At 37.4% G+C, this 140,585-nt stretch overlaps 1 protein-coding gene across 1 annotated transcript; it reads right to left on the bottom strand.

The window, feature by feature from the left end:
• Positions 1-4,925: 4,925 nt before the first annotated feature.
• Positions 4,926-107,341, bottom strand: Tinag (tubulointerstitial nephritis antigen). Its single transcript, XM_036194040.1, has 11 exons — positions 106,910-107,341; positions 91,104-91,167; positions 90,378-90,467; positions 83,057-83,171; positions 71,791-71,914; positions 68,259-68,409; positions 65,241-65,421; positions 63,319-63,364; positions 60,390-60,513; positions 21,005-21,050; positions 4,926-5,272 (listed from the first exon to the last, which is right to left on the bottom strand). The coding sequence occupies exons 1-11, from the start codon at positions 107,262-107,264 to the stop codon at positions 5,138-5,140; spliced, it is 1,431 nt and encodes a 476-aa protein (XP_036049933.1). The 5' UTR covers positions 107,265-107,341; the 3' UTR covers positions 4,926-5,137.
• Positions 107,342-140,585: the final 33,244 nt, after the last annotated feature.

The raw sequence follows: 140,585 nt of genomic DNA on the forward strand, positions 1-140,585 counted from the left end.
GATGATAATAGAACATGAGTATCTACAAACCATAGGGAAGAAAGTTGGATAAAAGCCTTTCTCTGTGCAGATCATAATATAGTCCCTCAACGTAAACAGGGACAGAAACATACATAGCAGTAGGTACTACATTACCTAATACAGATGTATTAACAAGGAGACTGAGCCCATGAACTAAGTAAATTATTCCCACATCTACATGGAATAAACCAAAATTTAAATGTGGTTTCCTATGTTTCCTGCTTCCTCTTATTCTCCTCTGTATCCGATAAAGTATGAAGAATGATCTTGACACCTCACTTTCTTTCATAAATTATCTATCACTTACCTTCCAAAAATGCTAGAGATTCTGATGAGAGCTTAGAAAGCATTATGTATGGAGGAACCCTGGGCCAGCCCCTTTGTATGACTTGTGACAAATTTGGCAGCCTCATTTCTATTAATAGCTCTAGCTCTCACCAGCAAACCAGTTCCACTTAGAGATAATGCAGGATGAATTCTAGCTGCTGGATTCTAGTCCAGATTCCTGTCTTCATCCCTTAAGTCTAGGACTGAGGGATGCTGCCTACTGTTGCTCATTTCTATTTAGACTCAGCACTTCCCATTGCCTTTTACCTCCAGCCAGGTAATTGGGTTTTTTGTCTTGATTTGTTTTGTTTGCTTTTTACTACGTTTCTTTTATTGGTTGAATACTAACTTTAAAACTTCATTCTATTTATTCATTTTAAGAGAATTTGTCAATACATATTTTTAAAAGCTGAGGAATGAGTTTATTTAGAACAAAGTAAGATACAATAGCACCTTAAAGTAGGAAGGGAGTGAGGCCTGATGTTAAAGGTTTTTTTTGTCTTTTTTGAATATATATATATATATATATATATATATATATATATATGCTTTTTAAATTTATTCTTTTTTATTCTTTGTGTCTTTCTAATCATGCATCTCAATCCCACTCATTTCCCATCCCTTTCCACTGTCAGCCCTTGTACCCTTCCCCAAAATAAAATAACATAAAATTTTTTTAAAAAGGAAAAAAAAATCTCATCACAGAAGCTGAAGTATGACATTGTGAGTCATGTGGTAAACATTTTTATTCACATGTCTTTACTTGCAAGTGTTCATTGCAAAGAGTCCTTGGTCTGGTTCAAGGCCCCTGCTCTCTGCTACACTATCGATGCTGGGCCCTCACTGAGACTCTTCTTGTATATCTCGTACTTGCCCTCTGTCCTGGAGCTCCTGCAGCTTTGGGTCTGCAAGAATGGCCCCTTCACGTGCTCCAGCAGATCATAGCAGCTCTCTTCACTCTTAGGACCTCAGGGCCAGCTCTCCCACCTGCCACAGCTGGCAAGGGGCAGGGGAGGGAAGCAGGAGCATCCCTCCTCGGCCCACACCACCTTATGGCAGATGAGGACCCAGGCCAGATCTCCCATGCTCACATTCTCGGGCTCTTTTACCCCTAGCCCTGTCAGAAGGGTCAGCTCTGCTGTGCTGCCCAGGCAAGATGCAGGGTCCACTTTCCAGAGTGCTACAGCTTATAAGGGGCAGAGCCGGATTCCTCACCCACCAGGTCATAGGGCAAGGGCAGAGTGTACCATTCCCTCACCCTCACGACTGAGTGGCAGGTGGGGGGGGCAGGGCGGGTGGCCAGCTATCCCACTCTCACACCCTCAGGGCCAGCTCACAGGAGTCTCTGACAACAGGATCAGCTCTGTTGTGCTGACCCAGGAGAGGAGCAGGGCCTGCTTTCCTGAGTTTTGCTGCTGTTAAGGGGTAGGTTTTATATTTTCTTAATTAAAATTTTTCATGTGGTATATATTTGTCATGTTTCCCCCTCCTTCATTCATCATTTGCTTATGTCTTGATGCCATCTGAAGAGACACAGTTCAAGTCAAAGAAATGCCCAAGCATTTCAACATCCAATATTTAGAATGTTTCATCAAGAAAATTGAAGGAAATAACTAATCTAAACAGGAACCCACAACAAAGCCAAAATTTCTAAGTAGACAGGAAAAAAATAAGGTGTTAGTAGTCAAGTATCTTCTAATCTGAGACATTTTTTCTGGTGGAATAAAATCATATTTGTGGCCCATTCTACTTTCATGTATTTTTAATTTGAAACAAGAAACTTAGATGCATGGAAACAAAATGAAAAAGAAATCATTAAAATGGCATAAGCCAATGTGCAGTCCTCGTCCTCATATGTTGTGTAACTATTTCTTCTGAACTAAAATGTTCTCTTCTTGGGGTAGCTGGTAGGGAGTAAATGAAGTCCTGAGCATTGTTACTGATGTGGGCACAGCCATGTCAAGGACCCCAGTGCCTCAGTCCAATAGAAGTGACAAAGCCTTCACTGAGTGAGGCTCACAGAAAGGTGAAGCCTTCCTCCAGTCCAAGTGGGAATGTTGACACCCTGTGTAGAAAATGTCCATAACAGCTTTCTTCTCCTAGGATATGTACAGCCTGAAGACTGCTCCCAGACAGAAACTACTCCTACTGAGATTAGCTAAACGTGCCTCCTGGTTTGATTATTTATAATAATCCCGCTTCACTTCTTGTTTATCTATATATGATTATCCTGATTTCTTGTTCAGCTGTATATGATAAATATGTTGAGCTTCTGCAACTGCTGACTTTTCCATCAGAAAGCCCAGACTGTCAGTTCCCAACTTTTCTGTGTCTGTGTGATACGGTAAGTCACCAATTCAACGCACTAGAGGATTACTCTCCAAGGAGTGTCTATCTTACTTTGGATCATATTCTGCTGGGTAAATTTACCCTAGGTTTGACACTAAGGTTTGATATACTGGTATTGTCTTTCCTTGTTCTTCTTTAAGTTTGCTCCTGATTTGGGATCATTATAAACATAGAACATTTTATTTTCCTTCATTTCTACCTTCTTTTCTTTTTTTCTTTTTCTTTTTCTCTCTCTCTTTTTTTTTGACACAGTTTTGCCATGTAGCTTTGGCTCTTGATGAATCCTCTTGACTGTCTTCCAAGTGATGGGAAATTTTTAAAAAAGCATAATCTAAGCACAGAAGTCAAGTGGGGAAAATATTTTCAATATTGTTTTCCATTTGAATAGCACGATGTATGGGTACCTACTGAATCATGGTGATACCTTTTGAAAAGAGATGCTCAACATCTGGCATTCTAAGCTTTAGAGTGTGTTGCTTGTGTTTTAACACCCACAAGAAACACTGCCAGTGCCTGTTCATGTTGCTTTGTTTGCACTAGTTCAGCAAATATAGGCTGAATATTTAACAAGCCGCTCCTGCTGTTCTGTGCTTGTGTTTTGTCTTGATGCTGGATCTATTTTCCCTACTTTTGCCAGGTAATAAAGATACTCCAAAACATCCTTTGGCTGAATAATTAATTAATTAAGGTAGAAAGACCCACCCTTGAATGTAGGCACACCAATTCCTGGACTGGCCCCTGGGCTGAATGTGAAAAACAAACAAAACAAACAAATAAACAAATGAGACTGACAATGTCAGAATCATTTACTCCTCAAAGAATCCTGACTTGGATGCCCGTATTTTTTTGCTCACTGTTCCTGACTGGCTGGCTACAATGTGAGCAGCTCCCTCAATATGTTGTGGCTGTGAGTTCCCCGCTACGATGGACTGGAATCTAGAAATAAGCCCTTTCTTCCCTAAATGTCTTTTGTCTGGGTATTATTTCTTTCTTTACGAGGTGCAGTTGGTTCTGACAGATTTAGCCTGTCGGTGCCTGCTTTACGTACTGCCCCCTCCCTGCTTAGCATTCATTTCAAGACCCAAATAAATTATGTGTTATAGCCACTGTTTCTAAAGCATGCCAGCATACAAAACAAAGCAAACTACTTCTCAATCTTCTACAGAATGAGAAACAACACCAATTTATAACCATGTAAATTCTTTGAGGGAGGAAACAAACAAGCGAATAGATACTTGTGATAAAACTATAATATTCATGACCAACATAACTGCAGACATGTTTATGTGTCTGTGTCGGGGTAGGGGTGAATATCCAGGTGCCTTGCATTCTCTCATTCTCATCATGATTGGCTTATCTAATCAAAGTATACCTTTGTGTATACAACATAAAAATCCATACAATGAAAATAAGACAGTGTACCCAGAAAGTTAGACCATGCCTATTCTACCATTCCATCATGATAAGCTATGTTCATGACTAGCTTTGCTCTCTTATTTAGGTGCCAGTGAATTACAAAAAGAGTATGTCTTTATTTTTTATTTCTCTGACTACAGAGAACTTAAATAAAAATTAATATGAATCTAGCTTACTTTTTACAGTCTCAAGCAGTAAACTATAAAATGTTTGTGACAAAAATGCATTTATTTTTTGTGACTCTTAGCATCATGTTGTTTTTTTGTTTTCAGGGGTTAATATGTTAGTTTTCTATGTACAAATTTATGGTTAATTTTATGATAAAGATTGCACATAGTGTACTAGCTTTTCTAAATAGGTGTGTTTATATCAAGACAATCTTTTGTAGCCTTTAAGCTTTTCTTTGCTTACTATTGTCTCTATCTCAGAGACCAGTACACAGTACTCAAGTAGTTGTTTATATGGAGTTACTCTTCTTTTGAGATAAAACTACACGCAAAATTTAGACAAAATAAAAGGAAACAAAATAGTAGCTTATTGAGAGAATAATTGATCATTTCTTCTGCCTCCAGCAAAACATAAGCAATGTTTAAACTAAGAAAACATTATTTGTTGAAAAGAAAATCATGGAGCTGGGACAATAGTGAGTTTGCTTTTTGTTGTCTGATGGAATCCTCAGCTCAGGTTGGGTTCATACAACTTCCATAAAAGATTGATATGAAATTGAAAACTAATCCTGTCACACTGTGAACAATTAAAATCAAATGGGACACCATCATGAGAATAAAATAATAATGCTCAGGGATCTTCAATGACATTTAGCCACTCTTTCTTTTATTAGTATTTCAATATACTCAGTAATATAAAGAGAACAAAAGATTAGATCCTGGAGTAAAACAGGAAAAAAGAATGTTCTAACGCACACAGCAAAAATGCAACACTTCCATTGACACAGGGAGGCTTACATTGCTAAAATTTGATTTAATGAGTTACCTAAATGCATGACCTTATGGGAATTTGATAGCTATGGATCATCTGAACTTGTCAGTTGGCCCCACGCTGCTATAATCAATTTTTCAATGTCAGACTCATTTACTCCTCGAAGAATCCTAAAATAGCCATTCTCTCCCCACGACTTTCCCCAGGAATTGGCAGCAATCTGCAAGAGAAACAAAAATAAGAAAATGTTGAGTATTATACTTTGATATTTTTAATCTTTTATATAAAAACAGAAAAATACTATTTAGTTTTAAATAGCCTTTGACTTTTACAGATGGTAATGATAAAGCACATAAGTATTTTCTGGATAGTGTTCAAGGAACTTTATTACTTATATCTTGTTAATATCCTCATGTGTATTCACTGGCAAGAGCCAGAACTGACATGTCTTCAAATGTGATGGTACTCTTGGATTGTAGACTTGACATAATATACAATAACCTGAAATGGTATTCTCACTGGGGAATTCTGTAGATTAGGTTATTTCATTAGCATGCCTATGAGGAATTTTCTTAATTTGATTAATTGAGATGAAAAGACCCATCCCTGAATACAGGCAGCATCATTTCCTGAACTGGACCCTGGGCTAAATGAGAAAAACAAAAAAGCAAGATGAGAACTAGCATGCAGGTATTTTTTGTGCTCTATTCCTGACTGGATATAATGTGAGCAGCTCTCTCAATGTGTTGTGGTTGTGACTTTCCCACTATGATGAACTAGAATCTAGAAATTAGACCTGAAATAAACCCTTTCTTCCCTAAATGACTTTTGTCCGGGCATTTTGTCACATCAAATGGAAAAGAAAATATGACACAGATGCATGAGAGTTATGACCTATTCTTGCGTTAAACACCAGAAAACCCCAAATACATGATATATCATTCTGTGTTCAAGGGAGTTGTAATCTAATGAATTATGACCAGCATGAGTTAAGTGCTGAGGTGGATATAGTCGTAGAGTGTTATTGAGGTCACCCTAGCTGCATCACATTTATTTGCTTGGCTTAGGAAAAGTGTAGACTGGCTATGTGAAATGCATAGGGAAGGGTATGCAGAAACTGACCAAATTCTCAATGTAGAAAAATGCTCCAGCAGAGGGAAGCAGCAAAACCCATAAACACTAAGCATGAAGCCACATTAGGGAGTTTATTGAAGTAATTAAATTGTTAAAATTCTTGTTAGGTAGCTCACCCTGGCAGAAAAACCTTCAATTCATCATAGGGAATGTACCAGCATGGAACTCACTAAGACTTTCCTCCCTAGAACTAGCACTATAGGTATGAGCCACCAAGCCTGGTGACTAAATCACTGCTTTCAGTTATGTAATCTAATGAAGGCAGAGGAAATAAAGTATCTGAGAAAGTAAAATCAGCAGGAATTAGAAGTTTTCCCTTTATTCTTTTTCTTTTTAAACTCTGAGGATGATTAGAGAGCTGGGACGGGTCCAGAATAACTCCTAGATCTAAAGCTTGAGTGAGTAAGTACATTGTGAGGCAAAAACGCTAATGGAGTGTGCAGAGAATGCCATAAAGGCAGAAGAGGCACATGGAGGGAATTAGTTGACCACAACTAAATGCAGTAGACCAGCTCCATAAATTAGAGACTTCATAACAACAGCTGCCACACTTGGCTTCCATTCACCCTTGCTGGGATGAAGATGGAAAAATCATCTTGAGTGTGATCTACACTGATATTCCCAGGGCATATGGTGTTGCATTCAGTTTCCTCCATTTTTTCCTATGAGAATAGACTCCCTCAGCTTCAGAAACTGTCATGACAACATCAGTTTTCAAAAACATCCAATTATCATCAGCATTTCTTATTTTAGAGTTGGCTTTTTGCCTCCTCAATCATCCCTGACACCTGAAAGGAGCACTCTCAAAGATGGGTCTGAAATCACAAATTCAGTGTGTCTCCTCAAAGTTGAAATGGACTTTGAATAGCTGGAAATGAGACAGTGGTGAAATGTGCATCTTTGCAACTAGGGGCTAAACAAAATTCCAATTCCCAAATTTTGTAGTCAGTTCCAATATATGAACATGTTGGAAAATAATTATATGGGTTTGTGTGTGTGTGTGTGTGTGTGTGTGTGTGTGTGTGTGTGTGTATTATATAACATGTATTCCCAACGACAGAAAAAAATCTAATAAAATTAATTTGAAATGAAAAATATTTTAGGAACATTATTATTTTTTATAGTAAAACTATGATATTTGTTGCATTGAACCTATTTTCATCTGACTATCTAAAGATTATTTCCTTGTCATTTTATCTTTGGTGAATCTGGGAAGAACATGTAAAATTCGTTAAACAAATGCAAATTCATGTACCAATGAAAGTTGTGATGGCTAATCTTGGTTGTCAACCTGACTATATCTGCAATCAACTCAAACCCAAACAGCTGGGTAACACTTGTGGGGGATTTTCTTGAGCGAATCATTTGAAGTGGGAAGACACACCCTAAATCTGGGAGCCACCCCCCTTCCAGTGAGGCTCAGGCTAAAGGACATGGAAGAAGGAAGCTTCTCCTTTTGTTGGTCTGTACTCAGCCTCTGGTCAAGTTTCTCTATCTTCTTGCTGAGCCATTCCTTCACTGACATTAGAGCCTACTTCCTCAGAATTCCAACACAGACAAAGTAGCTCTCTAGAAATCGTTTGGGTCTCTACCACAAGATTGGGACTGCTGAAATTAACAGAGTCCATTCAAACTACTCTTCAGTTTTTCTTAACTTTGTCACAAAGGGGCAAGAATCTTGGGGGATATATTAAATTCAGCCTACCACAAAATCCATTCATGATCTAAATGTTAGTAAACTAGAAATAAAGTGGGCTCTCCACTATTTTACACAATTTATCTTCAAGAAATCCACACCAATACCAAAGTTAGTTTTAAAGTATTAAAAGCATTTCTTTTACCCTTATAAAACAGAGCATGGGCATTCTTTATTATCACACCCATCAATATTTCAGTGGAGGTTCATAGGTTTCATTTAACGAAGGGAAAGAAATATGAAAAATGTATAATAAGAAATATAATTAATATACATAAGAGACATGATTCTGTATATGAAACTCTAATACTTTACCAGAATATTATAAGAGCTCATAAATATTTCCATTAAACTTGTGGGATACAAAATTAACATATAAATAGCAGAAGCCTTTCTATATACCAATTACAAACACATTGAGAAAGAAGTCAGAGAAATAATCCCATACACAATAGCAAAAATAAAACAAACACACAAACAACGACAAAATACCTGGAATCAACCTAACCAAGAAAGTGAAAAAAGTCTAATGGAAATTATAAAAAAGTGAAGAAATTTAAAAGGGCACTGGAAAATGGAAATGCATTCCCATGGATTGGAAAAGTTAATCTTGTGAAAATGGCCATTCTACTAAGGGACATCTACAGATTCAACACAACCCTGATCAAAATTTCAATGCCATTCTTCACATAAATAGAAACAGATAAAAATAGCTGGCACTGGTAAAGTCATAATAGATATGAGATCAACAGAATAGAATTAAGGAGATATATATATATCCATAACCACAGACACGTTACTTTTCACAATGATACCAAAATGATGTAAAAAATGGAGACTATATAGAAAAGATGGTATCTTCAACAGTTTTGTGAAAACTGGATATACATGTGGAAGAATGAAATTAGATCCTCAAGTTTTGGCAATGTTATCCTGGATTGTGGAACTTTTCCTTACTGTATAGTCATAAAAGGATTTAATGTAACACTGGTTTTACTTGTTGTTTAAATGTCTGGGAAGATTGACAAGACTGCCCACCCCAAGTTTCCTTGTGAGGTTGTAATGCAGTCAGCTTTGTAAAAATCTTCCAAGAGCCAGGCAGTGGTGCCACATGCCTTTAATCCCAGTACTCTGGAGGCAGAGGCAGGCAGAACTTTGTGAGTTTGAGGCCACCCTGGGCTGCAGAGTGAGTTCCAGGAAAGGTGCAAAGCTACACAGAGAAACCCTGTCTCGAAAAAACAAATAAACAAAAAATCTTCCAAGAAGTGCTCAGCCTTTCTACTTTCATCCTGCTGAATCTTTCTTTTCCTACACACTTCACATTGGATAATTAACAATGTATCTATTGCCATAATTTTTCCTAATATTATCTTAATTAACTGATTAATATGCATTTGGTGCTTAGCAGTTTCACTTTCAATATGGATTATTTTGTTTCCATTTTAGTGTTTCAGAAATTATTTTTCAAAAATTTATTTTATTTTGTTTACATGTGCTTTCTTTTTTTAAATTAATTTGGGGCCTTGTCTTTGTAAATTTTCATCCTTTGTTGACTATGAGTTTCTCAGCTAATTGAAATACAGCTTCAACTTTTTTTTTTTTTGAGATAGGGTTTCTCTGTGTAGCTTTAGAACCTTTCCTGGAACTCACTCTGTAGCACCGGCTGGCCTCGAACTCCACTTGCCTTTGCTTCCCAAGTGCTGGGATTAAAGGCGTACGCTACCACTGCCCAGCTTGTTTCAACATCTTAAAATTGTATTTGAGACTTCTTTTATGATTTTATATTAAGTTGTGTAATGCTTTAAATACATAACATTTCTAACATGGTATATCCTATATAATTTCCATCTTACATATTCATCAAACTTGCCATGCATCTTGGCAATTTAGGTAAACATTCAATGAGCTTTCTAATAAATATCTATAGTACAAAACCATCAAGTAGTGTCCCTAGTCAACATCCATACTTAGATATTACTGGTTTTTCCTGTGAGATACTGAGTTAGAGATTAACATTTATTCATTTTTGTAATGTTAGCTTTCCATTATAAAGACTGCATTCTTTCCGTGTTAACTTGTGTGGATATGCCTTGTTCTACTTTGAAGAAAGCTGTCAGTAACTGAAGATGCTAAGGAGGCGGACACATCATCAGCATCCTCTGTCCTCTCTGCTTCACCCAGCCACTTACGAATGCTGTCATCAGGTGGCTTCTCACTGTCTACTTTTATTTTTGTATTTAAAGATCAGTGGTTTGCCTTAAGGTCAATTTTGATGCTTTTATTTATCTTTAAATTAAAATATGATTACATAATTTCTCCTTCCATTTCCTCCCTCTAGTCCATCCCATATTCCTCTTCACTCTCTCAAATCTGTGGGCACCTTTTCCTTGGATTATTCTTGCTATATATTATTATGGAACATGTATAACTAAAAATTATCTTTTTTCTGCAATTCATAAGGAAATTCCTCTGTATGATTATCTTGACCTGAATAGAGTTTATGGAGGTTTCTAAAACTTTGGTTGGTATCCTCCATTTTTGGAAAACTGGTCATTATGGGGTATAATAGAAATTCTGCCCTGTTGTCTTTCTCTCTTTCCCTTGCAGGAATATAACTGTACGATCACATACTGGTTCCTCCTTTCTCTGTACATGCTCTCATGGATTTGTTTAATGTCTTTTCATTTCCTTCAATAATCTTCTGTATATTATAATGCTTATATTTTGTTGAACTCCATTTCTAATCATTAATTACTATATCCACTCCATTTCAATATGGAGCTTGAAGCACTAGGTAGAAAAATAAGATTAGAGCCAAAAATTAAAGTGATACAAGTAGGAAAAGAAGACGAGTTATCATTATTTTCAGATGATATAATATTATGCATAAGAGAACCCCCAAATTCCATCAGAATACTTGTAGAAATTATCAACACTTTCAGCAAATTGACAAAATATAAGGTCAAACTATAAAAATCGGTAACTTTTCTAGACATCAACAACAAATACAAAGACAAAGACATCACAGACACACCCTCATTTCACAATAACCCCAGAGAAAATAAAATACCTAGAAGTAAACCTAATCAAGTAGGTTAAAGACCTTGATGGTGAAAACTAAATCTCTGATGAGATGAGGAAAATACTAGAAAATGAAAGACTTCCAATGCATTGGTAGAATTAATATTATGAAAATAACCACTCTGTTAAAAGCTATTTCCAGATTCAATACAATTCCACTCTCAATCCTCATTTCATTCTTCACAGGAATAGAAAAAAAAGACTTAAAATTCATATGGAGTCATAAAAAACTCCAGGTTTCTGAAACAATCCTAGCAAAATGAACAATGTTGATGGAATTAATTTTCTAGATTTCAAGACATATTATAGAGCGATAGTAATAAAACAGTCTGGTATTGGCTTGGAAAACAGACATGTAGACCAATAGAACAAAACAGGAAATCTAAACATTGGTACACATAACTACAACCATCTGATAGTTGACAAAATGCTAAAAAACATATGCTGGTGAAAGCTAGTATTGTGAAAACTAGATGTCCACTTGTAGAAAAATTAAATTTGACCTGTATCAATCAACCTGCACAAAAATTAACCCCAAATGGACCAAAGACTTCAATATGAAACCTGGAAATTCTGAAAGAAAATATAAGCAGTACCCCACAAGACATAGGTGTAAGAAAGGACTTTCTGAGTAAGACTCCATTTGTTTAGGAATTAAGGAAAGTGGAAACTCAAAACTAAAAGTTTTCTGTATGAATTAAAATTTTCAATTTTTTTTTACAGATTGATTTCTTTAATTTTTATTAAGTATTTTATAGTGGCTATTTTAAGGCCTACCTACTAGGTATCATTTGTTAATTATATTGAAAGCTTTCTTCTATTGAGTATTGGTGCTATGGAATGCCATTCTGTATGCTGTGAATGTGTGTTGCTCTGATTGGCTGATAAATAAAATGCTGGTTGGCCAGTAGCCAGGCAGGAAATATAGGCGAGATAAGCAAACAAGGAGAATTCTGGGAAGAGGAAAGCTAAGTCATGAGATGCCAGCCCACCATCCAGGGAACAGCGTCTAATGGCACACAGGTAAAGACACAGAAAACATGGCAACATACAGATTAACAGAAATGGGCCAATTTTAAGTGTAAGAGCTAGTCAATAGTAAGCCTGAGCTAATGGCCAAGCAGTTTTAATTAATTAATGTAAGCCTCTATTTGTTTACTTGGGTCTGAGTGGCTGTGGAATGAGCGGGACACAGGAAAACTTATAGCTACCTATTGGTAATAATTTTTCTTATTCATCTAAATTTTTAGTATGTGCTAGATTTTTATGCTAATTGCAAGCACTAGTATTATATTTATTTTCCACCAAGGGTTAACTTTTTCTTTATATAGGAGAATATGCTAAGGTACTGATCATTTCAGCATTGTAAAACTTAAGTTCGTCAGAGATAGGGGTTTTATTAAATTCAGTCTATATGTGGTTTCAAGTATTCCAAGACAATCAGTTTACAAACTATCCTGAAGAATTTGTCCTGATATTCCACCCTCTTCTTTGACTGATAGCTTTGTTCCAGTGCTCTGTAATTATTTCATGGGAGGAAATAGATGTAAGCTTCTGGTCCCTCTAGACTTCATTCCAGGTTGATTCACATTCTCAATAATGCTTTCTGTACTCATTACGAAAATGATTCTCAGCTTGAGTCCAGACTTACCAAATGCTCCCAGGTCACAGATAAAGGTCAGTGATTCATTCAGCTCTCATTTTTAAAATAAAGCATGTTTAAAATTTGTACCAGGTCCTCTGTGCATATATTATGGCTGTTTGCTTGATATTTCTGTGAACTCATAACAGTGGGAGCAGGTGTATCTCTACTCTTCTGTCTGCTCTTGAGATTATTCTCTTCCTTATGGATTGTCTTTTTCCAGCCTCAATATGAGGGCTTTCGCCTTGTCTTATTGTATCTTGTATTGTCCTGTTTGGCTGTCTGTCTTGGAGGTCTGATCTTTTCTGAAGAGGAAACAATGGAGTTGATCTGGGGAAGTGGGGAGAGGGGTTTAGTTGGAGGGGAAACTGTGGTTGTGTTGTGCTTCATGAGAGAAGAATCTATTTTCAATAAGACAAATAGAAACAGAAAGAATTGTATTGCTGGTTTTATTTAGTTTTGTTTCTGGCTTGCTGATATCTATTACATTTTACCCAACAATGGAAAACACCCAACAACTTCTGTTAGAAAATAAGCCTACATTGTAAATATTTTCAAGTTAACATCACACAACCTCAGGAAAGCAATAGTTTTCCTATTTCTGGGTATTTTGTATAAATAAATAAATAGAAATCCAAGAATGTTGATAAACCAAAAATGAGTATAATACAAATACAAGGAATGGTTGCCTTTCCTTCTAGAAACACTTACTCTTCACATACCATGGGGAGTAACTCTGTAGCCATCTGCCTAGTTAACTGATTTAATATACATGGGCAACACAACTTCTCTCATCTCCTTCTAAGCCAGAGTGATTGCTCAGACAAGGTCCTGAATTAGTCCCCAAGGACATCACATTATCTCCCCCCATGTTTACATGCCAGAAGAGACTAAGTTCAGTATTAGAGGACATCATATGTAGTTTATCCAGGCCTTAGAAAGACATATTTATATTGTCAAAGCTGGGGCAATGTAATAAATGTCATTATATTTTCAATTATTCTTCAGGAAAGAAGAAAACTATTTTTTTTTCTCCTGGAAGTAACTAGAGGAATCTTCTGCTCTCTCTCACTTCATTATGGTGCATCTACTGCTGGTTATGTCAAAATTTCCATTGACTCACATCACATCATAAGCAAATGTGAGGTGTGTGTGGTATGTGCAGCTTTGCTGTGTTGTTACTCTAGCTGCCTGGCTGTACTGTGAAGCAGTTTCTGTTAATGACCCAAGAACTCTGTCCTGTGTGATGCATCTGTGTGCACATGTTGATAATGTTGGATGCTTCAGCATTCATGTAAAACAATCAAGAGCACTTAAAGATTATATATTTTAATTAAATCTCAATTTATTCTACATAAACTGAATATTATTTTAGCAGCTTGATTTACTTTCCCTAAATGCATATTTATTTGTTTGTTCAATGATTATTTATATTCCTATATTAAATATATCCTACATGTAGTAGCAAATATTCAGCCTTTGGATTCCTTGTAGAAGTCAAATATTATCACAGTTGAAGATGAGTAATAAGCACAAAGGCTGAGTCCAATGCTTGGAAGCCATATTTATAAAATCCTGGTGTGGTAGTGCATACTTATAATCCCAATGCTAGCAGAGTAAGCATAAGTGGATTCCTAGAGATCCCTGTCCCACTAGCCTTAGCTATTGGCAACTTCCAGGCCAGTGAGTGATATTTACCCCTCCAAAGAGTAGCACCAAAAGGCCATCACTTAGGTTGTTTTTAGACCTCTACATATTCACAGTAATGAACACACACACACACACACACACACACACACACACACTCACTCACTCTGAGGAGAAAAAGAGAGACAATGCATGTAATAAAAATGTGAGAGGATATATGTGTGAGTATACATGTGCATATTGGCATATGTATCTGTGCATGTATCCATATGCATACCACTTATGGGCTGTCAGTTGGAAAAGATTAAAAAGAAGATGAGAGAATTTCATACTATTTTCCAGTGTATATTTCCTCATACCTACTCAACAAATAACTATCCAGTGTTCTATGTTAATAACTATTATGAATTAACTACATCAAAGCATGGCTGTCTCTAAATATTATATTATTATGATATTGAATATACTTTAAATTCATTCAATAAGAATCTCAACATAGATCCAGGCAGTGGTGGTACAAGCCTTTAATCTCAGAACTTGGGAGGCAGAGTCAGGTGGATCTCTGTGAGTCTGAGGCTAACCTGGTCTACAGAGTTCCAGGACAGCCAAGGCTACAAAGAGAAATGCTATCTTGAACCCCACCCCTGACAAAAAAGAGAATCTCAACAGAGAAGCCTAATTGCAAATATTTAAATAACAATCTACTTCACAATATTTTAAACTATAAAACATTAGCGTTAGTTATGAAGATGTTTACCAAAAATTATTCTGGTGAGTGTAAATCCCAACATATAACAGTTTGTATGTTATAGTCATTCTGCTTTCTCCATTCAAATATATTCCAAGGTATTGATTTTTTATTTCTGGAAATGTCTGCTGGCTGGAGGTGTAGATGAGATTGGCACCCATATATTTGAATACTTCCTGTTGGTGGAATGATTTGGGATGAGTTAGGAGGTGTGGCCTTATTGAAGGAGGTGTGTCCTTGAGGTTGGACTTTGAAGTTTCAAAAGTCTTGCAGCATTTTAAGTACAGTTCTCTCTCTGTGTGTGTGTCTCCTACTTGTGGATCAAGATGTAAGTTCTCAGATCTTCTTGCTGCATGCCTTTGTTCTGCCATTATGAACTCTAACCCTCTGAAACTGTGAGCTCCCAAATTAAATACAGTTTTTTATAAGTTGCCTTGGCCATGATGTTTTATCATAGCAATAGAAAAGTAAGTAAGATGTTGGTATCAGAGAGTGCATACTATGACAGACTTCACTGTACTTGTTTTGGAAGGATGTGGAAGACTCTGGGACTTTGAACTAGCAAAATAGTTGAATGCTGTAAGTGAAGCTTAACAGGGCATCCCAAGAGAAGATCAGTGGACAGTAGTGCAGAGAGTAATGGAGACTATGGAATCTCAGTTAAGAGGCTTCAGTGGGGAAGCAGCTGGGCTAGAGATAATTCTTGCAATATTTTGGCAAAGAATGTAGCTGCCCTTTGCTCTTGTCCTAAGAATCTTCCTGAAGCAAAAATGAAATATTAGCCTAATTTCCTTGGTGGAGGGTATCTCAAGAGAGACTAATATTAAGAGAAATCAGGGCAACACACACACACATACACACACACACACACACATACACACACACACACACACACACACACACACACACACACACACAAGAAGAGGGTGGGAGAGTGGATATATACAGGTTAAAGTAAAAAAAAAAACACCGGGAAATTTAATGTTTAATGTTGGAGCCAAGGCTTATGCTGGAGAGATGAGAAGAAAGACACATTCCAAAATGGAATAAAGTGAGGAGTGACCTCAAGGCAAGACCCCACCCAGATAAGCTTCCAACTTGCAAAAAGTAAAGGTCTGAAGAATTTTCTGCACCTCAAAAGTTCAAAGCTCCATCCCAAGAAGGTAGTCAAAATTGGCAATACCGCCAGTGCAGTTCTGGCTTTAGGATCATGAAAGATTTATGGGTAAAGGGTAGTGACATCTGCTGTGGATAGCGCTCTGTGTAAATAAAGTTCTGATTGGCCAGAGGCCAGGCAGGAAGTATAGGTGGGACAAGAGAGAAGAGAATTCTGGGAAGTAGAAGGTTGGAGAGGGACACTGCCAGCCGCCGCCATGAAAAGCAACATGTAAAGACACTGGTAAGCCACAAGCCATGTGGCAAAATATAGACTAACAGAAATGGGTTAATTTAAGATAGGAGAAGTAGATAACAAAAAGCCTGCCACAGCCATACAGTTTGTAAGCAATGTAAGTTTCTGTGTGCTTTCTTGGTTGGGTCTGAGCGACTGTGGGACTGGCGGGTAAGAGAGATTTGTCCTGACTGGGCCAGACAGAAAAACTCTAACTACAAATGGCGCCCAACGTGTTGGTAAGAGTTTCCACCTAAAACCTGAGAAAAAAGATTCTAAAACAGAGCTAAAAACAGCTTCCTAGTTGTCTCTCTCAAGTTAGCGGCAGCCTGCCGGTTTGAGCTACTATGGCGGGTTCCTGGTGTGTGTGTGTCTGACCTGCAGTGTGGCAGGAATGAGGAATCTACAAGCAGCACTTCACTCTGCTGCATGGTGGATTTAGCCTTTGCTAGTTCAAAAAACAAAAAACAAACAAACAAAAAGGTTTCTGGGCTATGCACTGCTTTGACAGAACTGCTTCTGATAGTTGATGGTACACATGGCTCCAGACCCAGAGCTGACAGTAAACTGTACCACCGCCATGTTGGAAAGCTGAGGTGGGCGGAGTCAGCAGCAACAGCGGCATTTCAGTCTTACAAAGATGGATATTACACAGAGAATCTGGTTTATGTTGTCTTTGGGATTTTTAACTACAAAAAAAGATTTGATCGTAAAAGCTGTTGAGTTAAACAAATATGTGAATTTTAAAGGTACCTTGACTTCAAAATTTGGATATAAGAATATGTTGCTTTGGAAAAGAGTCTCTGCTTTTGTTTCTACAGAAAGCCAGAGGCTGTGGATTCGTTCCAGATTAAGATACATCAAGTTTGATCAGCCAAGACCACCTGAAAGGTCTCCAATGACACCATGGCCCAGATGATCCAACATCCAGAATGGTTTCAAGGCAACTGGCTCAGAGGTTCACCCTAATGGACTACTCCATAATTCTAAAATTTTCTTTGTGTCCCCATAAGATACAGCGCCCCCTTCCAGCAGGAAGTAGTAAGAAAAACTATGCCCACATTCCCAAAATTATCAAGCTGGCTTTGGAGATGGAATTGGCGCACTCCTTCTCTAAACCCAGACATATTGCTAAAAGAAATGGTTAAGAGATTCTTGTGTCCCAAATCAGAAGAGCCCTCTGGTGTGGGACAGAGAAAAACCAATATTTTTCTTTAAGGCAGGTTGATTATAAATGAGATCTCTTTCTAAAGAAGAAAGGGGGATATGATACAGATATAATAGGATGAAAGGGTAGATTAAGGAACTTACTTCTAAAGAGCAACAACTTGTTTAAAATGTTTTACATTGGTATAGATTTTAGTCTATTGATACAAACTTAGTTAATTTTGTTATACTATGTATATATTTCTACTCTTGTTTAAGGTATTATGTTTGTATAGCTCATTTAAAATTGTAATGGATAATTAAAAATAGATTAATAATTAATCATCTAGGATAATCATACTTGTAGCCATGTTAGTTAAGTCTTCTAGGTATACACAGAGATATTTCAGATAGATAGGTAATCTTCAAATACTTCAAAGACCTTCAGAATATGGCATTTAAAATGTTTTTAAAATTTAGACTTTCTGGACAGTGAGACATGTCTGCTCCTGGCAACACCGATTTACTTCAGAGACAATGATGGGCATTGAAGACACTTCATATCTTATCTTCACCTTGGCAAAAATAGCCATTTGGGCAAGAAACTGTTCTTGCCTGGACTGCTTGATCGACTGGACATGCAGGACCCATAGAAAGGTGACCAGTAAACTTTGCTTGACAGAATGGTCCTTCAGGTTCCTGCTTCACAGAGGAAAATGCCAGACATTCTACAGGACACTGAGAGAAGTGACCAAGAGACTCTAGCCCTGTGGGCTGAAAACAGATGCCCCAACTTTACAAAGGAACATTAGGTGACTGTCCAGGCTGCCAGCTGTCTCTGTCTACTCTTGCAAGACTCCCGAAAAATGCTTGCATCCTTCTCCCGGTTCTCAGGTAATATTATATCCTTCTGAGGTCTTTGATGTGGTTGAAAACTAGATAGTTATAATTTTCTCAGTTATGATAAAAGATAAGTTAGATATAAAACCTTGGACTCACAAATATAAGATAGATAGGATACCTTCTTTCATATTGTAACTATAATTCTTGCTTGATAATTGTTTTGTTATATGTAATTGTACTAAGTAAAAGTTAAAACCTTCCTTAAAAAAAAAAAAGAAAAGGGGAAGTGCTGTGGATAGCGCTCTGTGTAAATAAAGTTCTGATTGGCCAGTGGCCAGGCAGGAAGTATAGGTGGGACAAGAGAGAAGAGAATTCTGGGAAGTAGAAGGTTGGAGAGGGACACTGCCAGCCACCGCCATGAAAAGCAACATGTAAAGACACTGGTAAACCACAAGCCATGTGGCAAAATATAGACTAACAGAAATGGGTTAATTTAAGATAGGAGAAGTAGATAACAAAAAGCCTGCCACAGCCATACCGTTTGTAAGCAATGTCAGTTTCTGTGTGCTTTCTTGGTTGGGTCTGAGCGACTGTGGGACTGGCGGGTAAGAGAGATTTGTCCTGACTGGGCCAGACAGAAAAACTCTAACTACAGACATCTTTCTTAACAGTTATGGAAAACTACTGAGGTCAGGTGTCTGGCAGGCGAGTCCTTGCATGGAGGCCCTAAAAGGCTATTGAGTGAAGTATAAATTGGAATGATTGGAGACCCCAACATTTTGTAGATGCCAGATCCTTGAGACATCTGCCAAGGAGAGTTTCAGACAAGGAGTGGAACCAGCCCAAGAGAGAGAAGTATATTGTAAAACTGGAAGGGTAGAGTCCTTTGATATCAGACATAGAGCTACAGAATTTGGACTTTTCTCCCACTGGGATTTGGTTTTGTTTTGGTCCAGTATTTCTTTACTATGTCCTTATTCCCCTCCTAGAATGATATGTTCTCTGTCATTATATGTTGGAAGTATGTAATTTGACCTTTTGATTTTACACAGAGTTGCATTTAGAGACTGCTTTGAGTCTCAGGAGTAACTTTGGACTTTCAAACTGTGTTAGAGTGTGAAAGACTATGGGGGACTTTGAAGTGGGACTAAATCATAATGCATTTTGCATTATGATTTGGCCACAATTGATGGGGGCCAGGGAGTGGTAGTTGAATGAAGATGGCCCTGATTGGCTCATATGTTTGTAGAAATGTTTGGGAAGGTTTAGGAAGTATGGCCATATTTAATGAGATGTGTCATTTGTAAAGGACTTTGAGGTTTCAGAAGACTTGAACTATTATTTCCAGTCTCTCTCCCTGCCACGTAGTTGAGTCTCAATGTGTGATCTCTCAGCCACTACATCAGCTGAACACCTGCTACCATTTTCCACATCAGGAGAGTCATGATTCTAACACTATGACCATAATTATGTGCTTTCTTTCATATGTTGCTTTGGACATAGTGTTTTAACATAAAAACAGAAAAGTAACTAAAACTCTCTCTCTCTCTCTCTCTCTCTCTCTCTCTCTCTGTGTGTGTGTGTGTGTGTGTGTGTGTGTGTGTGTCTCCCTCCCTCCCTCTCTCTCTCTCTCTCTCCCTCTCCATGTTTAAGTGTGTGTGTGTGTGTGTGTGTGTATTTGTGTGTGTGTGTGTGTGTGTGTGTATTTGTGTGTGTGTGTGTGTGTGTGTGTGTGTGTGTGTGTGTGTGTGCTGCTTCTGTGGATAAAGCCACTTGCTGATAACCCTGATAATCTGAGTGAGTTTGGCTTGTTTGGCAATAATAGTTGAATGAGAAAATTTACTTCTGCAAGTTATCCTCTGAAGTCCACTTCCTTAATGCGGATGATTCATACCTGTACATACGAATACATGCTCACAAAATAAATAAATAACAATGTAATTTTTAAAACTTAAAAATAAGACTCAGGATAATCAGCTGCATTCATCAATATGTTCCAACCTTACCTGTATCTTATTAGGGTATGTTATTTTGGAAGTAGTTTTCTAACCTGAGCTGGAGTTTTAATTCACTATGTATCCAAGGATACCATGAACTTCCAATCCTCCTGTCTCAGCTATCTAAGTGCCAAGATAATAGACACCCACCAACAGAATTGGTAAAGTACCATGTTACTTTTGAGATTAGATGCTAACTCTTTCCCAGTGAAGATACATATAAATATTAAAATTGGAAAAAAAACCCCACTGAAGTTCTATGAAAGATGTATGTGTATATTATAGCACATAGTATTTGCATCATATTAAGATAGGAAAGGCCTCAATTTGATTGACATTTATGTAGTATAAGTATAGGCATTATTTTAATCTAGATGGTAAAATAAATACTTGTACTATTGATCCTCAATTTGAAAGAAATAAAAACAAATTCTCCTTTTACAATTTGAACACACTGGACTTGAAGAAAACTATTATTACAATACAAACTGTTATAATTAGCTTTGTGCTGAAGAAAACACCAATGTGTGAAAAACATTACAGGATATGATTACATAATATGAAGCTGAGAAAAGAGGGGCTGGTTTTCACTCCACAGTAGGAATTCTATTGAAAAGCTTTTACATACCCAAAATTTTTCTTTCTTCCCTTGTGCTCCTCTCAGTGTGCCCCACCTACAAATAACAATGATTAATTAGTTCAGACATTTGATTGTACCTTGAGAACATTAGTTTTGCTGACACTCTTGTATTTTCCATGTTCCAATGTGCTTTACAACACAGAAATTTGATAGTATAGCTTTCTTCTTCACTATAACATTATTTACATGAACAATACAGAGTCACCTTTATCCAAGTAGCATAAAAGGAAACTTATTTACCAAAAGACAGACACCATATCATGAGTGACTGGCCTCTGAGACAAGCAATGGCCATCTTGAGACAGTCAACTGAGGCCCCATGAAAAAGTTGATCCTATTTGCATGTGGACTAAGAGATTCTCTCTCTCTCTCTCTCTCTCTCTCTCTCTCTCTCTCTCTCTCTCTCTCTCCCACACTCCTGTGTGTGTGTGTGTGTGTACAAAAGCAGTGGTTCCATCTATGAAGCACAGAGACACCATCATTCCTGCTGGGTAAGGTTTTCCAGGTACAGGAGGTTGGGAGTTGAGTGCCTATTATCTTGTTAGTAACCCCTCACCCAATAAATTCATCAGTTCCCAAGAATGAACTTTTATGGAATGGTGCCTCAATTTGTAATTGGAACATTGGGATAAAGGGTAGACAATGCTTACATCTCACACTCAGAAGGAATTTTAGCAAAAGGTCCAGGAGTTTTAAAGTTAGCTCCCATATTTTCATATGGCTTGCTAAATATCTACCATAAATGAAAGAATCTAAAACATCTCCAAGACTATTGATGCAAAGTATAATGTAAATATAAATAATTGCTATAGTTTGTATATATATGTATATATATATATATATATATATACATATATATATATGTATAGAGATAGATAGATAGATAGATAGATAGATAGATAGATAGATAGATAGACATAACAGGATATAAGATAAACTCAAAAAATCAGTAGCCCTCCTATATACAATAGACAAACAGGCTGAGAAGGAAATCAGAGATACATTACCCTTTACAATAGCCACAAATGATATAAAATATCTTGGGATTACTCTAATTAAGCATGTGAAGGACCTATATGACAAGAACTTTAGACCCTGAAAAAAGAAATTGAAGAAGATGTCAGAAAATGGAAAGATCTCCCATGCTCATGGATAGGCAGGATTAACATAGTAAAAATGGCGATCTTACCAAAAGCAATTTAATGCAATCCCCATCAAATTACCAACACAATTCTTCACAGATCTGGAAAGAATAATACTCAACTTCATATGGAAAAACAAAAAACCCAGGATAGCCAAAATAATCCTGTACAATAAAACAACCTCTGGAGGCATTACAATCCTCGAACTCAAGCCCTGACATTAACCCACACACCTAAGAACATATAATTTTTGACAAAGAAGCCAAAAATGTACAATGGAAAAAAAGAAAGCATCTTCAGCAAATTTTGCTGGCATAACTGGATGTCAATGTGTAGAAGGCTGCAAATAGATCCATATCTGTCACCGTGCACAAAACTTAAGTCCAAGCGGAAAAAAAGACCTCAACATAAATCCAGTTACTCTGAACCTGATAGAAGAGAAAGTAGGAAGTAGTCTTGAATGTATTGGCACTGGAGATCACTTTCTAAATATAACCAGTAGCACAGACACTGAGAGAAACAATCAATCAATAGAATCTGCTGAAACTGAGAAGCTTTTGTAGAGCAATGGACACAGTCAACAAAACAAAGCAACAGCCTACAGAATGGGAAAAGGTCTTCACCAATCCCACATCTGACAGAGGGCTGATATCCAGAATATATAAAGAACTCAAGAAATTAGACATCAAAATGTCCAACAGTCCAATTAAGAAATGGGCTATAGAACTAAACAGAGAATTCTCAACAGAGGAAGTTCAAATGGCTGAAGGACATTTAAGGAATTGCTCAACATCCCTAATTATCTGGGAAATGCAAATCAAAATGACTCTGAGATACCACCTTATACCTGTCAGAATGGCTAAGATCAAAAACACAGAAGACAGCTTATGCTAGAGAGGATGTGGAGCAAAGGGAACTCTCCTTCACTGCTGGTGGGAATGCAAGCTTGTACAACCACTTTGGAAATCAATATGGCACTTCCTTAGAAAATTGGGAATCCATCTCCCCTAAGACCCAGATATACTACTCTTGGGCTTATACTCAAGGAATGCTCAATATACCACAAGGGCATTTGCCCAACTATGTTCATAGCAGCATTGTTTGTAATAGCCAGAACCTGGAAACAACCTAGATGCCCTTCAACTGAAGAATGGATAAAGAAAATATGGTACATATAAACAATGGAGTAGTACTCAGCAGAGAAAAACAATGACATCATGAGGTTTGCAGGCAAATGGATGGATCTAGAAAAAATCATCCTGAGTGAGGTAATCCAGACTCAGAAATACAAACATGGTATGTACTCACTCATAGGAGGAAACTAGATATAAAATAAAGATGACCAGACTGCTACACAACTCCAGGGAGGCTACCTAGAAAATGGGACCCTAGGAAAGACACAGGGATCGCCTAATGACAGAGGAAATGGATGAGATCTACATGAACAACATGGATGACAGTGGGAGTAATGAAGAGCAAGGTTTGAGGGAAAGAAAGCTTAGGAGAGCAGGAGATCCCAGCTGGATCAAGAACAGAAAGGGAGAACAAGGAATAACAGACCATGATAAATGATGACCACATGAGAACAGGAATAGGCAGAGTGCTGGAGAGGTCCCCAGAAATCCACAATGATACATCCTCTGTAGACTGCTGGCAATGGTCGAAAGAAAGCCTGATCTGACCTAGTCTGGTGATCAGATGGCCAAACACCCTAACAGTCATGCTGGAACTCTCATCCAATAACTGATGGAAGTGGATGCAGAGATCCTCGGCCAGGCCCCAAGTGAAGTTCCAGGAGTCCAATTGTCAAGAAAGAGGAGGGACTGTAAGAGCATGAATTGTTGAGACCAAGACTGGAAAAAGCACAGGGACAAATAGCCAAACAAATGGAAGCACATGAATTATGAAGCAAGGCTGTGGAGCCCCCAGCTGGATCAGGCCCTCTGGATAAGTGAGACAACTGAATAGCTTCAACTGTTTGGGAGGCATCCAGGCTGTGGGACCCAGACCTATCCTTAGTGCATGAGCTGGCTGTTTGGAACCTTGGGCTTACACAGGGACACTTTGCTCAGCCTGGAAAGAGGGGACTGGACCTGCCTATACTGAATCCATCAGGTTTAAATGAATCCCAGGGGAGTCTTGGCCCTGCAGGAGATAGGAACCAAGGGGAGGGGCTGGGGAGAAGTTGGGGGTGGGAGCGGGGAGGACAGGGGAACCCATGGCTGATGTGTAAAATTAAAACACAAATATAATAAAAAAAAATCTCCAAGACTATTGATGCAAAGCATATTGTAAATATAAATAATTGCTATAGGTAGAGAGTTTGTATATATATAAAATCTAGCGAACTGCCAAATTTCCTATCTCTGTATATATGTGTACACAGGTAGAAACTGAGTTCTAGATGCCAAATAGCACATGACTGTTGCAGGAGAACTGTTCACACTGCCACCTTGCTCTTCCAATAAAGCCACCTTGAATGAAGGAAGATGGAGGCAGTTATTGGCTGAATGGAAGTAGCCATAGAGTTGTTGGAAGACTGAAGAAGCTGAATAGAGAAGGACAGGAGAGAGAAGAAGGGACTAGGGGGAGATTTCTGGGTCTTTTCGACATGAAAAAATGGACAGCAGGGTCAGCAAATTGCCCTACCACTGTTCCTTAGATTTATCAGGTTTTTGTAGTGGATAGCCATCCCAGCATTGGCCTGAAGTTCCAACCCCCATTGAGGCTTCGGTAATGGTCACGCCCACAAGGCAGGGCGGAGGAGGAAGCAGATGAGCAAGGATTGGGAAGAGGTCACTCTCTTGGTTCCCAGACTCTGGACGCTGGAGGTAGACTGAGCAGAGTTCTCCAGAGAACACGGCCGGACTGCACTATACCCTTGCCAGACCCTGTAACCTACCCCCTCATTTGTAAGTACCCCACAAAATAAACCTCCCTTTTAACTATGTGGAGCGGCCTTAATAATTTCACCAATAGGTTTTTACCTCAGTTTCTGACTCCTGTGTTTGTTTCTTATTAATGCTGCAACAATTTAGGTAAATGTTATATCTGGTGCCTCATGTTGAGTGCCATATGTAGATGGATTTTTCTTTGGGCTGCCAGATCACAAATAATGACATGGAGACTTATTATTAATCATGAAAGCTCAGCTTTAGCTTAGGTTTGTTCCTAACTAGTTCCTGTAACTTAAATTAACCCATATTTTTAAATCTACTTTTCATCACATGGCTTCATAACTCATCACTCCATACTTTCCATCCTGCTTCCTCTGTGCTGGGTTGGGACTCTCTCTTGCACCTTGATTTCTCCTCCTACTTCCTCTCTCACTGCTCAGAAGTGCTGCCTATACCTCCTGCCTAGCTATTGGCTGTTCAGCTCTTTATTAAACCAATCACAACAATATATCTTCACATAGTGTACAAATACCACACAACATTTACATATGACATCCAATGTGGAGGCTCAAATGTTCCAACATAGGGCCTAAGAATGCTAAAAAAAAGTTCTAAACAAGAATCCAGATGGAGCTTCCAAGTCCTGCAGTCTCTCAGATGGGTCAGTGTTTGGCATACAGAGGTGCAGCTACTGGCCTTTGTCTGCAAGCTTGAGGCAGCTGCCAGTGCTATACATCAGTGCCATGCCCTAAGCTGAGCTATGCAGTGGCTGACATGACAGTTTGAGATTTGTCTCACATTGTCAGAGAATGCTACAGACCCTTAGTAAAGTCAGGTCCAGACACAGAAAAACCTCTAAAAAGATACAGTATGTTTTATAATGTGCTTAGATGCTAAAGAAAGATAAGAAAATTAGTGTAGACAGTCATAGAAAAAATAGTTTAAAAATAATAAAGTCTTTAAAGAAAAACTAAAGTAATATAAACAGAATGAACCACATAAAGATGGGAAATACACAGGGTGTCTGGAACGTGTATGGTGAATTTTTTTTATTTGAATTTTTTTAAAGATATATTTATTTATTATGTATACAGAAGAGGGCATCAGTTCTCATTACAGATGGTTGTGAGCCACCATGTGGTTGCTGGGAATTGAACTCAGGACCTCTTAAAGAGCAGTCGGTGCTCTTAACCTTTGAGCCATCCCTCCAGCCCCCTTATTTGAATCTTTTAAATGCTAATGTCAATAAAAAAATCAATAGCTGCTGAGAGACACCAGATTATGGAAACTGCTTAATTAAAGCAACCTATATATTTTAAGAATGTCTTAACTTTAAAACGGAAGTCAGGAAATATGTTCAATTGGGGGAGAGGTTATGCTTTCGTTTCTACAGGAAACAGAAAGTTATGGTTCACTTCCAAATTAATGAAGATCAGATTTGATTTGGGGAGACCTCCTAAAAATCTTGGCTACAGACATGAAAAAAGAAACCAAGAAAGACTACAGGACAGCTGACATGTATGTTGATCTCTCTACTATGGGAACAGCTCTGAGACTGGATGAGATATGATAAATCTTGTTGGCTACAGAGTCCTCATAACATTATTACAAGTCATCCTTTCACATGGCATGGATAGAGGTTTAGTTATTCAGTCCAAACAAACATAAATTTAACAGATGTCTTTTATCTGCTCAAACATAAAAGAAAAACATCTTTAACTGACTTGTGCATGCTTCACATTCCATACTTGTCTTAAAGCACACACACACACACACACACACACACACACACGTGTGTGTGTGTGTGTGTGTGTGTGTGTGTGTGTGTGTGTGTGTGTGTGTTACCTTTAAAGGTTTATGTTGTTTTTTTTTTTTTTAAAAAAAAAAAAAAAGCACCAGTATAAACAGGTAGCCTGGGTGATCCAGCCTCTCAGAATGCCTCTATTACCTCAAAATTCTACATCCAGACCAACTTCAAAGCTGTTAGCTGAGATGGTCCAGTCTCACAGACTATCCTGCCAAAACTTCAGATATCCTCTACATTTCCCTATCACACAGACACTAAACAAAAAATAATACTGCTATCTCTCCCAGGACTTGACCATTATCCCAACTTTCTCAGGGTCTCCTAAAGATGCCATCACCCCCAGACAACATGAAACAGTCTACAGAAAATGACACCCACATTCCAAAGATGTGGGGTGGGTGTTACTGGTCATATGATTATGGCTATGTTTGTCATTGTTTAGGAAGACTGGTCACAAGTTATCAATCATGGTCAAGAGAAAATGCTGAATGAAGAACATTAGATTCAGGGGTCTATTTCTGAAGGGAAAAGGGGGAGGTGTATGTGGCGATATATTATGTCCCCCAATATATTGTGCATCCTAATAAACATATCTGGGGTCAGAGAATAGAACAGCCACTAGATAGACATAGAGACCAGAAAACAGTGGCATACACACACTTTTAATCCTTTCACTTGGGAAGCAGAGATCCATCCAGATCTCTGTAAGTTAAAAGCCACACTGGAAACAGCCAGGCAGGGTGACTCATGCCTTTAACCCCAGGAAGTGATGGCAGAAAGCAGAAAGGTATATAAGGCATGAAAACCAGGAACTAGCCTGGTTAAGCTTTTAGGCTTTTAGCAGCAATTCAGCTGAGATCCATTTGGATAAGGACACAGAAGCTTCCAGTCTGAGGAAATAAGACCAGCTGTGCAATTGGCAAGGTGTGGTGGCTGTGGCCTGTTCTCTTTCCCTGATCTTCCAGTATTCACCCCAATACCTAGCTCCAGGTTTGATTTTATTAATAAGATCTTTTAAGATCTATGCTACAGATATAGCATAGAAATGACAGGATAAAAGGGTGTATTGTTCAGTCTACATTTGAACAACCTCTAGTCTCTAATATTTTACATGGATTTTTGTATACTGATACAAATTTAAGGTTATTTTTGTTATAATTTATTATATGTTTCTATTTCTTCTTTAAGGTATTGTACCTATGCAGCTCATTTAAAAATGTAATGTAAAGTTCTAGTCCTTGGAAGCTATTTGGAATAATAAAGAAAGACAGGTTAATAGTTAGTCATCTATAAGAATCAAATGTGGCAAAGCTAGCTATTTGGGGGAAAAACTGTCCTTGTTTCACCTGATCACCTGAGGCTGTCCAAATTGGACAACCAGGACACAAAGGAAGTGACTGCTGAACTTTGCTAAAGCAAGGTAGGACAGTTCTTCAAAATTCCTGCTTTGCTGAACAGTCTATCAGATATTCAAGGCCTGTAGGCTGAAGATGGATGCCTGAGTGTTGCAGAGAAACCTTGGATGACTGTCCAGGCAGATGTCTCTGTTATTTCTTAGTTTGGAAAATTTCTTACTCTGTACTTTATGTTTAATCAGGTAATACTATATCCTTCTCAGATCTTTGATTAAGGTTAAAGGCTAGATAGTTATAGTTTTCCTTGTTACCAAATTCAGAAAAAAATCATAAAAATTACAAAGTATATAAAGTTGAGATACATAAATGCTTAAGTTTTTATCTAAAAAATGTTTTAAGGCCTAAAATGATAGTTTTGAGTTGGTAATACATGTTAGGATAAAAAGTAAACTAGGTACAAAACTTTTGACTCACCAACATAGGATAGATAATGGAATATTTTCTCTGAATTTGCCAAATACAGATAAACTGGACACTGTAAATATAATTCTTACTGATAATTGTTCTTACTGTATATAGTTTTACTATTTTAGAGTTAAACTTTCCCTTTTTATTTAAACAAAAGTGGGAAATGTTGTGTGGTATTTGTACACTGTATGAAGATATATTGCTATGATTGGTTTAATAAAGAGCTGAACAGCCAATAGCTAGGCAGGAGGTATAGGCAGGACTTCTGAGCAGAGAGAGAGGAAGTAGGAGGAGAAATCTAAGTACAAGAGAGCGTCCCCAGCCAGCACAGAGGAAGCAGGATGGAAAGTATGGAGTGATGAGTTATGGAGCCATGTGATGAAAAGTAGATTTAAAAATATGGGTTAACTTAAGTTAGAGGAACTAGTTAGGAACAAACCTAAGCTAAAGCTGAGCTTTCATGATTAATAATAAGTCTCCATGTCATTATTTGTGATTTGGCAGCCCAAAGATAAATCCATCTATATGTAACAGTTCCTAAAGCAACTGACCTCCAATATATTGAGTTTTTTTTCTCTTAACTAAACCCCTGAGGTAGGTATTAAACATACCTTCTATTTGATGGCATAATGAATGGCTGATTAGAATAATACATAGGGAAAGTTGAACCAGGAATCCAAATCTCATATTCTTTAACATACTGTATTTCTCCTATTTCTTCTTTCTTTTTTGTGTGAGACAAGGTTTTGCTATGTGCTTGGTCCAGAAACTCACTATGCAGACCAACTTACATGGTAGAAATCCTGCCTCTGTTTCCTGAGCTCCAAAGTTATAGTCTTAAACCACCACATTTATCTTATGCTCCTTTTTAATATAAACGCATAACCTCTCAGCTGTAAAGTAACCTATACAACACTGGACTGTATGGGACGAAGCACCTTGACCTCCATTTTCATAAGATTTGATAGACTGTGAGAATAAAATGTATTATCCTCTGACATCACACTAACATTTCCATAACAAGCACAATCTTATCCTCAGAGTTCATTTATACTAAATCAAGACAAAATGTTATAGAACAACCTTTTCCAAAAGACATATAAACTTATTGTTCAAATACTTTATAATCAATCCCTTTGTACAAATAGCACTCAATGGTTAAAAGAATAATTATAACATAATACAAAGTTATTGCCCAAAGATGAGAGGCTTCTTCTGTAGGATAATTTCCTCTTAACTGACAGATTTCTTCCAGGATGGTGGAAGAACACTCATTAGACTCAGGAAGCAAACAACTCACAAGTCTCAGAAAGTTACTGAAACTACTAAGATTAACAAGGCCCCTCCCCCAAATATAGAAGCAGTAAAATAAAATAAAAAAAAAAACATTGGAGGAAAAATGACTGACCATCTGAGATGCCTAAAAGAGGCTCTCAGACCTAGGAGGTTGCCTGGAAGTCACACAGTGACCTCCAGGGATGGAGTTTCCATAATTTGTCACCTTCAGTGATGCAGCTGTCTCTGAGCTGTGCCTGCTTCTATAAATAACCACTCAACTACACCCATGTGAACAACACTTAATAAACTCATTGGCTCACAAAGTTTGACTTTAGTGGACACATTATTTTGTTCTGTAATTGATTTTCTGTCTCAGGTAAATAGATGTTTGTTCTGATCTGTCCTGGAGAATTTTCACACCTCAGCTTCTGGAGGGGGGGTGGAATTCTTAGAATATTCCTCTACATTTGTATCCTTTGTCATGATCATGTGAAACAATACTGTAATAAGAAAGCTTAAGAAATTTGAAGACCAACTCTCTTTCCTTTCTGAGGTTGGGAGGTAACTGCACTAATGATCTCCCTTTTTTCTGTGCTACAAAAAAGAATATATTGTTCCAAATTTCTGGGCAACTTAATATGTAAGTTAACAAGAGGAAAGAGTCCAATTCCCAAAGCCATTACATAGTTTTATAGTTACTTTTACATGTTTGTCACTTCTTTTCGAAACCCACTGATTATGGCGATATTTTATTTGTGCTTTAACAAATAAAGCTTGCCTGAGGATCAGAGGACAAAGCCAGCCACTATATTAAACATAGAGGTCAGGCAGTGGTAGCACATGCCTTTAATCCTAGCATTTGGGAGGCAGAGCTTCATCTGGATCTCCATGAGTTCAAAGCCACACTGGGAATAGAGCCAGGCATTTTAATCCCAGCACTGGTTAACCATAGAGGTCTGGAGGTCTGTACAGACAGACAGGAAGTGATAAAGCTGAGTGGAAAAAGGAAGTGATATAGCGGGTAGAGAGAGGAGGTGAGGTGGCAGGGAACCGAAAGGTATATAAGGCATGAGTTTACCAGAAGTGGCTCTCTTGGGCTGAGGATTTCCTAGGGATAAGAACTTGTGGCTGGCTTGTTTTATTCCTCTGATCTTTCAGCTTTCACCCCAATATTTGGATCCAGGTATTTTATTAGTAAGACCATTTAGCAATCTGTGTTACAACTGATTGTTGAAACACTTGTCAATCATAAGTGCCTAAAAATAATTAGAAGGCCATTGCCTATTTCAAGTACTAGATCACATCAGAAGTGAGTGTTTGTGTGTTTTGTGAGTATATGTGTCTGTATATATCTGTGTGCATTTGCATGTATGTTTGTGTGCACAACAGTGGTATGTCCAAGCCAAAGGACAATCTCAGATATTGGTACTCTTCTTCTCCCTTATCCCCACTGCTCTAGACAATTACAGGATAACTGCCCATGAGCATCCTGGGAATCTCGTTTCTCTGTATTTCATATCCATCTATGATTGCCAGGATTGCAGACTCTTCTTCTAGGAGGTCTGGCTTTTTTGTGGGTTTGGGGAATTTAAATTTGGGTCTTCATGCTTGTGCAACAAGTGTTATATTTACTGAGCAACCTCCCCAATCCTATATACAAAAACATCCTATTACTCATTTTCTGATCATTGATCATAGCCATCTTAAAAATTTCAGAATGCTTTTGGTGTGCTAGCAAACTACCTTTCATGTTGTCTGGCTGACACATTAGCTGTTTACTTAAAGTATAAAATATAAGATTAAATCAAAAGAATTATTCATCTCTGTGATTATATAAGCATAAATATAGTCCTGCTGTCTGAGATCCTAACAAATATTGTGAGAAGTTGATTTGAAAAACGTGTACAACACACTTATTATCAAAATACTTCTAAAGGAACTATTCCTTCCCCCAAAAAATTGTGCATATTATACACAGCAATTTCAAAACATTCAAGTAGTTTACAAACCCAAAGTGACCAATAATATATTCCTTGCACTATGATGCATCTAGGTAGGAAGCATAGAAGAATAAAGAAGTTAATAGAGGAAACAGATGAGACTTAAAATAAACTATACCAGGAAACAGACACTGTGATTTTCATAAGTCTACTTAACATACCCCTCAGAACTCTCAAATACGTCATGATATTTTTAGGGAAAATGAAAACACATGATGACAAATGGAATTAAAATTCAACAATGTCACAGTCCCACGTACAAGACATTTGCCCACAAAGGGTAAAAGATATTTAATTGTTCAAATTCTTCATTATTCTAGTAAACCTGAATAAAATGAAAGTTTAAAAATGCCTTAGTTTGCTGACTTTTAAGACATATTTTTGTCTTTATAGCTGTTCACTTGTCAACATCTTTTACTGTGCTTTTATGTACTCTGTTGTAATGATAAAAGGATATTTTCAGTGAAATGAAAATATAGAAATAATTCTAAAGATTCTGGAATTACCCTAGATATCTTCTCAAGAAGCATTTTAATTATAACTTTAGTATGCTTATTTAAAATAACACTCATATCTGGGTCTTAAATAGCTGGAATCACAGCTATTCTGGAAGCATATCAGGAAAGAAACATGTTCAAGTCAATCCCAGGCAACTGGGTGAGACCCTGTCTAAAGCTAGAAAGTAAGATGAGATCCCAGGGTGTGGCTCAGTGGTACAGTATTTATCTAATGTGTCTGAGGCCTATGCTTCAATTTCTGTTAACACTAAATAATGAATAAATAAATAATAAAGGAACTAATAAATCATCATCATTTCAAACACAGAGAGGATGCTGACATTGAGATTATGATAAACATTCATAAAATGGACAGCAAAACAGATAAATCATAACTGCCTAGACACAAGAGAGGGAAAATAAAGGATGGTAGCTGAGTTGAATATTTTTAGGGAGGAGGAGGCTTGTAAGAGAATATTTTAACAGAATATCCACCTCTATGCACAATTCAAATGGAAATAAAACATCACAGAGAGAACACCACAGATACCACTTGGGTAATCTATGCTATAGTCTCTGGGTCAAATAATAAGCAAGACTGACTTGAATCCAGCATTTACACAGTGACCCTCAGTGGTCCTTTCACTTCCTGGTCTTTTCTGGAAGGCATCTAAGATAGTCATCTAATATGGTGTAGAATTGTTGCAGAGTGTTATAAAGAAACAGACTTGAGGGCTATTTCCCTAATAGTCCCATGGTCTAAGAGACTAAGAATCACCAATTTGAACCAAATGAACCTGGTGTTAGGGTAAATTCATGAGATTAAAAATGTTTAGTCATCATTTTGGATTTCAGTGGACCTCTCCAGTACTCTGCCTGTTCCTGTTCTCATGTGGTCTTCATTTATCATGGTCTGTTATTCCTTGTTCTCCCTTCCTGTTCTTGATCCAGCTGGGATCTCCTGCTTCCCTAAGCTGGCAATGGTAGAGAGAAAGCCTGATCTGACCTAGTCTGGTGATCAGATGGCCAAACACCCTAAGAGTTGTGCTGGAACTCTCATCCAATAACTGATGGAAGTGGATGAAGAGATCCTCACCAAGGCCCCAGGTGGAGCTCCAAGTGTCCAATTGTCAAGAAAGAGGAGGGACTGTAAGAGCATGAATTGTTGAGCCCAAGATTGGAAAAAGCACAGGGACAAATAGCCAAACGAATGGAAGCATATGAATTATGAACCAAAGGCTGTGGAGCCCCCAGCTGGATCAGGCCCTCTGGATAAGTGAGACAACTGAATATCTTCAACTGTTTGGGAGGCATCCAAGCTGTGGGACCCAGACCTGTCCTTAGTGCATGAGCTGGCTGTTTGGAACCTTGGGCTTACACAGGGACACTTTGCTCAGCCTGGAAGGAGGGGACTGGACCTGCCTGTACTGAATCCACCAGGTTTAAATGAATCCCCAGGGGAGTCTTGGCCCTGGAGGAGTTGGGAATGGAGGGGAGGGGATGGATGGAAGGTGAGGGTGGGGACGGGAGTGGGGAGGACAGGGCAACCCGTGGCTGATGTGTAAAATTAAAACACAAATATAATAATAATAAAAATCTAAAAAATGAATAAATAAAAAAATAAAAGCTAAAAAAATGTTTAGTCAAACAAAGGTAAGTGGTACAACCTACGTTATTCATTATTGAAAACTCCTTTCTTGATCGATGGAGAACATTTCCCCTAATTCATGTGTGCTGCTGAATTGTGGTCATGTATGTTAAGAACAGGTGAAAAATTGAAGAAATACACATACATTTTGACACATGTCCTCTTGTAAGTCAGTGAATGTCTTTGAAGATGTGAGGACTTTTACAGCATATATATTATCTGTAAGCCTAACTATTCCTCCTCCATTTCCAATAAAATCAATCCCTTCATTGTAAGAATAATTTATGCACCTTTGTTCACCAGGACCTTTGGTGAAATTTTCCCATAACTTTGCTATCTGGAATATTAAACACTTAGTTTGACAAGCTGGAGCACTCCTAGCATTAATATTTTTCTTCCCGTAGAGTAATATACTTAATTTTGACTTTACATTGCCCTTCAGAAATTTACCCACATCATTAAAATAAACTGTTTTAATTATTTGGGACTCCTTAGAAGTTTCTTCTCCCTTTCAGAATGAGCAGTTTCTTCCTCTCTTTCAGAACATGCAGGTTTAGAAAAACTCTGGGCAGCTCTCATTCAGTGCCATGGTCACTGAGATTCTCCCTCAGGCTTCATATTATATATTCACTTTTTAAAACTGACACATAATTTCCTATATGTATGGAGGGCAATGTGCTATATTGATATACTTACGTTGCATAATAATTACATCAAGGTAATTAGCAAGTCTACCACCTCAAACATATATCACTTCTTTGTGGTGAGATTAATACACTCTAAATCTTCTCCTTTAGCTATTTTGAAATAAAAAGTCGTTATTGAATTGTGAAATCTAATGGTAGTTATAGATGTCTTTAAAACCATTTCCCTGCTAATGCCCTCTCTGATCCCCTCCACTGAAACTTTTCTTCCCTACAAGCCACATGTGCTCACTTTTTAGAAACACAACTCTTGTATAATGTAAATAGTTTTAGAAAGACTTTTCTATGAACTTCCTTCAGAGTGTGATATTCAAAAACCATAAAAGAATTCTATAGCATTTTATATTTGTGAGACTATGAATATCTTTACTCATGTTTCTCTAAATACAGATATACTGTATAGTTATCATGCTGGTTTTAGAGTAGAATTTTTAAATAACAAAAATAAACTTCTCAAAATACTATTCTATGTTTTTGTAAAATTATTGGGCTAGGATAAGAAATTTGAACAAGATTTTATTTTTTTCTCTTATTTTGGTGGAATTAGAAGCACATATTATTATTGTGCAAGAACAGTTATGGTAAACCAGAGAAATTTACATATAACTTTACTAAAGTGAGATGTGTTCCTCCAGTACTTCTTAAAAGAGCAGAGAGCTAGCTACCCCTTCCTGAGCCACCCTGTCCTGTGCACCCATACCTCTGCCCACTCAAGGCCTCCTCTCCATCATACTGCCCTCTCCATTCATAGTGCCTGTGTTCTACTATCCCTGTCCCTTAAGATCTTCCACTTTCTCCTCTTCAGTGCTCTCTGTCTACCCTGGAACTTCTCCAAGTTAAACACACAAATCTAAATATGTATGCCAAGACATACATATGAGTGAGAACCATGTGCCATAGACCCAGGATACCTCACTCAATGTAATGTTTCCAGTGCATGGCCCCACACCCAGACAGCACCAATTGGAGATGATGGGTCGTTAAATTAGAAAAAAAGAAGACATATAGTTGATTGGAGCATGGGGATACATCTAAGAGTAGTTAATGGAGGGGTTTGTGGTGAATATCATTAAAATACATTACATGAAATTCTTAAATAATAAAATTATTTTTATCAAAATAATAGGGAGAAGAGTGTTACCTCTGCACTTCATGTATTAAGTTCTATTTTCATCCAGTGAACTATTTTATTTTGTCCAAAGTACCTGACATTCAAGTAAGTGTAGAAGTGGAGAAAAAGATGAGAGTATAAGCAACTATAATTATATTTGTAGCCTTTTATAACAGTGTGTTATTTGCACTTCTACAAGCTGCAGATGATAAATGAACTGTGTGTTGAGGGCAATGACAACTTCCTTCATTGAGGTGAGCATAAAGTCTTCAGGTTGAAATCAGAGTATAGAAATTGAGGCACAGTAAGTAAATGTAAAAGCACAAGAGGGCTAATATCATGTCTGTCTGTTCTAGAAGCTTTACTTGAACACCATCTGGGCCTGCTCTAAGGAGAGCACTTGGTCCCCACCTGGGTCTGCCCTAAGGACAGTGCTTGAACTCCACTGCAGCTCATTCTAGAACAGCACTTGGCCCCAAGCAGAATGAAAATGTCAGGACATGATGTTAGAAAAGCCAGTTTTGACACAGACTGTCCAGAGTATTCATGTCAATCAACACTGACACAGTGTGAGTGATAAGAAGTATTCCTACATGGGATATGGTGTGATCTAGATAGTCCTCCGAAATGACAGCTCTGACACTACTGTGGAGATAAATGCCAGAGGAAGAAGCCTAGTAGTAGTAAATATAAATTTTACAGGACAAACAGAAAATAACTAAGTTCTGATAGGAGATAAATTGTTTATTATTTTTAACAGCTATATCAGTAACACCAAAAAGTGACTATCAAGTTGGAGAGTAAGTATTTTTCTGCTTGTAAGGAATATGGGCAATGGGAATATGAAGAATACAGATGAGGTAAAGTGATGGAATTTGTTGATTCATTTACATGAGCCGAAAAAAAAAGTCAAGATCCACTCTGGGATTTCAAGGTTAAATTGATAAATATGAACTATACATGTTACCTGTGAAGCACCTTGTATTGCACAGCTGTGTCTTCCTGATGACTAGGATATTTTACCATCGCCTAATATCACAATTATAGAATTAAGACATCTTCTGTTGGGATCTCTGTATTGGTGGTTGATGGTGGCTGTCCATATTAATCTTTAATACATGGCAATTCAAGATTATAGACAGCAAATATATTTAATGATCCTGGAAAGTTGATTAAGTATTCTTAACTATCCTGAAAAGATAAATTCTGAAAAAGCAATTCTACACAATGAGAAATTTTGCTATAAAGACAATGTTTCTAATTCATACATCAAAACCACATTTGCCTAGGAATCTAATTCATATAAAAATCTGAAGTAACAATAAGTTAATAGTTATATTATTCTTTTTAAAATTTTTATTTATTCTCTCTGTGTGTCTCTGTGTCTCTGTGTCTCTGTCTCTCTCTCTCTCTCTCTCTCTCTCTCTCTCTCTCTCGGTGGCTGGGGGTGGGGTGGTACAGAGGGACTGATCCATGGCTCCCAGCCAGTTTCAGTTTATAGTATTTTTGTTTCAACTTGCCTGACTACTTTTAGCCTTTCTTTTCCTTTCTCTTCCTTCCTTCCTCCCTCCCTTCCTCCCTCCCTTCCTCCCTTCCTTCCTCCCTCCCTTCCTTCCTTCCTTCCTTCCTTCCTTCCTTCCTTCTTTCCTTCCTTCCTTCTTTCCTCTCTTCCTTCCTTCCTTCCTTCCTTCCTTCCTTCTTTCCTCCCTTCCTTCCTTCCTTCCTTCCTCCTTCCCTTCCTTCTTTCTTCCCTCTCTTCCTTCCTTCCCTTTTTCCTTCCTTTCTCTCTTTCTTTCTTTCTCTTCTGTCTTTCTGTATTCCTTCCCTCCTCTTCACCCACCCTTTTTTTCCCATAACTGAGTGCTAAACCCAGGGCCTTGTGCTCGATAGGCAAGTGCTCTACCACTGAGATAAATCATCCACTTCCTTATTATTGCTTTAGATTGAATCTCAACCTATAGATCAGGCTTCCTGAAAGTCACTGTGCTGGGTAGGCTAATGTTAGAATGTGACACTCTCCCTGTCTCAGCCCTCCAGTGCTAGGATTGCAGGATCCCCCACTCCAGCTTATTTTAACTGATGGTAGATTCTGCTTTGTAACAGAATCATTAGACAAAAGTGTCAGAATGCATCCCAAAGTTGCTACTTCTGGGACACTGGCATGTCCCCAAATGGCTTACACTGAGAACTCAAATTCATGTTTTCTAAGCAGACTCATTTTGTACTAGTGAATAGAGATCCAGACAGATGAAGACAAAGGTCACAAATGGTGGACCCATAAAAGATTTTCTATGCAGCACAGCCCATTTCAGCAAGAAATATGGGTGTTCACATGAAACCTCAATCATTCGTGTTAGAATATGAAAGCTAGAGTCCAAGTGTGAAGAAACCCTCAGTTGGAGTTTGAGTAAATAACAATGACTTAATTATTCTTGGTATGGTAATTTGCTTTTAGACTTGAGACAGCAGTTAGACTCTCTGTTCCTTTTACATAAAGATTTGAAAGCTAACTGCAGTGAGAATGAGGCAAAGCCATGTACGCTTTTGTTTCCTTGTGAATATTCTACTAGAAGTGCTTAGGAGGCTGACTTTTGAAGATGTACTCACCTACCAAGGGTAGCTGTGTAGAGTATGTCGGGGAGCTTGCAGAAAGTGCCGCTTAACATTGCATCAAAGATGAATGACAATGGATTGTGGAAGAGAAGGGAGAAATGAAGCTACTCCCTGTACCCTGCTCCATTTGCCACTTCGGGAAAAATAGAAATCAAACCAGAATTCATTGACCCTACTATTAGTACTTTTGTTCTTATATCCAGCCAAGCAGTTCAATTTTTACTGTGGATTTGAAAAACAGATATAGATTTCTGAAAGTTAATGCTTTCATAAACTATTTCACAGATCTTTCTTATCCTACTATATCAAGAAAGAAAGGGCATGCAAGTATACTATCAACTGAAAACTGGCCTGCAACAATAAACATAGGCAGATGGGCAGAAAGTTACAACCAGCTAATGAAGTGTCATAAATATGAGAGAGCCGCCTGTCTACAATCTGACAAATGGAGACACTATATGTTAAATTCACACAATCATGAGAAATATATTGAGAAAGAAAAGCAAAGTCCCAAGTCATCTATTACTACCAACGGCAATTAATCAATGTAATATATTACTACAAGATGGTTTAAGAAAAGCATTAGTTTTTTAATATGAAGAATAGAAATTACTCTTTACATTTTCTTAGAATAAAAAGCACTTGAAGAAGACTTGAAGACTATAGTGCACACAAAGGGTTGGCCAGCCATGGTTGACAGGCTTAAGCTGGCCAGATGTCTCCTTTTCTAAATATAATTTAATAGAAAAATCTATCTTCATTTATTTAAATGTTGTCTATATCTGCTAACAGCACAGTTGAAAGCTCAAGACCAAAAGCCCATACAATGTAATCTAATATCTTTATGTGCTGGCTAGTGTTATGTCAACTTGACACAAAATATTGTTAGCTGGAAGGAGAAAATCTCAAATGAGAAAATGTCTTGAAATCTTCTCCATTCTCTCTGTTCCCCCAAACCCAATCCCTTAGTCTCCTCCCTAGAGCTTCAACAGATCACCAGATGTGGCCTCACTTCTACCACATATCCTGTGGATCCAATAGACCATCTCCTCCTGACATCCCTCCCCCTGTATCACTGCATCCAGCTTCCAATACCAATAAGCATTCCCTGTGAGGACACCAGATAAGCAGGCCAGTAAAACAGACAACACACAGCCATCACACTCTCTGAAAATCCAGAGAGGAAACAGAAACCAAGGAACAAAATATCCACCCAATGAAGACAAACCCAGAAATCAGCACCTAGAGCTATAATGACCCGAAACCAGATGCCAAGACACCAGTGTAAAAACAGTCAACAGCAGCCAGGGTAAATGTCTCAACTATAACCCAGCTATCCTATCACAGTGGACCCTGAACATTCCAATATAGCTGGAACCTAAGAAGTATACCTTAAAATCAACTATATGAATACCATGAAGGCCCTTAAAATGGAAATGAATAGCTTCCTGAAATAAATTCAGGAAAACACAAACAAACAATTGGAGTAAATGAATAAATCCCTTAAAAAAATCTAAGAAAAAATAAACAAGCAGTTGAAGGAAACAAATAAAACTGATCAGGAACTGAAAATAGAAATAGAAGCAAGAATGAAAATACAAACTAAGGGAATTCTGGAAGTAAAGATTTAAGAATTTCAACAGAAACAGAAATTTCAAGCTTTACCAACAGAAAACAAGGTATGGAAGAGAGAAACTCAGGCATTTAAGATATGATAGAAGAAATGGATACATCATTCAAAAAATGTTAAATCTAAATAATTACTGACACAAATAATCTAGTAAATCTGGGACATTATGAAAACACCAAACCTAATAATAATAGGAATAGAAGAAGGAGAAGAATCCCAGCTCAAAGGTCCAGAAAATGTTTTCAATAAAATCATGGAAGAAAACTTTTCTAACCTAAAGAAGGACATGCCTATAAAGATACAAGAATATAGAACACTAAATAGACTGGACCATAAGAGAACACCCCCTTGCTACATACTAATAAAACACTAAACATACATAAAACAAAGAATATTAAAAGATTCAAAGGAAAAATACCAAGAAGCATATAAAGGCAAACCTATTAGAATTACCCCTTACTTCTCAGTGGAGACTCTAAAAGCTTGAAAGGCTTAAACAGACTCTTAAGAGACCACAGAAGCCAGACCAGAATGCTATACTCAGCAAAACTTTCAATTACCATAGATGGAAAAAATAAGATATTCCATGATAAAGTCAAAATTAATATCTACCTACAAATCCAACCCTACAGAAAGTGATAGAAGGAAAGCTCCAACCCATGTTAACTACACCCATGTAAACACAGGAAATAAATAATCTCATACCAACAAAATCAAAAGACAGGAAACACATACACACACACACACACACACACACACACACACACACACACACACACCAACAATAACACCAGCACCACTGACAACAACAAAGTAAAAGGAATTAATAATCATTGGCCATTGATATCTCTCAATACTGACAGTGTCAATTCCTTAGTAAAAGAAAAGACTAACAGAATGAAAGCAAAAACCAGATCCATCTTTCAACTGAATCCAAGAAACATACCTCAACATCAAGTATACACTTTTGCATGTGGTGAAAAGTTGAAAAACAATATCCGGAATAAAGCTGGTGTAGCTATTTTAATATCTCACAAAATAGCCTTCAAACAAAAGCAAATCAAAAGAGATGAGAAAGGATACTACATACTCATCAAAGGAATTATCCTCTAAGATGATGTTTCAATTCCTAATACCTATGCCCCAAACACAAGGGCACTCTCTTTTGTAAAAGAAACATTTCTATAGCTAAAATAACATATTGACCTTCACATACTGATAGTGGGAGACTTCAGTACCCCACTCTTACCAATATACAGGTTACAACAAAGAGTAAATAGAGAAATATTGGTGCTAACAGACATTATAAAATAAATGGACTTAACAGATATTTACAGAACATTGCACCAAAACCCAAAAGAATATACCTTCTCAGCACCTCATGAAACTTTCTCAAAAATTGACCTCATGTTTAGACACAAAGCAAGTCTTAACAAATACAAGAAATTTGAAATAACTCCCTACATCCCATCAGACCACCACAGATTAAAGCTAGATATTATCAACAGCAGAAAGCTTACAAATTCATGGAAAGTGAATAACTCTCTATGAAAAATGGGTCAACACACAAATGAAGAAACTGAAGACTTTCTAGAATTCCATGAAAATGAATACACAGCATACTGAAATTTATGGGACATAACAAAAGTGGTGCTAAGAGGAAAGTTCATAGCACTAAATGCCTACAAAAAATAGAGAGATCTCATATCAGCAACCTAACAGGACCTAAAAGACCTAGAACAAAAAGAAGCAAGCACTTTCAAAAGGACTAAATGGCAAGAAATAAATCACACTGAGGTCTGAAATCAATAAAATAGAAACAAATAAAACAATACAAAGAACCAATGAAACAAAGAGCTAGCTCTTTGAGAAAATCGACAAGATAAACAAACCATTACCCAAATTAACTAAAAGATGGAGAGAGAGTATCCACATTAATAAAATCAGAAACAAAAAAGGACATAACAACAGACACTGAGAAAATTCAAAGAATCATTAGGACATACTTTAAAAACCTGTACTCCACCAAATTAGAAAAACTCAAAGAAATGGATATTTTTCTCAATAGGTACCCACTTACCAAAGTTAAAACAAGATCAGATAAACAATTTAAATAAACCTATACACCCTAGTGAAATAGAAGCAGTCAATAAAACTCTCCTACCCCCATTCCCCAAAAGCCCAGGGCTAGACAGTTTTAGTATAGAATTCTACCAGACTTTCAAAGAATAGATAATGCCAATACTCCTGAAATTAATCAACAAAATAAAAACAAAAGAAACATTGCCCAATTCATTTTACAAGGCCAAAGTTACCCTGATACCCAGACTACATAAGTACCTAATAAAGAGGATCATTGCAAACCAATTTCCCTTATGAACATAGATGCTAAAATACTCAATAAAATACTTGCAAACCAAATCCAAAAACACATCAAAAAGATCATCCACCATCTTCAAGTAGGCTTCAATGAGAAGATGCAGGAATGGTACAACATGAAAATCAGTGGATGTAATCCACCATATAAATAAACTGAAAGAAAAAACCTACATGATCATCTCACTAGATGCAGAAAAGGCCTTTGACAAAATCCAACATCACTTATGATAAAATTCCTGGAGAGATTAGGGATTCAAGGGACATACCTCAACATAATAAATAAAAAATAAAACTTTAAAAAAATTAGTAGCCTTCCTATATGCAAAAGACTAACAGACTGAAAAAGAAATACAGGAAATAACACCTTTCACTATACCCTCAAGTAATGTAAAATATCTTAGGGTAACTCTAGCCAAGCAAGTAAAATACTCATATAATTAAAAATTCGAGTCTTTGAAGAAAGAAATTGAAGAAGATATCAGAAGATGGAAAGATCTCACCTACTCATAGATCTCTAGGATTAACCTAGTAAAACTGGCCATCCTATCAAAAGTAATCTACAGAATTCAACAAAATCTCCATCAAAATTCCAATGTAATTTTTTTCAGACCTTAAAAGAATAATTCACAACTTCATATGGGAAAACAGAAAACCCAGGAAGGTAAAACAATCCTATACAATAAAAGAACTTCCAGAGGTTTCACTGTCCCCAAACAACCCAGGCTAAAGCTATGGCAAAGTGTTGTCCCATTGCTGAGGACAACACCCACAATGCTCATTGAAAGTGGAGAGGTCGAGCTGGTGCCTGCATGGAGTCTTCACCCTTGTAGTCTAGTCTCTTTGGTACAGGAAGGTTCTCTACGGTCTCCTGAAAGAGAAACATGAACACCAACTCAGCCACAAAACCTTTAACCTGTCCTGCCTGCAAGATATATGGGGCAATGGTGGTGCAGAACTTGTGGTAGTGGCCAACCAATACCTGGTTGCCTGATTTAACTTGAGGTCAACCCCAGGAGAGGGAGCCTATGCCAGACACTGCTTGTATGGCCAGAAACTGGAAACTGGATAGTCCGAAGACCTAGGCTAGAACCAAACACAACTGGTGGTCTAAATATATTCTAATATTTTTAATTTCTAATTAATAATTAATTTCTAATATTTATATAAAATGATTACTAATGATATTCTGCTATACTCATAGATCAGCCCAGTCATCCATCATTGGAGAGGCTTCTTCAGGCATCAGACATTATGCAGAAAGAGAGTCTAAACTGGATGTCTTCATCGGGTCCCTTGTCTTAGAGCTCTGAAATCCCATTAAAAGGAAGTAGAAAGATTGCAAGAGTTAGATGTGATAAAGGACACAGGAGAACATGGCCCACTTAATCAACTATACAGTACACATATGGGCTCACAGAGACGGAAACAGCAGCAAGCATAGGGCCCACAAGGGTCTGCACCAGGTCCTCTGAATGTATGTTGTGGCTGTTAGCTTGGTGAGTCTGTGGAACTCCTAACTGTGGGAGCAGGTGTGTCTCTGTCTTTTTTTTTTTTTTTTTTTTTTTGCTGCTCATGGGACCTTTGCCTTCTGTTGGGTTGCCTTGTCCAGCTTAGCTGTGAGGGCTTCTGTCTTGTCTTTTTGGATTTTGTTTTGTTATATTTGGTTGTTGTCTCTTGGAGTCCTGCTCTTCTCTGTTGGGAGGAGAGAGAGTAGATTCTGGGGAGAGGGGAGATTGTGTGTGTGTGTGGGGGAGCTAGGAGGAGTGGAGGGAGAGGAAACTGTTGTAGATTGTATTGTATGAGAGAAGAATCTATATTCAATTGGGGGAGAGAGAAAGACAGAGAAGGGGGAGAGAGAGACAGACAGAAAGACAGAGACAGACAGAGGTTGATTTAGGCTGAGGGCAAGTCTGTGGTGTATTTTCTTGGTTGATGTGCATAAACCCATCCATAAGGGGTAGTGCCACCTCTGGCCTTGTGATTCCAGTTGCCCTAAGAAAGCAGGCTGAGCAAGCCATAAGAAATAAACCAGTAAGTAGCACTCCTCCATCGCCTCTTCATCAGTTCCTGTTGTCAAGTTCCTGCCTTGAAATCCTACCCTGACTTTTCTGGATGATGGACTACAAGCTGTAAGATGAAATAAACCCTTTCATTCCCAAATTGATTTTGGTCATGGTGTTTCATCACAGCAATGGTTATCCAAACTAAGATATTTTGTTTCACAGATAATAAAAATGAAGCCTGAAGAAATAAACTAGCATTCCAAAACACACACATCTCCGTGTACAAGTTGCTGCTAATATCTGAGGAGAAATTAATCACGTAAGCAATAAAAACTAGAACCTGAAGCGAGAAAGGGTGGAGCCACTACTTTGCTGTGCTGAGTTATGAAAGCATACTGAGTCTTGAATAATTTATAGGCGATCCTGAGGAGAAATGAGGGTGGAAATCAGAGAAAAACACTAGCTAATGTAAAAAGCCACCCTTGATACATTCTCACAAAATTATGAAAGTCTGGAAAAAAGACAATTATAAGCAAACATAGGATTAAAAAGTTAGTTAGTGAAGGCGAATATGTGAATAAACGTCAACTTTCACAGCAGAGAAAACATAGGGGTCATTAAGAAAAATATTCTAGCAAAAGTTCAACTAGTCACATCCTATTTTGTATATCCTGAAATGTAATGAACATAGTTATTACAAAGAAGGGGCTAGGTAAGAGCAATATTTAATGTGCATATTTTACAGATCAGAATAAATAAAAGTTATCACATGTCACAAACAGTATTCACTTATTATCTACAAATTGTGGCAATTTTTGTGCAGGCTTTCCCTTTTTGATGCATCATAGATTTAAGCACAACTTCTCCTTCTTATTGAGGCAGTCAGTAATAAAACAAAATTTTCTGTGCAGAGAACAAATTGTAAGTTTCCATAGCAACATATTCCCTTAACAAAAACTCCTGGATCATTCATTCATAGATCTGTCTTTTATATATTTCTTATGTATAAATAGTATTTCTAGGCCACAGGATAAACTACTGATTTAACATTCTGAAAGGTAACCTTGTGTCATGTGATTTAAACAAACATATAGCGTTCATGGTTACACATTTTTCTGAAAATATATCTTGATCCCAAAGAGACTGATTTTTGCTGCAGCTTACCTTTATCCCTTTAGATAATTTTAAGATTTTTATTTAGTCTGCTGCCCTACTGTGTGCTCAACTTGTTTAAATTTAAACTGCTTCTAAGAGAACAATGTAACTAACCTACTATGGCTCGGATTTCCCATGCAATCAGCATGTATAACCTAAGTTTAATATATGACTTTACTCTTAAGTTACATACTCTTCCCATGACCCTGATACAGAATAATGAATGTGTGTTTGTGTGTGTGTGTGTGTATTAATCATTTTCTAAAAGCAGCCAACAGGTTAAAGGCAACCAGCAGTAGACAAAATTAATATGCAACAAATGTTGTAAGCAACATGTGGATATAGTTTAATAACAACTGTTTGTGGCTTTGAGTTCTATTCTGGGTTAGTTGGGAAAATAAATTCTTTCTTTGTAAACCTCTATTAAACAGTTTTTTTTTAATATCTTTCCCATACCATGTTTTTTGTGTTGTTCAATAAATAAATATCAAAGCCCTTTGAGCATATGAAAAGGTTGAGATATTAGGGATTTCTTGACACTCATTCAGAGAAAATCACTTCCTCTTGGTTAAAAACTATGTAATCTTTGGTTCTCTGCCACAGAGTGTTATGTCTTCCCCTAAGAGTTAATCCACCTGGCCTGTCAATCATCTGGCTAGGAATCCACCCCTCAGGAAATATAATTTACCTGAGGACATTTGAAGAACAAATTACCTTCTTCATGAGATAATGTACTTATTTATCCCATGAGCCACTTCCTTAGCACCGTCACATACAAAGCTTCTATATGGAAGCACTGTTAAGCCTGTCCATTTTCTTGAGTTCTAACCCAGAAAAGTATAACATCTCCTTATTTATTTCTATCTTTTACTTTTGAGTACTGGCCCTAAGCCTCAGTGTACTTCCCCAGACACATATGGTTTCCCACCTTGGTCCGAAGCTGCTCGGCCTTGCACAGTGCAGTTGCCTCTTAACCAAGTAGCCGCTTACAGACATCAAGAGCTAACTGCCTGTTTTCTTGGACGTTGACTCAAAAAGACATGGCTTTCTCTTTCTTCTTATCTGTCTCCCTCCTCCTGGAAGATTCCAAGGTTATTGACTGTGTGTCCTGTTGTTTTTCTCTCACATTCTATGAAAATTGTCCATAAGCTTTCTTCTAAGTCAGTTTTGAAATTCTTTTTTTTTTTTTTTTTGAGCTGAGGATCGAACCCAGGGCCTTGTGCTTGCTAGGCAAACGCTCTACCACTGAGCTAAATCCTCAACCCAGTTTTGAAACTTTTTTACTAATGAGACTAAGAACTCACAAAAGGGACACTGGCTTCCTGGTAATGATAACCATTCTGACTGGAGTGATAAGAATTTCAATGCAGTTTCTTTTTTGGTCCTCTAAATTCCTAAGTTTCGGGTATAGAGTGAGAGCAGTGTTCACATTAATTCCTATGCTTCTCTTACTTATGGTTTATTCTGGTGCTGAGCCTGCCCCAGGAATTTCAGTTGTCCACCAGTGCTATCTTCACACCAGTAGCATCTTTTCCTGTGCTATGCATACTAATATCTATAATAACCACACTTAACTCTGCTGTCTGTTCTTCCACCTTGCTTGTGTGTCCCAGTCTGTGCACACCTAGAAGGCATATGTTCACTAGTCACTGTCACGTGTAAATTTCCAGAGATTTGGAGATGGGAAAGGGGACCTCAGAAGCTGAAAATAAGGTGGTGCCTAACTTTTGCCAACTGGCATGAATCAGTCAGTTGTCCTTTGCAAGAAAAAGAAGACCTGAAGAGTCAGCTCTTGTGTTGGTTAATACATTAAAGAATCCTTAGAGAGGGCGTCAAAATGCCTCATCCTAAGGAATGAGGACTGAAAAGTCCTCTTGGATTAATTTGACCAAGAGCAAGCACAGATTTTAAATGTTTAAGAAAGTATATAACAATCAGCCTACTAGACGGCATATATTTTGTCTTAATTAATCTTCACAACAAGGCAGTGAGGAAAATTGTCATCTCAGTGGATGACTTGAGAAAGCTGCAATACAACCAAATGATTAAATAAACTGAGTTTGCCAAGAAAGGACAGAACTAGCATTTCAATCCAAGACTTCCCAAAGAACTCTTGTATTTTAAGATGCACAGTATTTCATCACAACCACCATTAATCCTGTGATTGACATCATATGAAAAATCTCATACACATACTCACATACACACATGCACACACACACACACACACACACACACACACACACACTTACACATATATGTGTATACACATTCATACACTTACACACATGCACACACACACATGCACTTGAATGTGTGCAAACACATTTAATAAATCACATTTTTATGAACACCAATATGGCTTTCTCAGAATCCTTTTATAATACTACTCCTATCATGTGTTTGTCTAACTAATAAATAAAGCTCTCTTTCCTTGATGCTGTTGCATCAAGGATGTTGTTTCCTTGATGTTGTATTGTTTATAAAAGCCAGTTTACAATAACAGCAGCTATAGCAGGGGACAGAACTGATCAGCCACTGAGATAACAAATCAGTGAGAGACAGTGTCATACAAGAGAAGCAGCGAAGTGTAGACTCGTCAGTTTGATTCAGTACTGACAAGGGAGACAACGGGAGTCTATCACCCTGAAAACAGAAGCAAAGAAAACCCATTTATCAGTTTCATTGTCTCCCAGGCCTTTCCCGTGTACTCTACATCTAACTCACAGGATGTCAGCATCACTAGGAGACCTCCCAATGAGTTCCGAGAATGACTGATCTACGGCAAATCAGTGAGGCCATTAACTTCATTTCATGTATTGAGGTAATGCATTTATTCATCATATCAGTATCCACTGCATCTAACTGAAGGCTTTTAAAGCATTTGTTGCTCAATAAAATTTATTGAGAGTTGAGAAAAAATGAGTAGGCTCTAACAGAACTAAATGACATTTTTCCACTTGTGAACAAGGGTCAAATATTTTGGAAAGCCATTAACATTACCTTCATATTTTTAAAAGATATATTTGTTATTTTAAATTGTGTATAGGTATGTATGTGAGCATGTGGATATGGACATCAAAGTGCTGGTTCATTCAAAGGCCAGAGACTTCAGGTCTCCTGGAGCTGGAGTTACAGATATTTTTGTGCTACCTAATATAGGTGCTGGAACCTGAACTTGGGTCCCCTGGTAGAGCAGCAAGAGCTCTTAATCACTGAACCATCTCTCCATGCTGATTATTTTTTCAATTATGTGTATGTTTATTGGTGTAGGCACCCACAGATGCCAGGATAGAGTGTCAGATATCCTGGAGCTGTAGTTATGGGCAGGGGGCGGGGGTTGTAAGCCACCCAGCATGAGTGCCTAGAACAGCGCTCCAGTCCACTGCAGAAACAGCAGGAAAGCATTTTTAATCACCGAGACATCTCTCTACCTCTATCTTTCATCACAACACACACACACACACACACACACACACACACACACACACACACACCACACACACACAACACAATAGAAATAGATAAATGCCAAGAAAATTAACATGGAAGAAATCAAATTCATTATAACTTAAAATGGAGATGAAAGAATCTTCACTACAGTTATACACAAATAAACAAACAAAACAACCTGAAGATTCAGTGAGAACCACCTGTTATTTTTTTTAATTTCTTTTCCTAAGGCTTAAGTCTCCCATAACAAAGTACAGTTTTCCAGCACCTATTTCATTCAACGTCTAAGTGACATTCCTCACTATGAGCATTTTATCTTTTTTGGAGTACTCTTGCCCCAAAATTTATCTGTCATGACACCCTCTAGCTTCCTACTCCCTCATTTGGCTCTTTCTCTGCCTGACCTAAAAGGCAGGGTTTCTTCAGGATGGGCCCTGAGTTCTCCTGTCCTATGCTCCTGTCCTGAGGGAAGTCCTCTTCTTCCAGGTCCTTGGCTATAGATGGAATGTCAACAGTATTTTTTAAATTAGACATATCATTGCCACTCTCTTTTATCAGTAAAATAAATTTACTTTTCTTCATGCTCATATAATTGATTGTGCTTTTTAAAAAATCTTCCTTAAAATTTTGAGATTCTAATATATTTATTTTTGAGGTTATATTTTATAATTAAGTATGATAACTTCGAGATTATAATCTAATTACATTTGTCAATTCCCTTTTCTCCCTCCAATTTCTCCCATATATCTCTCCCTGAAATGACAATAATTGTTAATGTTTCTGCTTTAGAGTTTTAAAAATCTAAGTTTAAATTCCTGAAATATATATATATATATATATATATATATATATATATATATATATATATGTAAATGCTCGCTTTATATTTTAAATTAGATCTCTCCAGAACTCCCCATTTCAGCGCACTAACAGTGAACTTGCCATTCTTTTTGTGCATCCATCTGTTGCCTTTCCATGACTCCTCAATATGGTTAATAGTGCATCTTATATGGAAGATACTTGGGAGTCAAAGCAGACACATTTCTTTCCACTACCGACATATCCAACAAACTCCTGTGAACTGTCAGTTCCAACAAAAACATACCTCAAAATCGTCTATTCATATTAATGGCTAGCAATGCTACTATTACTTCTTCTTTTTAGATTTCTCTTTTGCTTATGTGTGTGTGTTTGTGTATGCATGCACATGTGATTGTAGATGCCTGTTGAAGACAGAAGGTATAAACCTGGGATTAGAGGTGATTTTGAGCACCCACCTTGGAGTGGGTGCTCAGTACTGAATTTTGGTCTTCTGCAAGAACAAGAAGTACTCTTAACCTTAACTGGTGATCCATCTCTTTATCCCACCTACTATTAAATCTTTCAGATATTTGTCCATTAGTTTCCCATTTGTGATTCTTCTAAACTTAAACTACATATCTTATTCTCTAAGCACCACAAACAGTGACCTTTATTAAAATTTACGTCACGTAGGTGTCCAATGAGAAGGCTTTAAAAATACCCCCTTTTGGCTTTAGATGACACTGACTATAACTAAAAAAAAAAAAAAAACAAAACAAACAAACAAAAAAACAAAACAAAACAAAAAAAAAACAAAAAAAACAAAAGCCCATCCTACATCTATCTCATCTTTTCTCTTGACCACATTCTCCAAATTTCTGTTTTGCCTGAGCTCCTTGTAATTATTGATTTAAAAAATAGTAAAGACAAAGATGTAATTAATAAAGTATGACACGAGGTAAGGTAATCTTCATAAAGAAAATGTGACCATTGGTTGTGATGAGAAAGTTTGCTTGTCATAATGAGTACTGACTGGCCCTGAGAACAACCAATCTTGCCAATGTAGCAGAGATTGACTAGCAACAGCTGGGCACATCAGCACAAACTTCACTGCAGAACTTGGTTGTGGATGGTTGCTAAGACAAAGAATAAACTAAGTGGGGCCATACAAACCTTTGTTTCCCCATCATGAGAGACTGTACAGATTTTTCCTCATTCTTAGGGATGTAGCTAGCATCATGTCTGCCTGCATGCCACTGTACTCTCTACCATGTTAATATGGACTAAACATCTGAAAATGTAGGCAAGCCACTCCAATGAAATGTTTTCTTTATAAGAGTTGCCATGATCATGATGTCTCTTCACAGTACCAGAAATCCTAATTCAGACACACAGACACATAGATAGACAGCTTCTGACCATAGAGTACACAACTGATATGGCAATATAGTTGAGCACCTATTGTAGAAAATCATGGTATTTAGTAATCAGTAAGACTATCTTTAACCTGCAGAATACTATTTATTATATGATACTTTTTCATAATTGTTTTTAAAACTTAGTAAGAAATCAGAGAATCACAAAATCACTGAGAGTAGAATTATCATGGCTTCTAGCCCACTATTTTTCTACTTTTTCTAAATCCCTGAATCTTCGTCTTTCCTATTTCATTAAAGTTTCTGTAGTATTTATAGCACATGGATATTCATATCCTCAACACTTGACTTCTCTGACTCTTTAATGGCACCCATCTCTAATGCTTATCAGTACTGGATGAACTCAGCTATACCTTCCTGTTTGCATTTGTCTGTAATCTAAGCAGTTGCCCACCACTGTAGAAAGTGCACACAGGAAGGCTAGATAGTATATGGCAACCCCTTCTTGATTCTTTGGGCTCCTCTGTCTCCTAAACATCTAGAAGCCCATTAACATTAATTCTTATTTCCCCCAAATTACTGACAATGCAATTTGAACCTCTTCTACAGATAACCTAATCTTATACTCCATAGAGATGAAAGAACCATTCTTCAAGATACTACTTCCTTAAGCACTAAAGCAATTTGTTCTGTCCTGGTTTATTGGTCTGACACAGCAGAGTTATCACAAGGCCTCCCAAAAGACTTATATAGTCTTTGGGTTCCAACCCTTTTCAGCTTTCCAAATTTCTTTATTATTATTATTATTATATTTGTGTTTTAATTTTACACATCAGCCATGGGTTCCTCTGTCCTCCCCCCTCCCACCCCCACCCCTACCTTCTCCCCAGCCCCTCCCCTCCATTCCCATCTCATCCAGGGCCAAGACTCCCCTGGGAATTCAATTCAACCTAGTGGATTCAGTACAGTCAGGTCCAGTCCCCTCCTTCCAGGCTGAGCAAAGTGTCCCTGTGTAAGCCCAAGGTTCCAAACAGCCAGCTCATGCACTAAGGACAGGTCTGGGTCCCACTGCCTGGGTGCCTCCCAAACAGTTGAAGCTATTCAATTGTCTCACTTATCCAGAGGGCCTGTTCCAGCTGGGCGCTCCACAGCCTTTGGTTCATAATTCATGTGCTTCCATTCGTTTGGCTATTTGTCCCTGTGCTTTTCCAATCTTGGTCTCAACAATTCACACTCTTACAGTCCCTCCTCTTTCTCAACAATTGAACTCCTGGAGCTCCACTTGGGGCCTGGCTGAGGATCTCTTCATCCACTTCCATCAGTTATTGGATGAGAGTTCCAGCATGACAGTTAGGGTGTTTGGCCATCTGATCACCAGACTAGGTCAGTTCAGGCTTTCTCTCGAGATTGCCAGTAGTCTAAAGTGGATATATCATTGTGGATTTCTGGGGACCTCTCTAGCACTTTGCTTCTTCCTATTCTCATGTGGTCTTAAATGATATCTATGGAACATTCCAATATTTTTCAGCTTTCCAAATTTCTAAGAAATCTCAGTATCACTCTGTGTCGTGCCCTGCCCCCTCCATACCAGCCTCTCCTGCTCCATCACTCTGAACTCTTTCTTAGTCCATCAAATATTGGATTTCTCACACCTTAGTTTCAATGCTTTTCTTATTATTTTTAATACTATCCATCTTCAGGTTATATTGATTTTCTGTCATAAGATCAATAAATCCACTCGCTGACTCTGTCATTTATCTTTATATGGTGGTGGGTGGGGATGTCAAGAATCAAAGCCAAGGCCTAACATCTTCTAAGCGAATGCTGTACCACTGAGCTGCATACCTAGCCCTCATCTGTATTTTTTTTTTTCATCTTAAAAACATTATGAACAGTAAGAAGAAAGGGCCAACAATAGTTCCTTTTCTGTACCTCATTGGGTGACATAACACCCTAGCCAATACCTGCAGCTACAATTCTAAGCCCGGCTCATTCTGACCCTATCTTTGGTTTTGTTGCATTGCAAGTGTGCCATTTCTACTGACTAAGTTCTTAAGTATTTCTCTGTCTGCTATACTTCCCCCGTTACTCTATCAATTTATAAGGTCTGAATTGTTATCTTTTACTTGGAGCATCAAAGTTTGCCTTTTTACATTACAGTCTTCATGGAGCAATCTTTTAAAAATACAAGTAAAATCCATGATGTTTTCCCATCAAAAACCTTTAGTAATTTTTCTTTGCTCCTCAGATCCTTAACTAAAATCTTCAAAATGACATACATTCTTATGTTCTGCAATTGAGCAAGCACATTCTTCTTAGTGCTCTTGGTAAAGTCTGTATTCCACTAACCAAAGGGACTTTAAACAACCTGTTCCTAAGACTGTGTCTATATAAACCATAAGTCTAAGCTTCAACATAATTCCCAATGGACATTTTTTCTCATCAAGACTAGATTGTGTTTATGACATTCCATCTTATAAATTTATGCATTATGTCTCCTGTCTACATTTTACCCATTTTTGTTTAATACCTACCTAAAGCATGAGTGAAAGGGCTGTTTTAGATTTCTGCTCACTGTGCCTAGCACTCAGCACAGTACTATGAACACCCAGTCCACACAGTACTAAAGGTTATCTTTTAATGTCTGTTGAATACATTGATAAGAGCTATCTTGATACCCTCTATTTGTGCCCAATTTAAAGCCATATGATATATTGGCCTCAAAATTCATTGAAATTTCTAGATCCATTTTAATGTAAAGGAAAATCCTTCATACTACCGACTCTAGACAAACAGATTTAGTATCTATATTCTGGCCCAACAAAATATATTTTTAGTTTTCTAACAGTTATTTAACTTTTATCAGGCTTTCAGTTTGATGAGGGCCAGAATCATTCTCTGTTCCACTCATGGACCAAAACCTAGCACTTAACCATTTGTTCAGAAAATGTAATAGATAAGGTATTGATTAAACATAACAAAACAATGACTTGAAATATTATTCTTTTTTAATGATGTGTAGACTAGAGCTTCAATAAAATTCTGTTCCACAGAGGGGAAAATAGGGAAGGTAAATATTTGTCACCTTTTTTTACTATAATTACCTAGAATTCCAAATAGTCAATTTACTCACTGAATTCTATTAATGATTCTTGAGAATCATTTTCAAAATAAATAGCACTTCATGCAATGCATTGCAAACTCTGGGTAAAGAAATCTCAGGGACATGGATGAACCATGATAAGGCAGTGTGATTGTAACGTAGGGAATATGGGGTGGAATGAAAAAAATCTCAACATGTATTTTTTGTTTCTTAGATGCACTGTTTTCATGTTTCAACATCTTAAAAACTAGGATTGGTCTTAAAACCAAAGGGACTCCTTAGTTTTGGCAGTAATATTTTCTAATTAGCAGTTTAGGAAACAACATTGTCTAAAGATACAGTATTTTTATTCAAAACAGCATCCACAAACAGGATCAAGAAAGGTTTGTGAGATTAAAAAAAGAGAGAGAGATTGAATAAGAGTGTTAGAAAAGAAGAATTCTAGATTTATTTATATATGTCCATCACTATCCTGTATTTTATACATAGGAAGATCTGGTAGAATTGGTCATGGATGTATCTGCCTCACGTTCTGTGTTAGCTACTTTTTCTTTACTGATACCAAATGTCTAACAAGAAACAGCTTAAAGGAAGAAGGTTATATATTGAGTTATGGCTTAAGAAGATACAGTTGATCTTGGGGGCTAAAGTGTAGAGGCAGAATTGGCTCACACTTGCCATTGGGGAACTTGTTCATATCCTGATGAGTCAGGAAGCACAGAAATAAAATGCTGGTACTCCACAAGCTCTCTACTTTTCCCTTATTATCCAGTGTAAGAATCCAAACAATAGGATGGTGCTACCCACATTAAAGGCAGGTCATACAGGTATCTCAGTTGATCCTCTGGAAAGTGCTTACAGACACACCCAAAAGTATGCCTCATTAATTTCCTAGGTATTTCAAATCCAATAGAAATGACAATGGGAATTAACCATCAAAACTCTAAATTACTGAAAAATGAGACTACATGTTATTCCAGCTTTTGTTCCCTAGTGCTAAGCACTTAATATAAGCTCAAGTTCATTTGTTCAAGTAAATTAAATCTAATAGCTTTGAATTCTACACAAAGGACACCAAACAATTTGTTGAGATAAATTTGTTAGGTACTTCACAAAAGTATGTTGAGCTCTTCTGATAAGGGACATTAACTTTCTTGAACTACTTGATTATTCTCTAACTCACTGATGCATTTGTCTCTTGAATGTAGCAATTACCAAATAAGGAATTGCTGGTGGAGAAAGGAATTAAAATCTACCACTCCAGAGCACCAAACAATGCCCAAGATGACCTAAAACATTTGTTAAAAATAGATATATTCTTACCAACAAAGTTAGTTTTGTTAATTATCAAAGAAGGAAGATATATTTTCAAAGGTTCCAAATTCTAGCTTATGAAAGTGAACACACTACTGTGGCTAACAAAGTTAAGACAAGGAATATACAAACAATGGCAGTAGTAAAATGGAAACACATGTAAATATCTTTCAACCACAGCCTGAAAGAGAATAACAGTGAAGCTAACAGGAGCACCTGGCTACCCAAGCAGGAGAGACAGACAGGGAGCAGTTCTATAAATCCGAGGGCTCTGAAAGAAAAAAAATCCATCTACCACATAAGATGTTATGAGGAAGTTTTTCTAGACCAAGGGTATCACCAGACAAGATGAAAGTGGATATGAAATACACAGATGAAGATTGAAAAAGTGAACTTTCAAACTGATGGGGAGCAGAACTGAAGTAGAGTTAAATCTTCGATCAAAATGACACAGTACACAATCACTGATGCATCAACTTATAGTCCATTTGCTTTTGAAAATCTGCTACATGATTAAGACTAGAGAAACAACTTTTAGCATCAGTGCTTTTTTTCTATCATTAGTGAGTGAGGCAGTCATAATAAAAAACATAACTTTGCCGGGCAGTGGTGGCGCACGCCTTTAATCCCAGCACTCGGGAGTCAGAGCCAGGTGGATCTCTGTGAGTTCGAGGCCAGTCTGGTCTCCAAAGCAAGTTCCAGGAAAGGCGCAAAGCTACACAGAGAAACACTGTCTCAAAAAAACAAAAAACAAACAAACAAAAAAAACCCCAGGAAACAACAACAACAAAACCCCATAATTTTAAAGAATAATGAAATAACTCATTTTTACTATACCAAATAAGACTGGACATTGAAAGATGGCACTTGATTCAACCCTTTCCTCACTGAACCTGGATACCAAAATTCACCTTTGAAACTATGTTGGACTTTGCAGAAATTTCTCTCAAGATCTTTATAGTGAGGCCATTTGCAGACACTACTCCCTTCCCAAAACACCTATCACAGATAAGAAGCAAAACTACAATCCCAGCAGTAATCTAGAAGTAATGGCTAAAAACCGAAGCAAGGTAATTTAAAGAAGGCAGGCAAAGAGTATCCCAGGGTATCAAACACCTGCAAGAGATGTAGTACAAGGATCATTTGGCTTGTTTTAAGCTGATATCAGAACCAGACACGCCTTTGGGAAAGAAGAAAAAGAAAGGGTCTTGTGATCATGGGTCCAATATCCACAAAACTGAACCAAAGCTGAGGTCTGCCTTGGCTTTCTTATCCAGTTTCTTCCTATCTTATTTTTAAACTAAGAATTACCCTACTTAAAGATTAATAACAACAACTGAGAACTAGATAAGAACAGAAGCTAAAAAGGTTACTTTTCAATTGAAAAAAGTATTAAATGTGTATCATGAATTAACACTGAATTAGGTGATTTGGTAATATAAAGTCATTGTACAAAGAGACCTGGTTTCAGGAAGCTTCAATCTAGATGATACATGATCAACAAGAAGGGATTATTAAATCAATCACTAAGATGGAAGTTATAATTAAATGAAACTATAGAGAAACAGAGTGGCATGTAAAGAGAAGCAGAATTAATGGAAGACAGAGCAAATAGTGGGTTCCAACAGATATTCGGAGAAGCCACACTGACAAGGTAAATTTGAGTGGATAAAATGAAGGTGAACACATCAAGTGATTGGATATTTGGTAGAAAAGCATTTTAGATAGAAGGAGAGTATAACTGAATAGAATTTGATTTCAGAATGCTGGTAGCTGTGGTTGTGTAGTAGGCAAGACCGACTTTTACAAAATCATTGCAAAGAACTTTACATTTGCTCTGAGGGTAATGGAAAATCATTGTTGTGTTCCAAGCACATGAGCAACTAGATCTGAGTAATGTTCTACAGGGAAACCCTGGTTTCTATGTTGAAAACACAGTGGAAAATGCAAAATCTAGAAGACCTATCACTAATCCAGCTTTGAAATAAATGTAACGAGCACTTAGGCAAGTTCAGACAATATAGAGTAGTTACCTTTGGCTATAATGCCAACAGATGCTGTGATATACTCAAAGTGGGCTGTGAGGAAAGGAATAAAGGATAATTCCAAGTTTTCCAGTCAGAGTATGTGGGAGGATGGTTGTAGTGGTTTAAAAGAAGATGGCCCCCATTGGGAGTGGCACTATTAAGAGTTATAGCCTTGTTAGAGGAAGTACGTCACTGTGGGACCAGGCTATGAGGTCTCTTTAGCTCAAGCTTCCTTCAGCATGACTGCCAATTTGACTTCCTGTAATACTCTTGGCTCCAGTACCATGTCTGCCTGAAAGCAGCCATGCTCCCCTTCATGATGACAATGGACTGAACCTCTGAAACCATAAGCAAGCCACCATCAAGTAAATGTTTTCTTTATAAGAGTTGCCATGGTCATGGTGTCTGTTCACAGCAACAAAAATCCAAATAAGACAAAAGTTGGTATCAGGAGTGGGGCATTGTTATAGGCTGCACAGAGAAAGAGGAAGATAGAGAGCCTTGATTTGGAAGTGCTAAGTTTGAAGCATCCATCTTGTACATGGGGAGATGTTGCTTAGAGCACAGAATATGAATGTCTGGAGACAGAGAGAGAGAGAGAGAGGGGGGGAGATCTAACCTGAGAATATCATGTAACTGATGCCAGCTTTATCTGGTGCTGAAATCCAGAACGAGTTCAGAGAGTACTAAATTCGCCAGAGAACAGGCAAGAAAAGCAGGGAGACAAGAGCAAGACCTGAGGCCACAGTTTGACAACTACAAAAAAAAAAAGCCAGAACAAGAAAAGAAAAGAAACTTGACAGATTTCAATAAGGACAGACATGTCAGGAGGGAGGCATAAGCAAGTGTCCAGTCTGACAAATAGTATTAACAAGATGGAAAAATTGATAGCCCTGAAATAAGCATTTTAAAAAGGTAATGGGGTGAATGAATGTGAGACAATACTTGGAATTACTTCATTAATAAGTTTAAGAAAAACTTGGGGAGGAAGTCTTGAGGACATTGAGTGTAGGCAAAGTTTGCAAGTGTGTCGGTGCTGAGAGAGAGAACATTAGGAAACTGGAAAAAAGTTGAGCTAAGAGTAAAGATTTTGCTCTTAAAGCTGAGATCTGAGATTTACTCAAATGAAACCAAATCCTGAGAAGAAATAGATAAAACTCTTCAATGAGTCCTTGAATACTTGTAAGGAGTCAAGGGGCATACTATAAGAAGAGGACTTGAGGGAAAACGACACACAGTTTCTGTGTATATTTTACAAGATAAAGACAATACAGTGACACTTGTGATGCCAGGAAATGTGTTCTAATGATTCCAGACTCTTCAGTGATGTCAAACATGTGATTATAATTTAAGAGCAGCAAAGAGCATCCAGGGTTTTGAGATACTAATTTTGAAAAGTGAGAAAACAAAGAGAATAGGGGTTTAGAATGCAATTACCTGGTATCATAAGACATCTCGTTGAAATTTATCATTATACAATGATATAAAAGTAAAATCAGCATTATTTATGAGTTAACATAAAGATTAAGGCAAGGAAGAAGAATCAAGGGTATGATGATGGTTGGTTTTAATGCCAACTTGCCACAAATTAGAATCATCTAGAGTAGGGAGCCTTGCCTGAAAAATTATCCTAATTGCTTTATTGATACAGAAAGGCTACCCAAGTGTAGACAGCACCTTCAGTGGCAGCCCTGATTTCAATAGAGACATCATGACAGAAAGAAGACTATCACCTTTTGCCCTCTCTCTTGTCTGCCCAGCTCGCCTGTTTGCTGCTGTGTTGATTTATCATGTTGCTGCTGCTAGCGTCGATTCTGTCGCTGATATCAGAACCAGCATCTAGGCTCCATTACTGACTGAGAGCCAGCTCTCCAGGGACCTCTCAAGTTTTGGTGGCCAGACTGGGACTGCTAAAGCACTTAGCCTTGTGGACAGAATAGCTACCGGATTCTTGTTCTGTCTGAGGCAAGACAGCTACTGGGTGTCTATATTGTAAGTGCTCAGGCATCCAGCCTCAAGGACCAAACAGCTACTGTATTGTCAGTGTTCTTGAAGCCTCTCAGGTGCAAGAAAACTATAGTTATTATCTTTACATAAGTCTATTGAATACATTCTCATGTGTTCATTCTATCAGTTCTGTTCCCCTAAAGATCTCTGATCACTGAAATGTACATGCAAGCGTGGTTATAAAGACTTACTATGGGGTCACACACAACTTGGTAAGTATATGTAGGTTTAGAAGAGGATCAGTTGAATATGGGTCAAATTGAATAAATAATTTATTACAACATACAAAGAGCTGTTAAATGCCAAGATACAGAAGGAAATGAACTGGAAAAATAGGAAATGCTAGTAGGAGGGGAATACAGATATAGGAAATTGCATTTCTAAATGTATTGATGAAAAGGCAAACACAGAATGTATGGCTGAAAATGAGTTATCTAAGGCCAGTTGGAGATAGCAGACACAGGGTCAAAGAAAAGGTGATTGAATACTCAAGAACAGCCAGTCAATCAATCAAAGCTATATAACTGTTTCCTCTTGTTCTTGACTTCATTTTCCAAAAATTAAAAAAAAAATCAAATAATAAAGATTTAAAGTAATTGCCTTACCCAGTGAGTTTGACTGCATGTGTCTGAAGTTTTCTATACTTTTCTGATTCTTCATTTGTGCTGATAACATGTCTGTATATCCCTGTCTTGTAGTAGAAGAAATCTTCATGGACTTGCATTATGGCTGAAATAAACCCAACAGGATAAACAGCACAGTTACTAAAATGCTTCTTCAAAACCTCAGAAGTGCTCCCAGAACAATCAAAGGTTAAGTTGTGAGGAGTGGGGTCTAAGGAGACAGCAACTTCATTTTCTTATAAATTGGTTACAAACTTTTCCTATTCCTTAAAAAAAAAATCTACTATTTATAATATTACTTATGTACATGTTTTACATTTAAAATGTCTTTCAAACCTTTCTTTGTTGGATTCTAATAAAAGAAAAATCATGTACAAAGGAATATTCTGGCAGGATTTCATCCTTTCTGCTCTGAAGAGCTGAGTCAGTGTTACACTCTTTACAAACCATAACCTATGCTTCATAAATCCTCCTTCATTCCTTCTCTTAGATTACTTTGCTATTTCATGTGGTGCTTTGTGGAAAGACTTGTGCAATTCAGGTTGAAAGCTTTAAACTTCTCTCTCAGGAAGCATGTTCTGAGGTTTGTTGTTTTTTGTTTGTTATTTTTTTTTAAATTGGAACTAGATATGAATATCACAGTAGCTAAGAACGAAGTTTCCCTATCTTAATGTAACATGTGTTTTAAATGAAGTCAGAATGAAGGTCACTGGCATTTGCTAGATCCCACAGTGAAGCTCATGCCGCAAATTGAAATGTGGCTTCTCATATTCTGTTTTTAGCTTCGTTCTTTAGTGTTCAAGGTCTTTGGGGGCTGTAAGGGTCATTGGAAGCTGAGTCTCCTTTATTCACTATAAAACACATCCCCTACCAAGTTTTAAGAATTTTTAGATTGTACCCTGTGTAAATTTCTGCTTTCTGCAGGTTTTAGAGAAATACGCACAGTGTTATATATTCAATATTCAATCCATTTGTCATATTTTTGTCCTGAGGCAGACAGAAATGCTATAAGTGAAACCAAGCTACAGCTAGCAGGCAATCAAATTGCATCTACAGCAAGAGCCAAGTAGCATTCTTTTCATTCACAAAAATATGAAGATATTCCTGGTGATTTTCCTCTCTATGTAACCACTGACTCTTTTAACCCTTAAATATCTACTTTAAATATCATGAACAAAATATATTATGACTGCTATAAAACTATAAAACATTGCAACTAAAGCAAATGGTAAGAAGCCAACATGAGTAACACAAAGGTACCATCTTCCTTCAGTCTCTGACATTAAACCAAAGCAGATGAATCTATAAGCCTGCACGTGTGCAAGAACCGGCTTTGCACTCTGAGTCTTGGGAAGCTGCACACAGTAAACTATTGCACAGAACTGTAAGATGTATGAGGACAAAAGACAGAAGTCCTAGTGCATGTTTTGTTTTGACTCTGGCTAAGGCTGGTGGGAGATATTTTCTGAAAAATTCCAAAATAAGAGCTCACTGATTTTATTTTTTATTCTATGGCCTTGAATTTTTTCTATTTCTAATTTATTATGTGATATTCAAAAAATAATATATGGCCACAAAGTAAATCTCAGTTTTGCACAATATAAAAAGAATTAGGATCCAAATTTATTTTGATTAAGAGTAGAGGCTGGGGAGTAGTATTACAATGTTTTGGAAATTCAGAATGATTTAAGCCAAATGTATTGCCTAGTGAATTGCCAAAATCATTTAAGAAGAAAATGTCAAAGTGTGGGTTGTGAGTTTGCTCTTTAATTAAAATTTCTTCTGTCTTTCATATTTGTATCATAGACACCACTAGACAAAGCACACAGTAAAATTACACATGAATTCTCACAGTTATAACTGCCAACAAATTCCACATGCTTAAGAAGAAAAAAGCCTTATCTATTGGTTGCAAAGTTCTAAGATCTTTTAAAATTAAATTTAGGAAATGCTTATCATAAGCTTCGATTTTTTGATAAATAATTTCAATAAAAAATATTAAAATCCATGATTCTCCCTATATCAATACTAATTAGATCAGCATTCAGAAATAAAGGGAAAATACTAACCAATAGTTCATCGAATATATAGCAAGCATTTTTAATTTATGTCCCACTATATTGATGCTATTCTCAGGCCTTTTGTGGGAACTATTTGAATTCCATTTCACATCTCATTGGGTTTGTTTTCCCATGCATTTCAGGCAAAATTTTATACAGAAAATACATTTTGTGAATTTATCTTTATCAACATTTTTGATACAAGACAGATTCCAATAAAGAAAAAGGATCAGATACACCCTAAAGTCAAAATCTATATCTAGTATACCACTGTATGTTTTATTATTTAATAATACTTTACTACCAACAACAAATTTACAAAATAAGTCTAATTAAAAAATGGTTTTGTAAAACACAAAATCCATCCTAGTTTGTTTGATTTTCTTTGACCTGCTATAGAAGGGAAACTATCTACTTTGTTTCTGGTAATGTTCATTTTTTTTTGTCAATGTATTCCTAAAGCCACCTAAATGGAAAGTGATTAAATAACATTATGTGTGATTCATACATGTGACCAAGGATAATATGCATTGCATTGAATTAATCACTGCAAGTCATGTGTTCCTATCAGGTGGTCCATGATAACTCTGGAGAGACTTAGCCAGCTTTCCTTAAATGTGTTGCTAGCATTTAAGAGTTCAACTAATAAATAAGTTTATCTTCATAAAGTAAAATTGAAGCTCATGATGTGCTTTGATGAGCCAATCTTCTGCAACTGCACAGGCTAAAAGTGTTGACCCTTATGAAGATGCTTAAGCTTTTCTTTTCATTATGCTCCTTTGATGTCATATCATGTAATGTTGCTTACTATAGAAATTCATAACTGAAAATGACATTTCATCTGATCTTACCTTGAACTGGTCCATTTTGTATGATTTCTCTCATAATTTCAGTTTCCTGGAATGAAAAGTATCAATGAGAATAAATGATAAATACTATGGCTGACGTCTGTGTATAATATGAGCTGGAGTACAATCCATTTAGGGATTCCATAATCCTCACTTGGCCACTTGAGGTGCCCTGTAGTCCTGCTTTGAAATGGTCATGTGCACCATACTGCAGTGATGAACTTGCTAAAATCAGGATAAGCCCATTTGCTTTATTGATTTTTTTATGACAATAATTTTGAAGTAGAGAAAATTATAGTAACTTTTTACAGTGATAAAGAAAAATAGTAAAAATCACTTAGAAGATTGAGCAAGTAAATATTCATGTCACCTCTGAGCTTTTGATCATAAGAGTAGCTACACCAAACAACTGATGAGCAAGATTCTACAACTTCATTATAAATACTGCTATTTTTCACTTAGTTTCCCCTGAGTATGGAGGCAGTTGGTTCATCCATCCATCCATCCATCCATCCATCCATCCATCCATTCATTCGTTTGTTTGTTCTTCCATGCACATTTAGCACAAAGTCTGTATTACAAAGTCTGATAGAAACAAATTTTGATGCTTAATCATCCTTAAGTTAGTTACATCATGGTGTGTAGACAGAAAAAGGAACAGCTAACTTCAGGATCATATAATATGTTCAATTATAGGGACAAGCATAAAGGACCATTGATAAAACCAGAAAACAACTGCATAACACAGTAATGTAATCAAACTGTAGTCTTGCCTCCTTTTACTATTTCATTATGATTTTTAACTCTTATTCCAATCCATTTTGGTAAATAATTATACTCAGCATGAACAGAATCCTACAATAAATCCATATGAAGACAATCCCACTTGCATGTCAAAGAAAACAGCAGGAAGTTTTGCCACAGGTCTGAACCCTTGTGTGAAGTTTCGTCAGATGGAAAGGTGAATACCCATTTGAGTCAGAGAAATTATTTTCTGTATTAGTAAAGAAGATTAAGAAGGTATGAGCTATGTAGTCCATAGAGAATGATCTCATTTATTAAGATCATTATAGTTGAGTAGAGGTTTAAACAATGGCAAGATATTAACTTCTCTAAGTTCTAGGTCTACTACAAATAAAAGGCCAGTATACCAGGATAAAAACATTTGATTATAATCTTGAAAGAACTGGTGGTAACCAAAGGTTCATGTGTTTCTAAAATGAGTCCAGATAACTCTGGTGAGATTGGGTTAAAACTGGGTGAGCACTAAGCATGACAAGCTGGAGAGTCTAAGGGGATCTTTTTCTCACTATAGTGAGCTTCTCTTATATAATGGACTAAAGCATGAGAACAATAAAATGAATTATTGCCATTAACAGGTAATGGCTTAGCTATGAATTGTCAATTTCATTCACTTTATAAAGCATAATTAAAAACTTTCTTTTGGGAAGCATTTTACAATTTAAGCCAATCGCTTACATTTTTGCTATAATAATTATATTGTGCTATAATTGATCAAAATGCAAGTTTTTAATGGGCACTTTAAGAATAACATCAACTGTATGTGAACAGGTTAGGGAGATTCAGTGGGTATTTCAGAGATCCAGGTGTAAGCCACCAAGCCTGATGACCTGAGCACCATCTCCAGGACCAACATGATGGAAAGAGAGAAGCAGTTCCTGCCAAGTTGTTCTCTGATTTCCAGATACAAGTGAAGTACACTCATCCCCAGGCAGACAGACAGACATGCACGCACACATACACACACACACACACACCATTCACAAATGAATGTAGTAAATAGAAAATTACATCTGTAAACATAATATTTGTTAGTCTATAATAATTTCAAAATAGTATGAATAACAGCAGAGCTATATAATTTGAGAATGGCATCCTTGTTAGTTCCTGCTGCTTAGACTTACATTTGAAGAGACTCTGTATGGAGGAGAACACTGGTAGATTCTGTTGGATTTCTCATAGCTGTTGGGGCATGGCTTTGTGGCATGCCGTTTGCCCCGCCCATCTGATTTACTTGTCATGGCACAGATATTATTGGTAGTGTTTTGGTCCTTGAAAAGTGGGTAGCATGCATGAGATACCAGGCTAAGAGTAATAAGGAAAAAAAGAGGATAGTATTCAGGAAAATGTCCTAGCATCTTGTCTATACTCAAGTTTACTGAAGTAAACATTTGCCAATTTTCCTGTTTATTCACCTGCATAACTCTAAACTGCCAGACAATTACATAACACAGCAGCTTAATGATACTATAATCTTCTCTCCTTTTCCTATTTAATTATTATTTTTAACTCTTACTTCGATCCATTCTTCATACGTAATTATATACTTGGTGTGTAATTTCCTGAAAATGAAAAATATTCTGCCATAAATCCAGGTTAATATGAAGACATTTATTTGATTATTTGCTGATGGAATATTCTGAAAACTTCACTTTTAGAATTAAGATTTTTTTTGTTAACATATCTACTGCACTATCCTTTTTCTTAAGATTTCATTGAATATGTGCCTAGTTCATGATACTGTGGGAGAAACAGTATAATATTCATATAGTATTGAAATTTATAAGTCCAAAAGTACTAAGTTGTATATTATACAAAATTTATGCTATTATTGATAGATTTTTAAACTGAACACACAAGTAAGTTATTTGTCTCCAAAATATTTGACTCCAAATTTAACATTACCTTGCTGAATAGAGAAGTAGATAGAATGGAAATAAAACCATGTAATTATTTATATCAAAATGCAATACCAAAATTGCCATACCCCTAGACAAAGAACTATGAGCAAGTAGTGACTGTTGAGAGAGAAGAATTAGCCTCTCCCAGGGATGAGCCTTCTTATTGGTTATCCAATTCATTGTGGCCAATCCTGAAACTGTATACAGGCAAACAACAAAAACATACTCAATAGGTTGTACTTATGTAAATGTATATAAATTTTGTAGTGCATATATGTGTGTGTATGTAATAAAAATAATCAGAGTAAAATTATAAATTTGAGAGTTGGGGCACAGAAGAGTTGAATGGAGGACCTAGAGGAAGGAAAGAGAATAGAAGAAGTGATATAATTCAATTTTAATTATAAATGTAATCTTTTTTAAAGATATTGAATCTCTAAAGCTTAGGTAATGACATCTGAATTTTTGCCTTAAGATAATCAGGTTTAAGTGAGGTTATGAGAATGGACTCCATATAAATGGGATTATTCTCCTCATAAAAAGAAGAAACTATTTCTCCACTATATGAGGATACTATGAGAAGGTAGATATTTGCCAGCCAAGAAAAGATTACTTCTGATGCACTGAATCAACCAGCATGTTGATCTTGACTTTGCAAATGCCAGAACAAAATGTCTGTTGTCTATGGCATTTTTTTATGGTGGGCTAAGCAGATGAACACAATGGGATTTGTTGGGTTGCAATGCCAACTTATGTATGTAATATATTTAACATATACATATTAAATCTGTGTGTGACATACATGTGTACACATGTGTAATGGTGCTTGTGTCCTTAACTACACACATAGCGGACAGAAATTAAAGTTTATTTCTTTGTCTTTCACTCTCCTTATAGAGTCTCTCACTGAACCTAGAGTTTACCAATGGATTAGTCTCTCTGGCCAGTGAATCCTTGGGATATTCTGTTTCTGATCTCTAGCACTGCTGTCATAGGCTTGTGATGCCATAACTGGATTTTTATGCAGGTTATGATGCTTCCACAGCAAGCACTTTATCCACTGAGCCATCTCTGCAAACTACTACTACTGATGATGATGATGATGATGATAAGTTCATTTTTTTAAAAATTTCATATGTTAGTACTGGATTCACATCATTTATATCACTACTTCTCCTGCCTCCAACTCCTCCAATGCTCCTTCTCCCACTTCCTCTTAAATTCATGACCCTTCTTCACTAATTACTACTATGTGTGGTATATATATATATATATATATATATATATATATATATATATATATATATATATATATATATATATATACATGCTATCTGATAGTAGTCATCCTGTTCCTCAGGCTCTTACTCTCTCTGTCCCCACATCTGTGATTTGCCCTAAGACCTAGGTGTAGGAGTTACATTGTACAATATCAACTGTTTTATTTGATCATAGGACTAAGCAAAAGTTAACCAAACTGGAAGATACATAACAATTCTTTATTATATGAAACATATGAACAAATTAATGTATTTGCTCCCATTAATATCTGTCATGCCTCTCACTCATGGCTGGCTATGGGCAGATGCCATGAAATAGCTGGCATATCAGTCTTATATGGTAAAGAACAAATTAACCACCTTTTAGACCACTGTCTATCAGCTAGAATTCCCTTTGTTCTTAAATAGCTTTGTTACACACTTGACATAGGATGTTACATATATATCAAACTACATGAGAGTAAAAAAACCTTGCCATTTTTACATTCAATAAGATAGAAACTAATGGGTCATGAAAACTCTAAATTGCTCATTTATTTTCTTTTCCATGTGTTTAATCTGATTTTTCCTGGAGTTCTATATTCCTCAATTTGGCTAACCAAATGGAATAACAGATTCATCAGTGACATTGACCAATGTTACTTGCTCTGTGAAGACCCAATACAGCTTGTTTAGCTCAGAGCAACAGGAACAGATACTTCTTTGAGTCTTCATATTAATTTATCTGAAAATATGTACCTTCTTCCAACACTATCTCCAGTGGCTGATAGTGTTAGTAGAAGCCAAGACAATATATATTTTAAATGTGGTATTTACTTGTGGTTATATAGATGTGGCACCTTTTTTAGAATTTCTTTTTGTAAAACAAAAAAAATTGAAACCAGTCTTTTTCTATATTCTCACTTTAAAAAAGAAAGCCACTTCTAAGAATCCTAGAAACACATGTTGAACAGTTATTTACCCACGTTTTCTCAGGAACCACCAAGCCCTATCAATGCTTCCACTGTTGCATCCATGACGGTTCTTGGCACAGCAGGAGATCAAATTCTGAGGGGATAGATTGGCTGTGTATCGACCCTTGGACTGAATTGCTATTCGGTCAGCTGCCACACCTGTTTCAAACAAAATACTGATGAATATTCAAATACTATGTGATATCATATTTCTAATACTTTGTTATTTGAACCTCAACTAGTTTTCAAAATTGGTATTGCTCCAGTAACTCAAGTCTTAAAGGTTTCTCTGGTTCCATACTCATTTATAGTCTCTATATATTTGAACACCTTTTCATTAAGAAACCTGTCGAGTGGCAGATGGTACCTCTTGCATCTAGGACAGCATCTTCCCTAGAATTGCAAGTTAATCTATGATTTATATGAATGAAAAATAAAGAAAATTCATCACAGAAATATTAACTATAAATTAATCCAGTTTAATTAATCCATTTATCTAGTGTAACTTAGTATACTAAAGTATACCAAATCCCTAATTTTTACATTGGCATCTAATGTACCTACCCTGGAGGCCATACTTCTGTTAATTTAAGCTACTATATCTATATTATACTATAGCTAAAATATTTGTAGCACACTTTTATATCCATAATGTGATTCAAAATAGTCATATTTTAGTAGGCATGCAGCTAATTCTATACGTAAACATATAGATATACACACATATATGCATATATGTGCAACTTAGTGAGTGTATCAATAGGTATGTAACTATTATTACTATAATACTCTTAAAAGTCATTAGCTGTATATCATAGTTGTTTGGATGATAAACGTACCCAATAGTTTCTAGAATTTGAAAACTTACTTCCCAGTTGCTTGCAGCATTAGAGAATGTTTAGGAAAAGTGGTCTTGCTGGAGGAAATGGGTCACTAGGTATGGGCTTTTCCTGTTTTGTTGTTGCTGGGGTGCCATGACACTTAACACCATGCACACTATTTTAAATATTATCATAAAAATAAATATATATTGACTGGTAAAGAACAGAAAAGGAAAGGGGTCCTATCTCCACCCTCATAGGATAATGGGAAGTGAATCAATGGTAGCAGAAATGGTGTCTTCAGTGTGGCCACACTTCCATCATGGATCTCTGTGAGTTCAAGGCCAGCCTGGTCTACCAGGTGAGTTCCAGGAAAGGCACAAAGCTACACAGAGAAACCCTGTCTCGAAAAACCAGGAAAAAAATGTAAACAAATATAAAAGAAGAAAAAGTTAGGGTGAGGATCATTTCAGTAGGAATTTTTGAGATGTTAGAAACCTACCATCATTTCTGTGTTCATAGTTCATCTTGGTCAAATCCCACATCAGTATTTTGTGCACTTTCAATTAAAGGCAGAAAACACAAAGCCTTTTTTAAATGCATTCTCTTTTCTCAGTGGAACATAGTTTTTGTTTTTTGTCTGTTTGTTTGTTTTTGTTTCTTCTTCTCCAAAAAGCCTCATGGGAATCCCTCAAGGTATCAATTTGGAGTTGTTTTCTAAAGTAATTCACTTTAACTTAATTCCTGTAGACATGTGTCTGTGTATACTTTCTACACATCTCAAATGTGTGTATTAGTCTGCTGTGTTTAGATGTATTCATTAACAGCTTCCCCTTCATTTTCAACCCTGGTTTTTTTTTTTCAACAGGATACACTTTGTAGGATAAAATAACAGTATCCTGTCACCTCTGATTTTCTCAAGAGAGTAAATCTTTATTTTCTAGTGGATAATAGAAGTTCTTTGATATATTGATATTTGTTTATGTGATTAGTATCAAAAATGTATTGTTAAGTGTTTGTATATCATTTTATTGAAAATATTTTACAGTGAAGAAAAACAGTAACAATGGAGGTGGAAGCTTGAGGCCAGAATGATTTCTGACACTTCTTGTCTTTGTGAATTACTTTACTTTCATGGGCTTCCTTCATAAAGCAGGAGAATTACCAGAGACTGCAATGAGACTGTCTGTGGGACATGACCTGAGGACACTAATGCACACATTCTCCACAGCAGCCCTGGTAAGGGGCTGTGTTTCTTACCACTAAGAACATAAGTATTGGGGGTGATCTGAGGAGGTAAGGCTGGGGAGCAGAAGGAGGGAAGAGAGGGGGATCTGGGGTTGGTATATAAAATGAATTAAAAATTTTCTTAGTAAAGGAAAAAAATAAATGTATCCAGAAATACAAATGTATACAGAAATACATTTGGTCTATTGGTCTACCCTAAATTTAAGGAATTCACATAGTTTAGGAGGTTTTTACCATATAAGCACAAATTAGTGTTTTAGTTGATTAAATCTTTATTCAAACAGTGCTGAAATGAGTCTGAAACAGGGCCCAAATGAGTTATGGATTTCTAACTCATTAAGAGAAACAATGGGAAAACATAAGGTGGGTACTAGTACAGAATAAAAATTCGTAACTACCTCTGAAGTGAGCTATCCCAAGACTATGGCTATTCCAGAGCCTTTCTGGAGTAACCTGGTTAATACGAAGAATTAAAAGTACATAGTGATCAGCAGTTTCTTGTCCCAGAGAATGTCAGTGCCTACACTGTCCTCCCCGAGATCCTCGGCACTCATCTCACAGTGCCTGTAGTGTTTAGTTTGCTCCTAAATGCTCTTTTAGACTGAATTAAAGTACCAGAACATAGCTCGATAAAGATGTTGATAGTTGGCCAGGCGGTGGTGGCGTACACCTGTAATCCCAGCACTCTGGAGGCAGAGCCAGGCAGATCTCGGTGAGTTCAAGGCCACCCTAGGCTACCAAGTGAGTTCCAGGAAAAAGGCGCCAAAGCTACACAGAGAAACCCTGTCTCAAAACCCTCCCCCCCAAAAAATTGTTGATAGTATCTTACTTAATTGTGGGAAAGTTTTTGGAGATAATTCTGGAGATCAAATCTTGGGGTCAACCTGAGTTTCTTATTTATTGGCCTTAGGAACTCGCACAAAATTATCTGTTAGAGAGGTATTTCTTACAGTTTAAAATGAACATTAACATTATTTCGGAAAGTAATCTTATTAAAAGATGTTATATCATCTTAAATTTGAAATCTATAGATTAATTTTGTATAAGATGAGATGTAAAACTTTAGTCTACTATGTTTAAATTCTAGAAATGGATTTTGCTTCAAAATAGTTTAATAACTATAGTTTTGAAAATCTTATGAAAAGAAATAATGTAAAGATTCTGTGTGAGTTTATATAGGAAAAATAGGATTCTCCATGATGTCATGGTGAAAAGGATCAAAATTCTTTACCTCATTCAAACTCAAAATCAAATAAAATTTGCCTCTTTATTCAATGTCTATGTACATTGGGCACTAACATCCAAGTTTTAGAATAAAATTTATAACCTCCAGGTTCCTTTCTTTGGCCAGAATATTTTAACTGACCATTTTTTCTATTATTTACATTTTCTATGTTTATAAACTGTCCAAATACTCTACCATGCTCTAAACACAAGAGAAGTTATGAGGGAGTGAGTGAAATATTATTACTTGCAGTGGAAAAAGCCCAGGATGCAGCACAGTTTCTTTGATCCAATGGACCGTGAGTCCATCCAGGCCACTTATAAGAAGCAATGAAAATCTCAGGAAGATCAACTCTGGCAGGAAAAGATGCCTAAGGGAAAGAGAGAGAGAGAGATTAGATGTTCTCAGGTATGTCCCCTGTCCCTGTAAGATGCATGCATGCCCTCTTGCAATGTTTTTAATGATTTTTCAATTATTTTATGCATTCGGGTGTCTGAAGAAAGCAAAGCTACAGGGGATTTCTCTTCAACTTGTGTTTAAAGGCAGCTGTATGTGTAGAATCATTGCATGGATTGGATCCTTTTTTTTTTTTTACCATGTAGTACAAGGACCTTTCTACCAGTGTACCCGTCATTGGAATCTTAGATTGTTCATTCACATGAAATGACATATGAGATTGTGAAACTCAGTCCTCATAAAGAATGTTTACTTCCATCTCTCTCTTCCATTTGAGAGTATATATGACTGTCAGTTGAAAGAATTTCAAACAAAAGACATTTAGGGCAATTGTACATTAACACAGGAAATCATTCAATTTTGCATTATCATGAGAAATGAAACTGAAAATTAACTTGTTGTAAAATTCTTATTAAAGAGTACTTTAAAAGTTGTATAATACCAAAGAGATAATACTATGATGTCATAAAATCCCACATTAAATTTCTAACAGGGTCAGTTCTTGCTACTATGTCAACATATCAATGAGACATAATAAGAGGAAATATTTGCAACCCTTTTCAATAAATGAGGTAATTGACTTCTAAAAGCTAATGAATATGCTAAAGACTTAGTTAAATATGATTTTCTCCTTAGACTAGACCCTTGATTTAGAATTTTGATGACATCATGCTCAATTATTGTCATTTCTATGAGCAATACGTGGATGCAGCACCTTGTATCAGAAGCTAAATGTCCATAAATGATAAAGGTTCATTGATTTAATGGTTTTATGATTTGTGCTAGTGATTCCACTGATCTGACATCTTACAAAAAATTACTTCTGACAATTAAAAAAAAGATTCAAAGTCTAAAACTAGTAAAATTTAAAATGTATCCATCTCTATGACAAATGCATCCATCCAAAATAACTTGCGAGCTAGGGCATTGATGAGAGAATTCACTTTAGACTTCAAGAACTATTACTTCCCAAGTAGAGAGAAAGAAATCCTGCATCCATTCCAAAAGGTATTGCAACTTAGACAGGAGAATGAAGGCCATAGAGCTAGTTACCACAAATTGCCTAAATGATAAGGATCAGCATCACGGGGATCTGGCATTCCAGTGCTGCTCGATGGACCATATAGCAGAACCTCAGAGTTGCAGCAGCATAAGCTGAGAGGAATGACTGAGGAGAGACACTCAAAGGTGTCTTTCTAAATGTGAAACAGAAACATGATTTATACATCACCTGTGCTTTCCCATATCACTCGCATCTGCTTATCAGTGTGCACTTAAGTCCTTATCACATTAAGTTGCCTCAAGCTTCCAGAAAACTTGAGTGTCTAAATGTCAGTTGTTATTTTATGACTTTGAAATACAATTTAAGAGTAGAGTGAGGATACATCTCTTCTGCCCTGTTGAAGCAATTAAGATCTATCATTTCTAATAAATTTCAGCAGGATTTAGTGGTATTAGCATGTGACTTCCACATTTGAGAGGTGATCAGGCTGTTTCACATATGGAAGTTAGTCTGACAATAATAAAAGTAAGTGTGTGTGTGTGTGTGTGTGTGTGTGTGTGTGTGTAAATCACATAGAGTTCCCCTTTAGGCCTGTTAAACTATTATAGCACTATTTTGCTTAGTTAATGATTTATTCGTTAAAGCTAACAATTGAAAAAAACAAACAAACAAAAAAACAAACATTGGTAATCCTTCTCAGTGAGATAACATAATAGATAAACTGCAATTATAATAGTGTTTTATTGAAAACATATTTGCCTATCTGATAAGACAGAAGAATTCATAAAGTTCATGTTTTGTCTTTTTAAAGATTTTTACCACTTTTTAATGTTGTTCTCCTTGAAAATTAGCCTCTATGATTTAAAGCTAGTCAGAGAAATTATCTTCAATTTTATTTCCCTCATGATATCAAATGATTTAATTAAGGAACACAGAGAAAATGTTACATCCCATGGTCCCCTAAGTATTACATTCCCTTAGAAACTAATATTTTCAAGAGACAATAAGTAAAAATAGTATCACAAAATAATAACTTTCAAGAATTGGTTAAAGAATTCTGGCTTTAATAAATGATGCATTCTAATTACATTAATTTGATTAAATATTATGCAATAACTAAAATAATCAAGAGGACAACCCAAGAGAGACAGAAACTCCAAATGTGAACTTATATAAAGTACAATTTTTCTTCAAACAGAGTATGCATTCTTTCATTAGGGCCTTTTTAAATGTTTATATCGTTATGTTGAAAAAAATCAATTATAAATTCTATTCCCAAATCAACATTAGCCAAATTTGAGAATTAATTTGAACAGTCTGCCTATTTCAACATTTTATTTGGAAGTTATAAAGATACTATGCACAGAGATAGAAATACACAGCAGTGCCAATCATGATAATTGTTTACATTACCCTCTGCATTAGTTAGATTATGGGGAATGGGAAGGCAGTCATTGAGAGGCTTAAACCACATTTTCTCCAGAACACCATTATGAATCTATGCATTGTTACTATTGACACCTACAGGACACCCACTGTGGGGGACACCCTTCTATCCCCAGCTCCAGCTTTACCCTTTCCCCAATTTTAATTTGAATAACCAGAAACATCTAAAATTTAAATAATGAAACTGAGAACTTAAGTCTATTCCAACATTTCACAGTTCCAGGTCAGTGGCCAAAGAATGCCGAGACATTTCTCAGAACTATTTTGTCCTGGGGAAGAAAAGGTTGTTTTTCTGGGAATGCAGGAATACTTCTCATCCTCAATAATATTTAACTTTGCGCATTATCATTTGAAATCCTTTGATGATTCCAGGGTGCCTCATGCTCAGTGGCTAGGGTCGGTTCTCCAGTCCTACCCTTTCTTCATCGTCACAGAACTTTTATTTATCGTGGCCCACACAGGCTGAGGAAAGTGAGGACACTGGTCAGGCTCCAGATGCTACTCTTACTATTTCCAGTATAATACAAACCAGTGTCACTTGGTACTGTCTGAGAATTTTCTTTAAAAGACAGCTCATTTTTTTCTACTCCCGCTTTTTCCGGCTACCAGAAATTGAGTGACACCAGACGGGCATGGCGGAGACTCCTTGAGCCATTATCCAACTTTGGAAATGAAGGGGCGAGAGAAGAAGGAGCAACAACAGCCTGCAGCTCGGGCCCAGACCTTCTTCCTTTGCAGCTTTGCTTGCGGAAGTGGAGGGTGATTACGCCATGCTTATGCCACTGCTGTTTTTTGGTATTGTCCCTCAGAGTTGAGCCTTATTATATTTAGTAAAGAATAAAGAATTGCCATTAAAGTTTCCAGGTCAATGCTGTCTTTCATTGAGCCAAATCCATGAAATGTAAGAAAACTCCCCAATTTCAGAGGTGCTAAAAGTTTAGAAAAGTGCATATGAGAACAGATGAATAGATCTTAAATGGTTTGCCTAGAACTCAATTTTGAAAAAAATTTAACAGGTAATTTTAAAGGGAGTTGATTTACTTGAACAATTTATAAGGACCTTTTTTTTTATATTTTCACCACAATATTTTATTTAGCAAGTTCCAGTGTATGTGGGTATCCAAAACTTATGAATAATATTCATAGTTTTAAAGGTTTATCATTTGGTTCAATGCAGATTGTTTTGTTTTATTTCATTTTCTATTTCATGCTAAAATAGTAATGAAAAGAATTAATGTTTTGTGCAGCAGATTTGGGGAAGAAATATGAACAGAAAAGAAAGTGGCTGGCACTGGAAAGACAGCTAGTGGGTATATGGTACATGGGATCCTCCAATTACATTAGAAAACTTCTCTTTAACAGCTTTTGTGAAGACCTATCTGTGATGATCAGTGAGGTCCCTGCAGTGGTCTGGTTGTTCTCAGTTACCGTCATAGCAGTGTGCATAAAGTGGTGGCTAGAATTTTAACAACCTTAACCTAGTGACAGGAAGAAAGTCTACCAATCACAGTTTGCTCTTGTCCTTTTCCTACATATATGAGAAGGTTCTGAGGTGAACACACACCAACACAAGCTCCCTCACAATGACTGACCCAGCCCCTCTGGCATCATCCACACTCACTGTGCTGTGGCTACTTGGCATACATGAGGGTGGGAGCCAAACAAATATGTGAATTACAAAGGTATTTAACTCTGCTTTTCCTTTTCATTGTCAGCATGTTGGTCTCCTCAGAGCCTTCTGTCACACAGGTGCTAATGGTGCTAGGATGAGATCTTCTTTCAGAAAAGACTATTTTTACTCAAATAAAAATTTCAACAATTAATAAATGGGACTTCATGAAACAAAAGCTTCTGTAAGGCAAAAGACATTGTCAATAGGACAAAATGGCAGCCTACAGAATGGAAAAGATCTTCACCATCCCTTCTTCAGACTGAGGGCTAATTTCCAAAATATATAAGGAACTCAAGAAATTAGAAATCAAAATATCAAATAATACACAATGGAGTACTACTCAGCAGAGAAAAACAATGACATCATGAGGTTTGCAGGCAAATGGATGGATCTAGAAAAAATCATCCTGTGTGAGGTAACCCAGACTCAGAGGGACAAACATGGTATGTACTCACTCATAGTAGGATACTAGATGTAAAACAAAGATGACTAGACTGCTACTCACAACTCCAGGGAGGCTACCTAGAAAACAGGACCCTAGGAAAGACACAGAGATCACCCAATGACAGAGAAATGGATGAGATCTACATGAACAACCTAGATGACAGTGGGAGTAATGAAGGGCAAGGTTTGAGGGAAAGAAAGCTTAGGGGAGCAGGAGATCCCAGCTGGATCAAGAACAGAAAGGGAGAACAAGGAATAACAGACCATGATAAATGATGACCACATGAGAACAGGACTAGGCAGAGTGCTGGAGAGGTCCCCAGAAATCCACAATGATATATCCTCTGTAGACTGCTGGCAGTGGTCGAGAGAAAGCCTGATCTGACCTAGTCTGGTGATCAGATGGCCAAACACCCTAACTGTTGTGCTGGAACTCTCATCCAATAACTGATGGAAGTGGATGAAGAGATCCTCAGCCAGGCCCCAGGTAGAGCTCCAGGACTCCAATTGTCGAGAAAAAGGAGGGACTGTAAGAGTGTGAATTGTTGAGACCAAGACTGGAAAAAGCACAGGGACAAATAGCCAAATGAATGGAAGCACATGAATTATGAACCAAAGACTGTGGAGCCCCCAGCTAGATCAGGCCCTCTGGATAAGTGAGACAACTGAATAGCTTCAACTGTTTGGGAGGCCCCCAGGCAGTGGGACCCGGACCTGTCCTTAGTGCATGAGCTGGCTGTTTGGAACCTTGGGCTTACACAGGGACACTTTGCTCAGCCTGGAAGGAGGGGCCTGGACCTGCCTATACTGAATCCACCAGGTTTAAATGAACCCCCAGGGGAGTCTTGGCCCTGGAGGAGATGGGAATGGAGGGGAGGGGATGAGGCGAAGGCTGGACAGGGGAACCCATGGCTGATGTGTAAAATTAAAACACAAATATAATAAAATTTTTTAAAAAGTTAGTATATGATTCATAAAATAATACTTTTGTTTAACTCTCACATACCATGTAAAATTTATGTCATCATTTTTATCTTAAGTTTGTCAACTAAGTTCATTTATGCTGAATAAAGATTCTCATTAGGGTAACAACATTTTTTTTCAACCTATGTCAACTTGACATCAAGTATAGTAGCATGGCTATGGGTTTCAGTTGACATACCAGCCTTCTTAACATTTTAATATCTCCAGAAGAGTTCTACTTTAGATATAACACCAATTGTTTTTCTGGGTTCATCAACAATGCCAGTAACAAAACTTCTCATTTCTTGAATGTACTAAGTTTTATTGCATGTGTTAGCATGTCTCTTCTGAATATATGTTACATGCATGTGTACTATATGCATGCCTAGTACCTGCAGAGTCAAAAGATAGCATCAAATTGATTGTAACTGTAGTTATAGGTGGTTGTTAGCCTCCATGTGGGTGCTGGCAACTAAAACTGTCTTTCTACAAGAGTAGAAAGTATCCTTAATCGCTGAGTAATATCTCCAGGCTCTGCTTTAAGACATTTCAACTGAACCAAATATACCAATAAGCTCTTAATTTTCAGAATTTTGAGCAAAAATAGTATTTTTAATCCAAAGTACTTTCAATGTTTATAAATAAATTTAACACAATGAGGCTTCTTAGAGCTATTTGGTAAATTCCCAAGTACTTGGACATTAAATCTGGAAATAACAATCTTATATATACTATGTTGGTTTGATTTGATTTGGTTTGGTCTAAGAGCATGGTAAGAATTGTCAGGTTTATCAAAAATCTCTAAAATCCATCAGCCAGGAAATGGAAAGCTGCACATTACATTATAGCTGGAAATAAAATGCTAAAAATTATGAAGGTCTAAATAATTAAGTCCTTTCAGAACTAACCCATTTCAGAGTGCTGCTGTTCTCTGAAGGTTAAAGAAATCAAGGTAAAAAATACAAAGAAGGAGGAAAGTATCTAAAATATAATTAATGTATTGCCTTAATGTCCTACTATAGTCTGTTTTATTGAGGACATATTGAGCAGTTTACAGAACTCATACAACTTTAACACCTAAGTAAACTGAATTCATCATTTTATGGAGGACACAAGTGGTAAGTCCAAACACACTGGCTCCAGCAACAACATTAGGCTATATATACCCTAGATATACAAATGCCTGCACATGTCTGTGAAAGCTTATAGTACTTGATGTCGAAACTGGGCTTTGTACATACTAGGTAGGCAAGCACTCTTCCACTAAGCTTATCACCAAACCCACATATACTTTTTAACATCTCTTCAGCAGTTATGTTTCTGCTGGCTCAGAAGAGCCTTTGTCAATGTAAGCTTTGCATGCAGCCATAATAATTGGTTGTCTCAAGTTTTTTTCTGAGGAATTGGCAATGTTCTATTTTTTTCCCAGAATATACTTCTGTTCCTTCCAGTATTCTTCTTTTAAAATTTTAGCTGAAGTCAGTATTTCTTAAATTACATTGTGTGGAACCCAAGATCTGACTACTAACCAAAAGCTTATCTAATTTTATGAATTTAGGAAATGCTGCATTAAAAAGTTGATGAAATAAAAACTGCCATGTTCTCCATATTCTTATGAGTAACATGAATCTTCAGAAGACAGATATGATGAGCTGTTTATTACAATGTCATCTGGAGGCAGCTGAGATACAGGTCTCCTAGCTGTCAGCTACCCTAGGGAGCCTAGGTTCAGAGTACAGGCCAGCTCCCTCAACCTTCTCCCTTTTGCTCCTTCTCCTTCTGCTCAATGCTCTGCTTTTTCCCAGAGAGAATATGTTTACTTGCTTTTTATCTTCCCTCACATAGGATTCCCATACAGGAGAGTCATCCCCCAAATCAAAAAATTGCCTTTCTAACACCACACTTTTGAAATATTTCTATTCTTCATTGTTACTAATTACAACCCATGAAAAATGCAGTTGAAGCTATTTCTGAATTAATTTTAATACATTTTTATTAAATCTTTGAGAAATTCATACCATGTATTTTGGATCATATTCAACCCCCACTCTCCCTGCTAACTCTTTCCAGATCCACTTTCCACTCCCAACCCCTTCACAACTTGTTATCTTTTTCTTTTTTAATAACCCACAAAGTCCAATTTATACTGCCCATGTTCATAGGTATAGGACCGTCTACTGTAGCATAGTCCACTAGCTAGTGGCAATATCTGTGAAGAAAACTAACTCTCCCTTCCCCAGAAGCCATCCACTGTCAATAGCTCCTCAGTTAGGGGTGGAAGTTCATGAGTTCTTCTCCCCTTCGTGCTAGAATTTTCACTGGTTTGATCCTGTACAGGTCTTAAGCAGAGAACCTAAGCTGTTGTTAGTTCATGAGTACAACAGAGTTTTTAATTTATTGTGTAAATACCCGTATAATGCCCATCAATATTTCTGTAACTGAAGTAGTCTATTGCAAACAATTGTAACTTAAGCCAAAGAATATAGCTGGAATACCAAATAGGGACAAGAAGAGCTTATCCAAGAATTAAGGATGATTCAACACTCATTTTTCCAATGCAGAGTAAAGGCTTTTACATTCCAACACTCATCTAGGCAATGTGGCCAAAGAATAAGAGAGATTTGGGGGTTAGGGTGCAATTCATTTTCTTAGCACACCAAGAATCATATCATGGTTTGGCAACTACCAAGAACAATAGCTTCACTAATGTACAGTCCTTCCTCTACAGGATTTTATACCAACAACCCTCTTACATACATAGGCCATCCTGTGCTGAAAATAATTTTTAAATGAAGAAAATATCAGTTATTCAGACATACAACTTCATAAATTGTCCATTTGTATTGTACTTTGAGTCATTTGATATCATTTATTGGGTATTAATTGTATAGTCACCAGGCTACATCTTTAGCCTATGTATGGCTACCAGCTTAATTCAGTTCGTGTTGACCTCATGTTCTTTCCATATATACTTGCTGTGGTTTCTATTCTCTCCCACTTGACTAAAATTGAAGACAATTCTAACACAGAAAGTTAGCCCTCAAGTTACTGTGCCCAAGAAATCAGAATCAGTTTCTGTGTCATATGTCATAATTAGGTTATGGAACCCTTGGAAGTCAGCTGAATTGTCCTTGCTTCTTTCTTGGAATTACTTAACAACTAGGAACTTTAAATTTTCCTAGAACACCAATCATTAAAATTGTTTTTCATTTATATATTGCTACAGAAACTTTTAGGCAAATACCCAGGAACCAATAATGGTTTAGAATGAAATGTTCTGTTGTCTGCTGTGGTGAGTGGCAACTTGAAAAACTCTATCATGTGTTTTTCTAGACTACAGTAAGTTATCAGAAGCTGAAAAGTTAAAGTTTGAAAAGTAAATGTTGGAAACAATCTTGAGGAAGAGTATATTAGTGTTTACACATATAAATATTGGGCTTACCCTGTCACTCAATGAAAAAAATGCAAGAATAAACATTACAATGGAGTTTTTCTTAAACAATGTTAAGGGCAAAAAGGAAATAAAAAAACAACAACAACAAAAACCTTTTGCCAGCTGAGCATAAAGTCAAGTCACTAAAAACCATGAAATGAGCCATGCTGCTAAAGGTTTTGCCATACTAGTTGTAAAAGACCCTAAATTATTTCTAAACTGAACAACTATGAAAAATAACTCTTGGTAGGAGATTAAACATTTTCTTCTTTATATTGAATGTGAATTGACTAAAGTTACCTGGACCTACTTATATTACAGACTATTGGGGTAGGTGCAACGGACAAAGTTTGCAATTAATGAATTCTGAGGCAGCACTTTGCTTGTTCAGTCTCAGGGTATCTTTGGCTCACTCAGTCTTAGTTTCCTTGACATTAAACCACTCAGTGATGATAGTACCCAGAACATCAAGCTGTTGTAGCAATTAAATGAGATGAAGCATAAAGGTATTTGCATGCTTGGCACATATTTGCTCAAACGTCAGCTGGTATCATTTTCTCTGATACTAGTTATGATCTAGCAATGCTGGCATCTACACTGGAACTTAACTGGGGTGATCATATGCATGGAAAACAAAGCTGGGGCTGGATGTTTAACAGACACTAGTTAATTTGCAATTCATGTGACAGCAGAATTCTGAGAGAATTTGGGCATCTGGAGCCTGATGCCTTTATTGTAGACTGACAAGCTGCCCTGCAGTGCCACTGTGAGCCAGTCTGCTCAGGATTGTAATAGCAGACCTCCAGGAAATAGCTCAGCTTGAAAGTGTGTATGCTCAGGAAACACTATACACTAAGTAGTAAGTGTCTGTGGTCCCTGTAAAGGTAGTAAGATGAAAGACTGACTACCGGTGTGAAAGCAGGAAACATGAAAATACTAAGAAGCATGATTTCACAAATAAGTGTGGCAGGTCTCCAGGCAAAACTCAAATATATTCTTTAAGGGAGCTTGAGGACCTTTGAGGACAAATCTCTTCTAATCATCATGGAGTACATGACTAAGATTGGTTTTTATGGTAATGAGATACATCTGCTCCTAGCAGCACCAATCTACTTCATAAAAGGATGATGGGCATTGAAGAAACTCCATAGGAGTCTGCTTTCATTGTGGCAAGATTAGCAATTTGTGCAAGAAACTGCTTTTGCCTTAACTGCTTGACTGTGTGCTGTGTAGACTGGACATGCAGAACCCACAGGAAAGTGACTGTTGAACCTTGCCAAAACATGGCAGGACAGTCCTTTGAGATTCCTGCTTCACAGAAGAGTCTGTCAGACATTCTGCAGGACACAGAGGAGAGGGACTAACAAACTTTGCCAGTACAAGGCAGGACAGTCCTTCAAATTTCCTGCTTCATTGAAAAGTCTGCCTGGTGCTCTAGGCCTGTAGGCTGAAGATAGAAGCCCCAACATGAAAAAGAACTTTGGGTGTTTGCCCAGGCACCCAAATGCCTCCATTTTTAGGTAATATTTTATCTTTCTGTGGTCTTGGATGAAGTTGAAGACTAGATAATTATACTTGTAGTTTTCCTTAATTAAGAAAGTAAATTAGGTATAAAACTTTGGAGTCACTGAGATGGGATGGATGGTGGAATGTTTTCTCTGAATTTGCTAAATACCAATTGATTGAATACTGTAAATGTAATTCTTGATAACTTTTTTATAATATGTAGTTGTCTTCCTTTCTTAATTTATACTTTCTAGAAACACTCTCATAGACTTAACCTCCTCAGTCAAATCAACCTGACAATCAAGATTAGCCATTGAAAGCATTGAATATCCAACCCTTTAGCAGAAATAAGTATTTCTGTGAAATCATTGACAATGAAACAGAACACGCAGTAATTGCTTAAAGGACACATCAACTTTATAGGTATATAGTGGTTATTATATTTAGGGATTTTCTTTTTAATTTATATGACAAAATGTTTCATTTTCATGATTCTGAAAAATCAAAACTGTATATTATATTTCAGATTTCTTCAAATATGCACCTGTAAAAACATGTGTACATTCATGAATTGGAAAGGAACACTTACTGTCATTTCATTCATGCTCAGAAGCATGGGGCTAGGTGGCAAGGTGCCAAGGCGAAATCTGAACCCTTCTTCTAAAGTCATTCCCCAGAACTGGCTATAGTTCTGTGCTGTCCATCTACCTTACAAATGAAGCAGAAAAACACATATAGGTTACACTGATATCACTCTTATAAATAAATGTTTATTTCTAGGTTTGAAAATTATATAGTAATGGGATCTCAAAATACAAGAATGATCAGTACAGGGTGGATAGTCTTCATATAGATGCAACACTGATTTTTTTTCTAAAATCAATTACATTAAACACCAGTTTTGGATTTGGCCTATTTCAGTTATGATTGATATAAGAAACATGAGGCCATCTAATTATATGTTGAAACCAGGAATATGAGAACCTTATATTCTATAAAAGGATTAAGTATAATAATGCTAATATATGCAGTGTCCTTTAAATGTCCGTAATTGCTCTTTAGAGGGGAATCTGACACCACAGACAAGAGCTGACACATTAAAGAGGACAATCTGTGCCTTCAGAATTTATAATCGAAGTTTCTCAGGGAAACAGAAGTACCTATGAAAAATTAAAACTTAGCTAGCTATACATTTTATTTTTTCAGTATTGGAGACTGAACCTAGGACTGCATACACACAGGCAAGTACTCCACCATTGAGTGCCTGCTTGGCAACCTTCATCATCCTACTTTAAAAAGATTATATCAGCAACTGTTAATTAGACATTAAGTTAAGTGAGTTAATTTGTATCCAGTGTTAACTACTAATAGTTACTGGTAAACATATTAAGTCTATTATTTTGAAATTACCTATTAAAATGCATGTTTTTCTACAGACTTATTTTTTACCTTGATTAGAAAAAAATGCCTTATTTTCAAACTGTAATAAGGAAATTTGAAGATAGAATTCTCCAGTAGGTGATAGTGGTTGAACACTGGACACTTGACAGGCATCTAAACATTGCTCATCCAAACCATCTGCATTGCAGACAAATTCTTTCAGTATATAAAACGGGTCTATACTATACTCTGTTGTGTTTATTATCAAAATTACTTATAATGTGACAAGCTCTTTTGAGTGATTAGAAATTCAACTCAATTCTCAGTAATATGTTTAAAGCAAAATCTGCAACACCTAAGAAATTTCAAGGTGGAAACCCCTGGACCTGTATTGTACATGCCATGTTATTCAAGAAACAAACAGAACCTGTTGAGCAAAGTGATTCTGGGAGCAGGGTGTACCCTGCATTAGTAGTTTCCAAATAGGTAAGATACATTGAGGGATCATTTAACGAGAACTGGACTTGATGAAAAGAAGAAGCATTTAAAAATATAAGATAGAGGGACTTGTCTGGAGTGGTGGCTCCAACTTTTAATACCATGACTCTGGAGGTTCTGTAAGCTCAAGGCCAGTCTGGTCTATACAGTGAGTTCTAGGCCAGCCATGGATGGATAGTAAGACAGTCAAAAGAGATGGTTCAGCTGTGGTTAGGAGCATTTGCTGCTCATGCAAAGGACTGGAATTCAGTTCTCAGTACCCACATGGTGGCTCATAACCCTCTATAATTCTAGATCCAAGGGATTCTGGGTCTTCTTCTAGCTTTTGCAGGTACTACAGACCATATTCAATATGTATATATACATGCAAGCAGGCAAACACTCATACACAAAAATAGATAAATCTATATAAATAGATACACCTAAAAACAAAACAAATAACAACAACAATAATAATAAGAGTAGAGATCGTCCTCTTACTGGCTAAGGGCATGCAATGACTCCACTTCCCCTAGAGTTCCTGCAAGGCATGTGGCATCTTTGAATTCAATTCTGGGGAAATGGTATCCTTGAGACCCAGTAAATGCAAGAAAGTCAAAATAAAAAGCCAATAATAGAAGAAATCTGAGAAATAGTTATGGACCAAAGAACTAAGACTAGGTGGGCTTTTGTCCACAAAGAAGCCAGAACAATGAGAACCACCCAGCAGTGGTGTAGAGCCACATCCTATCAGGGAGAATCATGAGGACCTAAGCACCTGGCCTTGTAAGAACCCGGAGAATTGGTTGGCTCTGCTAGAAACCCAAACCACAGGCTGAACCTAACCACTAAAAAGGGAATTGGACAGAAACCTTCAGCAAGTACTAGAAGAGTGTGAGAAAATCTAAAATGGAGAGAATTCTGGTGCTCATGATGTTACATCCCTGCACTGCTTGAAGGAACATATAATCAGACTGTGGGTTCATAGAACCAGACTGAAGGAATAGTTGACAGCTGTGCAAAAAGGTTTTGTGAGACTTCTAACAGTGGGAGTGGAGGTGTCTCTGGCTCTTCTGCCTGCTCCTGGGACCCTTTTCCTCCTCCTAGGTTGCCTTGTCCAGCTTTGATATGAGGGTATTTGCCTAGTCTTATTGTGTCTTGTTATGCCTGTTCTGTTGATATCCCTGGGAGGCCTGCTCTTTTATGAAGGTAAATGGAGTAGGAGTGGAACTGAGAGAGAAGGGAGGTAGAGGAATTTGGGGAAGTGAAACTTCTGTCAGGATGCATTATATGAGAAAAAATAAACAAGATTCAAGAATGAGAGAAAAACATAAACTTGGCCTGCCTAAATCCACCATCAAGGAACAGAGGCACATGAGCCCTCAGGCACAGCTCCAGAGAAAGGGTAAAGGGACCTAAAGCTAAAAAATCTGTACATCTCATCATCGCCTCACCCTCTTTATTATAGCAAGAGCAGAGATCCACTGGGATTCAGGGGAGAATGTGATGGAGGTTAGATCGCTGCTTCCAAAGCAGGCCACAAACAGTGTAGACAGAAACTAAAGTGTTGTAAGAGCTGAAAGAGGGTAGTGTCCTGGATAACTTTGCTGTTAAATTGAACCACTTGGGAAAAGGCAAAGCTGATTGGAGAATTGTCTCAATTGAATAAGTCTATGGGGCATTCTTGATTGTTAATTGATTCAGGAGAACCCATCCATCCATGAGCTGTGATATTCCTGGCCAGGTGGCAGTGTTCTTCCATGGTCTCTGCTTCAGTTCCTGCCTTCAGATTCCTGCCTTAAGTTCCTGTCTTGGCTTTCCTCCATGATGAGATTTGAGCTATAAGCCAAATAAACTCTTCCCTTCTTAGTCACTTTTGACCAGAGTTTTATCACACAGAAGCAGACACAGGCAGAGATTACTAACACTCCTATCCAGACCATACCACAGAGAGGCTGTGCAAACGGTGTTTATGATGAACCTTGGCTTGTATCTGGATGAATAGAGCTAAGCTGTCACCAAGACCTTGATCAAACCATCATAGTCTTTACTACAGTAAATTTCCCTCTAAAAATAGTTCCTAATGAATTCAGCATACAAGGAGAATGCACATAAAATAAACAAAAGCAAAAGGAAAGGGGAACTTTTAAAAACTGGAGGACATATCCTCTCCAGTGGAGGTGAAAAGCACACTAAGAAACAAAACATGTGAGACATCATTTCACCACGACATAGGCACAGTTGATAGATTTTCAGTGCTGCAAAACAAAGATAGCAAGCTAGTATAACTGCCAGAGGAAAATTTCAGATTCCTACTTTTTATAAGGTTCCATGACCAAAAGAAACTCAAATAAACAGATGAGAAATATATTTTAAGATGTGTACAAAAACAGTTATGAAATCAAGACAGACAACAAAGTTACCAAAGTGAGTGAAAGAATAAGTAACTAGGAGGAAAAAATCTAAAAAACCAGAAAAAATTCAGCCTAGATATTAAGATCCTGAAAAATAACCAAATAACACCCTTACTCAACCCAACTAGAGGGTAACAAATATAAAGCTCTATACTATGTTTGAGTTACTTCATTTGGCAGGGTTGGCCGATGAGGTCCTGTACAGTCACAGCTATCACAGTCTATTTCCATTATTCTTTATTACCCTCTAGAACTTAACACTAAGACTATTGCTGAAAATACCAGATGCACGACACACATTGCAAAAATCAATTTGATACAGACCTGAAATCTTTGTACCTATTGGCTAGCTTACATAGTGCTAGAAGGTGCTATGCATGCTGCTAGAAGAGGAAAATCATCAATAATACCCAGATACTCATCTTTTGAGCTATACTAATGACTGGCCTGGCAAGACATGCCCACTGATGTAATAGTGGCACAAACATCATGGGAGTAAACAATCATTTTCTGCTTAGCTATAAGTATCATTCCACAGGATAAAACCCATACCTGTCATCATTGTCAGACCAAGAATCTATGACTAAACAGATCATAGGTCCTAGGAGATAAAAAAAAAAGGCTATAAATGTTGCTAAAGGACTTGGTATTAATCTGACTCCTAATGACTTATATTTAGATCCATAGATTAATACTTCTCTTATTCTTCATGAGAGATGCTCCTAATTACAGTATATTTTGGTTAAGACAATAACCCACAACTGGTCAAAGAGCAGAAAATAAGAGACTACAGAATATTCAACACTAAAGGAAACATAACATATCACAAACCATTATCCCAAGTGGCAAGGGATAACTATAAGGAAATATAATCTTTGGACATAGGAAGGCAACTGCACACATGAACTCACAGGATTTCAACAGCGTGAATAAAACCCATAAAAGCCCAAGCCAGACCAAATCTCAGTAAGCAGAGAGGAGCTGGGCACATAGTCTGATTCCTTGCTGTGAGCTATTGGCAATTATTAGGTATTGGAAGAGGGAGAGACTTTTCCCTAAGAGGATAGTTCCTTGTAAGTCAACCACCACTCTATAGTAGAAGACCACATATCCAGGGATATTTGAGATTTGTAGATTTGATAAATTTTTTTGAGCTGAGGATCCAACCCAGGGCCTTGCGCTTGCTAGGCAAGTGCTCTACCACTGAGCTAAATCCCCAACCCAGAACTAATAAAATTTTAAAAAGGATAGCCCCAGATGAACCCATTCCAAATTACTGGCATGCATAAATTAAGAGAACTTGTTTTGTTGTGTTTTGTTCTTAGTTTAGTTTCTCAGGCAGATTCTCATTCTGTAGCCCAGAATGGCTATCTCATTCTCAGATTGACTTCAAACTCACAGTGATCCTCCTGCCTCAGTCTCTCAATGACTGGAATTGTGAGCTTGAGCTACCAAGCTTGATTAAGATTGAGCTTGAAAGTGTTGAGTCTGAAGTGTTTTCATCACAGCTTCAGATAAATATAATAGGTATGTATCTCCTTTAGTGTTCTAACTCACCGAGGATTATTTGTACAATTTTGATGTGGCTTTATGTTCTGGTCTTTTGTAATGGTATGGCTTGTTGGCTCTTCCAGTAGAAGATAAATTAGTTTAGGGCAAAAATATTTACTTTTATTTTCAGCACTGCAATAAAAGGGAGACTTGTTTTGCTAGTCATTACCATGAAAAATAATGCAGAGAAGTGGGACATAGTGTATCGAGTCTGTGATACCAGAGCTTGGAAGGGTGAACAAGAAAGATTGTCTTGACTTTTAGATCACCCTGGACTATGCAGCAAAATGCTGTCTCAATAAATAAATAAACACATGAATAAATAATGTGGATAAATATGCACTATAGTATATTAAGTACAATACATACAGACCTGAGCTTAAAATACAGTGAAGATTTGGAGTAGCAAAGCTTGTATATTTGTAAGTCACATGTTTTAAGGTTTTATACAAAAGTAGAAAGTCTATGGCTCATAAATAGCCCTCCATTATACCCTAACAAGCAAATAAGGGAAAGAAAACTCTTCTTCCAAAGAAGGCAGTTGTCCAACAATATCTATGTTCTTAAGAATGCTTGCTTTCCAGCTTGCTTAAGAGTGGTTCACATGCATGCTGAAACAGTTGGAAGCTGGGAAGTTCTCTTATGACTTCTTGGAAATGTGTGCTGCTTAGGCAGAGCATTTGAATCCTTTAAGAAACCTGACTAGGGTCATTTATCAAGATGGCACATACTCTTGTGTTTGTTAGGCCTTTTCAATGACTTAGACATAATTTAGGCACAGGAAACCATAATTGGTTTCCCTAGAAATACTCAGGTGTCATCAAGCTATCACCTAAAACCCTAGTTAAACAAACATATCATACAGAGGACTTTAGAGAATGACTTCAGAATACTAATGTCAAAAAATGTGACTTTCTGTGCTTTGTGTCTTCCAGGAAAATACTTTAGATACATTGAAATCCAGTGTTAGTATTGTCCTGAGAGCCATAAAATTTTATACCTTAAAGAAATAGTACTTATATTCAAAAAATGTATCTCAGGGGCCTTTGAGATAGGTCAGAAGGTAATGGATACTACCAAGTCTGATGTAGGGAGCTCAATGCCAGAGGTCCAATGGTGGAAGGGGAGAGCCCACTCCCAGAAGTTTTGCTTTGATAATAGACATGAGCTACAACATGAGCACCATACCACAACCATCCTGCTCCCACCCTCCTCCACACACACAAGTTTCTAAAATTGTAATTTCAAACGGTCTTTAAAAGTACACATCTCAAAATTATTTCACTTTTCTAGTTGCTTCAATATGGTCTTTTTATGTCTGGCATTTTGCAGAATGTCAGTAATGTTATCAGTGGCATGTAGACTGGTAAGTGGCAGTGGAGAAATTTTAAGGCATAGATTATCCAAGTTATTCCACTTTCATTCAGTTCTGTAAAGAAAACAAATATGAGTGTCTACATCAGATTCCCTTGTATGTAAGTGGAGAAGCAAACTAATTTAATAGTCTTCAGCTGAGCAAACAGCTATTCCTAGTGTTTCTTGGTCGTTTTTTAATTTTGAAGTTGCTAGCAACATAATACACCTCCACATTGTTGTCAATGTAACTAAAACTGGTTAAATGTCAGTCAGTTCCATGAAACTGTAGATTAGTGCTACACTACAGATGTTGGCAAGAGAGAACACCATCTGGTTGAGTTCATAGTCTACCTAGGATAGCTGAGCATGGGTTTAGCTTGGTAAAGGCAATAACAGGGAGAAAATGAGTCAGTCTTTTCAACTTTCTGATTTTACTTATCATGTATACAATGGGATGTTCTTTCAGTCTCTCAAAACCACACAATGACACTGATCTTTCCTAGCATTCTAAGGCTAACGTCTATGTTTTAATTTTTACTTACACATCACATTTTAACCATTTAATGTTCATCTTTTACATCTTAAGTGCACATGTTTCTAAAAAAAATCTTCCTTCATATTTTTCCCAATCTTTCTTTATGATTAATGACCATGGTTAGAAGTAAATGACACACAGTATGTGTTTGGAGTAAGTGAGAATGCCAAGAAGCCTATACTGAAAGATGAACTTACCCATAATCCCCTTTATTGATGTGGTCAATTAACTCTGGATGAACAAGGCACACATGCTGGGAACATTTCCATTGCTGTCCTGAGCATGTACTGTAAAGACAAAAACAATTACAAAACTCCTTTGACCTTTACAGAATATGTTCTCAGAATAGTAACAAGAGTGGTAGATTATTAAGTAAGTCATGGAACTAATTTCTTGACTAATGTCTGCCATGTGGCTGTTTGATTGTTGGAGAAAATAAATCATAAAATGCATAAAAATGTATTAGGTGCTAGTCAAGGTGCTCTTATCCCCTGAAGTAACTACATTTGACATGATCCCATATTCATTAAGGTTTAAAAACAAATTAAAATATAGATTTTATATACTTATATTTGAAAATTTTTCTATGGGCTAATCTAATTTAAGCTTCATGTTTTCATATGTACTTACTGTACTCAAAAATAACCATGGTTTGTTGTCAGTCTATCAAAACATTTATAATTTAGAATATGCTTAATGAGTACATGATATATGGAGAAGGCTTACTATAAAAACATCAAATTTAAAGCTTGCGTTAAATACATACATTTCCAAAATTATTTTCATGCTTCTGAAAATGAAGGTCTTATGGCATGTGATTTTTGACTAAATGTGTTTAAATGTATGCTTTAATCAGAAGATTTCCTCATTCGTGAAGAAATACATGAACACTAGAGCTCTGTTCTGTACCACTTATCACTTACCAGGAGTTGCAGTTTTCCTTAACTACTGATCCTTCTTCATAATGTTGGCTATCTCTGGAGCAACCTAATAACAGGACATGTAAACAAATGAACATTCTGAACTGAATAAACCATATTCTCAGCAAGTCATCTACGATTCTCATTAGTTGTTAGAATGTAAAAAATACTTAGTGCCAATCTGATAGCAGCCTCCATCTAGTTTATGTTAAAGTTTATACACCAAATTCTTCTGTGCTTGTTCTGTGAGGTTTTGTTTTTACAGTGGACATTACATTCCAAAACAGGACTGTAAGACTTGAAAACTAGATTATCAGGGATTTAATCACTAGCTTTGCTTTTAAAATGTTTAAGTTGGTAATGTGTAAACACTGAATCAATTTATAGCATCTCCTATATTTAAATTTTAATCAGATCTTATAAATGGGTATAATTACAACAGATGACCCACATTCAAAGTTGTAATGCTCCAATACAATGCTGAGTTCACCTGACAACTACTTTTTCCTCCAGGATTTTGGGCCATGAGAAAAAAAATCACGGAATCACTAAATTGCAGTCATTTGTTTTGAAGACCCAAATTCCTTGGAGAATAAATAAATTAAAGAAGGCACCAAAAGATGGAAAGATGTCTGATATTCATGGATTGTAGGGACTAATATTGTGAAAATGTTAATCTTACCAAAAACAATTTACAGATTCAATGCAATCCCCATTAAAATTCCAATATAACTCTTCACAGAATTTTAAAAGAACAAAAATATTTTTCAATTACATATGGAAACACAAAAATACCAGGATAGTTAAAACAATCCTGAATTTAAAAAAAAAAAAAAAGATTTAAAAAACCTATGGAAATCAGTGTGGTAGCTCCTCAGGGAGCTGGGAATAATCTACCTCAAAATCCAGCTATATCATTTGTAAGCATATACTTACTGAATGGACCGTACATCTATCTACAGAGATACATGCTCATCCATGTACATTGCTGCTCTATTCATAATAACCAGATATTGGCAACAGCTTAGATGCCCATCAACTGTTCAAAAGATGGTTAAAATGTGGTATATTTACACTACACAAAGGAATACTATTCAGCTATTAAGATAAACAGCTATGAAATTTGCATATGAAAGGATGAGTTAATTACTACACAGGTGAGGTAGTTTTAATAATGAGTTGGAACAGCTATTACTGGAATAAAGAATCAGATAGTACCATGACATAAAGAATTCTAAGGCTGAAGGTTTATATCAGTGGTGGAGTACTTACTTAACACACAGAAAAGAAAAGCTTCAGTTCTGTTTTGTATATTTTAGATTTATATTAAATATAGGCTAAACATCTAAATTGGGGGACTGATGGTAATACATAGAAATCCAGAAATAATAATATACATTATGTGTTTCTTAAAACCTAAGACTACATGTATGTTTCAGCAGTATGTTCAGTCAAGTAAAAGCTGTACAGGACTGAGCTGAAAGCATTCCAGATGAGAAACATTCAGAAGAAACTGGAAATGAATGGCCTGTAAGGAAACAGGGAATTCAATAGAGATTGAATCTGAAAGAAATGAATTTCTTATGAACCAAAAGGCTGGTACAGTGGTTAGTGTTATTGTTGTTGTTGGTGGTGTTGGTGGTGGTGGTGGTGATGTTGTTGTTGTTTTGACTTGATATACCAAGGGTCATCTGGGAAGAGGAACCCACAACTGGGAAAATATCTCCATCAGGGTGGCCTGTAGGCAATCCGTGGGACAATTTTAGATTAATGATTGATGTAGGAAGGTCCATAGTGGGCAGTGCCACCCATAGACAGGTGGTAGAGGAAAACAAACTGAGAAAGCAATGAGGAACAATCCAAAAAGAAGCACTGCTCCATGGCCTCTGTCTCAGTTCCTGTCTCCATGATCCTGCCTTGAATGCCTGCCATGACCTCAGGGAATGATGAATTTTAAAGTGTCAAATGAAATAAACCCTTTCCTCTCCAAGCTTCTTTTTTCATGCTGTTTATCAATGTCTAGCAAATAATGAGAAACAAACCCATACAGCTAGTCATGGACATTGCCAGGGATCAAGAGCAAGAAAGCAAAAATCTGGACATTACATCCAATACTAGAGAAACTGTCAACAGCCTCATCAGAAAAGGGCCAGCAGAGTAGCAAAGAGAGAAATCCTGTCAGAATAAGTTGATGAGCAACTTTAAAGAAAGAAAGCAAAATTTTTCTTTCAGATAGCGTAAAGAACAGAGTCAAGGAAAAGTCCTTTTTTTTTTCAAATTTAATTAAAAGATTTTTTTAAATTGCCTTTAGAAGACTGAGGTGTGTGTTTGTGTGTGTGTGTGTGTGTGTGTGTGTGTGTGTGTGTGAGAGAGAGAGAGAGGGGGGGGTTGTAATACAAAAGAAGACTCGAGAAGACATGGGAATACAGGACTCTGAGGTCATAAGAGCAAATCAGTGAGGACCAAGATGGAACTAAGATGGAGCTTTTCCTATGATGATGGAGCCATAAGACAATTCCATTTTTTTAGTAAAATGTATATAGAGTATCTCCAACTGAGTTCACCAAATTTTTATACATATCATACATATAACTGTTTTGTAAAAAAAAAAAAACAATACAATAAAATAAATAAAAATAAAATCTAATGAATACTGAAATTAAGGGAGTCTTACAACTTTGACAGCTTTTAGAATTAGGCAAATCAAATATTTGAAGAGGGAAATAGTTGGTCTCGTTGCTTCAAGAAAAAGATAATAATATAGTGCCTGTGATTTATTTTAAAATGCTTCATCACAGTGTGTTATAAATATCTGTGCTGCCTGAAGCTGCACTGTAGGAAAGGCAGTCACTTGCTGTAATCAGGAATCTGCACCCCAGGGGGGTGCACTAGCATGCATTCTAAGGGGCCAGACTTGAGGGTAGCTGCTTTGAATGCTTACATTATCCACATTTTCAGCACCATAATTAGCATAGTGAAAATAAAAATGGGATTTCATTGGCAAAATTAGTGGCTTGTTAATAAGCACAGTGGATCTACATAGTTTACACTGGTTAAGTTAATAGTATTCAGGTTAGGTGGTGAGCTAAAATATTTCAGTGTCACATTGCACCTCTCACCTCACAGTTCATATTTATCTATTATTCCTTAAGGATAAATTGTATACAATCATGGACCTAGTGACCCCAGACTGACCTTTATCCTGCGTACTGTGACATCACTTAAGATTTACCAACTTGATACCTACTCGAAGGGTGATAGAACCTCTGTTAACAGCACCATGTGTTCCTCCAATAATTCTTTTTCAAGAAATGAATTCCTAACAGTGCAAAGACTTGACATTTCACCCAGCTTAGAGAAGTTATATGAATGTGCGTGCGTGCGTGCGTGCGTGCGTGCGTGTGTGTGTGTGTGTGTGTGTAAGTGTGTTTGTGTGTGTGTGTGTGTGTGTGTGCGTGCGCGCGCGCATTCTTCATGCTGGTTTTTTGTTTTAAAATCTATCACTGGTTTTCTGTATTTGAAATTTGAAATTCTGAAGTTACTAGACGTTACCATCAGATATGATGCTGCACATAAGGAAGGAAGGGATGTAATTAATGTATGTCTACTTCCACTTTAGATAAAATTGACACACTAATTTTAATCCTTAAGATAATGTAAAATTTCCAGTTTTTATTTAAACAGTTCTTAGGACAGACATAGAAACCACCATGTAACTAGGTCATATGAAACTAATAAATCACTATGTAAACATGTAGGAAACATATAACATAGAGGAAATGTGTAAAATAGAGGAAAGTTGCTTTGTATATGAAAAATTAATGTAAATGATAAACTATTTCCTTTTGTAATTAATTTCACATATTTCTTCAATTTCACATAGTACTCTTTCCAACAAATTGTTTCCCAAGGGAAGACAAAGCAAGAGGAAAAATTACCTTTCTTGAGAGCAATTATAGTCTAATGTGAACTTTTTTGCTGCTAAGTGAAATGGTAATTGCTCCTATCCATAATGAATGGACTAAAAGCTATCGCTGGAACATAAATTCTACCTAAAATATATCTCTGAGCTGAAATCTTTGAAATACTCCCCCTCTCAAGCAAAAATGAATGTTGAAGAGGTAGCAATTATTTTTCAGAATGGACTATATGTTTTAAATAAGAGAGAGCTGAATATGCTTTAGTGTATCAACAGCCCTATAGCTGAGTCGGGTATTATTCCTGTAATCCTGATAAGTAGGAGGGAGGCTTTGAAGGGAGGCTTGCTGTGAGTTTAAGCCCTGTGTGGACCACACAGTGAGATACAGGCCAGCTTGGGTTACAAGGTGAAACCTTGACTCATTTGTCAGTGAGAAAGGATAGTGAATTATATCTTATTTTATATGACTAATATACAAAATGGTAGTAAATTGAGCTTAGGCACACCTGAATCCCCAGTGCTCAGGAAACTGAGGCAAGAGAATTAACTGAGTCCAAGCATTCAAGCCTAGCTTGGAAAAAAAGCAAATTCCAATCTCAAAGCAGGAGATAATTTTATTTCATTGAAATTGTGACATAAATAAAAATGCAAGCATCTAGCTAGGCATGCTTTTACATGACACTGAATTTTTTCAGAGATTGCAATGGCAGTTCCCAAGATTATTGCTTACTATTTGTGTCATACAAGAGAACCCCATGTTTAGGGAGGCACATTTCCACACAGCAAAACCAAACCAAACCAAAGTGTTGATGTTTAGCCTCTTCAGAAAGTGTGGCCATGTGACTATGTTCTGTCCAAATAGACAAGAGTGGCAGTGCTGTTTTGAACTCCAAAATCTCTTCTTAAGATGTGAAGACTACTCTCATTCTACTTTTATTTATTGGAACTTATATTTGACTGATATAGCAGGAGAGGTCAATCTGAATTGCAAACACAAGAGCCAAAGTCTAGTGAAGAAATGGAAGAGTAGAGAGCTAGGTGGAACTTAGGCTTAAGAATCCAGCTACAGCCAAACACATGCACAAACACACAAAAATAATAATAATAATAATAATAATAATAATAATAACAATAATAATAATAATAATGTAAGGAATGAGGGGGTAATGGGTAATGGACAGGGGAATGAAAGTTTAGGAGAACAGGAGGTTTGAGCTGGAATGGGAACAGAGTGGGAGAACAAGGAAAGAGATACCATGATAAATGAAGGCACCATGGGAATAGGGAGAAGCAGAGTGCTAGGGAGGTCCCCAGGAATCCATAAAGATGATTCCACCTTAGACTACTGGCAATGGTCAAAAGGGTGCCTGAGCTGACCTACTCTGGTGACTGGATGGCTGAACACCCTAATTGTCATCATAGAACCCTCCTCCAATAACTGATGGAAGCAGATGCAGAGATCCATGGCCAGGTCCCAAGCTAAGCTCCAGGAATCCAACTCATGAGAGAGAGGAGGGTTTCTATGAGCAAGAGATATCAAGACGATAATAGCAAAAAGTACAGAGACAACTAGCCAAAGTAGTGGAAACACATGAACTGTGGACCAGTAACTGAGGAGCCCATAGTACTGGACTAGGCCCTCTGGATAAGTGAGACAGTTGTTTAGCTTGAATTGTTTAGGGCCTCCCCAGGCAGTGGGATCCTGACCTGTCAGTAGTACATGAGCCAGCTTTTTGGAGCCTAATGCCTACGGTGGGACACTTTGTGCAGGCTTGGTGCAGGGAGGAGGGACTTGGACCTACCTCAACTTAATATACCAGGCTCTGCTGACTCCCTATGGGAGAAGATCTTGCCTTGGAGGAGGTGGAAATGTGGGGTGGGTTGGGGGGAAGGCTGGGTGGTGGGAGGAGGGAGGACAGGGGAATCTGTGGTTGGTTTGTAAAAATGAATAGAAAATCTCTTAATTTAAAAAAAGGAAAAAAAGGAAAAATTTTAAATAAATAAAAATATTTATATTATGTTTTTCACAAACCCTATGCTAAACTTTTCTGGCACATTATATTTAAGGAAGTATTAACCACTGCAGGACAACCTGCTTTCTAGAATATGTTGTAGGGTTATACTGTTGTCCAGACATGTCACCATATTATTACTCTTTCACAATGGTTCTAGGTGTTTTATATGCTAAAATCTTCTTACTCACATAGATCCTAAATTTCTTAAGATATGGGGCTTTATAATACTCTTTTATTAGCACATCAATGATTATTTCAAACTGAGGCTTTAAATACTATCAATATCTGTTACCAAACTGTCACCTTGAGAAAAGATGTAAGAGTTACCTATTGGAATGAAAAATGACATTTCATTATTCTACCAACGCAGTTTAATAACTAACTCATGCTTGAAAAAGCATGCTTCATAAAGTGTGTTTATTCTTTAAAATTATATAGATAAAGAGCTATAGACAACAAAGGAAAGCTGGGAGTGGGAAAGGCGGTCTTCCCCGAGGAAGAGCAAACCAACTGATTATCAGCACCAAATGGTCAGCTCTGAAGTCATACACATACAGAAAACATTATATGGACTTAGAAGCTTACATTTAGGAATACATATATACTGCATTCTTGTAATAACAATTAATGAGAAAAAAAAGGCCATGAATTTGAAGGAAGTAGCGTATGGGAGGGTTTGGAGGGAGGAAAGGGAAGGGAGAAATGTTGTAATTATATTATCTCAAAACTATAACAAATAAGTTAAAGCTATGTCAAAATAAAATTATTACTTGGTGAATATGATGTTCAAAAATGTAAGAATTTTCTTTCTTTTTCTAGCTATCAACCCAATACTATTAGAACCTACATTTAATAGGAGTGTAACTTGAAGGAAAACCCATCACTTTACTGAATCACAATAACCTCTAACTGCATTCTAAATACACAGCAACAGACACGTTTGGCCTTCCTTCCTCATCTAGAAAATATCTCTTTGCAACAGACACCATTATAGAAAAACAAAACTGATCAAAATGCAGAGTTGTGGAGCCCACTACAAACTACATCTACAACACAATGCCTGCGCCTAAGGCTCAGGGACCATTGTGAAGAATGGGAGGAAGAGCATGAGAGCCAAAGGATCAGGGAGTTTGTTGTGTACCCTGGGAATGTCAGAAGCAATGCCCATAAGGTCTCATTAATATGACTGCCTAAGCTGGACTTAATAAGAATGATACAAAGAGACATGCTAACAGACAGGAGAAAGCCCAAGAAGCCTCAACTCTACACAGAGCTACAGACAACTAGAAATGCTGAGAAGAGGAGGAGAAACAGTGTTAGCCAGGGAAGAGCACATCAACTGGTTATCCAATACCAAATGGTCAGCCCCGTAAGCAGACACATTGAAGTACATTATACAGAGTAGGTTGTATTTATTATGTATTTCGGAATGTGTGTGTGTGTTCCTAATATAGAGAGATACAGACATAGATAGCCATAGATAACTATCAACTAGTAATGAAAAAGGAGGCCACGAATTTAAACAGGGGCAAAGAGAGATATATAGAAGGGTTTGAATGGAGGAAACTTAAGGAGGAAATTATGTTGGGCGGTGGTGGCGCACGCCTTTAATCCCAGCACTCTGGAGGCAGAGCAGGCAGATCTTTGTGAGTTCGAGGCCAGCCTGGTCTACCAAGCAAGATCCAGAAAAGGTGCAAAGCTACGCAGAGAAACCCTGTCTCAAAAAACCAAAACAAAAAAAAGTAGTTATATTATATTATACCCCTCAAAAAATTAAAAGAAATAATTTTAAAATGTATTTATTCTTTACAATTATACAGAAATAAGATTATTATATAATTTCATCAATCTGTCATTCAAAAAAAAACATAAAAACTTTATGGGAATCAATCCAGTACTAACTTAACCAATGTTTAGTAGGGTCCTTAGGAGTCTTCATATGCTGTCACTAGAACACAGGCAATAAGCATCATCCCCTCTCCATAGCTGCCTACACAATCCATGCAGAGTGCTGCCCTACTAAACAAGGGTCACAAAGTAATGGGCAGATTAAAGTCTGAAGGGTGTGTGGAAAATTCTTACATGCAATAGTAAGTACTTGATAATATTAGTTACTAGGGAAGAGGAATAGAAGGGTTAGTAGGATGATAGCAAACATGCTACTTAAGAAACTCCTGTTAAGCATCTATTGTGTGTAGTAAGTGGTAAGTGAATTTCTATCTACAACATTCAAACATACACTATTTGGGTTAATGCTTACAGAAAGAATCTTACTTCTGACTGTTTACAGACATAGAGCTCTACACAATGCCCATACATTATCATTGAGTTTTAAATATAAATTATCATGCAATTTGACTTTATTAGGTCCTTTACTAATCATTTCAATATGACAGAATAGACAAATTTAACTACAAAAGCAACTCCGAAGCTTCTTACGCTTTCCAAAAAATCACTGTTTTTCAGATCTCAAATACATACAGTAGTATCCCATGACTAATGTATACGGTTGTGCAAGTTGAACCTTGGGCACAGACAGAATTCTACCCACAGAAAATATATAGATGTCTCTGCATTAAATAAGAAAAGAGGGCCAGGGAAGAAATTGGGATTGTGGGATATGGTTGCATGGAAACTGCATGTGTTTCAAAGAGTGACATCCATATTCACATCCAGCAGTAACACAGCATCACCAAGCCTTCCAGTTCTCCAAGGATAGCTAACAATTTATATTTCATATTGAAAACATTGATTTCAAGTGCTTGCAATCCATATTAGTGGTATTTTCTGTTACATAATTACATTGACTCCAATAATGAGAGTTTCATCTCTTCAGTTTGTTCATATAATTTTTAAAGCAGTATCAGGGACCTTCTTATTTAGCAGTTGTGAAGATAAGGCATTTACATGCCTGTTACTAGTCTTAAAGAAATATAGCTCTCCATTTAATTTGATGTTGGCTGTTGGCTTGCTGTAGATTGCCTTTATTATGTTTAGGTATGTTCCCTATATTCCTGATCGCTCCAAGACCTTTATCATGAAGGGGTGTTGGATTTTGTCAAATGCCTTTTCTGCATCTAGTGAGATGATCACGTGGGTTTTTTTTCTTTGAGTTTGTTTATATGGTGTATTACATTGACGGACTTTCATATGTTGAACCACCCTTGCATCCCTGGGATGAAGCCTACTTGATCATGGTGGATAATTGTTTTGATGTGTTCTTGGAGTCTGTTTGCCAGAATTTTATTGAGTATTTTTACATCAATGTTCATGAGGGAGATCGATCTGTAGTTCTCTTTCTTTGTTGCATCTTTGTTTGGTTTAGGAATCAGGGTAATCAGGGTAATTGTAGACTAATAGAAGGAGTTTGGTAATATTCCTTCTGCTTCTATTGTGTGGAACAATTTAAAAACTGTTGGTATTAAGTCTTCTTTGAAGATCTGGTAGAATTCTGCAGTGAAACCATCTGGTCCTGGGCTTTTTTTTTTTGTTGTTGTTGTTGTTGTTGTGAGAATTTTAATGACTGATTCTATTTCCTTAGGGGTTATTGGACTATTTAAATGGTTTATCTGGTCTTGATTTAACTTAGGTATGTGGTACCTATCCAGAAAATCATCCATTTCTTTTAGATTTTCCAGTTTTGTGGAGTAGAGGATTTTGAAGTATGACCTGATGATTCTCTGGATTTCCTCATTGTCTGTTGTTATGTCCCCCCTTTCATTTCTGATTTCTTGGATGCTCTCTCTCTCTGTCTTTTGGTTAGTTTGGATAAGGGCTTGTCTATCTTGTTGATCTTCTCAAAGAACCAACTCTTTGTTTCATTAATCCTTTGTATTGTTCTCTTTATTTCTATTTTATTGATTTCAGCTCTCAATTTGATAATTTCCTGGCATCTGTTCCTCCTGGGAAACTTTGCTTCTTCCTGTTCAAGGGCATTCAGGTGTGCTGTCAAGACACTAGCATGAGATTTCTCCAGCTTCTTTATGTGGGCATTTAGTGCTATGAATTTCCCTCTTAGCACTTCTTTCACAGTGTCCCATAAGTTTGGGTATGTGGTGTATTCATTTTCATTGATCTCTAGGAAGTCTTTAATTTCTTTCTTTCTTTCTTCCTTAACCCATTGGTGACTCAGTTGGGCATTATTGAGTTTCCATGAGATTGTAGGTTTTCTGTAGTTTTTTCTGTTGTTGAAATCTAACTTTAAACCATGGTGGTCTGATAGAACACAGAAGGTTATTCCAATTGTTTTGTATCTGTTGATATTTGCTTTGTGTCCAAGTATGTGGTCGATTTTAGAGAAGGTTCCATGGGGTGCTGAGAAGAAGGTATATATATTTTTTGTTGGGTGGAATGTTCTCTAGATATTGATTAAGTCCATTTGAGTCATAACATCAGTTAAGTCCTTTATTTCTCTGTTAAGTTTCAATTTGGCCTATCTGTCCAGAGGTGAAAGTGGGGTGTTGAAGTCTCCCACTATTAATGTGTAGGGTTTTATATGTGATTTAAGCTTTAGTAATGTTTCTTTTACATATGTGGGTGCCCTTGTGTTTGGGGAAAAAATGTTCAGAATTGAGACTTCATCTTGGTGGATCTTTACTGAGATGAGTATGTAATGTCCTTCATCATCTCTTTTAATTGATTTTAGTTTGAAGTCTATTTTGCTGGATAGTATGATGGCCACACCAGCTTGCTTCTTAATACCACTTGATTAGAAAATCTTTTCCCAGCCTTTTATTCTTAGGAGGTGTCTGTCTTTGAATTTGAGGTGTGTTTAGAAACTCAAAGCAATGCCACTAAAATCATGAACAAGGCAAGGCTGTCCCCTCTCACCATACTTATTCAATATAGTACTTGAAGTTCTAGCCAGAACTATAAGACAACATAAGGAGATTAAGGGGATACAAATTGGAAAGGAAGAAGTCAAGCTTTCCCTATTTGCAGATCACATGATAGTATATGTGAATGACCCCAAAAATTCAACCAAGGAACTGATACAGCTAATAAAAACCTTCAGCAACATAGCAGGATACAAGATCAACTCAAAAAAATCAGTAGCCCTCATATATACAATAGACAAACAGGCTGAGAAGGAAAGGAAGGATAGGAGCAGTGAGATGTAGAGAATGTTGATAAGTGGTGTTGCATCAAAGTTAAGTAGGAACAGGAAGTCCTGAAGTGCTATTGCACAGAGGGTGACCACAGACAAAAGCAATGTACCTGTACATCACACTCACTAGAAGAAAGATTTTTGGATGTTTTAACTATAAACAAATGACAAGTGCCAAACTTCATCTAAATACTATACAATACACAAGTGTACCAAAACATCACACTGCACCCTTAATACTTACAGTTTATGTTTTGTGTCAACTAAAAAAAATAAATTTAATTTAAATAAAAATTACAAATGCTAAGCAATTATTCTCATAGTCTTAGTAACAAGATAACTGATTTTAAAGGACTAAGTATCCATCCTGTCATCCTAGAAAGAAAAAAGGGAAAATAAACTGGCTGTTCTAGAGGTTAAGACAAAGTGGAAAGCTGTGGGTGGTTGAAAGCAAGTCATGAGAAGAAATCCCAACATGAGATAGGAAGAAAAGCTCAACCCATCAGTAATCAGAGGAGAAGCCAGTTTTCACTGTTCATCTAAGGAAAGGTTGAAGCACTGGGTATTAAAAACGTTGGGTAAATGAACTTGTATACAGTGTCAGATGGGGACTAACAGACTGGAATAGACAGGCTTGAGAGCCATAGAGCAGTGCTCAGCTTAAATGATTGCATGCTCCAGTCCTTGGAACCTCAGTTCTTTGTTTATTGGCACACAGTTCAAGGAGCAGACATGGCGGGGGGGCAGTTAGGGAAATAAGAAACAGGGGATGGTAAGGAGAGTTGTGAAATGCTGTCTTCTGAACATGGTATGATGGTTGTACCCACAAACTCACAGAAGCAGTGGCTGCTTGCATGAGACCTTCTCAAGACTGGGCCCATTAATGGTCTATCACAGAGGAGAGAAAGGCACATGAGGCCCCAATTCTTTCTGAGAGCTATAGACTTTAATATCGACCCAGGATAAGGAGTCACATGCCTCTCAACTATGCAGCTATTAGTAAGTAACCCTTGCTCCTGTAATTAACTTCCACCCAGGCTAATGAAGGCAACCATAACTAAATACAGTGGTCACACACACAAGAAAAATAGATAAATGAAAAGAAGAGGTTCTGTGAATTGGGAAAGTAAATAAGAGCTTAATTGGGGGAGAATATGATAAAAGAACATGCTATATGTATGACACTGTAAAAGTGTAGTTTAAATAAAAATAAATTAGTTGAATGTTGAGACCAAGGCATTTTTAAAGCATTATTATTTTATATGATAGAATAGAACAGAATGGGATGATTTGCAGTCAAGGCAGGTAAAGTTCAATTAATTTTTTTTAATTTCAATAAATGTGTATAATAATCAAGTTTTGTGATGAATTTTATTACTGTGGGTTATGACAAAAATCTTCTGAAGGCATGTCTTTAAAGAAACCTCTACACATATACACTCTAAGAAAAAAGGATGAAAAGTTACTCATGCTTCTTTGTAGCACACAGAAATTGGATATAATAGACTGTCTGTAAACAAAAACCAGTTTTTAAAGAGATATTTTGCATGAGACTTCCCACCATAGACTCATCTGTGGTTGCCAATGTGGTAGCAGAAATGGAACTAACATGAAAAGGACATTCACAAAAGTCTAGTCAATCACAATGACTCTTAAACATCATGCTGTCAGGAAATAGCAAGGAGAAAAATTGTAAGTACTTTAAAAAATTAATAATTCAGATATATAAAATCAGTCCATGTGGTTTATAATGGTACATAAAGGTCCATTGTATCCTAAATAGACTTTAATTAGCTCAATGCTCTCTTTCCAGAGATGATGCAGAGGAGAAATAAAGTGTTTCATTCTGCAAAATCTGTCTATGGGGCCAGACACACATTTATAGACAGGCAGCACACAATACGAGACCTTGAACATTTAAGCACTAGTGCAATATTCAGCATCCCTACCTGACCTTTCTTTCCATTCTGCCTAATTACTGATTCAGCACTACGCAGTTTCTTACAAACTCTTCGAGCATTTATTATGTTACCCCTGAAAAATGCTCAAATGCAACCTGACCCACTCATCCCCTAGACAACCCACTCATTTCTTATGACTCAGTTCTAATGTCCTGCTTTCTAGCTGATTGAGTACATTCCTGTCACAACTACTGCCCCCAGGTATCATTAACTTTTCCAAGGTCCTCTAGAGTAAAACCATGTCTTTCAAAGTTCCTGCTTTTACACCATCTGAGCCTAATTATTGCAGGACTTGTCCATGCTGCCTTGTTTCTTCACCCTTCCATACTACTTAATATCTGAAGCATGCATTAGTTGAGGAGCAAAGCCAAAAATTAAGATTGGAACCTAATATTTACAGATTATCAAGATGGCAGCAACTAAGCGTAGAGTCCTCTAAGAGTGGGAAAGTCTTTGCTTACATTATTACACATCTGAGACACTCACCCTGATATCTGGCTATAGATTTTTTTATTAAAAGAACATCTAAGATTCGAACAACATACTCCAAAGTAGCATCTTTTGGTAACTTCTAGTAAACAAATGTGATCACAAATGCCCAACATGACCTAAATGGTCTGATTTACAATAACTTATACTTGCTTCTAAAACCAATCTCCTGCACCTACCCTTCCCTCATCCTGACTCTCTAGAGACAATGGCTTCCTTTCAGTTGATAAATAATACTATGGTCTTCATGCTCATGTCTGTAACACTCTAGTGCAAACTGTTCTCTAATTCAGCTCTTTCTTTATCATGTGGCAGCTTGAATGTTTTCACTTACTGGTCCTCCAATGAGACAGATGGCGTATATTTTGCTACATATTAATATTATCACATCACCCAAATTGTGTGTGAGTGCATGTGCATATTCATGTGTATGTTGATCAGAGGTTAACCTCAACATCATGCCTTGGGAGCCACCACCTTACTGAAGTCTTGGGTTTGATCATCAGCACCATACAAGATGGACATTGTTAGCACATACCTGTTTTCCTAGCACTCTAGAGGTAGAGGAAGGAGGATGAGACGTGGTCTGTCTCCGTTGTGGAAGAAGTATAATAGACCAGCTGGCCACTGAACACTGGACATCTGCCTACCTTTGTCTGTCCGGTCAAGAGATCATAAACACATGCCACCATTCCTGTTTTTGTGTGTGGCTTCTGGATGCCAAACATAGTCCTGGTGATTGCAAGGCAAGTACTTTAATTACTGAAGCTATTTCCTCAGTCTGTAGAAGCACTCTTCTTTTCTTCAAAGAATGTATCACTGTTTACAGCCTCTTAGTAAATTTCCTAAAATTTCTTTCCTACTCATCCAGCTTGACTAATGTTTACAACAATAAGACCTTTCACATTGCCTGGCACAACAGGGATACTTGAAGAATTATTGAAGGAAGACTAAACTTCTCAAACGTAGTAGAGTATCTGCTACTTTGTAAAATAAAGTAAATGTTTAATGAGATGTCTGATGGAAAAATTAAAGTCTGGACTAAATGGAAATTCTGTGGACAATTCTAACTATTAAATATACATTTAAAGAAATATTTTTAAATTTTATAAACAAAATGAGTTCATTGAAAATAAGGGTTGTCAATACCATCTCCATTTTGAAGTAGGATTTTTAAGTGCCTTCTAACTACAAGTTCTAGTCGTTTATATACTACAAGTTCTAGACCCATATATAATTGTGTCACAGAGTTCTGATTAACCAAAAATGTCTGATGAAGAGATTTGGTACTATGAGATCTTCATCTAGGGAAGTGTATAGGGCACATTTGTCCATGGAGCTTTCTTGTAGCAACTTCCCAGAATTAATACCTGTTCTCATATAATCGCATCTGTGTAGCAAATACCACCATTCTAGTTATCTTCTCATGTATCATTTCTATTTACCGTGGACTCTTTTATGACTATTCTATTGACCCTCTTTTCTCTTTCATTTTTTTTTAGATAGGCTGTCATGCAGCCAGGGTGTCCTCAGTCTCACTGTGTAGCTGAGTGTGACCGTGCATGTCTCATCCTCCTTCCTCTACCCCTAGAGTGCTAGGAAAACAGGTATGTGCTAACAATGTCCATCTTGTATGGTGTTGACGATCAAACCCAAGACTTCATGCATGCTAAGCAGGCATTCTACTAACTGAATCACGTTCTCAAAATTTCCAAAGTGGTGAAATCAGAAAAAAAAAACATACTTGAGAAAAATTTATTATCCTTAAGCAAGGATAGTGCCTAGTTTTATTTTGCTTTAATTTGTTTTCATGTCGTTGCTAATACCATGTACTCTAATGTTGCAGGTTCATGAGTCTGACAAAATAATAAGTAACATGTTACATAAGGAGAATATCCAATGGTTCTAGATGATCAGGTTTTTAAATTTCACAAAATTCTCTAAGAAAACTACACTCAAATGCTTGAAAGTCATGCTGAGTACATTATTGAAAGTTTTGAACAACATATATATTGAAAGAATGTTCAAAACAGAATCCAGACCCATACTTACTACACTCAGACCAAAACTTTCCTAATGGTGCCAGTATGGTACAGGTGCCCTGCATTTGAAGCAAATAAACTTCAAATTTCAAGAAAATGTGCTGAAATAATCATTTTCATTCCACTGAAGGAAACAGAATGGAGGAAAGGAGAGAAGAGGAGAGGAGAGGAGAGGAGAGGAGAGGAGAGGAGAGGAGAGGAGAGGAGAGGAGAAGGAAGATAAAGCTGTCAGATCTGATGACTAGGATCGTGTTCAAACACATTCCCAGAGCCTACCTTCTGGGTCTAAAGGTTGTTTAGTAGGAGACCATTCTTTTTCTTCACGGCAAAATGACTTGTAATCAGGACAGCAATCAGAGTTTCCCCTTTCACAGAAGCTATCACAGTAACACAATGCATTGGCTTCATAGAACTGAGTGACACAGGCATCATCTCTGTCTTCACAACAGCCAAAGTGGCTACAGTATTGCCCTTGGAAAATGGCCCTTTTGTGCCGAGTACCTTCAAAAATGGTGTGATTTCTAGTGAAATATGGTCCTGGATCCACTTCTCTTTTTGATAAAGAATGAGTCTCTGTACAGATTTCTGCCATCAGGTAGGAGAAGAATAAGATCTTATATCTGGTCCACATTCTCTGGACGTAGGTTCAGCTTCCTCTTTCAGCTATCTCTGATTCCAGTCTTGAGGGTTTTTCCTTAAAGCCTGATCTCTAATCATCAGAACACCTCAGCCTGAACCTTGAGACTGATTCTTTACTTGAGCCTCTTATAGTTAAACATTAATAAAACCTTCCAGTTCTTGCACAAGATAATACAAGTGTTATACATAGACTATTATGATTTATCTAAAGTCTCAAATATGTGTATTTCCTACAATGTTACAAAATTTATATGATCATCAAAGAAGTCTATCGAGAATCTTAAGTATAAATGATAAATGGAATATTGCTTGTCCCTTAGAAATTCCAGGTTTCTAACTCTAAGAGAACCCCTAGTATGTCCCAAAGTATGACTATAAAAACACTGGCAGGTTGGTGATTTAGCTCAGTGGTAGAGCACTTGCCTAGCAAGCACAAGCTGGGTTCAACCCTCAGCTCCAAAAAAGAAAGAAAGAAAGAAAGAAAGAAAGAAAGAAAGAAAGAAAGGAAGGAAGGAAGGAAGGAAGGAAGGAAGGAAGGAAGGAAGAAAGAAAGAAAGAAAGAAAGAAAGAAAGAAAGAAAGAAAGAAAGAAAGAAAGAAAGAAAGAAAGAAAAGCCAGCGGTGGTGGTGCACACCTTTAATCCCAGCACTCAGGAGGCAGAGGCAGACGGATCTCTCTAAGTTCGAGGCCAGCCTGGGCTACAGAGTGAGATCCAGGAGAGGTACAAAGCTACACAGTGGAAACACTGTCTCGAAAACAAACAACAAAACAACAACAACAAAAAAAAAAACCCGCTGGCAACATGCAGAAAATTCAAAAGTCAAAATTACAATTACCCATGTTACCTACTTGCATGGTAACTAGATCCAAGCTCTCCCAATGTCACCTGCTAAATCTGTCCCACCAACAGCAGTTCCTGTGAATCACACACTCATGCACTGGCCTCTTTTCCCATCTGCACCTCATTTACCTACCACAAGCATTTCCATTTTTAGGCTTGCCAAAGCCCTCTTCAGCAAGAATATTCTGAGTTTGACCTTACTTCTCCCACCTAAGTCTCTACCTAGCAGCAATGAGAAACTGTCTGTTCTGGGAAGCATTTTTAGCCAAGAGAAGTCAGGTCTGCCTGCTAAGCAGCTGTGGGGGAAGGAGCCATAGAGGACACTCAGAGGTCGAGATGTCTGGTAGTCTGTGAAGCTATGGGTTTACAATGGGTCTTGCCAGGCTGTATTTATTCATTAACTACAGTAACTGCCTTTGGATGTGGGATAAATAACCAGCAGGTGATGATTCAGCAAGAGTGGCTAGGTGGACTATTGAAAAAGATCTGCCTTAACAGTTAGAAACCTGGACTTCTGTCCCCAAGCAATTTATTGCTCCTAAGGCCTGGGGAACACTGTTTACTTATATATCTCTCAAATATTTCCCTATAAAACAAGGATTCTTCTTCTCTGTGGGTATTTCGTAACTTAGACACTTCATCTACATATTCCCTGACCTCGCTTTGCCCTTCATTCTCCTCATTCTCTTCCTCATGATGTCACTTCCTTTAAGTAGTCAACCCTCAGGGTGAAAACAAGTGTAATTCTGTCTGTGTGTTTAAAAGATCCTCCGCCATCTTGGTACACTGTCCTATCTCCTGTCCTGCTTCCTGCCCAGTGGCTGATAATTCCACCTTTTAGTCCTGTGGTGAGTCACTAAACTTCCCTACCATGTATGAGGTCCTTGGTACTATCACTGGAACCCACTCACCCAGGTGTGGCGACACTCGGAACTCAAGAGATGGAGGAGGCTCTTGCGTCAGGAGTTCAAGGCTATCATGAGCTACATAGTGAGTCTGGGACAGATGAGAACATGCCTCAGGAAAAGGAGGAGGAGGGGGAGGAGGAGGAAGGGGAAGAGAAGGAGGAAGAGGAAGAGGAGGAGGAGAAAGAAGAGGAAGAGGAGAAAGAAGAGGAAGAGGAGGAGGAGGAAGAGGAAGAGGAGGAGGAGAAAGAAGAGGAGGAGAAGGAAGGGGAAGAGGAGGAAGGGGAGGAAGAGGAGGAGGAGGAGAAAGAGGAGAAGGAAGAGGAGGAGGGACAACTACTTCTACCACAGAACAGAAGTTTAGAATGAGAAATTAATTCTCTCAATGTTTCTCATCCTTTCACTTGCTAATTCTAAATCTCAGTATTTCATCAGCATACCCATTTCATACCCTTTGTACATATAACCACATACAGTCTTTACATACATAATACACACACACACACACACACACACACACACACACACACAGAGCTCAGTCCAAGGCAGATAATGTGATAGTTATATTTTTATGTGAAGGATCTCCATAGATTTTGCACTTCATCAACAGCACACAATTTCCCTTTTCTCCATATCAACATAAATATTTGCTAATTTTTTTGTTCTTTTGATCATAGCCATCCTAACAGATATGAGTTGACCACTGCCTTAGTTATGATTTCTATTGCTGTGCAAAGACATCAGAAACATGGCAACTCCTATAAAGGAAACATTTAATTGGGATGGCTCATTTATAGTTTCAGAGGTTCAATCCATTATCATCATGGTGGGGAGCATGGTAGCAGGCAGGCAGATGTGTTATTGGAGAAACAGCTGAGAATCCTGTATCTTGCAGGCAACAGGAAATCAACTGAGACACTGGGCAGTATACTAAGCATAGGAAACTTCAAAGCCTTTTCCCACAGTGACACACTTCCTCCAACGAGGCCATACTGACTCCAACAAAGCCACACCTCCTAATAGTGCCACTCCCTATGAGATTATGTGGGCCAATTACATTCAAACTGCCACAACCACTCATGTTTCACATTTTATTTACATATTAATTAATAACTTGAAATATGTTTTCTGTATTTATTGGTCATTTATGTGTATTCTTTCAGGGAACATTTATTTATGTCTCTTCTATTTATTTTCCTTTTTATTTTAAAAAAGGATTAAATTATTTCTCCCATAATATTCAATCCATGAATGAAATATTTATTAATGGGTTTCATTATGACAGCTGCATATATGAATATCATGTGCTTGGATTATCTTTATCCTCCAGTATCCTTTCTTTTTTCCTCTTTCCAGATTTTCTCCCTTCTACATCCATGCTTTGTATATATATTTTAATCTATATCCTACATAGGAGTGAAAACATAGCATATGCTCTTAAAATGTTTACCTAGACCAATGTTGTGAAGATATTCAGAAGCAGATCTTAAACAATGCTCTAAATCTTTGGGCATGTACCATGTACCATGTTCTGCCAGCATGTGTCTATGTTCTTTCTGGGACCCATATCAATACATACCATATCCTCTGGAAAGCTCTGTCAGGAGCAGAATGGAAAGAATTGTCCTAATGCACTTGCTTATGGCATTTTGTTAACAACCTCAATTTATCAGTGTCTAGTAAGTACATCTACTGCTGATACTATCTTCCTTTATTTAATAAATGACCTCTAAATTAATGCTTTAAATTTTGTGAGAGGAATTAACTCCATGCCGAAAATGTCATATGTGATACATGTTCGACTATGGTTTGATTCACTTAAGCCAGTAGTTTAAAGCAGAGGGTGATGATTTCATTCATAAGAGTTAGGCAGTGTGTGGGGACATTTTTGTTGTCCCAGCTGTAGAGAGGCTACCGCCTTTATTTTGTGAGCAGTGGACAGGACAATGGTAAGCACCCTGGAATAGACAGAAAGGATCTGAAGCATGCTTATTTTCACTTTGGGCCCTGTGAAGTTTCAGCAGATAGACCGCCAACAAGCGGCCCTGTGGTGAAAGTAACTAGTGAAATGGCATGTGTATCCAAGGGGAAACACCTGCCCTTGTCTAGAATTGATTGATAGGGCTTTTTCAATGTGGGGCAAAGGGTTATGAGACAGACACAGTGACAAAACAGAAAGATGGACTTGCCAAAAGAACAGACTTGAGTAACTTAAACTCTGTAAGTATTGATTTATCACGTTAAAAAAAATTCAGCTGTTTGGAAGTGTTTTGGTAAAGGAAACCAAGTAATGTGAACACACCTCTGCACATTCTGGGCTTCACCTGTATCTTGATAAGAGATCACCCAGGATGGCTCAGGAGTTAGTGAGTTCTGATTGGACAGAAAAGATGTCTAGAGACTTGCAAGTGAAGAGATCTTTCCACACACATCGATTCATCAGCTAAACATTGAGGCTGCCTATTTCTCCTCCACAGAGTTAACTCAACATTTTAGAATGAAGAATTTCAGTGACTGAAGAAAACACATGTAGTCCAGTGTGAGATCGTATAAGATTTTTGCAATTGTCCTTGATGACAGCAGTTATAGCTATCATTCATATTTTAGTTTTTACCAAACATATTAAGTTTTAAAGGCTAAGGATCAAGTGACTAATCAAAGTAACACGAAATGTTTGATATCAAGCTCAGAAGACATCTCCCTGCTCTGTCTGTTCTTCCATCTAAACATTCACCTGAGACTCTTGTCTAAAGCCAGGCCTCCATCCATGACATCAGAAAACATGTTCCATATCTTTTTCCAAGTGAGTGATTTTTGAGGAGGAGAGAATATAATGGAGATGGGTGGTACAGGTAGAGATCTAGGAAAGGATAATGGTGTTTTACTAATTGGTTGTGTGTTATAAAAATGTCTAAGTGATAAAAGAATATTCACCTGCAGAACTATAGCCATTAATGCAGACTCAGTATCTAATTATACAATGCTGATAAAAATAGAAAAAAATATTAAAAACTTCATAGACCCATAAGATGGAAAAAAGAATCTTGTAGTACAATTTGGGATTCTGGCTGAGGTCTGAGCTTTTAGTATTCTTATCCATAGCCTCCTCACATCTCATTATAGTTAGATGGATACTTTGGGTACCACTTTCCTCTTGTTTTTTCAACATCTTTTCCCCCCATGTATGCAGCAGCACAGAGCACATGGTATGCTGATTTGTGAAACAATGTATTTAGACAAACTCGGTGGTCAACACAGAAATTTCTATTAGACCAATATGATGTGTTTTTCTGAACCTGGAATGAAGAGAGATTCACTGAAGCCTTGCCTCACCTCCTTCCTGGATTCTATTCTTGTTGAATGGCCTCCCAGTGAGACAGTATTGACAACTTTCCACTTCCTTGTGGAATAGGGAGCAGTCATTCCAACTCCATAATAACAAATCCTCCCCAAAAGCCAAAAATGAAACAGAAAATGAAGGAAAATGCATAAAGGCAAATGACATTGCAAAGACAAAAGAACTGAACAGAAAGGGCCAACGGAAAGCTCTCTGCAGAATGAGGCTCCACATCTGAGTCAGAACAACGTTTCACTTCCAAACTCACATTTCAATATGGGAAGTAATGGAGAAAGCAAAGGAATTTGTTCTAGAGGTTAAAAAAATGTTTATTTAGTACTTCATTCCACAAGAAGCACTTGAAAAGAAGAAATAGGCCTGCTATCTCAAACTAAACATACCCAGCACTTCCAGCATTATAATGCTTTGAAGAAGGTAAATATTAGTCACTCTATTTTATTCAAAAAAAAATGTTGGGCATTATGGATGTATCTCATCAAGTAGAGAATGTACCTAGTATTCAAACAGCCCTGGAGTTGGCTCCCAGAAAACAGAAAAGAGGCTATTTCAAACATGTTCCAGATGCCGTGTCACATAATGGGGTTCAAGGATTAATGGTCCTAATCCTTAAAGACAAGCCAAACGTAGTCAAGAATCAAACTTGTAAAGAACCCATTTCAGTGCCCCCCACTTAATTTTTATTGCTGGGGCATTTAAAAGGTTTTCACAAAGACACAGAGAGGGTTCTGCCAATCCCTTCTGGTGAATATAAGGAAAACAACACCAAGTGATATTACACATGAGGGTTGAAAAGTAATAGGCTGTTTGCCATGCAATTTGTAGACTGAGGAAAAATACCACACACAGTACAACTGCAAAGCTGGTTGGCTCACATAACTGTATTCTGAATGACATGTGTGTCTCAAGAAGTGGAGACTTTAAAAATAAAGAAGACTTGCTTTGTTTTGTTCTCGCTATTATGTTTTATGTAACAGCACATAGTTTCCCTGGAGGATCTGTCTACTCCACTTCTACCCTGATGTTCTAGTGAGATTGTCAGCCTCGGGGCTTTACTTTCACTGTATCTCAGAGGTTTCCTACCGCATGGCCACCCAGATCCCAGAGGAAAGTGACTATATGGACAGTGGAGTCAATCTTCCAGATGCAGCACTCCCAAACTTAATCATAACTTGTACACTTTCAACTTTTCCTTAATTCTGTAAATGATAACATTCTGATAAAACCTTCATTTTTCTTTTTTAAATTTGGCAGCAGGGAGATTAGCTGTTTGTAGTCAAAGAATTCATCTCTTATGAATATTTTGTTTTTATTATTCAACAATTTCGTCCATATATACAATGTATCTTAGTCATATTCACCGTTAATTCAGCCCTCCCTCTGCCACAAAACAGAGCTCATGAAACAGAAAGACCACCTTAATAAACCTCAACACTGGACAGAGAAACCCTCTTGAATTTTTTAATAGAGCTAAGAGATTTCCCAAACACAAAGCCTATTGCTGTTACCCTTGGTTATCCCAGAAGTCGAAGCTGAGTCCCTATTGCTAAAGATACAATACATTTCAGAAACGGGGCCCAGAGACCCCTGATCTGAATGCCCTTCCCTAAGGACTAGGTTTCAAGGAGCCAGAAGGCACTATGCAGCTTCTAAAGGAGGGAAGAAAGCAAAAGTCCTACCAGTTATGATGCCTATGGATCATGTCATGAACAGCATGGCATGATAACCCTATGGGTAAAGTAGTTGAACATACACCTTGGCAGTAATCAATTGCTCTCTGGACTTAAGACCCACTCAACAGGAGGGATACCATGCCTGGTACTAGCTAAAAACTCAGTGCTGGTGAAATTGTGGTTATTGGAGGAGAATCTACAACCACTGATTTACTAAACTAGCATAATTCCAAACAACAATCTATAAACATTTGTCTTTATACCCCTCATTAAGGAAACTTCTCTTTGCAGCAGATGGAGACTGTAACCTATCAAAATGCAGATTTATGGAGTCAGTCTCAGTGGATACATGCACAAAATGTTTCCACACCCAAGACTCAGGGAACGTTGTGGAAGAGGGGGCAGAAAGACTGCAAGAGACAGAGAATCAGGGAGTTTTCTGTGAGATCATGTCTCCTAGTAACATTAGGAGCTCTACACATAAAGTCTCACCAGTATGAGCAGTCAAACTTGAGCTGAACAAGGCTGACACCAATGGTCATGCCAAACTGCACGTAGAAAAAAGCTCACAAAGCTTCAACCATACACAAACACTGGCAAGTAAATAAAGCTGGGAGCAGGAGAGGTGGTCCTCCCCAGGGAAGAGCATACTGATTGGTTGTCTGGTGCCAAATAGTCATCCCTGGAAATATACATACATCTAACATTACATGGACTCAACCAGATATACCTGAGAATATATGTGTGTACATATTACATATATACAAATTAATGAAAAAAGAGGCCATGTATTTGAAAAATAGCAGGGAGTGTTATATGGGAGGGTTTGGAGAGAGGAAAGGGAAGGGAAAATGTGGTAATTAAATGAAAATTCCAAAATTAAACAACAAATAAATATCAGATCTGAAAACATAAATACATTATAAAGACTGAGCAGATTATATCTAAGAATATATATGTATTTAAAAATCCATATATACATGTAACATAATTAATTGGCTATGAATTTGAAAGAGAACAAGGAGGGGCATATGGGAGGGTTCAGAGGAAGATATGATGTAATTATAATACAATCTTAAGAAAAGGAAAGAAAAATACTTATTCATTTATTTTGGAGAATGTTGTGGGATGTTCTGTATGTCAAATGTGTTGCTCTGATTGGTTAGTAAATAAAACACTGATTGGCCAGTAGCCAGGTAGGAAGTATAGGTGGGACAAGCAGAGAAGAGAATTGGGGTGGAAGGCTGATGAAGGGGGACACTGCCAGCTGCCACCATAACAAGGGAGATGTAAGGTGCTGGTAAGCCACGAGCCATGTGGCAAAGTATTGATTAATAGAAATGGGTTAATTTAAGATAGAAGAAGTAGATAACAAGAAGCCTGCCATGGCCATACAGTTTATAAGTAATATAAAAGTCTGTGTGTTTATTTTATAAGTGGGCTATAGGACTGCCGGGGCATGGTGGAACCTGGAGAGAAGCTCCCCAGCTACAAAAGAATGTGCTTATGTATCTCAATTGGTCCAGGAACTAACAAGCCCCCTACTCCAGCCTCCCAAGGACTATGATTATAGATGTGCAACAGCACACTTGCTAGAATGCTGTTTTTAAATAGATTGCTATGTCATCCAAAGAGAAGACAGGTTCTATAATGGTAAGATTGATGCTTAGAAGATGAGCTGGGAAAACATTGCAACACTTGGTGTGAATGATGATGAGAACCTTCCTGTGAGAAGTGGTCCTAGAATGAAGAGACACAGCAAGGAGCTTAGGGTTGTGAAAGTCACTCAGACCTGACAGAAAGGGAACTGTGGTTACCTAGGGTGCGTTTTAGTTTTCTTGCATGAATGACTAGCTAGTAGGTGAGAGGAGCTTAAAAAAAAAAAATCAGTTGAATGCAAAACTGAACTCAGTTTGCAATGTACCCGGTTTGACCTTCTGCTAGATTATCCAGATGGATGTCTAATGAGAAACTTCCATCTTTGCCATAGTGTAGATTTGGGAGCTGTCAGTATACAGTTGATGCTGAAAGCTGTAGAAATAAATGGTGTTACCAGTCATCAGCCAAGACAGAAGCATGACTCTGTCATTAAGATACTTAGTCTAAGTGTGTTTATAAAAGTCAGCTGCAAAGAATTGTACTTTCACACTACATAGTCTTTCCTCAAATGATAGGGAAATTCCAGTGTCCCTCATATACACGTTTTTGAGAGACACGGTATAATAGAATGATCATCAGCTTTGAAATCAAGCCCTCCTTACAAGTCATGGGACATTGATCAAGTTAATTATGTTCTTACAGATTTGACTGCCTCAAACACTGGAGTAGGAAGTATAACATCAAACTAATAGAGCAGGTTTGGCGATTGAATAAAACAACACAGGTGAATGTGCTGCAGCCATGCAGACATTTCTGTTCTTGCAAAGTATCAGTTTGCAAAGACTAATAAAAAGTCCATGTGTCCTGAAGTCCAGAAACTGAGAAAATTACAAACTCAAATCCTTAGATACAATTCATCTGAAATGACATAAAATACCTTCTTTCAATTAATAATCCTTTTTGAAACATAAATACAAAAAAATACATGAGTGGAACCAGCAAATTCCCAATGATGTCTATGCATGAACAATCCTTCTTATCACACGGTGTCCACAATCACTGAATCCAGTTTGGTATTAATGTCTACACTGAGCAGCTTTGATCCTGCAATACCACCACTGGCATGATGGTATCATTGAAAACATACTTCATCAGTACTTCCAGGTGCTTAAAGCCTTTTCATTTAGAAACTCATAATCTCCTTCCAGAAACCCTAATCCAGTGGTTTCAGAATAGCTTCAGATTAGAACCCACTGGGAAGTGACACAAGAAACTATTAGCTCATATCTCATTCCAAGAAATAGAACCCTGAATGGATCTCAGGCACTGTGCTCCATTTGAAGACATACAGATTGATGAAACCTGTTCCTTGTACTGAAGGAGCATCCAGTGTGGTCATGGAAATAAACTTGTAAACAAACCATAGGAGTCATCAGCTCTGCTTCATTCCAGGAAAATGCAAAAGAACACACAGAATAATGCCCATTTCCTCCTGATGGAGTTAGGGAGAGCAGTGGCAAGGAAGAGTAAAGAAGTGGTACTTTACATCATCACTGGGGAATGAGAAGCAGGCAGGTGAAGGACAACTACTAGAGCAAAATCTGGTTTATTTGTCAATCACTCTCTCATTGTGTTTTGCCTATCAATCCCAATATAGACTCAGGCCTCTCTGTGCCTTGATTGGTTATAACAAGTAGGACACATTCTTTGAGAAAAACCAGTCATCATCTACAATCATACATAATTAATCAATTTTCATATCATTTAATTTATAAAAGTTAACTTGTTATTTAGGTATTCACTTGGTACTTTTCAGACATGTAGGGTTATCCATGGTAATAATTTACCCCCAAAATGGTGCACATGGCCTACTTCCTGTCCATGAGTCTAGAAACACAATGACTAAATGTCCTAACACTGTCCTAACCATATCTAATGGTGATGGGTGATTTTAATTGCAGTATAATTTTACTCACTTACTGGGAGTCCATAAATTGAAAGTGTATCTGATTAAAAGGCTCTGTACCAGATGTGAAATAGGCAGTCAGTATCTGCCACTTCCTCTGAACCATTTCCTTGCCCTGTCATCCCATTCCTAACATTAGCCGTCAGCTAATAAATGCATTAGGCAGAACTTGTCTAATCTTAAATTCATATCCCTGGTGTGTTATTATTATTCAGCAGCATTATGCATCTCCTATGTAGAACAAAAGAGACTTTGTATTCATGAGTGGTTCCTCAGGGCATTCATTTCCCATTTACTCATAAAGATGATGATAGCAAGCCATTCAAAAAATGAGAACAGATGAGCAAGATGAGATGAGAGACTGGATGAGACGATGTATGTGGGCTGAGATAGCTGATGGCTCTAGTCAAGTCCAGAGTTTCTTGTTTTACAAGAACATACCTTTCTACATATTGTTATAGAGATGGTACCCTGTCGATCTTTCTTCCACATCATGAGGCACACACCATCACTGGCTTGAAAAAGTTACTTTTAGCAGGGCTATAGCTGAAACCAGGGAATAAAGAAGGATTCTATTGTAGTGATCACTCACAGAGAGACACATAATCAGAGAGCATAAAGACCAATTGCTTTCTAAGATGTTTCAATGTCCCAAACAAAAAGAAAGACAAAAAGGAAACTAGGAAGGAAAGGAGGGAAGGAGGGAGAGAGGAAGGAAAGTCTTGACATGACATAGATGGAAATTCTCACCTACCATAATCCCATGCATGGTAGCACTGACAAAAGGAAGCAAAGAGGACTTTGAATCAAGGAGAATGAAGTTTAGCTTCTAGCTTGGGCTTTAGCCTGCAGAGTATTCCTTTCAGATTTCTCTTGAGGTTTTGACCTTTTTTTATCTTTGCATCTTATTTATAGGTTGCATAATATATCAGTTCAGTATGGGCTTCATCTTCCCTCACATACATCTAGGTTACTATATGAAAGACAGCAGCATTTCAGACCATACTAATCTGGGCAAGTTCAAATAAATTCTTTGTTTCTGCCTCATTTACAAAGTGGTGTGAATCTCAGGACTTTATGTTTTCCTGCTGAACCCAGAGTTTCAAGTGTCTGAAAGTAAACTGCTGAGCAGGAACACACACATATAACTGAACAAAAATACACTAAGCCTAAGGCAGGCTGAACTCATAATTGACCCTGATACATTGCTGTCCCCTAATATAACAGCATCTACAGTATTATGAAGTCTGGCTTAGCCATGTAAATTTAGATTGCCAAATAAGTATCTTACTTTCTGTTACTGAAATAATGACATTGAGATTATAATTATTGAAAATGGCATATTGGCTTGTTCTACTCCCTGTGGGAGTCTATCAGAGCCCAGCTCTGACCTCTCAAAGGGTTCTTGGGGCGGGGGAGAAAAGAAGAATGAGGAAGTATTAAATAGAAAGATTGAAGGAGATGATAAACAAAAAGACAGAGACACAGGATAGCTTCAGAAGGCCCTGGGTTAATACCCAGTTGCCTCAAAGTTTATTCCAAAGAGCTTTTTATACAAAGTCCGTTCTTGACTGGGCAATAGGCCAAAGCAGCTGGTCTCCAGGAGGGGATTCACTGTTCTCAGCACTTTGATTCTGGAACTCAGGATCTTACATATGGACTCTCTGCTTCCTGCCAAAGAAAGGGGGGAAAAGGTTACAGTATATCTGAGGGGTTTTTTGGTACATCATAGTAGCATGCTTCATTTCCAACCATCCTTAATTAAACAGAGATGTTTGCATATTTCCCCCTAAACTCAAGTGTACTTCTAATTATAATTTTCTATGGCCCAGACAGGAAGAGTAGGAAATGAAAGTCCCATAACCTTGTATTTAACCAAATTTCCTATTTCAGATTCTCAGGTCAGAAACCACCTTCATCCATATTTCTCTACCACCCTGCATCCTTTCCATTTGAAATATGGACCACTAGTTAGAATATTTCTATATCTTCTTAACCAGTTCACTTTTCTACATTCCAAGTTCTGTTGTAAGGTATTTGATCACACTGTGTGAAGATATGTCGGTCCTTCCTCACCTGCCTAAGGTACCTTCTGATTGGTTTAATAAAGGGCTGAATGGACAATAGCTAAGTAGGAAAAGATGGGCAGGACTTCTTGGGAGAGAGGGGAACCTAAGAATAATCTGATAGACTGAGAATTTCACCATCAAAACGTGGAAGAAGTCTGATCTACAGTATGGAGGAGAGGTAATAGGCAGTATATAGATTAACATAAATGGGTTAATTTAAGTTTTAAGAACTTGTTGAACAAGCCTAAGCTAAAGCCAAGTTTCCATAATTAATAAGTCTCTGTGTTAAAAGAGATGTCAAAAGACCACCAAACTGGCAGTCCAAAGAAAGACCTGCTACATTTGGCACCCACTGTGGGGCTAGAAGCCATGACCCTGAGATTAAGAGTCTCATGCTCTACTGACTGAATTGCTGCTCTATACAAACATAAAAGGCAAATGGTCTTTTCATGGTCCCAACTCAATTAAAAAAATCAATCTAGCTTTGGAGTTGGAGCATGGCTCTCTCCTTCTCTAAACTCAAGCATGCTTGTTAAAGGAAAATCCAAAATCTCTGTCTCATGTCAGAAGAACCACCTGATATGGGACAGAAGAAAAACAAAATTAAGGGACTATTCTATTGCCACTAATCTCATAATCCTTTGGTTTATTTTGACTCTTTGAAACTTTTCTTATAATATAAATAGTATCTCAAAATCCATAAGATTATTATGTATATACATGAACTTTCTGTTGGTATATTAGTAATAGTTACACAGAGTGCTAACTAATTTTAGAAATAAGCTTCTTCATCTAGCTTCCTGTACCCATATTTGGGTTTGAGTCTGAAGCAGATAATGAGGAACTAAGTTTGTGTACCCTGGATGTACTTAATAGATTGTAGTCCTCTAATCTGTCAGAGATCTGCTCTATATGGCATTTGAAATGTTTTAAGTTTTCTGCAGTGAACCATAACCATTCCTAACAGTGACCTTTGAGGTTTCACAAAATGTGATGGAGGCCCTGAAACAATAAATCTACCTGGACTGTGGTAACACCATTAAGCTGACAAATACCATCCAAAGGTTGTTTAGGACTACAAATTGCACTGGGCAGTGGTGGCGCATGCCTTTCATCCCAGCACTCAAGAGCCAGAGGCAGATGGATCTTTGTGAGTTCAAGGCCAGCCTGGTCTACAGAGTGAGATCTTGGAAAGGTGTAAAGCTACACAGAGAATCCCTGTCTCGAAGAAAACAAAACAAAAACAACAACAACAATAAAACCAAACCAAAAAAAAAAGGGACTACGAACTGCTTAGGTTAACTTCAAACCTGCTAGCTAAGATGATCTGGCCTCACAGCTACTCCACCCAAGACTTCAAAACTTCCCCATCATACAGAGATGAGACAACAAATGACACAGCTATCTCTCCCAGCACTGGACCATTATACCAATTGTCTCAGGGTCCTCTAAATATGCCACCATCCCCAGACAACTGGAAGTAGTTTTAAGAACATGGCAACCACATTTCCAAGAGGTGGGATGGGTAGTTTTTGGTCATTCAGTGGGTTATGGATGTCTATCATTGTTCTTGGGGAGGGGGTTAGTTGCAAGTTGTTATTGGTCATGGTCAGGGAGGAAACTAAACAAAGAAGGTAAGATTAAGGGATTTCCTTCTTTCTTTCTTTTCCTTTCCTCTATCATTCTTTCTCTTTTATCTAGTGTTGGAAAAAATGGGGATGGGAAATGAAAAGAAAGAAAAGGGGGCTACAGAAATGATAGGATAAAACAGTAGATTAATGAGCCTATTAAAAAGCAACTACTAGTCTCAAATATTTCACATTGGTGTGGATTTTTATATTGATATAAATTTTTGTTATAACATACTTGTTTAAGGTACTGTACATATATATATATCTCATTAAAAATGTAATGTAAAGCTCTAGTCCTTGAAAGCTATTATTACAAACTGTTTAGAATAAATACGAAGTGCTGGTTAGTAGTTAGTCATCTATAATAATCCAACTTGTTATGTGTATACGTGTATTTTCAAGGATAAATAGATACATTTTAGATAGATAGGTGGTCTTTGAACACTTCAGAGAGCTACATAATATAGCATTTAAAATGTTTTAATAACATAAGTCTTTTCATGACAGTGAGATATGTCTGCTCCTGTCAGCACCAATCTACTTCAGAGAATATGCTGGGCATCAAAGAACCTCCATGTGGAGTTTGATTTCAATGTGGCAATACTAGACACTGGGAAAGAAACTGCCCTTGCCTCAACTGCTGACAGTTTGCTTTCCAAATTGAACAAAAAAGACACAAAGAAACTCAACTGATGAACTTTGCCAAGACCAAGTAGTACAGTCCTTGGAAATTCCTGCCTCACAAAAAAGTCTGACAGATATTCTAGGCCTGTAGGCCAAATATGGATACCCCAACATTACAAAGGAATCTTGGGTCCAGGCAGCCAGCTGTCTCTATCATTTGCATAGTTTTGGAAGGTGCTTGCTCTGCACTTCTTGTTTACTCAGGTAATAATTTATCCTCCCCAGGTCTCTGATGGGTTTGAAAACTGTATTGTTATAGTCTTACCATTTTCTTTATTACCAACTTAAAAAAACTCACAAAAAAAGATGTAAGGTTTATAAAGGTTGAGAGATATAAAAGTTGTTTATCTAAGAAAAATGTTAAGGTCTAAAGGGATATATTTAGGTTAGTAATACAAGTTATGATAGAAAGTGGTTAAGGTGTAAAACTTTGGACTCACCATGATAATAGATAATAGAGTACTTCCTCCAAAGTTGCCAAATACAAATGAACTGGACATTATGAATGTAATTCTTACCTGATAATTATTCTTATCATATATAATTTTACTATGTTAAAGTTAAAAATCTTTCCTTTTTATTTAAACAAAAAGGAAGAATTGTTGCAGGATATTTGATCACATTGTGTGAAGATGTGTCTGTCCTTCCTCACCTACCTAAGGTACCTTCTGAATGTTTTAATAAAGAACTGAAGGGCCAATACCTATGCAGGAGAGAATATGCAGGATTTCCAGGGAAAGAGGGGAACTTGGGAGGTGGGGGTAGAGAATTTGAGAGGCTGGAGATTTTACCAAATGGAGGAAATTGATGTACAGTAAGGAGGAGAGGTAATGAGCCATGTGGCAGAACATAGATTAATAGAAATGGGTTAATTTAACTTTTAAGAGATAGTTGAGAAGAAGCCCAAGCTAAAGCTAATCTTTCATAGCTAATAAGAAGTCTCTGTGTCATCATTTGGGAGCTGGTGGTCCAAAGAAAGGTCTGCTACAAAGCTCTACCTACAAACATCAAATTCTCACCATTTCCTCCTTGTCAGCAGGAACAACTTCAAAAAGGGTCTATTAAACTTACCCTAAATCAACTTTACCTTTAAGCCATACTGATTCTTTAAAAGTACTAAGATGATCAAATGTATTAACTTTTAACTTACAATCATTAACACCCCATTGTTTAAAATAACACTTCAGCTTAATAAACCTCTAACTGTGATTATAAATCCCTGTATCGCCTGGTTATGCAATTTCCACTCCAGCCTTATTTAGTCAAATTTACAGTTTCATATGCTGGGTAGACTTCCCTTTCAAGTGTGAGTCACTTTTTTTCTAGCTGCTGTGGTATGACCAACTGATGGTTCACAGCTGAAATGCTTTTCTGAGAATGAAAATCAGCTGCCTTATGATTACTACACCACGTTTGAACTTTTATTTCAGGTCAATGGAAGGCAAATGCCTTGCCCTCCAGAATTCACTATTGATTGTTTTATGTGAGCTTGGTTGCAACTAGAATATGGCCAGTATGGTCTCCTTCAGTCTCCAGTTATTCTTTTCATTCAGAATAATTCTATATAACTCCCTGCACCAAAATATGTCCTTGAGGATAGAGGAAAGGCTTTGTCGTTAAAAGCACATGCTTTTCTTCCAGAGGACTAGTGTTCAATTCCCAGCACCCACATGATACCTGAAAACCATCTGTAACTCCAATTCCAGGGCCCCTTGTGGCCTGCATAGGTACCAGGCATATACATTATAAAGCAACCATGTATATATGAGTAAGAATAAATAAATCTAATTCTAAAAACTGTCTTCTGCTGTTTCATACCTTAAGCTTCCCTTTCAACACTCTACAGCCATTGAAAACTCTTATAGTTCCAGAATAATAATTCTTCCTTACAAACACTTCACACATGTCCGAGCACTGGAAAGCCACTCACTCCTCCCAAATTTCAAAGGACAGTATCTACTTATCCTTTAGAACTGGGCATAAATATCACATCAACAAAGATACCCTCTTACGAACTTCTTATTAGGCATTGCATATACACCCTTCCCTCTCCCTATCCGTACGCAGACTATGTGCATATCCTTTTCCTTGAAACATTGAAGTACAACGCCCCTGTGTGTGAGGTAACCTGACAGAACCATCGTTAAGTCTGTGGTCTAGTCATCTGGCTTAGAGTCTTTATTCTGAAAATAGGCCTGCACTTGCTCTATGGAATGGATCTTCAGTATCTCTTGACTTGTGAAGTAACAGGTCACCAGAAGTCGGCACATGGACAAGGCTACCTAGATGTCACCTGCTTTATCTTGACTCATTCATGTAGTAACTAAGTGTGAGAACTCAGTGAAGGCTAATAGATTAGAAGTAGATGGAGATAAGTAATGTAGGTACTGGCCTTACCCTTCGGCCTAGCAAAAGGCATTATCACAGTAGTTTTTATCTTTCCCCTTATTAACACCTTTTTTTTCCCTTTCTTCTCTTAATCCTCAAAGCTAGTACCTGCTTTCAATGTCTTCTCCAGTATTTTGAGATCTCTCTGTACCTTTAATTCATTCTTCCACTAAGAATATTGTGATATGCTAAGGAAGGTCAAATAATTTGGAAAACCACTTCTTTTATTATGACCTCCTTCAGAGCTCTGACCTCCTTAAGGTGTAAAAACTACAACAACCAGATGTAAATTCAGGAAAGTCACTTTTCTCAGCAATATGGCCCTTCTTAGGGAAAGCTCCATGACTCACTCTGGGAAAGTTCGGTGACTCAGCAAGGGAAAGTTCTGTGACTCATCCTGGGGAAAGCTCTGTGGCTCATCCTGGGAATATTCTGTGACTCATCCTGGGAAAACTCTGTGGCTCATCCTGGAAAGGCTCTGAGGCTCATCCTAGGAAAACTATGAGCCTTACCCTGGGAATGTTCTGTGACTCATCCTGGGAAAGCTTTGTGGCTCATCCTGGGTACTGTGGGATGTTCTGTATGTCAAATGTGTTGCTCTGATTGGTTAAAATAAATAAAGTGCTGATTGGCCAGTAGGAGGCAGGAAGGATAGGGTAGGCAGGACAAGGAGAAGGGAATTCTGGGAAGTAAAGGCTGGAACGAGGAGATACTGCAGCCGCTGCCGCCATGACAAAGAAAGAGATAAGGTACTGGTAAGCCATGAGCCACGTGGCAAGGTATAGATTAATAGAAATGGGCTAAATATAAGAGTAAGAGCTAGACAATGGTAGGCCTAAGCTAATGGCCAAGCAGTTAAAATAATATAAATGTCTGTATGTTTATTTTACAAATGGGTTGTTGGACTAACAGAGCTTGGTGGCACCTGGAGAGAAGTTCTCCAACTACAAATGGCGCTCAACGTGAGGCAAGAGTTTCCACCTAAAACCTGACAAAAAAGATTCTAAAACAGAACTAAAAACAGCTTCCTAGTTGTCTCTCTCAAGATAGCAGCAGCCTGCCGATTTGAGCTACTATAGCAGGTTCCTGGTGTATGCCTCTGACCTGCAGTATGGAGGGAATGAGGAGTCTACAAGCGGCACTTTACTCTACTGCGTGTTGGATTTAGCCTTTGCTAGTTTAAAAAAAAAAAGTTTCTGGGCTATGCACTGCTTTGATAGAACTGTTTCTGATAGTTGATGGTACACATGGCTTCAGACCCAGAGCTGGCGGTAAACTATACACCACCACTTTGGGAAGCTGAGGTGGGTGGAGCCAACAGCTACAGTGGCATTTCAGTCTTACAAAGATGGATATTATGCAGAGAATCTGGTTTGTGTTGTCTTTGGGATTTTTAACTACAGAAAAAGATTTGATTGTAAAAGCTGTTGAGTTAAACAAATATGTACATTTTAAAGGTACCTTAACTTCAAAATTTGGATATAAGGATATGTTGCTTTGGAAAAGAGTCTCTGCTTTTGTTTCCACAGAAAGCCAGAAGCTATGGATTTGTTCCAGACTAAGATACATCAGATTTGACCAGACAAGACTCCCTGAAATGTCTCCGATGACACCATGGCCCAGATGATGCAGCATCCAGCATGGTTTTAAGGCAACTGGCTCAGAGGTTTACCCTCACAGACTACTCCATAATCCTAAAATTGTCTTTGTGTCCCCCATAAGATACAGCACCCCCCTCCAGCAGGAAGTAGTAAAAAAAACTATGCCCAAACTCCCAAAATTATCAAACTGGCTTTGGAGATGGAATTGGCTCACTCCTTCTCTAAACCTAGGCATATTACTAAAAGAAAAGGTTAAGAGATTCTTGTGTCCCAAATCAGAAGAGCCCTCTGGTATGGGACAGAGAAAAACTAGTATTTTTATTTAAATCAGGTTGATTATAAATATGATCTCTTTCTAAAGAAAAAAAAGGACATATGATATAGATATAATAGGATGAAAGGGTAGATTAATAAACTTACTTTTAAAGAACAACAACTTGTTTAAAATGTCTTACATTGGTATAGATTTTAGTCTATTGATACAAACTTAAAGTTAATTTTGTTATACTGTATATATATTTCTACTCTCATTTGAGGTATTATGTTTATGCAACTCATTTAGATTGTAATGGATAATTAAAAAATACAGATCAATTAGTCTTCTATGATAGTCAAACTTATAGTCATGTTAAGTTTTCTAGATATACATATATATATTTCAGATAGACAGGTAATCTTCAAACACTTCAAAGGTCTACAAAATATGGCATTTAAAATATTTTTAAAATTTAGACTTTCTGGACAGTGAGACATGTCTGCTCCTGGAAGCACCAATTTACTTCAGAGAAAAAGATGGGCATTGAAGACACTTCATATGGAGTTTATCTTCACCTTGGCAAAAATAGCCATTTGGGCAAGAAACTGTTCTTGCCTGGACTGCTTGATCAACTGGACATGCAGGACCCATAGAAAGGTGACCACTGAACTTGGATTGACAAAATGGTCCTTCAGGTTCCTGCTTCACAGAGGAAACTGCCAGACATTCTACAGAACACTAAAAAAATAATGACCAAGAGACTCTAGCCCTGTGGGCTAAAGAAAAATGCACCAACTTTACAAAGGAACATTAGGTGACTGTCCAGGCTGACAGCTGTCTCTGTTTACCCTACAAGACTCCCAAAAGTTGGTTGCATCCTTCTCCCAGTTCTCAGGTGGTATTATATCCTTCTGTGGTCTTTGATGTGGTTGAAGACTAGATAGTTTTAATTTTCTCAATTATGATAAAAGATAGGTTAGATATAAAACCTTAGACTCACAAATATAAGATAGATAGGATATCTTCTTTAATATTGTAACTGTAATTCTTGCTTGATAATTGTTTTGTTATCTGAATTTTTATTATATAAAAATTAAAACCTTGCTTTTTGAAAAAAAGAAAAGGGGAAGTGCTGTGGGATGATCTGTATGTCAAATGTGTTGCTCTGATTGGTTAAAATAAAGTGCTGATTGGCCAATAGCCAGGCAGGAAGGATAGGGTAGGCGGGACAAGGAGAAGGGAATTCTGGGAAGTAAAGGCTGGAACGAGGAGATACTGCAGCCGCTGCCATGACAAGAAAGGGATAAGGTACTGGTAAGCCATGAGCCACGTGACAAAGTATAGATTAATAGAAATGGGCTAAATATAAGAGTAAGAGCTAGACAATGGTAAGCCTGACATAGTGGCCAAGCAGTTTAAATAATATAAATGTCTGTGTGTTTATTTTACAAATGGGTTGTTGGACTAACAGGGCTTGGTGGCACCTGGAGAGAAGCTCTCCAACTACACCTGGGAAAGCTCCACAGCTCATCCTGGGACATCTCTGTGGCTCATTCTGGGGAAAGTTCTGTGGATCATTCTAGTTCCATGGCTCATTCTGGGGAAAGTTCTGTGGCTCATCCTCGGGAAAGCACCATGGCTTGCCCTGGGAAAAGCATACATGGAGTTAACACTTGTACGGAATTTTCACCATCCACATCACAGCTATTCTTATCTTTGGTCCCCGAGGGTGTGCATTTTCTGCCAGTAGTAGTTTCATTAGCCTTGGCAACTTGGATGAGTAATCTAGCAAATATCATTATTTATAGTGGTAAAGGGCACTCAGAACTGGTCTACCTGCCATTCAAGTTATTCTAGGCTATCTACCCTCTCCTGTTAATGCCACGCACATCATCTCCTCACACTTACCCTAATCCACACTAACTTGACTGATAGTATACATCCTAGTTAGGTGTATTTTTATGTTTATTAATTACTTTCACCAAACAGATGTTATACCATTAGGCAGCAACTTCTAGTGCTTAGTAACCATTTTTCCTGTTCTATTAGCTGTTTTTGACTGCCTTAAAATCTTCCAAATATAATTTAGTAACAATACCATCCAGCATGCATAAATATATTAAATAAAGGAATTATGTTTGAGAATTATAAGTAATTTCAGAATATTGATTCAATTATGAAATCAGATACACATAATTTTTAAATTATTCTAATACTTAGCTATAGTATTAAAATGATTCATGTTTCTGGTGTTTGTCGAAATAGGTTCTTTCTGTCAAGTTCTGTAGGGTAACAAAGAGCAATGGCAAAATCCTGTAATGATTGGGGTGGGGGTCTATGGGATAGCATTCACACCACTCACAAACAACTCAAAAGGAGGTAACCCATTCCTGATACTAGGGTTTCTATTTTGCTAGCAAGTGGTATCGAGTTGGGGCATTATCCCCCCTTATAGGGTAACTCCATAAGGATAGACAGATAGATGGATGGGTAGATAGATGATTGATAGATAGATAGATAGATAGATAGATAGATAGATAGATAGATAGATAGATAGCAGATAGATGCCATGTGGGTACTGACCCAGAAACTTAATCCCTTCTGCCTAGTTTTCATAGAGCTGGAAGGTGCTATGCACATTCCATGAGAAAAAATAGTAATCATCAGTCGTACCCAGATGCAAATAGATCACAGAAAATGGCAGTTAACAGAGAAACCCACAACAAGTCAACATGCAGAGAGTGAGAGACTTCAAAGTACTCAGCCCTGAGTGATTTGTCTATAGCACACCTCTCCCCAAAAGGCTCAGGGATCATCTTGGAAGACCATAAGAGCCTGGGGTGGTAGATGAATGACAGGAAACAGTGTTTTCCATACATGTATGCTTTTAAGTATCCCAAATGTTGATAAGTTTGTTTCCATTTTACAGATTTGAAACTGAGGCACAAGGATTATAAGTAGGTTAACCAAAATCATGCACTTGCTAAGTCTTGAAATCATAATTCAAATTTATTAATGAACAAGTCTGTTTTCTGTTTGCTTTCGACAAATGAAAATTATTTTATTATGACAATTACTGCTCTGACATAGGCATTAGTTTCCCAATGAAATGAAACTGTTATGGTTTTCATACACTAAGTTCATTTAACTTGATCCTTGTTCTGGAGTTCTATATTTTAAAGCCAGACAAATATTCTAATGTACCCTAAAACTAACCCTCTTTGCACACCAAGCCTAAACTAAGAGTCCCTTGGAAATTCAGGGTCTGAACATCCATAGGTTAATGGCATACATATTAGGACTGAATAATCACCCAGGAAACAAAGATACCTTTGGAGACTGAGTCAGTGTTTCTAAATGCCATAGCACCTGTGCCCACATTATCAGACTAAGAGTTTTAATATAATTATTACTTGGCAACATTCTTTCAGTTACAATAATAACATCCTGTGTGAACTCATTTGCACTAATGCTTAAGCACTCATTGAAAGACTGCAGAGAGTATGTGGCAACCAAGGCCGTAAGAGCAGGAGGAATTCCAAGGCTTCATTGGTTTCTCTGTAGATTTCCACCATTGGTCCCTTTTACTGCAAACCACATTTTTCAATTTTCAAAAGTCAAACTTACATGAAAAATACATAGAAAAAATACAGTAGTTTTTTTAACTATCTTAAAGACAGAATTCAGACTTTTTCTAAATTATGAAAATAATTTAGCATGCTATTTGGGAAGAGGAAGGAGATTCATGTGGGAGAAGCAAGAGACAACAATGGGAGAGAATTAATATAGACTAATAATGTAGTTCAAAATGCTAAGCACAGAAGAATTTTGGCATATATACATATATATAACATATTGTGCTATATAATATATATAGCACATATAATACAATGTAAATACTAGATGAATTAACAAAGAAAATATTAGCATCTGGACAAAGGAAAGAGGGAAAGAACTGGGTGGTAACCGAGTTCCTGGACATGGAGGCAAATGTGAGACTGAGCAATAATGCTGCTGTGTGCAGTGATGGAATCTGTAAGACACAGTTTCTCACAGTGTGAGGAATTTCTTTGGCATGATTTAGAAAGGTAAGATCACATACCTCAAGATTTGAGGAGCTTGGTTAATGAATAGATTGGGAGTGGGCTTTGAGGCTCTGGCCATCATTCTCTGGGCTTACAAGACAGGATTAACATCCCTAAATTACAGCTCTGCAGCCCAGCCCCTACAAAGATCAGTTGCTCAACATGACAAAAATGTATGAAGTGACTGAGTGAGATAATTAATTAAGTCCAAATCATGATTTTGCACTATATACCCTTGAAAGCCACTTTTGCTGCCAGAATCAGCCAAAACGTTTCCTTGAGTGAAAAATGTTGTGTTCTAGAGATCTCTGTAACATGATAGGCTTAGTAATGATACCTAACATCCATATAACTCATTTTTTATCTGTAAAATAAAAACAACAGCAATAAACAATGACATATAAAGGTAAACAAAAACAATGTTGTTAAAATTCCTTCTTGGGGACGATTAACAATAACCAAGCATAACCTTTGCTAGAGCAGAGAGACATCCTGCTTAGTATGTGGGGGGGGGGGGAGAATTACCCACCACTGAGAGAGGCTTGATTATCTTTACCTGTGTTGTTTTATCATAGAGTCCTTCTGAGAACTGCTCCTTGGGCTCTAACACCTTCCCGAAGCTCCTTAGCAAAGAATTTGGCTTGCTGTCCATTTCCCCACCCCACCTCATTAGGAACTCCTGCTTGAAGCAAATCTTGCCACATTGACCTTTGAATTACCCAGCTAGACCTCTTTGCCAACTTTGCCTTTCTCCTATCTCCTCTAGGTTGCTCTGCCACTTTCCACACACCTCACATGCTGTCTCAGTCTCATACATCTACCAAAGCCTGTCCAACTTTATAAAGATCCTGCCTCACCTAAGTGCTCACGAAAGCTATGAGATCCCCATACCAGTCTTGATGTCCTTGCTGAATCTATTTCTTCCTCAAGTCTGGCTTATCCATCTCTGTGCTTTCCTCATACCCAGTTTCTGAATAGTGCCTGTCCATCTTTTATGATCCTCCAGCCCCTGATAGCCATAAGGACCTCCACATAACACATGGGATCGGAGAAGGTTTATGACATTGTTCCTGGAAATGAATTTATGCATGACACAGTTTAAAAACAAAACAAATAGGACTCAAACAAAATAAAAATCTTCAGCATGGCAAAATTATCAGCATATATGTTCATAAAATTTGTGTAAGACTCTTAATTACAGCAATTTTATAATAGAATAGCTATAGGATGGGATCAGCTTACATGACTCAACAAAATGCATTGTAACCATTTAATGGAATACTTGTAATGAAAAGTAGCCAAGTCCTGATAAATGTTATAGCATGGATGAACCTATAATTATGTTTCATAAAAGAAACAAGTAATAAAACCCCCAAGTAGTTATATGAAGTGCACAAAATAGACCCATGGAAAAAGCAGGCTGATTGATTGTTTCTAGGAACTTCAAGGTGAGAGTGGTAGGTCATTTGGGACCTCCTTTGGGATGACAAACATATCTAAAAGTTGGGTATGATGACAGCTATACAGCTTCATGAACACATGTAATTAACCACTGAGTTTCCATATTCCGTAGAGGTGCTCTCATGTTCTATGAATTACATGTTAACAAAAGTGTAACTTAGCAAAGAAGAAAATTGAGCAACTCAAGAGAATCTGGGCAAGAAATGCATGGGAAGTGTCAGGAATAGAAAATTAGAATGGTCTCAGTTCTCCACATGAATGTAGAAAATTACTGAAAGAAATGGAGTACCATATTAAAATACTAAAGGAAAAAATTGATCCAAGAAATTTACATTCATGAAAACTTTCCTTCAAGTGTCAGTGGTTCTCAGTAGCTGTTCAACATTCAAGTATCAGAAGAAATTCTTTAGAAGAAGCCAATTTGAAAACAGGGTGAGGTAGTGAATGGAATTCAGACAAGAAATGGCTTGAGTGGCATCGGATAAGGGCATAAACATATAGCATCCTGTTTCATAGTTTCAATTCTTCTTTAAATACTTAATCCACCTAGGTTTACTTTGTATACATATAAGGATTTAGTATATTTCCTTTCATAGCCAGTCTCAACACCAGCTTTAGAAACAGTCCAGTCTTCCAATGTAATTGTTCTGAGACTATGCTTCCTCACATTAGGGTATGCTTGGCCCCTGTGGAAGACACATTGATTGTCTCATTGTAAGCTTATTTCTGGCCTTCCTATTCTGCTTCATTTATCTATGTACCTGTTCTTATGTCAGATCAATGCCAGTTTAGTTACTGTATTTTAGTATATTTTGAAACAAAAGCAAAGTCCCTCACCTTGTTCTTCTAGGAATTGCTTTGGTTATTTTGGGTCACTGGCAATTTCATTGAAATTTAGAATTATTTACTCATTTATTTTAAAAGTATCAATAAAATTTTGATGAAGATTGCAATGAATGTGTAGATTTCTCTGAGAAGTATCAGATTTCTAAAACTAGGGATTTTTCCCACCGATAAACATGTAATACTTTTCTATTTATTCTCTTTCTTAATTCTTTTGCAATTTTTTATGGTTTTAAGTGTACAGAACTTTCTCATGTCTAAGTTAAATTCATCCCCAACACTTTTAGATTAATGAAAATATGATTATTTTCTTGATCATACTTTCAGTTTTATCATTATGAGTACATAGAACTATGACTGATTTTTATATTGGTTTTCTATCCAGTAGCTTTTAAGAGTTTCCTTTTTCCTAAGGGTTTTTTCTCCTGATTTTAATTTTTATTTTTTTATTCATGTAAATATTTATTAATACTAAGTGATTAAAAACTTCTGAGAGTTAAACAATCTGTTAAAGTAAAATACAAATTAGAACAATACTTAAAGATCCACAAACAATAAACTAGAATATTATACTTTGTGATTTAAGGCAATTCTTTTTTTTTTTTTTTTCAAGACAGTGGTTCTCTGTGCAGCACTGGCTGTCCTGGAACTAGATCCATAGACACCACCACTGCTGGGCAAGGGAACTCATTTTTTATTATTTTTTCTTTATTATTATGTGTTTTAAATTTTAGACATCAGCCATGGGTTCCCCTGTCCTCCCTCCTCCCGTCCCCAACCCCACCTTCCCCCCAGACCCTCCCTTCCATTCCCATGTCCTCCAGGATCAAGGCACCACTAGGGATTCATTTAAACCTGGTGGATTCAGTACAGGCAGGTCCTGTCACCTCCTTCCAGACTGAGCAAAGTGTCCCTGTGTAAGCCCAAGGTTTCAAACAGCCAACTGATGCACTAAGGACAGATCCTGGTCCCACAGACGGGGTGCCTCCAAAACAGATCAAGCTATTCAATTGTCTCACTTATCCAGAGGGCCTGATCTAGCTGGGGGCTCCACAGCCTTTGGTTCATAATTCATGTGCTTCCATTCATTTGGCTATTTGTCCCTGTGCTTTTTGCAATCTTGGATTCAACAATTCACGCTCTTGCAGACCCTCCTCTTTCTCAACAGTTGGACACCTGGAGCTCCATCTGGGGCCTGGCTGAGGATCTCTGCATCAACTTCCATCAGTTATTGGATGAGAGTTCCAAGACGACTGTTAGGGTGTTTAGTCATCTGAACACCAGACTAGGTCAGATCAGGCTTTCTCTCAACCATTGCCAGCAGTCTACAGAGGATATATCATTGTGGATTTCTGGGGACCTCTCCAGCACTCTGCCTATTCCTGTTCTCATGTGGTCTTCATTTATCATGGTCTGTTATTCCTCATTCTCCCTTTCTGTTTATGATCCAGCTGGGATCTCCTGATCCCCAAAGCTTTCTTTCCCTCAAATCTTGGCCTTCATTACTCCCACTGTTGTCCAGGTTGTTCATGTAGATCTCATCCATTTCTCTATGATTGGGTGATCCTTGGGTCTTTCCTAGAGTCCCGTTTTCTAGGTAGCCTCATTGAAGTTGTGAATAGCAGTCTAGTCATCTTTGTTTTACATCTAGTATCCTCCTATGAGTGAGTACAAACCTTGTTTGTCCTTCTGAGTCTGGGTTACCTCACTCAGGATGATTTTTTCTAGATCCATCCATTTGCCTGCAAACCTCATGATGTCATTGTTTTTCTCTGCTGAGTAGTACTCCATTGTGTATATGTACCATATTTTCTTGATCCATTCTTCAGTTGAAGGGCATCTAGGTTGTTTCCAGGTACTGGCTATTACAAACAAAGCTGATACGAACATAGCTGAGCAAATGCCCTTGTGGTATGATTGAGCATTCCTTGGATATATGCCCAAGAGTGCTATAGCTGGGTCTTGGGGGAGATGGATTCCCAATTTTCTAAGGAAGCACCATATTGATTTCCAAAATGGCTGTACAAGCTTGCATTCCCACCAGCAGTGGAGGAGAGTTCCCCTTGCTCCACATCCTCTCCAGCATAAGATGTCTTCTGTGCTTTTGATCTTAGCCATTCTGAGAGGTGTAAGGTGGTATCTCAGAGTCGTTTTGATTTGTATTTCCCAGATAATTAGGGATTGAGCAATTCCTTAAATGTCTTTCAGCCATTTGAACTTCCTCTGTGGAGAATTCTCTGTTTAGTTCTATAGCCCATTTCTTAATTGGACTGTTGGGCATTTTGATGTCTAATTTCTTGAGTTCTTTATATATTCTGGATATCAGCCCTCTGTCAGATGTGGGGTTGGTGAAGACCTTTTCCCATTCTGTAGGCTGTCGCTTTGTCTTGTTGACCATGTCCTTTGCTCTACAAAAGCTTCTCAGTTTCAGCAGGTCCCATTGATTGATTGTTTCTCTCAGTGTCTGTGCTACTGGTGTTATATTTAGAAAGTGATCTCTGGTACCATTGCGTTCAAGAGTACTTCCTACTTTCTCTACTATCAGGTTGAGAGTAGCTGGATTTATGTTGATGTCTTTGATCCACTTGGATTTAAGTTTTGTGCATGATGACAGATATGGATCTCTTTGCAGCCTTCTACACATTGATGTCTAGTTATGCCAGCACCATTTGTTGAAGATGCTTTCTTTTCTCCATTGTACATTTTTGGCTTCTTTGTCAAAAATTATATGTTCATAGCTGTGCGGGTTAATGTCAGGGTCTTCAATTAGATTCTATTGGTCCACATGTTGGTTTTTATGCCAGTACCAAGCTGTTTTTATTACAGTAGCCCTATAGTAGAGCTTGAGGTCAGGGATTGTGATGCCTCCAGAGGTTGTTTTATTGTACAGGATTCTTTTGGCTATCCTGGCTTTTTTGTTTTTCCATATGAAGCTGAGTATTATTCTTTCCTGATCTGTGAAGAATTGTGTTGGTAATTTGATGGGAATTGCATTGAATCTGTAGATTGCTTTTGGTAAGATTGCCATTTTTACTATGTTAATCCTGCCTGTCCATGAGCATGGGAGATCTTTCCATTTTCTGACATCTTCTTCAATTTCTTTTTTCAGGGACTTAAAGTTCTTGTCATATAGGTCTTTCACATGCTTAGTTAGAGTTACTCCAAAGTATTTTATATCATTTGTGGTTATTGTAAAAGGTGATGTATCTCTGATTTCCTTCTCAGACTGTTTGTCTACTGTATATAGGAGGGCTACTGATTTTTTTGAGTTGATCTTGTATCCTGCAATGTTGCTGAAGGTTTTTATTAGCTGTATCAGTTCCTTAGTTGAATTTTTGGGGTCACTCATGTATACTAACATGTCATCTGCAAATAGGGAAAGCTTGACTTCTTCCTTTCCAATTTGTATCCAATTAATCTCTTTATGTCGTCTTATAGATCTGGCTAGAACTTCAAGTACTATATTGAATAAGTATTGGGAGAGCGGATAGCCTTGTCTTGTTCCTGATTTTAGTGGTATTGCTTTGAGTTTCTCTCCATTTAATTTGATGTTGGCTGTTGGCTTGCTGTAGATTGCCTTTATTATGTTTAGGTATGTTCCCTGTATTCCTGATTGCTCCAAGACCTTTATCATGAAGGGGTGTTGGATTTTGTCAAATGCCTTTTCTGCATCTAGTGAGACGATCATGTGGTTTTTTTCTTTGAGTTTGTTAATATGGTGTATTATATTGACAGACTTTCATATATTGAACCATCCTTGCATCCCTGGGATGACGCCTACTTGATCATGGTGGATAATTGTTTTGATGTGTTCTTGGAGTCTGTTTGCCAGAATTTTATTGAGTATTTTTGCATCAATGTTCATGAGGGAGATCGATCTGTAGTTCTCTTTCTTTGTTGCATCTTTGTTTGGTTTAGGAATCAGGGTAATTGTAGCCTCATAGAAGGAGTTTGATAATATACCTTCTGCTTCTATTGTGTGGAACAATTTAAAGAGTATTGGTATTAAGTCTTCTTTGAAGACCTGGTAGAATTCTGCAGTGAAACCATCAGGTCCAGGGCTTTTTTTTTGGTTGGGAGACTTTTAATGACTGATTCTATTTCCTTAGGGGTTATTGGACTACGTAAATGGTTTATCTGGTCTTATTTAACTTAGGTATGTGGTACCTATCCAGAAAATTATCCATTTCTTTTAGATTTTCCAGTTTTGTGGAGTAGAGTTTTTTGAAGTATGACCTAATGATTCTCTGGATTTCCTCATTATCTGTTGTTATGTCCCCCTTTTCATTTCTGATTTTGTTAACTTGGATGCTCTCTCTCTGTCTTTTGGTTAGTTTGGATAAGGGCTTGTCTATCTTGTTGATCTTCTCAAAGAACCAACTCTTTGTTTCATTAATCCTTTGTATTGTTCTCTTTATTTCTATTTTATTGATTTCAGCTCTCAATTTGATAATTTCCTGGCATCTGTTCCTCCTGGGAAACTTTGCTTCTTCTGTTCAAGGGCTTTCAGGTATGCTGTAAGTCACTAGCGTGAGATTTCTCCAGTTTCTTTATGTGGGCATTCAGTGCTATGAATTTCCCTCTTAGCACTGCTTTCATAGTATCCCATAATTTTGGGTATGTGATGTATTCATTTTCACTGATCTCTAGGAAGTCTTTAATTTCTTTCTTTATTTCTTCCTTAACCCATTGGTGATTCAGTTGAGCATTATTCAGTTTCCATGAGATTGTAGGATTTCTGTAGTTTTTTCTGTTGTTGAAATCTAACTTTAAACCATGGTGGTCTGATAGAACACAGGAGGTTATTCCAATTGTTTTGTATCTGTTGAGATTTTCTTTGTGGCCAAGTATGTGGTCGATTTTAGAGAAGGTTCCATGGGGTGCTGAGAAGAAGGTATATTCTTTTTTGTTTGGGTGGAATGTTCTGTAGCTATCGATTAAGTCCATTTGAGCCATAACATCAGTTAAGTCCATTATGCCTCTGTTAAGTTTCAATTTGGCCTATCTTTCCAGAGGTGAAAGTGGGGTGTTGAAGTCTCCCACTATTAATGTGTGGGGTTTTATATGTGATTTACACTTTAGTAATGTTTCTTTTACATATGTGGTTGCCCTTGTGTTTGGGGCATAAATGTTCAGAATTGAAACTTCATCTTGGTGGATCTTTCCTGCGATGAATATGTAATGTCCTTCATCACCTCTTTTGATTGATTTTAGTTTGAAGTCTATTTTGCTGGATGTTAAGATGGCTACACCAGCTTGCTTCTTAAGACCATTTGATTGGAAAGTCTTTTCCCAGCCTTTTATTCTTAGGAGGTGTCTGTCTTTGAATTTGAGGTGTGTTTCTTGTATGCAGCAGAAAGATGGGTCCTGTTTTCATATCCATTCTGTTAGTCTGTGTCTTTTTATCGGTGAATTAAGTCCATTGATATGAAGGGATATTAATGACCAGTGATTGTTCGTTCCTGTTGTTATTTTGATTTTTTGGTGGTAGTGTGTGTGTACTTCTCTTCTTTGGGGTTTGCTGCTGTGGTGTTATCTATTGCCTGTGTTTTCCTGGGTGTATCTGCCTTCCTTAGGTTGGAATTTTCCTTCTAGTGCTTTCTGTAGGGCTGGGTTTTGTGGATAAGTATTGTTTAAATCTGGTTTTGTCTTGGAAGGTCTTGTTTACTCCATCTATGATGATTGAAAGTTTTGCTGGGTATATTAGTCTAGGCTGGCATCCAGGTCTCTTAGTGTCTGCATTATATCTGTCGAGGTCCTTCTGGCTTTCAAAGTCTCCATTGAGAAATCGGGTGTTATTCTGATGGGTTTGCCTTTATAAGTCTGCTGTGGATATTGCTCTGTGTAAATAAAGTGCTGATTGGCCAGTGGCCAGGCAGGAAGTATAGGCGGGACAAGAGAAAAGAGAAGTCGGGGAGGTGGAAGGCTGGGTAGAAGGAGACACCACCAGCTGCTGCCATAAAAAGCAACATGTAAAGACACTGGTAAGCCATAAGCCATGTGACAAAATATAGACTAACAAAAATGGGCTAAATATAAGAGTAAGAGCTAGACAATGGTAGGCCTGAGCTAATGGCCAAGCAGTTTAAATAATATAAATGTCTATGATTATTTTATATGTGGTTTATGGGACCACAGGGGCTTGGTGGAACCTGGACAGAAGCTCTCCAACTACATAAGTCACTTGGCCTTTTTCCTTTGCTGCCCTTAATATTCTTTCTTTATTCTTTACATTTAATTGTTTAATTATTATGTGGTGAGGGGCCTATTTTGGGGGGTCTAGTCTGTTTGGTGTTCTATAGGCTTCTTCATAGGCATTTCGTTCTTTAAGTTGGGAAATTTTCTTCTATGATCTTGTTAAATATATTTTCTGTGCCTTTGAGTTGGTATTCTTCTCCTTCCTCTATCCCTATTATTCATAGGTTTGGTCTTTTCATGGTGTCCCAAATTTCTTGGACATTTTGGGTCATGACTTTGTTGGTTTTAGTGTTTTCTTTGACTGATGAATCTATTTCTTCTACCGTATCTTCAACACCAGAGATCCTCTCTTCCATCTCTTGCATTCTGTTGGTTATACTTGCCTCTGAAGTTCCTGTTTGTTTACTCAGATTTTCTGTTTCCAACATTCCTTCTGCTAGTGTCTTCATTTTTTCTATTTCCCTCTTCAGGTCTTGGATTGTCTCTCTTGCTTTTTCATGATTTTCATTCAAGGATTTATTGTTTTCTTCTGCTTTAATTGTCCTTTCCTCTAGTGTTTTTATAGCGTTCTTCCCATTTTTTGTTTGTCTGTTTCTCTACTTTATTTTTGATTTCTTCTATATAAGGCTCTAGCCTCTTCATGATGTTACTTATAAGGTTGTTTTCTCCTTCTTCTTCCATTCCATGATGTTCAGGTCTAGCTGTTGGAGAAGGGCTAGGTTCTGGTGATGCTGTATTGCTCTTTATTTTGTTGTATGTACTTCTGCCTTGACATCTGCCCATCTCCTCTTGTGTTCGTTCTTGGTCTTATCAGTGTACTTGGTACAGAGAAAGTTGACAGATTTAGGGGGCCTCTCTCTGGTCCAGATGGAAGTTCTGTGCCAGATGGGAGCGCTGGTCCAGATGAGAGTGCTGGCCGGATAGGAGCTGGGGGGCTGGACTCTGAGTCTCAGGAAGTCCCTGAGGTCTCCTTATTTTGTCCAGATGGGAGCTCCTCTTGTCCAGATGGGAGTTCCTCTGGTCTCTGGTCCAGATGGGAGTTCGAAGGCAGAATGGAAGCTTGGGGCTGGTCTCTGATTCTCAGGAAGTGGCTGGGGTCTCCAACAGATGAGTGTGGGGACAGGGTGTGGAGACTGCAGTGTCTGCCTGCAGTCTTGGAAAAGGGGAGCCTTCCTGCAGGGCCTGCCGATTGGCAGGAAACTGCGGCCAAGTTGGTCAGGTCCTCCCCGGAGTGGCCTGTGTCCAGTGGTGGGATCCAGTCGCAGTTGCCCCTCTGACTATATAACCCAGGCACTCACCTCTGGTCCAGATGGGAGGTCGGGGCGGATGGAAGCCCTGATTTTAATTTTTAAATTTATAGTTTAATTTATATAGAGAGATAGATGTTAGATAGATAGATAGATAGATAGATAGATAGATAGATGATAGATAGACAGATTTCATATACATATAGAGTTTTAATTTATATCAAAGAAACAAAATTGTTTCTCTCTTTATTTCTTTATTTTATGTATTACATATGGTATAGCATGTGTGTGGAGGTCAAAGCACAAGTTGCCAGAGTCAGTTCTCTCCACATGTGTGTCTTGGGGATCTGACAGCTATACCTGATCGTAAGTGCTTTTACCACTGAGCTATCTTGCTGGCACTATTTTATAGTTCAAAATATGTATAGAGTTTAAATAATCTTATTTGGGGGAAAACTCTATCACATACTCTGAGGTAATTTTGCTCCTTTTCTGATGATGATATTTTCAT

The sequence above is a fragment of the Onychomys torridus genome, chromosome 7 (genome assembly GCF_903995425.1).
Source record: "Onychomys torridus chromosome 7, mOncTor1.1, whole genome shotgun sequence".
In the NCBI taxonomy this organism is placed as follows: domain Eukaryota; kingdom Metazoa; phylum Chordata; class Mammalia; order Rodentia; family Cricetidae; genus Onychomys; species Onychomys torridus.

Bases quoted from the DNA above. Each gene is read 5' to 3' on its own strand.
- Tinag (XM_036194040.1), bottom strand. From the start codon at position 107,264: ATGTGGACCAGATATAAGATCTTATTCTTCTCCTACCTGATGGCAGAA. The intron at 83,172-90,377 runs GTAAGTTCATCT...TTTGTAAGGTAG, and splicing joins ATCAATAAAGGGGATTATGG to ATGGACAGCACAGAACTATA. The intron at 5,273-21,004 runs GTATGTAAAAGC...TTTCTCTTGCAG, and splicing joins GGAAGAAAGAAAAATTTTGG to ATTGCTGCCAATTCCTGGGG.